The sequence below is a fragment of the Zingiber officinale genome, chromosome 6B, assembly GCF_018446385.1.
Source record: "Zingiber officinale cultivar Zhangliang chromosome 6B, Zo_v1.1, whole genome shotgun sequence".
NCBI classification, from domain to species: Eukaryota; Viridiplantae; Streptophyta; class Magnoliopsida; order Zingiberales; family Zingiberaceae; genus Zingiber; species Zingiber officinale.
In genome coordinates this window covers 133,275,541-133,418,449 of record NC_055996.1, presented here as the reverse complement: position 1 = coordinate 133,418,449, position 142,909 = coordinate 133,275,541, and the positions used below count along the sequence as shown (strand labels likewise).

General features: G+C 39.7%; 11 protein-coding genes and 1 pseudogene across 17 annotated transcripts; 6 read left to right on the top strand and 6 right to left on the bottom strand.

Annotated features, from left to right (window-relative positions):
* Positions 1-11,425: 11,425 nt before the first annotated feature.
* LOC121989624 (UDP-glycosyltransferase 71K2-like) lies at positions 11,426-12,968 on the top strand. The gene has a single exon (XM_042543771.1). It carries the CDS (start codon positions 11,453-11,455, stop codon positions 12,863-12,865), a length of 1,413 nt encoding a protein of 470 aa, XP_042399705.1. The 5' UTR covers positions 11,426-11,452; the 3' UTR covers positions 12,866-12,968.
* A 30,783-nt stretch (positions 12,969-43,751) lies between these two features.
* Positions 43,752-45,343, bottom strand: LOC121991565 (protein FAR1-RELATED SEQUENCE 5-like). The gene is made up of 3 exons (XM_042545555.1): positions 45,223-45,343; positions 43,835-45,107; positions 43,752-43,773 (listed from the first exon to the last, which is right to left on the bottom strand). The coding sequence occupies exons 1-3, from the start codon at positions 45,341-45,343 to the stop codon at positions 43,752-43,754; spliced, it is 1,416 nt and encodes a 471-aa protein (XP_042401489.1).
* Positions 45,344-49,037: 3,694 nt separating this feature from the next.
* LOC121993284 lies at positions 49,038-49,181 on the bottom strand (annotated as a pseudogene).
* Positions 49,182-50,081: 900 nt separating this feature from the next.
* On the top strand, positions 50,082-51,648 carry LOC121989622 (anthocyanidin 3-O-glucosyltransferase 2-like). Its single transcript, XM_042543769.1, has one exon. The coding sequence runs from the start codon at positions 50,109-50,111 to the stop codon at positions 51,519-51,521; it is 1,413 nt and encodes a 470-aa protein (XP_042399703.1). The 5' UTR covers positions 50,082-50,108; the 3' UTR covers positions 51,522-51,648.
* LOC121989623 (autophagy-related protein 8C-like) lies at positions 51,624-53,509 on the bottom strand. The gene is made up of 6 exons (XM_042543770.1): positions 53,333-53,509; positions 53,194-53,241; positions 52,506-52,561; positions 52,367-52,419; positions 52,007-52,125; positions 51,624-51,928 (listed from the first exon to the last, which is right to left on the bottom strand). Exons 2-6 carry the CDS (start codon positions 53,228-53,230, stop codon positions 51,834-51,836), a joined length of 360 nt encoding a protein of 119 aa, XP_042399704.1. The 5' UTR covers positions 53,231-53,241; positions 53,333-53,509; the 3' UTR covers positions 51,624-51,833.
* A 421-nt stretch (positions 53,510-53,930) lies between these two features.
* On the top strand, positions 53,931-79,194 carry LOC121989620 (protein RRP6-like 3). 5 transcript variants are annotated; one of them, XR_006114291.1, is made up of 13 exons: positions 53,931-54,259; positions 54,788-55,029; positions 55,107-55,205; positions 57,164-57,247; positions 58,190-58,276; positions 59,074-59,194; positions 60,243-60,430; positions 60,526-60,564; positions 61,489-62,000; positions 62,082-62,580; positions 77,933-78,540; positions 78,669-78,807; positions 78,907-79,194. XR_006114291.1 is itself a non-coding variant. In XM_042543766.1 (13 exons), the coding sequence occupies exons 1-13, from the start codon at positions 54,028-54,030 to the stop codon at positions 78,983-78,985; spliced, it is 2,700 nt and encodes an 899-aa protein (XP_042399700.1). In that variant the 5' UTR covers positions 53,931-54,027; the 3' UTR covers positions 78,986-79,194. The 5 variants fall into 5 exon arrangements, 4 of the variants coding, with proteins under 4 accessions (XP_042399700.1, XP_042399701.1, XP_042399699.1 ...); XM_042543766.1 differs by lacking the exon at positions 78,669-78,807 and having other exon boundaries at positions 61,489-61,609; positions 61,700-62,000; XM_042543767.1 differs by lacking the exon at positions 78,669-78,807 and having other exon boundaries at positions 62,082-62,173; positions 62,348-62,580.
* A 604-nt stretch (positions 79,195-79,798) lies between these two features.
* LOC121991564 lies at positions 79,799-80,350 on the bottom strand. Its single transcript, XM_042545554.1, has one exon. It carries the CDS (start codon positions 80,348-80,350, stop codon positions 79,799-79,801), a length of 552 nt encoding a protein of 183 aa, XP_042401488.1.
* Positions 80,351-86,345: 5,995 nt separating this feature from the next.
* LOC121989619 lies at positions 86,346-91,152 on the bottom strand. Of its 2 annotated transcripts, XM_042543762.1 has the most exons (6): positions 90,753-91,152; positions 89,184-89,309; positions 87,199-89,047; positions 87,054-87,098; positions 86,878-86,963; positions 86,348-86,757 (listed from the first exon to the last, which is right to left on the bottom strand). In XM_042543762.1, exons 1-3 carry the CDS (start codon positions 91,122-91,124, stop codon positions 87,542-87,544), a joined length of 2,004 nt encoding a protein of 667 aa, XP_042399696.1. In that variant the 5' UTR covers positions 91,125-91,152; the 3' UTR covers positions 86,348-86,757; positions 86,878-86,963; positions 87,054-87,098; positions 87,199-87,541. The 2 variants fall into 2 exon arrangements, with proteins under 2 accessions (XP_042399697.1, XP_042399696.1); XM_042543763.1 differs by lacking the exon at positions 89,184-89,309 and having other exon boundaries at positions 86,346-86,757.
* A 3,043-nt stretch (positions 91,153-94,195) lies between these two features.
* LOC121989618 (probable dolichyl-diphosphooligosaccharide--protein glycosyltransferase subunit 3) lies at positions 94,196-100,232 on the bottom strand. 2 transcript variants are annotated; one of them, XM_042543760.1, is made up of 3 exons: positions 99,132-100,232; positions 99,017-99,051; positions 94,196-94,381 (listed from the first exon to the last, which is right to left on the bottom strand). In XM_042543760.1, exon 1 carries the CDS (start codon positions 100,166-100,168, stop codon positions 99,140-99,142), a length of 1,029 nt encoding a protein of 342 aa, XP_042399694.1. In that variant the 5' UTR covers positions 100,169-100,232; the 3' UTR covers positions 94,196-94,381; positions 99,017-99,051; positions 99,132-99,139. The 2 variants fall into 2 exon arrangements, with proteins under 2 accessions (XP_042399694.1, XP_042399695.1); XM_042543761.1 differs by lacking the exon at positions 99,017-99,051.
* Positions 100,233-113,797: 13,565 nt separating this feature from the next.
* LOC121989617 (protein translation factor SUI1 homolog) lies at positions 113,798-119,475 on the top strand. Its single transcript, XM_042543759.1, has 5 exons — positions 113,798-113,934; positions 118,507-118,604; positions 118,688-118,887; positions 118,964-119,017; positions 119,100-119,475. Exons 2-5 carry the CDS (start codon positions 118,568-118,570, stop codon positions 119,142-119,144), a joined length of 336 nt encoding a protein of 111 aa, XP_042399693.1. The 5' UTR covers positions 113,798-113,934; positions 118,507-118,567; the 3' UTR covers positions 119,145-119,475.
* A 2,163-nt stretch (positions 119,476-121,638) lies between these two features.
* Positions 121,639-123,580, top strand: LOC121989616 (peroxidase 1-like). Its single transcript, XM_042543758.1, has 4 exons — positions 121,639-122,526; positions 122,596-122,775; positions 122,867-123,032; positions 123,110-123,580. Exons 1-4 carry the CDS (start codon positions 122,302-122,304, stop codon positions 123,487-123,489), a joined length of 951 nt encoding a protein of 316 aa, XP_042399692.1. The 5' UTR covers positions 121,639-122,301; the 3' UTR covers positions 123,490-123,580.
* A 445-nt stretch (positions 123,581-124,025) lies between these two features.
* On the top strand, positions 124,026-124,912 carry LOC121989615 (probable histone H2A.2). Its single transcript, XM_042543757.1, has 2 exons — positions 124,026-124,248; positions 124,537-124,912. The coding sequence occupies exons 1-2, from the start codon at positions 124,060-124,062 to the stop codon at positions 124,747-124,749; spliced, it is 402 nt and encodes a 133-aa protein (XP_042399691.1). The 5' UTR covers positions 124,026-124,059; the 3' UTR covers positions 124,750-124,912.
* Positions 124,913-142,909: the final 17,997 nt, after the last annotated feature.

The window sequence follows — 142,909 nt, the reverse complement described above, 5'->3', positions numbered from 1 at the left end:
TTAAAATTGATTTTGAAATTTGGGTTTTAAAATTGATTTTGAACTTGAGTTTTAAAATTGATTTTGAAAATGGTTTCCAAAATTTGATCAGATGGGTGAGAGGTACTGACCCTAGTTGGTCTTATAAGTGGGTCAGGGGCTGGTTCCTCTAGTTTATTAAGACTTGGTTGAATTTCATCATCTTCTATATTTCTTGGATCAATATCAACATCCTCATTTATATTTGGTAGATTATTTTCTTCATCAAATATTATATTAGTTGTTTCTTCAACCTTCAGGGTGTTTTGATTGTAGACTCTATAGGCTCGACTGTTTGAGGAGTATCCTAAAAATATTCCTTTGTTAGATTTGGGTGTGAATTTTCTTAAATAATCTTTAGTATTTAAAATGTGAACTTTACATCCAAATACTTTTAAATAATTTAAGTTAGGAATTTTATGATAATATAGTTCATAAGGGGTTTTCTTGTGAAATTTGTTGATCAAAATTCGGTTTTGAATATGATTTGCAGTATTTATTTTTTGCCCGAATTGGTGATTTACATTATATTCATTTAACATGGTTCTAGCGGCTTCTTGTAGAGTTCTATTTTTACGTTCACTAGACCATTTTGTTGGGGGTTCTAGGACATGAAAATTCATGTTGATATCCATTTATTTTACAAAATTGGGTAAATTTATGATTTTCAAATTCCCCTCCGTGATCACTTCTTATTCTTTTAATTTTAGTATCTTTTTCATTTTCTATTAATTTACAAAAGTTACTAAATATTTCATAGGTTTCATCTTTAGTTTTTAGGAATTTTACCCATGAAAATCTAGAGTAGTCATCAATTATTACTAAGCAATACGGGTTCTTGCTTAGTGACTTAGCTCCATGTGAATCAAATAAGTCAAGGTGAAGGAGCTCAAGTAAGGAGCTGGTTCTTTCAAGATTTGTTGATTTGTGTGTTGACTTCGTTTGTTTTCCTTGTTGACAAGCATTACAGATAGAATTTTCAATGAATTTTAGGTTTGGTAAACCTTTAACTAGACCATTATGACTCATTTTTGAAATGAGTCTAGTGTGAGTGTGACACAATCTTCTGTGCCACAAAGCAGTTTCCTCTTCTTGTGTTAGAAAACACTTTGTTGAGGATGTCGGTAGATTAATTGAATACATATTATTTATCCTAAGTCCCTTAAGTAAGATTTCAGGATTTTCAATGTTTTTAACTAAACACCTGGTTTTGTCAAAAGTTACTACGTATCCGCTATCACACAATTGACTTATACTTAGTAAATTAAACTTGAAATTTTCAACTAAAAGGACTTTTTGAATAATAAAATCGGAGTTGAGTTCGATATTACCTCTTCCGATTACCTTAAGTTGACCTTCGTTACCGAATGCAACTGATCCTAAGTTCTTGTATGTGAGTTTAGTAAACTTCAATTTATCTCCAGTCATGTGTCTGGAGCAGCCACTATCCAACATCCATTGATCCAATTCCTACATAGGAAGTGGTTGAATTGTTTTAATGGATTTCTTGAAGTAAACTTGTTAGAGATAAATTTTGAAGGAGTTTTGAAATTGAATTTTTAAAATAATTTTGAAATTTAAGTTTAAAAATAATTTTGAAATTTAAAATAATTTTGAAGTTGAGTTTTAAAATAATTTTGAAATTGAGTTTTGAAAGGATTTTTTGAAATTGAGTTTTAAAATTGATTTTGAAAATTGAGTTTTAAAGTTGATTTTGAAATTTGAGTTTTAAAATTGATTTTGAAATTGAGTTTTAAAATTGATTTTGAAATTAAGTTTTAAAATTGATTTTGAAATTTGAGTTTTAAAATTGATTTTGAAATTGAGTTTTAAAATTGATTTTGAAATTTTAAAATTGATTTTGAAATTGAGTTTTAAAATTGATTTTGAAATTGAGTTTTAAAATTGATTTTGAAATTGAGTTTTAAAATTGATTTTGAAATTGAGTTTTAAAGTTGATTTTGAAATTGAGTTTTAAAATTGATTTTGAAATTTGAGTTTTAAAATTGATTTTGAAATTGAGTTTTAAAATTGATTTTGAAATTGAGTTTTAAAATTGATTTTGAAATTGAGTTTTAAAATTGATTTTGAAATTGAGTTTTAAAATTGAAAAATTGATTTTGAAATTGAGTTTTAAAATTGATTTTGAAATTGAGTTTTAAAATTGATTTTGAAATTGATTTTTAAAATTGATTTTGAAATTGAGTTTTAAAATTGATTTTGAAATTGAGTTTTAAAATTGATTTTGAAATTGATTTTTAAAATTGATTTTGAAATTGAGTTTTAAAATTGATTTTGAAATTGAGTTTTAAAATTTATTTTGAAATTGAGTTTTAAAATTGATTTTGAAATTTGGGTTTTCGAATGAATGTTATTACTTAGTCATCTCACCCGATCTAAATTTTCAATCAGGGAAACCTATGATTGATGTGAGATGATTTATAATTCAATTTTAAGGTTTGGGTTAACTTTGTGTTAGATTCAGGTTTAGCTTTGGGTTCAACAAGTAAGCATTCTTTGGATAAACTTCTGGGCTATGGTGAGTCACAAGGAACTCATTAAAGTAACCATGCCTTCGAGGTTTTCCAAATAGTCCTACCCATTGAGCTTAGTACTAAACCTTGGTCTAACTAGTTAGGATCCATTTAAGGGTAGCTTCGGTCAGTTCCACTTGGCCAAATGCACCAGGTCGAAGCCATATCTTCCTAGACATGCGATGCCCAAGCTTCCCTAACGTACTATCATCCAAAAACTTCACCAGTACTGTGGTTCAAGTTAACCTTAGTCCGTTTTAATCTAACCTTAATTACCCTGCCGGGTAATCTACTCTTGTTTTACCCATTTCGGGTAGATTAGGTTCAGTTACCCTCCCGGGTAGTTTAGTTGGGGGTGCCAGCGAGTCTGGATCCCTTATCTTCATTTTGAGTTTTAATTTCTTAATTTGAATTTTGAATTTAATTTTTAATTTTGAATTTTGAATTTAATTTTTAATTTTAATTTTGAATTTAATTTTAATTTTGATTTCGAATTTAATTTTAATTTTGATTTCGAATTTTGAATTTAATTTTAATTTTGAATTTTGAATTTAATTTCTAATTTTGAATTTTGAATTTAATTTTTAATTTTAATTTTGAATTTAATTTTAATTTTGATTTCGAATTTTGAATTTAATTTTAATTTTGAATTCGAATTTTGAATTTAATTTTAATTTTGAATTTTAATTTTAAATTTTTAGGATTGTTTTTCTCTTTGCTCCCCCTGGATCATGGCCTCGATATGGTCTATCGAGGTAGTATATTTGATCCTTTGGAACCCAGTATTGGCCAAGTCCAACTTGATTAACCAAGTTAGACTTGGAGACCCATGCTTGGACTGTTTTAATACTTTGTTTGTTTATTAATGATAAATAGGATCTATATTTACTTTTGTAACCCAGCCCAGTTCTGTTGTAGATGGCTCTTTGTGTCCCAAGAATCAAGTCCAAATTCTTGGAGCCCAAAGTAAACCGTTCTAAGGTATTTTCTAAATCTTTAACCTTATTTGTTAAACTTGAATTTTCTTCCTCAAGTTTTTGAACTTGAGTTGGAAATTCAGTCTGACTCTGGTCAGGTAAGGGTTTGGTGTCAGCCACTTCTTTAAGGACACTTACTTCCTTTAGAAGTGACTTAACTTTTAGGTTTGACTTAGCTAATTTGCGCAATAAATAGCTAACTAAACTGTTCAACCGGGAGATACTTACAGCGGGGTCTGGTCCTTCGGAAACGGATACGGATCCGTGGCTTTGCTCGGACTCTGCCTCAGACTCGCTCTCGCATCCGGATTCGACGACTTGGTCCCGGGCCATTAATGCGAGTAGACTCGTTTGTTCGAGCTCGTCGTCTTCTGATGAAGATTCGTCCCATGTTGCCTTAAGGACCTTTTTCCTTCTTTGCTTTTTGATCTCCTTCAGGTTAGGGCAGTTGGTTTTGATGTGCCCTTTTTGGTTACACCCATAGCATGTAACTTCAAACTTCATCTTTGTATTTTGTGGGCCTTCCTTTGATTTCACTGCCTTCTTTAGATATCTTTTGTCGAATCCTTTCGTCTTGTAGAGCTTCTTCACGAGATTTACCAGCTCGGTTGTAATGTCACCTTCTTCATCATCAGAGTCTGGTTCAGCTTCCGATGCTGGTTCGTTTCTCCGTCGAGGTCTCGGTTCCCGGGTTCGGCTTGTACCTGCAACCAACGCAATACCTTTCTCAGTAGGCTGTGCATTAGTCTGCTCATGAAGTTCAAATTCACTAAAAAGTTCATCTAGTTTTAAAGAAGATAAATCCTTGGAAACTTTGTAGGCATCTACCATTGATGCCCACAATGTATTCCTTGGAAACGAGTTTAGGGCATACCTTATTACGTCCCGATTTTCTATCTTCTGGCCAATTCCGTGAAGAGAGTTAAGGATGTCTTGTATTCTCGCGTGAAGAGAACTCGCCGTTTCGCCTTCCTGCATTTTTAGATTATATAATTTATTAAGTAAAAGATCTCTTTTACTTACCTTGGTGTCGTCAGTGCCTTCGTGGAGTTCGATGAGCTTTTCCCAGAGTTCTTTTGCGGAGGAGAATGGACCGACTCTGTTGAGCTCTTCTTTGGTAAGACCACATTGGATGGTGCAGGTGGCTTTGCGTCGGCTTCCACCTTTTGATAAATGATGGCTCCCAATTTTCACAGGTGTAGGCTTCTGTCGGTACCGGTTAGCGATTCGATCTGTTTGATGATGATCCGGTATCGAATCGATCTTCAGATATATCTCCATTCGCCTCCAATCCCAAGTCTTCTCCGGAAAATAGTGGGGACGAGCGGTGCTATATCCTTCTTGTTGGGCCATTTAGATCTAAAAGAACAAAAACAACAAAATATATTCCAAGACCGAGTCTTGGATTAGTAGTCGAGAGTAAAGGATAATAAAAGCGAACTCGGTGGTGTTGCACCTACTTGAGCAAAAGTCGATTCGAGGAAACAAAATTAGAATATAGCTATAAGGCTAAATTCTAATTCGACTCAGAAAAAACTGCGAAAAAATTGTTTTGAAAGGTGGTTGCACCAATTCAAAGCGACCCGCTTCGATACCAATTGTTGGATCGAGACGCGCTAGAGGGTGAATAGCGCTCGCGGCTATTTCGTTCGATTAGGAATCGATCGTAAAAGTGATTAAAGCAGCGGAAAATGTAAATAAACACAAACACGAGACACGGTCGTTTTACTTCGTTCGGAGCCTAAGGCGACTCATACTCGAGGCCCGCGATCCTTGATCGCTTCCGGTGAGCAACAACTATAAGCTCGATAAACGATTACAAGTTGAAGTACAATAAACGACAGTAATTAATTATACCAACGACAAAGAAATGAAGATTCGGAGCTCCTGGTCGTCGGGCACAAGTAGCAGACTCGGAACGTCGTTTGGAGCAGCACGTAGCACTTGAGTCACTTGGAAGAAGATGATTGAAGCTGCTGGTCGAGACCCCTTATAAAGGGGTTCAAGGCGCCTTACATTCATCAGGCGCCTTGAGCAGCCAAGTCACCGCGTGGATCGGACCGACAGTCGAACTCTATCTGGTTGGCGCCTTGACCTATCCGGCGCCTCAACCTCGGTCAGCGCCTTGAACTCCATTCAAGGCGCCTCCGGTCCGGCTGCCTTTAGCCTTGCACCTGAGGCGCCTCCAAGCTCCATGGGGCGCCTCGGACTATTCATTCGAGTCCTTCTTTGTGTTTTGGTACCTGCAAGTATGTTAATCCAAAGATACCTGCAACACAAAGTTAACACAAAATAATAGTATGAATATGAAATCATGACAGTCTCCGGACTGTCCGGGTCTGACTTCGGATTTCCAGCCGGAAACCCTAGGTCGACCCGACGCCTACTGTTCCCTCTACGGGGAACGCGTCCTCACCTACTCCTCTCAGGAGATTTTACCTGTTGCCATTACGATCCTCCAGATCGACTGGACTTTTGCTCGGCACTCGATGCTCCCGGACTTTCTGCTGAACATCCGCTTCACCGGCCAGTTCAGACTTTCACCTGGTTCGCGACACCAGGACTTTCCACCTAGGGTTACCACCCCCTAGGACTTTTGCCTGAAGCCATCGATCTGCCAAGACTTTCCGCATAGGGTTACCACCCCCTATGACCTAGGGTTACCACCCCCTAGGGATTTACCTTGCCTAACCGCAGTTAGGACTTTCCTGAAACACTCAGCAAAAGCTGTCAGATAACAAAGCACCTTAACTTTGAATCCTTTGCCATTATCAAAACTTAGGTTCGATCGTCGGATGCTTCCCGCACCAACATCCTTTACACGGAGAAGCCTCTTACAGTGTTGATGGCTCACAAACAAGTTGTAGAATAAACTAAAAGAGTTTACAAGTATTGTTATGAACCATTGGGACCAGGGCTGTATTTATAGACCTGGTCGAGGCGCTTGGAAGGGATAAACTTTTATTTCCGACGCAACGGAACACGCCAAGTCCCATTCCGGATAATTTTCTGCTCCAGGAACCCCGAAGGGTTCCGGGCGCCCAGAGTCTGAGCGCCCCAGACAGGTCCAGGCGTCCCGAACCAGCTCGGGGCACCCCGAACCAAAAATTAGCTTTTGTTGATTTTTCAATCCCGGTCTTTCGTTCCATTTCCGCTCGCCTTGGTCCGGATCTTTTACTCTAGCTCTGTTCACTTGGGTGATCTCGGCCATCCGGAATAGGGCTCACCCGAACCCAACTTCTGGCCTTCTCGAGCAATCTTCCGCTCTGGCTTCTCGTCCTTCGAAAACGCCGCGTGCCTCATTCTCGTCTGCCTGTGTACTCTTCCGCAGCACCTCATCCCTTAGATGCACTAAGCCCGTCGGCTCTCTTCCGTGTCGTCCTTCTCGCTAGCTACGTCTTTCACTCAACTTCCTGTGCTCCTAAGTTCGTACACACTTAAACACAGGAGTTAAATACTAACAGGAGCTAGCCTGACTTGGTTGATCACATCAAAATTACCTTGAAGTACTTACATAAGGTTTCTCCATCTTTACCAAGACTTCCTGGAAAGGAAAAAAAAAAAGAATTACTTTATTTAAATTGTCTTGCGCGTCTAACTTATGCTACTTAACTGCTAAACCATTTTTGCATATTTGTATTGACTTGTCTTACTTGATCAAATTATTTCCATCATGCTACTCTATTTATTTGATTATCGATCAAGTTATTTAACTTCATAAAATTCGTAACGTATTTAACCCCCACCTTTTAGCGTCGTGTTTAATCTTACAAATTGATGTGGTGGGTATAGGAAACCATAGGTTGCGGGGTAAGGCAAAAGTCAGGTCAACTAGTCAAAAGTCAAATAGAGATGACAGTTAAAGTCGCTTATCAGACTCCTTCAACTTAGTTCACCAGACTTCTCCAACTCGATTCATTTGACTCTTCCGATTCAGTCCACCGGACTTTTCCAGCTTGGATAACTGATTCCTTCAACTTGATTCATCTGATTCCTCTAACTTAGTTCATAGGACTTTTCTAGCTCGATAACTAATCCCTTCAACTCAGTTCATCCGACTTGGTCCATCAAACTTTTCTAGCTTGGATAACTGATTCCTTTAGCTCAGTTGTCCGACTTCTCCGACTCGGTTCGCCGGACTTCTCTAGCTCAGATAACCGATCCCTTCAACCTAGTCATCCGGCCTCTTCGACTCAGTTCACTAGAGTCTTTTAGATCAACCACTCTAAGGGGAGATCTACATCCTACGTGGCTTATGCACTTTTTTCCAGAAGAACATGGGTACAATACCCTTTACTCCTATAAGATGTGGGTGACGTAGCCGTTACTCCTGTAAGATGTGAGCAACGTAGTCGTTTCTCTAGGAGACATGGGCAAACGCATGGGTAACGTAAGTGCACAACTGTTGTGGCAAAAGACGAATACGCTCGCCCCCAGTGTCCCCGTTAATCCGTCCCAGGGCCAACACAGAGGAGGAAGTGTACAACTGTAAACCTATATAAAATCGCTTGCTCCTATGGGTGCAGGTATGCACACACCGAACCATCTAAACTCTGATCATTCTATTTTTCTATTACTTTGGCACCCTTCTCTAATTCTAATGTTAACTTTAATGTCGGAGTGATAACGTTGAGTCTAACCTCAACCTCCATTTTAATCTTTTGTTAACTATTTATAGGAACTTCGTGAATCCCCTCACTATCATCCCCTCGCTATCATATCATCTGAGGTCTTGTTGTCATATGAGATCTTGGGGTCGAAATTCGGCGTGACCGAACATAATCTTCCCCATGTCTTGATCATTTGCACTAATGGCTAGTAGTCACCCGTGATTTACCTCCTCCGTGTTGGCCTAAGAACGGATTGACAGGGACGCTAGGGACAAACGAATCACCTTTTGCCATATCTGTATCCTACTATACTTTTTGTTGATTCATCATAACATGATCTCATGCAGAAATAATATTCATTCCAATTTGTCCTGGAATAGAAATCATTCTGAAATTAATTAAAAGAAGTCAGAAAAATAAATATATGAAAAAACAAAAATGAAATATGAGAATAATCATCTGGCATAAAACGGATGAGAAAGTAAAGCATCAAATGTGACTTAAGATTAAAACAAAAATGAAGAAGCTCCCACTGTGAGACCCTTCCTATAGCCTTCGTTAATTTTGAGGACGAAGACACTTCATTGTTTGTTTTTCTTAAATATTTTTTTATTTATGTTAAAAAAATAAAAATATTAAAATATTATAAAAAAAATTGGCAACGCTAATTTTTAGCAGTCGAACAACTAAAAACGATTAAATTTTAATCATTATTCAACAGTTAATTTTTATTTTTTTTAAAAAAAAATTATCTATAAATATATTTTAAATCTTTCATTCTTCTTTTCATTTTCTTAATTCTTTACTTCTTTCAACCACGAAAATATCTTAATTTATATCAAATGACTAAAAATTTAGATTGATCTATGCTTCATAAATTCTAGAGAAATAAATTGATGGAAGATACGGAAGATATAAATGAACAAATAATACTCAGACTATATGAGTAGCAGCAAACGATACGTCAAAGAGCTCAAAAATTTTCTAGTAGAGTACAGAAGAGAAGATATTTAAATCGGGATCATGAAGTTAGACATGCTCGTCTTTTCAATAATTACTTCTCTGATGAGCTAACATTCTAATGATATATTCCGACGTCGATGCCAAATGCAAGAAGGTTATTCTTTCTTATAGTCAATGTCTTAAAAAAATCATTTAAAATATTTCCAATGGAAGGTCGATGCGACAGGAAAAAAAAGTTTATTTCTATTTCAGAAATCATGACGACTATCTGTCAAATAGCGTATGAAATCCTTGCTGATCATTATGATGAGTATCTACGAATTATTGAAACAACTATCATACAATGATTATTCAGCTTTTGTCGATGCGTAATTGAAGTATTCGGGGCCTAATATTTGAGAAGACCTAATGCTAATGATATCCAACACTTGCTTGAAATGCATAAATAGAGACATGACTTCATTGGCATATTGGGTAGTTTTGTTTGTATGCATTGACAGTGGAAAGATTGCCCCGTCGCTTGGAAGAGCTAATTTACTCGGGGAGATCATGACATCTCGACAATTGTACTTGAAGCGGTCCCATCTGAGGACTTATGGATATGACACGACTTTTTTAGGATTGCAGGGTTGCGTAATGATATCAATGTGCTTAACAAATCACCTTTATTAAACGTCTTATAAGGAAATACACCTAAAGTTAATTTTATGGTTAACAATACACAATATACAAAGGAATACTATCTGATTGATAGAATATATCCAGTTGAGCTATTTTTATCAAGAGTTTTCTATGACCCCATGATCTTAAGAGAGAAATATTTAAGGAACGACAAGAGATTGTGAGAAAGGATGTTGAGTGGGTATTTGGAATGCTCCAATCTCGATAGGCAATGCTCAAAGGTCAAGGACGATTTTGGTATAAGAAAAATTTGAAGGATATCATGTATACATGTATTATTTTGGACAACATGATTAATGAGAATGAAGGAGATAAGTAGTCAATTGGTAGAGAGATCATCCATCATAAATATTTCAAAGCTCCATCTAAGAATTTCAAGAATATCTCTGAAAAAATTATGAACTATGTGATAATCAATTATATCATGAACTTCGAGCCGATTTGATTGAGCATATTTAGGTACGCTATAGTTGTGATCGATAAAAAATAATTTATTAACTACGATACTTATGTTGTAAAATTTATGTATTATTTTAATTATTAATATTAGTTTAGATTAAGGGTAATTTTACATGCAGTCCATATTCGCAAACAAATCTTTGCATGCAGTCCCCATCCATGAAAATATTTGTTTTCACTCCCCAGTCAAACATATTTACCTAATTCCCCATGATATTTTTAAGTACAAAAAGTCTAAAAATCAGTATAAATCCTCTTAAATTGAGTATATTAACTTAGAATCTAGTATATTTTCTATTAAATTGAGTACGATTCTTTTTTTACCTCAAAATATACTCGATTTTAGTTTAATGTGCTGAATTTAATAGGAGTTATACTCATTTTTAGACTATATGTACCGAAAAATATGAGGGTTAATTTCGATAGAAAATACTCGATCCTAGTATAGAGTGTTGAATTCTAGTGTAAAGTGCTGAATTTAAGAGGAATTATATTTGTTTTTAGACTTTTTATACCTAAAAAATAAGATGGACAATTTTGATAGAAAATATACTCGATTTTAATATAAAGTGCTAACTTTAAGAAGAATTATACTCGTTTTTGGACTTTTTGTATTCAATTTTAGATTTTTTATACCTAAAAAATCTAAGGGGTAATTTATGTAACAATATTTGCATGAGGGAGTTGAAACAAATATACTTTGCATGCAGGAAGGAGAAACAAATTTTTTTGGACATGGGGATTGTATGCAAAGTTAATATTATGATTGGAGATTTTTCTCTAATTTGCCGTTAGATTAACAATGGGTAAATTTAAATTTTATAAAAAAATAATTATATATAATATAAAATATGAAGGAGAGATAAAAAATATATATAAAATAAAAATATGATATTTATAAAGAAGTTATTTGGAGGTTTTTATAGTAGAGGGATACATAAAATTTTTTACTTCTAACACGGAAAAGTCAATGGAAGTTCATACAGAGGTTCTACGGATATGGATATCACCGTGCAAACCAAAACGCTTGACTTTTTTTTATTCTTTTTCTTACCACTTTAAAAATGGATATTTTATATAAAATTTAGTGGAGAATACTAAATGAATTATGCATATTTTTAGAAAAGATTAATTAAAAATTTTATTAAAATACTTTTAGATAAGAAGAGTAGCATTTGCTATCAAACTTCCTGGAACACTCTGCAAGAACATGGCTCAAGCCAGAGTGGCGATCCTTCCGATCCCCTCCGCCGGCCACATCAAGTCCACGCTCGAGATGGCCAAACTCCTCCACCGCTACCACTTCTCCGTCACCGTCCTCGTCGTCCCTGTCCCCAACTATCCCGTCGGCGGCTATATTGCCACCATCGCCGCCTCCGGCCTCGACATCGACTTCTGCCATATCCAGCCCGTCGATCCGCCCAAGGGTGCCAACGGACTAGAGGATTTCATCACCGCCTACATGGAGAAGCAAAACCACCATATCAAATCCGCCCTCCATGACCTCTTGCGCTCCGACGACGCCCCTTTAGCCGCTTTAATCGTTGACTTATTTGCCACCGGAGCGATCGACGTTGCCGCCGAGCTCGGTGTCCCTTGCTATGTCTACTTCGCCACCAACGCAGCCTTCCTCGCTCTTATGCTCTATCTCCCAACCCTCGAGGAGAAGTTCCCCGAGGAGTTCGAGGAGATGGAAGAAGAGGTGAGGGTACCGGGCGTGTGCCCCATCCCGCCGATCTCGATGCCGTCGCCCTTCATGAGGAAGAAGAGCGGGAGGTACACTTGCTTCGTCCACCATGGCCGGCGCTACTCCGAGCTTAAAGGCATCTTGGTCAACACATTCACGGATCTTGAGCCGGCGACGCTGCGGGCGCTGGAAGAGGGTCTCTGCGCGCCCGGCCGTCGGACCCCTCCGGTGTATCCAGTCGGCCCGCTGATAGCGCGCGAGGAGGGCGAGAAAAGTCGGCACCACGAGTGCGTCGCGTGGCTCGACGGGCAGCCGGCACGCTCGGTGGTGTTCCTCTGCTTCGGGAGCAGAGGCTGCTTCAGCGCTGCGCAGGTGGGGGAGATAGCGGCGGGGCTGGAGCGTAGCGGGTGCCGGTTCTTGTGGGCGCTGCGGGTGGCGTCGGAGGAGGCGGTGCTCGGGATGCGGAAGCCGGCGGATGCGAAGCTGGAGGAGGTGCTGCCGGAGGGATTTCTGGAGAGGACGAAGGCTAGGGGGATGGTATGGCCGTCGTGGGTGCCGCAAGCGGAGATACTAGCTCACCGGGCGGCGGGGGAATTCGTGACGCACTGCGGGTGGAACTCGTGCCTGGAGAGCCTGCAGTGCGGGGTCCCCCTGCTGGGGTGGCCGCTGTACGCGGAACAGCATTCGAACGCGGTGGTGATGGCGGAGGAGATGGGGGTGGCGCTGCAGCTGAAGGTGGAGAGGGCGAATGACAACTTTGTGAAGGCGGAGGAGTTGGAGAGGGGAGTGAGGGCGTTAATGGGGGAGAGCGAGGAAGGAAGGAGAGTGAGGGCCAAGGCCGAAGAGATGATGGCGGCGGCTAAGAAGGCATGGGAACAAGGTGGATCTTCCTCAGTAAACATGGAAGCCCTGGTGAAGGAGCTGCTCGCCAAATGACTGCATATGCATCGACAATGTATGTTTTTGATAAATTGCTATGCTCTATTACTGATTACTTCGGGTTTAGAATCTCAAAGTACAGACCACTTCGAAAAATGTTTCCAAATAAAAGAGTGATGCCCCATATCATTGAGGCAAATTAAACTAGAACAAATGTCACCATTGTTCCAGGGTTACATGTGATAGAGTTTCCAGCTTGAGTTCATCTCTATGGAACAGAAACTTTAGATTAATATCATAAATATATATTGATATGGTGCGTAAATGAGGGGCCTCATAAGATTAGAAAGTCAATAATCAAGAGAATGTGACAATCAATGATCAAGAGGACGTGACAGTCCATGGTTAAAAGGGCATGATAATCAATGGTTAAGAGGACGTGACAGTTAACAATCAAAGGAAGATGGGAGTTAGGTCTCCTCATGTCACCATTTGTATAATTCTCGGTCGGTTACAGGTAGGGTAGGTCCTCATGTCTAAGTCCTAGGACGAGGTTTGGACTAGTTCCTGGCCTACCCCCTACTGATCAGATCTCCCCAGCCCAAACTTTACATATGACCCTAGCACCTTTACCAGACAGCCCCCGACCAGCTCTTCAGCAATCAGGTTATGAAGGCTGGGTCTCTAGTCATAGTCTCAAATGAGTCCCGACCGGTTTGGCACAGTTCATTCTCTTCATCAAGACTTAGTTCTTATAGCATATTTGAGTAATCATCTCGAGCTGTTTGCAGTTGAACCCAGGCGGGACAGATAACACTAAGCGACAATAGTGTCAGAGAATCGTAACCTCCTGTCAGATAATAACTGTCGTAAGTCAGAGAATATTTCAATATTCTGCCAACACTGAGAGTGGAACCTTCCTCCTACCAATGATAGGTCGTCGAACATCCTTCCTCACTCAACACGCCATGACACCTGGCATTCTCTGGCAACATTCAGGCTCACAAGATAGGCAGAGTCGTATAAAAAAGGAGGTCCTCTTCATTGGTCAAGTACGTGCACATCCGCATGCATCTTGACTTCAACAATTCTTTTTTCCTTCCTTTGTATACTGCCTTGTCGGGGAAAAATGACTTAACTTGAGCGTTAAAAGGCCTGCGTCGGGGATCTTTTCCCTGGTTTCTGGTTTTTAACGTTCCGTGTGCTTGTCTAAGTGTGTGCAGGACCCAAGTACTATCGGTTACGTTACTACAGACCTTTTGTTCCACGTAGGGATTCAAGTTCCCAACGCACATATACAGGGTATGTTAAAGTTGTTTCTCTGTCAACACTGACGCCACCTTCATCGACCTTCGTTTGACTCAGATTTCGGACAGGATCAATTTGGCGCTATTTGTGGGAAACTTCTCCACCTATTCTGGAACGTGAAAATGGAGGACACCGCCAAAATCAATGTAACCATGACAGTAGGAGAGTACAAGTTGTTCAAGGAAACCAGGAGACGAGCGCCCTTCGAGAGGCATACTGCCGATTCACAGCCGCAGAAGATACTTGCGGCCTCGAAGGACCAGACCCGCGCTTCAGACAGGAGATCTAAGAGAAAACAGCCAGAGGACTTCCCTCGAGCTTTCTATCGTGACCCCGGCTGGGATTGCAACAATAAGAAGGAGCAGTACTAGGCCTCCACAGTCGAGAGATCCCCGTCGAGATATTCAAAAAACGGAAAGACCATAGTGATCCGGGAGGAGCCCAAGGAACTGCAAGTACCCTTCTCTCTAAGGGTGCTCGAGGAAAAACTACCGAAGGAATATAAGTCCCCAACTATTGGGGAATACAAAGGCAGTAAAGACCCGGAGGATCACCTCCGCAAGTTCCAGAATACTGCACTGTTGCATCAATATAGCGACGTCATTAAGTGTTGAATGTTCTTAAACACTCTATCAGGCTCGACACAAAGGTGGTTCAATAGACTGCCTACCATATCCATCACTTGCTTTCGGTATTTCAAGAATGTCTTTCTGCACCACTTCACTAGCAGTAGGAGGCATCAAAAGATGGACCACAACCTATTTGCTCTCAAACATGGGTCCACGAAGCCTCTAAGGGCCTACATAAAACGCTTCAACCAGGTAGCTTTAGACTGTTGAATCAATACGCATGTGAGAGGGGGGAGGAGTGAATCACGTGGTTTTCAAAAAACTCGTCTTTTCTTTTTAAAATCTAAAAACAAAGTATGCAGCGGAGAAAGAAATAAGAAAGCGAGAATAAAGAACACAAGAAAACACAGTCGATTTACTTGGTTCGGAGTCTTTGGCGACTCCTACTCCAAGACCCAGGCCACGCGGACTTATCGATAGGTAATCCACTAAAAATCCTCTTCCGGTACCTCCGGAAGAGGGAATCGAGTACAAGAAGATTAGAACAAGTGCAATACACTGCACTTGTACTTTTGCAGTAATTAAGTACACAAATATAACTTGTTACCAACACGTAAGGATCGAGTGTGAGTGTGTTTGTGTATCGGTGTCGGTCTACCGGCCGCGATCGGAAGTCCTCGGAACAGTTGTCGGGCGCAGTAGCTTCGTAGCAGAGTCATAGCAAGAGCCTAAAGCAGACAGAAGCTCAAACGAATGCGCAGTAGCTTGTATATGAGTGTTGTGTCAAAGCCTTCTTGAGACTGCCTTATATAAGGCATGGAAGGTGCCTTCCATAGCTATTGAAGGCACTTTCAATATGGAAAATTCGATCCCGACCAGCTCGACACTTATCCACGATGAAGTTAAAATTTCATCCTGCGGAAGGCGCCTTCCATAGCCATGGAAGGCACCTTCTATAAACAGTACGAAGGTGCGCGCCTTCGGGCGCTATTCATCTGAAGGTAAATTTACTCATTTTGTCCTGTAAAATAATGTTAGTCCAAATGACCTACAAAACAAGTATTAGAACAATAATAATAAGTAATAATTAGTTTCTGTCCTCCCAGGACCAGAAACTAGTCAAAGTCTCAGATTATGTATCCAAAATGAACCTAATCTGGACTAACGTCTACTGCGCCCTCAACCAGGACGTGTCCTCACAAGGTCACTCTCCTCCAGTGACTTACCTTAACTTACTATGTCAGTTGTCCGGTTCGCAGACCCAATTGGACTTCGTGTCAGATATCTTATCGGCTCGTTGACCTATTTGGACTCCCTCAGACCTGTCAACTCTTGCACACTAGGTTGTACAATAGATAAAATAGTAAAGTAAAACAGTGTCAACATATTTCAGGATTCGCTGGTCCGATCAGGATTCGCTGGTCTGATCGACCATGCGTGGTCGACCGGAAACTAGTCGACCACACATTACCTAGAGTTACCTCCCTAGGGTTACCTAGCTTCACTCACTAGGGCTTCCATTGCCTGGCTTCACTCACTAGGACTTCCATTGCCTAGCTTCACTCACCAGGACTTCCATTGCCTAGCTTCACTCACTAGGGTTCGGTTGCACTCACCAAGACTTCCACCACCTAGTTTCACTCACTAGGGTCTGACTTCACTCACTAGGACTTCCATTTGCCTAACCTCTAGTTAGGACTTCTCACTTGTCTATCTTTCGGTTAGGACCTACCCTTGCTAGTCATCTAGTCCTGACTAGACTACTTTCTTCCAAACATCAAGTCTTGTTTAGATTAACCTTTGGGGTCAGACTTAGGTGCATTGTCAAACATCGAAACCCTAGAGGTCAATTGTACCAACATATATGTCCCATTTCCTACCTCTGATATCCCGATGAGCGCCTTCTCCCAAGGTCTAGTGGAGGGGGATTCTTTCCGAGCCTTCATTCGAGAGCCCGTGAAAAATTTCGGTGAGATGCTTGGAAAGGCAGCAAACGACATTAATGTAGAAAAAGCCCAAGCAACTCGAAGGAAAGAAGCCAAAGCGTCTGCTCCTATCAACAAGGCGGAAAGAAGACCGCCTCAACCTCCCGCTCGACCCTTTGCCCACACTAAAGATGCCTGACCTGGTTTTTCGCCCGTCTAAGAATCCAGGGTGGCGCAGCGAATCGAGGCAGTCCAAGCTCCTAAACCCGGCCAGTGGGGGCCACGTTATTGCACTTACCATAGGTTCCACACTCACTATACAGGAGATTGCATCCAGTTTGTCCAAGATTCTCAACGAGCCATCGAACTCGGCCTGCCTCCATCCGAGATCATGCCCAAACTCCAAATACAGTTGGACAATCTACCCACTACTGCAGGACAATCAAGCAAACCCTTGCCCGAGAAGGGAAGGCAAGAAAGTTATCATGCAGGATGGGGCAGGGAGCCGATGGAGCCCCTGAGGAAGAGAATAGGGGCAATGTCGCTATTCGGGAGATCGACATGATCTCCGAAGGACCGACGGATGGTAATTCCACCAGAGCCAAGAAGTCTCATGTGCGTCGCTTAGAGGTACATGCAGTAGGTTGCAGCCAGGAGCAAGCTGCATGGTCCATGATTAGTTTCGGGACGCAAGACCTGGAGGGAGTGGAGTTCCCTGATGACGATGCACTCATCGTCAAAGTCATCATCGCCAACAGTCACGTAGCTCGGGTTTTCATTGACACTGGAAGCTTTGTCAACATGCTGTTCAAAAGTGCGTTTGATAGCATGTAGATTGACGCTAGTGAACTTCAACATATAGCCACCTCTTTGTATGGGTTCACAAGTAATAAAGTACGACCAATAGATCAAATTAAGCTAGTCATATCTTTGGGCAGCGAACCATTGGTGAGGATTCAGAGGAGCACCTTTATCGTGGTGGATTCTCCGTCCTCTTATAATATCATTTTGGGAAGACCCACCCTATATGAATTCCGAGTGGTAGTCTCCACTTTCCATCAGAAGATAAAATTTCAATGGAAGACCAGGTCAGGGAAGTTAGAGGTGAACAGTTGGTCTGACGCAGGTGTTATGTAGACATGGTCAAAATTGAGGCCCGCAAGGCTTAGAAAATCCAAGATGGGGGAGTCCACGCTATTCAAAAGGAGCCTTTACCTGTAGCGAAAGAACTCATTCCTTGGGAGGAGATTCAGCTTCATCCTGACCAGCCTAAAAGCCTCACTTGCATATCGAATGACCTGCCCCTGGAAATCAAGTCATATTTGGTTGAATGCCTGGTGCATAATAGAGGCATCTTCGCCTAGTCCCCCAAGGAGCTACCGAGAGTCAGGCCCGAGGTGGTCGAGTATAAGCTTCATCTCCTGCCAGATTCCTGGCCAATCGAGCAAAAGAAGAGAAATTTCTCGGTCAAGCAGAATAAAATCATTCGAGCTGAAGTTGACCAGCTCTTAAAAGCAAGGCACATCAGAGAGGTACAATTCTCGCTCTGGCTTTCTAACGTGGTCCAGTGTCCAAGCCTAATAACAAGTGGAGGGTCTACATCGACTTTCGGGGTCTCAACAAGGCCAGCCCCAAGGATTGTTACCCTCTACCAAGGATCAATCAGATGGTGGATTCAACCTCAGGCTGTGAATGGATTTGCATGCTCGATGCTTACCAAAGATATCACCATATCCCTCTCATTCGGGAAGACCAAGAAAAGGTTAGCTTCATCATGGTAGACGGTACTTTATGTTATACAGTTATATCGTTTGGCTTACGAAATGCAGGGGTCACTTACCAAAGGATGATGGACAAGATCTTCCGAGAACAAATAGGGCGGAATGTGGAGGTCTATGTGGATGACATCCTTATCAAGTCCACCTTGGTGGAAAACCTGATCTCTGATGTAAAGGAGACCTACAGCACGCTGTAGCAGTATAGGTTAAAGCTGAACCCACTGAAGTGTCTGTTTAGAGCTTGAGGAGGAAAGTTCCTGGGATATCTCGTCACCGAGCGAGGGATTGAAGTCAACCCAGAGAATGTCCAAGCACTCCGAGATATGCAGGCTCCCCGAAATCTAAGGGAGGCCTAGAAGCTGGTAGGTCGAATCACGGTACTTTCTCGATTTATATCCTGGTAGCAGATCGAGCTCAACCATTCTTTAAAGTACTTTGGAAAGTTTCAAAATTCCAGTGGGACGAAAAATGTAACAAAACTTTTGAGGAACTGAAGTAGCACATAGAGACTCTGCCCTCATTATTCAAGCCTATTGCGGGGGAGCCGCTCTGGGTGTATTTGTCAGCTACCCGTGAGACTATGGGAACAATTTTGGTGAAAGAGCAGGACAATGCACAAGAACAGCGTACTTCTTCAGTTATCTATTAAAAAGGGTCAAGTCCCGATACACGACCCTCGAGAAGTTGGTCTATGGGTTAGTCCTCATGGCTTGCCGCTTAAGGCCTTATTTTCTGGCACATCCAATTATCGTGTTGACCAATAGCACCATGGGGAGAGTCCTTACCAACATGAAAATAGCTGGTCATCTCATCAAATGGGTAACCGAGCTAGGAGAGTATGATATACGGTACCAACCCTGGGCAGCAATCAAAGCACAAGCCCTGACCGACTTTCTAACGAAAATCTATCAACATGATTTCGAGGAAACATGGAAGATATATATAGATGGGTCGTTCACTCAACAAGGGAGCGGAGTGGGGATACTCCTTATATCCTCTCAAGAAGATATCATGTAACTGGCCAGACTACAAGCAGCTTAGCACGTAGGGGCTACACAGGTAATCATTCACTCAGATTCTTAGTTAGTGGCTCAACAAGTGATTGCAACTTTGAGGTCAATAATGAGAAGCTACAACTTTATAAAGAAGTGTATGAGAAAATGAAGGAAGGTTTTGTAGGGGATCGGTAGCCGGCTAGAAGGGGGGTTGAATGGACGGCGCCCCCAAATCGATAGCTTCCTACACTAGTTAGTTTGCGCAGCAGAAATACAAAATATACAAATACAAATATGAAAGCTAAAGACAAGAAAGAGTAAGCAAACCGTTAACACATCAATGTAACGTGGTTCGAAGATAAAGCTCCTACTCCACGGCTGTCCGTAAGGTGGACGATCCCAATCCGTCGGTGGATGACTCCCTGGAAACTCTGGCTAGCTCAAACCTCCTTGTGGGTGGAGAAATCTCGCCACAAACTCACCAAGACCTCTTGGACACAAAGAAAACCTTACGCACTGGTAGACTACTAATTAGACTTTAACCAAGTCCAATTTCGTCAACTATAACCAAGATCCCAAGCCTTGGTTATATAGGTCACGGGTTGAAAAACCCCGTCTACCAGTCGACTGCCCTCTAAGGAGATTCGACCATTACATCCCAACGGCTCGATACCAGTCGGCTGATAAAAGTACCAGTCGACTGCTCCACACTGATCGAGCGAACAGAAGCATTCTGTTCGCTCCCAGTCGACTGCCAGTCGATTGATGAAAACACCAGTCGATTGTTACAGTAACTGCTACAGTAAAACCCTAAATCTAGGATTTTACCCTGAGTACAATCTCTCATGCACTCGTACCCTCACGACACTTGACCCTTCATTGCAGCCTTGACCTTTAGCCTTCAAGCCTACTTCCTTTGGCTCTCGTCCCTCAGATGCATCCAAGCTCGCGGCTCGCCCCCAATGTCATCCTTCACGTATGCCTCGAAGTCGCTTCCCTCAGCCTTGTCCTTGCTGCTTTGTCCACGGTCCCTTGGATGCTCCATCCTTCACTGGACCCGAAGCCATCAAGCTGAGTCATATGTGTATCCTGCAAACCTGCACACTCACATACACATATCAAATAACAAGGGTGAACCTAACTTAAACCCTTTGCCCAAACACCAAAACACATGGTCACACAGACCATTGGGATTGCTCCAACATGTTTCAAGGAAGTCACAATAACTAAAATACCCTGGGCAAACAATCAAAGGGTAGATGAATTAGCCAAGATGGCTAGCTCTTTGACTACTTGGGTCCTGGATAAGTCGATAGTCCAAAGTTTCCTAATAGCTCAAATTGACTTGCAGAATAACTTAGAAGAGCCAATCGATTGGAGAGCCCCAATGATCCTGTATCTTCAGCGAGGTGTCTTACCAGCCGATGTTGAAGCACCGAGATTGACCAAGAAGAGAGTTTATGCCTATACACTATTCGGGGATCAGTTGTATAAGTGAGCATTCTCTTGTCCATTACTTAAGTGTCTAGGCCCGGACGAGGCGGAGTATACCCTACAAGAAATTCACCAAGGATGTTGTGGCAATCATGTGGGAGGAAGGACTCTAGCTCACAAAGTATTATTGGCCAAATATTTCTAGCCCACCTTGCAGAGAGATGCCCAGTAGTTGGTGGCCACTTGTCTCTCTTGCTAGAAGTATCAGAATTTGTCCTATCAGTCGATCGAGATTTTGAAGACTTCTGTAGTCTCTTGTCCCTTTAATCAATGGGATATGGATATCGTGGGGTCGTTCCTCGTGGCCCCAGCTCAAAAGTGATTCCTACTCATAGCGGTAGATTACTTTTCCAAGTAGGTGGAGGAAGAGGCCCTGTCCAGGATTACAGAGAGAGCTATTATCCAGTTCCTTTGGATAAATATCCTATTCAAATTTGGAATCCCACACAAACTGATCTTAGACAATGGGCGATAGTTTTAAGGGTGCAAGATTCAGGAATGGTGTCAAGGGTTTGGTATAACCCAAGCCTTCACTTCCGTAGCATATCCTCAAAGTAATGGATAGACCGAGGTCACTAATAGAGAGGTAGTCAGGGGGCTCAAGGTCAAGCTGGACCATGTGGGCAGCGATTAGGTAGAAGAGCTCCCTAGCATCCTTTGGACGTACTGAACGACTCCACGAGAAAGCACGGGGCTCACTCCGTTTCACCTCATCTATAGTAGCAAAGCAGTCAAACCGGTCGAGGCCAAAGTCGCATTCGTCCATCGATTACTATACAACCCTGATAATATTAAGCTATGACTTTTAGAGCTGGATCTTATCAGTGAGACCAGAGAAAGAACGTTCGCCTGGTTAACCACATATAGACAATGTATACGACAAAACTACGATAGGAAAGTGATCCCCCGCTTCTTCAGAGAAGGGGATTTGGTAGGGAAAAGGATAAAGCCAGTGGGAGAGGTAACTAAGCTAGCACCTCAGTGGAACGATCCATATAAGATCATTAAAAAGCTCACGTCAGGTGCCTATTACCTGCAGGATGCTCAAGGTAGAAAGTTGGACCGCCCATGGAGTACTAATTACCTTCAGCCTTACCGTACCTAAATGTGTCATTCTTTGTATTGACTTTTGTTTGAGAAAAAGATCCAAAGTTAGGGAGTAAGCACTACTGGCATACGCACAAGATGCTCGGTCGAGAGAATCCGACCAGGATTATGCTTGAGCCTTCCGGAGAGTCGCGAAACCGAGGCGCTCTTAAAGTCCTCAACTCACAGGACCTGGTTGGGTCCTAATACCCTTCTCTTTGTGCAAGCCACAAGTAGAGCTCCTCTAGACCTTGACTAACTGCCCAAGCTTAGTCAAGTAGGGATATAAAAATCTCATTCACAATTAGCCCGTGTGGCTCTTAGCATAACAAATTCCGCTCCACTCATGCTCACTCAATGATTGGAGCTAGAAAGCATTCTCATGACGGGATCTAGCCTATAGAAAAGTCATGGGGCATAAGCAAAGAGCAGGGATGTAGGAGTTAGAAACAAGCTTTTATAAACAGTAGATGTAAATAAACAATAGATCTACTGACAGAGAATTATTTGAACTCCAAAAATATCATCGGACATTTCTTTAATAATTCGATAGTGGTCTAGGAAGTCCTCCGGAGGGTCAGATGATAGGTGCCCCCCTCTCTAAGTTGTCAGACTGCTCCTACTACTCCATATGCGAGTGATCGTGCAAAGCGGTCTCCTACCTGGGAACCAAACTCTAAGGAGCGCAATTACTCTTCTCGATTGGTTTGAATGTGATCGCTCTCCCCAGCCTTATAGGCTTCTAGGGCGGCGGTTGAGTTGGACAAATTGGATCGGGTTTGAGCTAGCTCCGTCTGTAAGGAACCCAACTCAGTGGTCCAAGATTCCAAATCTTTTTGATAGTCCATAAGGAGTAAGTCTTTAGAATTGAGTATTTTTAGCCCAATAGCTCATCTCCTTCTTATGCAAAATCATGAAGTTGTCTAGGGTGGCGGTTTGTTAGGCTAGCTCCGAAAATGCCTTCTCCTTAAGGCCAAGCTCCTCCTGATATTTGGCATCGGCCGTTTGGTGGAGGATTTCAAGTTTCTTCTTGTCATCCTGTAAGAGATTGGTCGCCCGCAGAGCCTCACTAAGGGTTTGTTCTGGGTTGCATTCAGCTTTTTCAAAACTCCACCTCCGCCTGCAGTTAGCGCACTACTGGAATGGAGTTGGAGGGATGGGATTCCAAGTCAGCAACATGATCTTTTAAGATTTTGTTCTGTCGATACGTGTCCATGACCAGCTGGCTCAAACGCAATCTCGCAGTGAAGAACTAGCCAAAGAGAAGACCAATCAAGATCGGAAGAAAAAGGCAACAAAAGAAGTTGAAGGCTTACCACAGTAGCATCTTCAGAGAGTACATCTACATGGGCGGGAAACACACTGGCGTCTATCTTCTCCATAGACTCCAGCCAAGCATCTTCTAGCAACCCTCACAACACAACTGATCCAGCAAGGAGAGGGGGATCATGAAACAACCCCCGCTGGGAATGCACAGTGGTATGAAAGCGGAACAGTCGGGACTTGGAGGATCCAAGAGCAGTCCCGTTGGGAGCAGGTCGGGTGGAAGTAGAAGGTCAGGGGGAGGAAGGCCTGACCAGGGCAGCTTGCAGAGATCGCCTCTCCGAAGCGCTCTCTTCCCCCTCGAGCGGGGCTTTCCCTCTGTCAGACTCCATTCAAATCCCCGAGGGAATGGTAGAGCCGCCCGAGGGTACAGCTGCCCGAGGGTCCTGGCTCTGGAACGAAGGCCAAGGTCAGCCTGGGCACCTAGGTCGTAGAGGATGCCCCAGTAGGTCTGAACTCTTCCGATGCATAAGCGACTGCTCGTCTGAATCTTGTTGGAACCCCAGGTTATTTTGATGTGATCAAACAAGTTAAGTTAGGTACTGTGATGTTTTGACCCTGTGTCTAAGTGTGCAGGAACTTAGGAGTACAGGAAGTCAAGCGGAAGATGCAACTAGCGAGAAGGACAACACGGGAGAGAGAGCCGACGAGCTCGGTGCGTCTGAGGGACGAGGTGCTGCGAAAGAGTACACCGGCGGACGAGAATGGAGCATGCGGTGTTTCCAAGGGACGAGAAGCCAGAGTGGAAGATTGCTTGAGGAGCAAGAGACGCAGCCAGCGAGAAGGTCGGCACGGGAGAGAGCCGACAGGCTCGATGCATTCGAGGGACGAAGAGCTATGGATGAGTACGCTGGCGGACAAGAAGGAAGCCAGCGATGATACTGAGGGACAAGAAGCCGGAGCGGAAGCCTGCTCGAGAAGGCCGGAAATTGGGTTTGGGTGAGCCCTATTCTGAATGGCTGATATCACCCAAGCAAGCGGAGCCGGAGCGAAAGACCCGGACCGAGGCGAGCTGAACCGGAGCAAAGGGCCCGGATCAAAAAAGTCAACGAGGTTGACTTTAAGGGTCCGGGCGCCCGGAACCGAGTTTCTATCCACTTGACGTGAATGTTGACCGTTGCATCGGGAATAAGATTTTATCCCGCTCCAAGTGCCTATAACCCTTCCAAGTGCCCCGACTAAGGCTATAAATAAGCCTTGGTCCAGAAGCTAAAGAATAACAAGCATTTTGTAACACAACACTTGTGCGCTCTCCATTGTTAGTTTAGCTTCTCATTTTCTGTGTTGTCACTGCTGTAAGAGGCTTCTCCGCCTGAAGAAGATCGTTAGTGTTGGATCGTGGCGGTCGGCTAGAAGGGGGGTTGAATAGCTTGAAAAATAATAAAACGAAACCCTTCTCGACTTTTCTTAAACTAACACTTGCAAAATAGAAAAGCGATAAACTAAAACAGAAAGTAGAGGCACACAGGGATTTACTTGGTTACAACCACGGAGGTTGTTAATCCAATGAAGATGTCGCACTAGTATCTCCTTCAAGCGGAGAAGGGGCTTACAATGATGAAGCGCAAAAAGAAAGAAACTAACTAAACTAAAGCGTACAAGTGTTGGAAAATGAATTGCTTGGAATGAATGAAAGCTTTTGGACCAAGGCTGTATTTATAGCCTTGGTCGGGGAGCCCCGAAGGGTTCCAGGCGCCCTTAGGGGGATAAAATTTTATCCCCTACGTACAAATCATAGTTTGACCGCGATCTGGATAAAGTCCAACTCCGAGCGCCCAGAATGGTTCCGAGCGCCCGGACAATCCGAGTGCCCGGAATGGATCCGGGTGCCCGGACGACTAAGTCAACCAAGTTGACTTTCTGGTCCAGGCCCTCTGCTCTGGTGTTGCTTGCCTCGGTCCGGGTCTTCCGCTCCGGCTCCGCTTGCTTGGGTGATTTCAACCATCCGGAATAGGGCTCACCCGAACCCAACTTTTGATCTTCTTGAGTAAGCTTCCAATCTGGATTCTCGTCCCTCGGAATTGTCGTTTGCTTCCTTCTTGTCCGCCAGCGTACTCATTCGCAGTCTTCATCCCTTGGTCGCACCCCATGCTGACCTTCTCACTAGTTGCATCTCTTGCTCCCTGAGCAGTCTTCTGGTCCGGCTTCTCGTCCCTCGGAACCACTGCACGCTTCCTTCTTGTCCACCGATGTACTCTTCCGCAGCTCCTCGTTCCTCGGATGCATCGCGTGTCGTCCTTCTCGCTAGCTACGTCTTCCGCTCGACTACCTGTGCTCCTAAGCTCCTGTACACTTAGACACAAGGTTAAAAATACACAGGATCTAACTTAACTTGTTGATCACACCAAAACAACCTTGGGGTTCCAACAATTTTCCCCTTTTTGATGTGAGCAACCTAAGTTAAGTTAGGGTAAATAGACATAAAAGGTAAACTAACTAATTTTGCAAGTGCAAAAAAGATAGAAAATTTAAATTTGAGTCTACGCCCCCCTAAACTTATACTTTTCCTTCTCCCTCTTTGATCACAAAAAAATGGGATTCCGAAAAAAATCTAAGGGTTAAAACTTAGAGAATTTTTTGAAAATAATTTCAATGATTTTACTTAAACATTTGCAATAATTTTCAATTAAGTTTCTAAGTTTCTTAACAAAATTCTAAGTTAGAAAATTTACAAAGGAAATATTAAAAATTTCTAACTTAAATATTTGAATTTTCTAAGTAAAAACTTTAGGTAAAAAAAAACTTCGAGTAAAAAGAAATTTAAGCAATAATTTCTAATTTTCAGAATAAATTTTAATTTAGACAAAAATAATTTTTTGAGAATTTAAGTAAAAGTTTTACGCACGAAAATTTTTCTAAGTATAAAAATATTTTATAACGATTTCCAAAAAAATATTTTAAAAAAACTTTTTAAAGCATTATTAAATTTCAATCTTAATGCTTTATCAGAAGGTTAATTAAACATTTTATTTCAATATTTTGGCTTCCAGGTCATGGCGAGGCACTAGACATTCTTGGTTATTGGAGCAATAACCACTTCCTTAGACAAAACCTCATAAAGAAACTCACTGTTTAATTTTCTCACTGAAAGCGCTAAATCTAACTAATGGTTCAAGTTAAACAAGACTTTGGAACCCAATATAGGTTCCAGCCTACTGGATTGATTAAAAATTTATTAGGGACATATCTTTTTGAAATGTTCCTAATTTGTCCCTTATGATATCTAAAATACCAATTTAAATTGTTAAATTTTCTAACATTGGTATTAGATGAGTATGCATGGTTTTTCAAGTTATTTACTTGTACTTTTAAATTATCATTTTCTACTTTTAATTTTTTATTTTCTAATTTAATTCTGTCGAATTCTTCTATTGGGTATGATTTAGCTAATATTATTTTTAAATTCTTAATTTATTTTTATAATTTACAGCAATCCTTAGTTAATAATTTAATAAACTTAAATAGTTTATCGGGAGGAAGAGATCGTACCTGACTTACCTTGTCGATCTCGTTGTCCGTTTCTCCCCTTGAACTGTTGCTATCTTCCGACGTCGCTCCCCCTTCATCGATGCTCTCGATGCTCATTTCGGAAGAGCTTGACTCGCGGTCGTCGTCCTCATGACTTGCCATTAGTGCAAGTCCAGAGAAGGCTTCGACTTTTGATTCAGACGACGTGTCGTCCCATGTCGCTTTTAATGCCTTGCATTTTTGAACAGACTTCTTACCTTTATCCTTGTCCTTGTTCTTTAGCTTGGGGCAGTTGTCCTTGACGTGCCTTTCTTCATCGCAGTGGTAGCAGCGGATGGTCCTTCTCTTTCTACCTTGCGGATGGTTAGTTTTTCTAGACTTACAAAGATTCTTGAATCATCTTACCATCATTACCATTTCCTCGTCGTCGAGAGAAGACTCCGACTTAGGTTCATTTCTTAATGCTTTGAGGGAGACGTTGTTCTTGGGCTCCTTCGTACCTGCACATCTTGATTTGAGTACTTCAAATATTGAGAATAATTGTTCCAAAGTAATTTCTTCTAAATCCTTAGAAATATAAAAGACATCTACTAGTGATGCCCATTTCATATTTCTAGGAAAAGAGTTTAGTGCATACATGAGCGAATCTCGGTTATTTACCTTTTCTCCGAGATTCGAAAGTCCGGTGATGATTTCCTTAATTCTTGAGTGCAGATGCACAACTATTTCGTCTTCCCCAAGTCGCGGGCTGGTAAGCTGGTTGCGGAGTAAATCTCATTTTGCGAGCTTGACTTCGGACGTTCCTTCGTGCAACTCAAGGAACTTCTCCCAAAGTTTCTTCGCGGAGTCGTAGTTGCCGATCAGGTTGACTTCTTGTGGCGGAAGAACGGCTAGTAGATGGTACTCTGTTTTGCCGTTTGCCACGTAGTCGGCCTGCTCCTTTTTCGTCCAGTGGTATTTCTCTTTATCTTCCAGTGATGTAAAATCAAATTCCATAATTAATATTAAGTTAAAATCGGTTTTAAAAAATACTTGCATTTGCTTTTTTTCAGCTAGCGAATTCCCTTTCAAACTTAGGCGGGTAGATACTCGGTCTGACCATTATTTTATTGCTTCGTTCGGCGGTTAGTCCTCCTGAAACGTCTTGGCTCTGATATCACTTGTTGGATCGCGGCGGTCGGCTAGAAAGGGAGTTGAATAGCCTGAAAAATAATAAAATGAAAACCCTTCTCAACTTTTCTTAAACTAACACTTGCAAAATAGAAAAGCGATAAACTAAAACAGAAAGTAGAGGCACACAGGGATTTACTTGGTTACAACCGGGGAGGTTGTTAATCCAAAGAAGATGTCGCACTAGTATCTCCTTCAGGCAGAGAAGCCTCTTACAACGATAAAGCGTAAAAAGAAAGAAGCTAACTAAACTGAAGTGTATAAGTGTTGGAAAATGAATTGCTTGGAATGAATGAAAGCTTCTAGACCAAGGCTGTATTTATAGCCTTGGTCGGGGCGCCCCGAAGGTTCTAAGCGCCCTAGGAGGGATAAAATTTTATCCCCTATGCAAGGATCGCAGTTTGACCATGATCTGGATAAAGTCCAACTCCGGGCGCCCGGAATGGTTCCGAGCGCCTAGACGGTCCGAGCACCCGGACGGTCCGAGCACCCGGACGGTCCGAGCACCCGGACGGTCCGAGCACCCGGACGGTCGGAGCTCCCGGACGGTCCGAGTGCCCGGACGGTCCGAGCGCCCGGACGGTCCGAGCTCCCCGACGGTCCGAGCACCCGGAATGGATTCGGGCGCCTGGAATGGATCCGGGCTCCCGGACCACTAAGTCAACCAAGTTGACTTTCTGGTCCGGGCCCTTTGCTCTTGTGCTGCTTGCCTCGGTCCGGGTCTTCCGCTCCGGCTTCGCTTGCTTGGGTGATTTCAGCCCTCCGGAATAGGACTCACCCAAACCCAACTTTTGATCTTCTTGAGCAAGCTTCCAATCTGGCTTCTCGTCCCTCGGAATCGTCGTGTGCTTCCTTCTCGTCCGCTAGCGTACTCATCCGCAGTCTTTGTCCCTCGGTCGCACCCCGTGCTGACCTTCTTGTTGGTGCAACCTTAGGTCAAGGTTGACCTGGTTGACCTGACTCGAGTTGACCTGACTCGAGTTGTATTTTGATGTTTGACTTAGGAAGATTGTCGGTGCAACCTTAGGTCAAGGTTGACCTAGTTGAGTTGCATGTTGATGTTTGACACTCGTGGAAGAGTTGTATTCTTGATATGGGACAAGAATAGATGTTTGGGAGATTGTTGGTGCAACCGTAGGTCAAGGTTGACCTGGTTGACCTGATTCGGGAAAAAGTCCAAGTATGGAGACTTGGCAACGAAAAAGTCCAAGCAGGGAGCTTGGCACTAGAAAAGTCCAAGTATGGAGACTTGGCACTGGAAAAGTCCAAGCAGGGAGCTTGGCACGCGAAAAGTCCAAGTATGGAGACTTGGCACGGGAAAAGTCCAAGTATGGAGACTTGGCACTGGAAAAGTCCAAGTATGGAGACTTGGCACGGAAAAGTCCTAACTGGGATGTTAGGCAGTGTGGAAAGTCCTGGTGAGTGAAGCCAGGCAGTGGGAAAGTCCTAACTGGGATGTTAGGCAGTTGGAAAGTCCTGGTGAGTGAAGTCGAGGGAAAGTCCTAACTGGGATGTTAGGCAGTTGGGAAGTCCTGGTGAGTGAAGCCAGGCAGTGAGAAAGTCCTAACTGGGATGTTAGGCAGTGTGAAAACGCTAGTGAGTGAAGCTAGGTGAAAGTCCTGGTGAGTGAAGCCGGGCAAGGGAAAATCCAGATGGATCAAGGGTGATCGGACATCTGGTAATGGGAAGTCCAAGTAGGTCATAGGAGTGACCGGATACTTGGTACGGAGAGAAAAGTCTAAGTGGGTCAAAGGGATTGACCGGACACTTAGCGGGGAGTCCTAGCAGGTCAAGGGAGTGACCGGATGCTAGGCGCAATGTACCAACAGGTCAAGATTGACCGGATGTTGGTTTGGACTTGGTTTGGGCGAAAACCATGAGCTGGATCGATCTGGTGATCATCAGAAGCCGAACAGGAGCGAGGCGCAAGAGAGGCTGATCGGTCAGGGGACCGATCAGCACAAAGCCTGATCGGTCCCCAGACCGATCAGGAAGTTCCCTGATCGATCTGTGGACCGATCAGGAGGTTCCCTGATCGGTCCATGGACCGATCAGGGACGGAACAGAAGCAAAGGCTTCTTCCCTGATCGGTCCACAGACCGATCAGGGTTCTAGCCGTTGCGACGCAACGGCTAGTTTCTTCGCTGTTTCTTCTTCACAGGTATAAAGGATCGAGGGCTTCTTCTTCTTCTTCCTTCTTCCTATTCTTGGTGCTGCTAAGCTTCGACTGAGCTTTGTTGAGCTCACTTCCGAAGCCCCGCGTGAGCTTCTTTCGGCTGAGTTGCTTGTTGGCATTCGTCCGTGAAGTTGTTGCTTCCAGGACTTCAGTCGACGACAAGAAGGCAAGCTTGTATTGTTACATTCATTGTATTTACTTCTTGTATTCTGTTGTACTCTTAGCTTGCTGTTGCAAGTGATTGTGGCGAGGTTTCTCCACCCACAAGGAGTTGATATTAGCCGGTTCTCCGGGGACTCATCCACCGACGGATTGATAGGGCTCGTCCACCTTACGGACACGCCGAGGAGTAGGAGTATCATCTCCGAAGCTCGTTACATCCTTGCGTTGAGGTTTGATTTCTTCTCCTGTTTTCTTTCTGCATTTAGTTTCCGCTGCGCTAACCCTAGATTGTAGAAAGAAATGCGAGCAATTGGGGTCGGCTATTCACACCCCCCCTCTCTAGCCGTACGAAGAGATCCTAACACTTCTCGCTAGCTGCGTCTCTTGCTCCCCGAGCAGTCTTTTGCTCCGGCTTCTCGTTCCTCGGAACCATCGCACGCTTCCTTCTCATCCGTCGGTGTACTCTTCCACAGCTCCTCATCCCTCGGACGCACCGCGTGCTGTCCTTCTCGCTAACTGCGTCTTCCGCTCAACTATCTGTGCTCCTAAGCTCTTGCACACTTTGACACAAGGTTAAAAACACACATGACCTAACTTAACTTGTTGATCACACTAAAATAATCTTGGGATTCCAACAGTTAGTGCCAGCAAAGGGGGTGTGCGGCGTGGCGCCTCGGTACAAGTGCCAATCATGGGAACCATAGAAGGGATGGATGGCATCAGCAAGGGGCAAGGGGATTATGGTAACCATTGGATCGTCCTAAAATGTTGTACATAGGTTATCTTGTCTAGAAAATGTGGATCAAAGGGCCACGTGGTGGCAAGGGAATGGAAGCCTTTATGACATGGGGAACAGGAGATGCTACAACAACCCTCACCCGGACAAGTGGGGTGGCTCTGGAATCACTATAGCTCATGACCGAGTGAGCGGTTGACATTGACACAGGGGAACTTGCTCATAAAAATAGAGTAACCAATATTCATAATAAGTCACGTCCAGGGGGAACGATCCTCTCCTACAATGATACCTGTCTGGGTAGATAGATCGGCCAGGCATCCACCAATTGGTCAGGCACTTAGCCTATCACTTTGTTGTAAAAGAGGAAATGTCAAAAAGTCCTAGATAAGCCTAATGGATATCCAAGTTACACAGCTCACTGACAGCATATCCACTCACACAACATTCACAATAACCATAGTTCCAAAGTTCAAAAGAGGGTTTAAGACATTACGTCGTTGTTTAAACAAGAGGAGATAGTTACAAGATGCTCCAAGCTACTCAAAAACAGGAAAAGCTTCTTCGGGGAGCTCATTAAGCAGGCGGGTATGATCCAAAAAGTCTTTGGGAGGGATTGATCGTAGCAGGCCCTTTTCTTGTAGCTGTACCAGAGCCTCTTCACCGCCATAGCAGAGCATCTAGTTGATGAGATGACCTACCTTAACCCCAAAGTCCTTGGAAGCTAAGAAGGAAGTCTTGTGAGCTATAAGGCGAAAGTCTTCCCTCGCCAGATACTCCTTCAGCTCTTCCTGGACCTTGTACAGATCAGATCATGCCCCAGTTAGCTCCTGGCATGTGGTCGTTGCCTCAGTCTTTGCCGCTGAAAGCCCGCCCACAAAGACTTAATGGTGGCCTGAGCCACATCCATTTATTTCTGAAGGACAGCTTCCCGATTGACGTCGGCAGATAGTTCATTCATTTTAACAGCCAGGTCTACCCGTAGGGAGGCATGAGCCACTTGGAGGTACTATAGTTACGAGGAGAGGTTCACAGCCTATGTGCCCTTTGCCTCCAACTCGGCCAGGATTTTAACGCGCCTTAGGCCCTCAGACTTGAGTTTAGCCGTGTTTGTTTGTAAGGTGGCCTCCAGTGACTTCACCTTGTCAGACTTGACACGAGTCAGGTCTCGGGCGATTCGAGTTTGTTCTTCCGTCGTTTGCAGGTGAGACTGTAGTAAACTATCTGGGGTGGTTAGATAAAAAAAATTCGACCCGTAGTAGCAGGAGACGCCAATTCCTAAATATAAGCCCTCAGAGACTCATTTTCCTGGTGTAGACCGGCCACAAACTGGGAGATGCTCAGCTCCATGACACAGGTCTGCAGAAAAGGCATGATTATCAACGGTCCGAGGATATAAAGAGGGAACAGATAAGACTTACCGATACCATCTGTTGGACAAGTCCAACTGAGGGCATTCCAATATCTGGGTGGTCGTGTTCTTCCACAAGTCGGCCAGGGCACCATGCAGCTGTATCTAAACGCAGTTGGGGGAAGAACTGGAAGAAGGGGTCGGGCCCAACACTTGGAGGGGGAGTAGTAGAAAAGAAGTGAATGCATACCGCCCCTTGGAGCGATCAAGAGTGTGAAGAGGGAGCAGGAGACTCTGAAGGTGGCTGTGCAGAAGACATGGGAGGCAGAGATGGTGTAGAACTCGCGAGTTGATCCCTCGATCGAGAGGGTTTCTATTCCTTGGCCCGGAGGAGGGGAAGAGAGGAGGCCACAGCCTCTGAGGAAGCTGGAGTGCTCACCCGGGAAGGAGTCTTTGCCTGGGCAAGCACCCGCATCAAAGGTGGTCTCTTGGGGGAAGATTAGACAGAAGGAGTAACACGTCGCCTCTTGTGCTGAAGTTGCAATGGGCACTCAGAGGTTGGAGAAAAAGTCTTCTCACTAACAACAACAGCAGCGGGAGGTTCCACCATAGGGTGAGATTCATCTTTGAGGGTCTCAAGTTCTCCCGTCTGATGGGAGGAGGCTCTTGCCGAGGCGCTAGCTTGAGGAACCTCCTGGCCATACATAATCTCTTGCGCACGCTTCTGTAAAATGTCACTGGACATCGTGGAAGAGTCATAGACAAAAGCTCTAAACATGATGACTTCTACAAGTAAAAGAAGATACCTCAGTTAGTGAAGATATGAGAGAAGAGTTGTTTGATCTTACCAAAAGGTGCAGCCAGGGACATTCGGATAGGACTCAGCCCAAAGGTATATAGCACGCTCTCCCGTAGCAAGGAAGGAAGTTGGAGCTACAGTAAAGCAATCGGGGGCATGTTGATGGTCGCTTAACTCAGAGGAGGAGGGAAGACCTGAGCGCCACTCAATGGGCCAAGCTACAGACTTGGGTAGCTATACATAGAAAAAGCGGGACTTCCAGCATTTGTTAGAGTAGGGCATGCTCGTAAAGAATGTACGCCTGGGTCAAGACTGCACAATGAAAACACCGGACTCCTATCATTTGAGGGAGAAAAAGTGATGAAAAAGATGAGAGGTTAAAGGAATGTCATACAGGCGACATAGAACAACCATCCTGCACATAGCACAGAAGGTATTGGGAGCAAACTGAGACAAGAGGATATAAAAATATTGACTCAACTCGGAAAAGACAAGAGGGATGGGGAATCGCGGGCCACCAAAAAGTTGGTCTTTGAATAAAGTAACATGACAAGGATGGTTGGCAGGCCTAGGAATGTGAAGGCTGAGGCATCCGAGAGCTTCAAGCTAGATTGTACTAACTTAAGGTCATTCCTATTGAAATCAGAATAGAAAAAGGCATTTTAGGGGACTAGAGTTTCTTGGGCCATAATAGAAAAATGCAGGAGCAAGTGAAAAAGGAAAATGAACACTTACAAAGGAAGTGCACGAAGGTTAACACAAATAAGCAAAAAAAAATGGAGAAGGAAGTCTGGAGAAGGAGAAGCATCGATGAACAGCCGCTCAATGCCTTTAGGATTTTTAATCTAAAACCACCAAGTGACATAGGGAAGTGAGCCAGACAATCAAAATGTCACTGTGAAAGATAGTCGTCGGATCGAAAGAAAGGGAGCACTATCGAGTCTCATACAGAAAGCATGCGTCAGTCGTCGTATTAAAAGGAGTCAGTTAAACACGTGTCAACTTCCTATGAAATGACATTTATGATGGAAGAGACAATAAAATCATGAGATTGATACGTGATTATGGGCACCATACCTCGAGGACCGACAATTCCATGTGACTGCATTGGGAAAAGGAGTAGGTGTGGCATAAAAAGTTAGTCAGGATCTGGCGCCTCATCCAACATCGGAACAAGAGTGAGATTCAAATTTAGCCAAAAGCTCGTTAGGCGGTGGAAATCATGCTCATCTGATTCCCTAAGGGTCACGGAGGTCGGGTCTATGGGCATGTTTTCTTTTAGCAGAACAACCTCTCGGTCGAGCTCCAGACTCTCGCCCCAGTGCAAATTATAAGTGAGCACAGCTCTCATGACTAACGACCTTTCGGTCGGGCTCCAGACTCTCGCCCCAGTGCGAGTTATAAGCCAGCACGGCTCTTGCAACCAACGACCTCTTGGTTGGGCTCCAGACTCTCGCCCCATTGCGAGTTATAAGCGAGTATAGCTCTTGCGACCAACGACCTTTCTGTCGGGCTCCATACTCTCGCCCCAGCGCGTGTTATAACCGAGCACGGCTCTCGTAACTACTTGTTAATAAACTGAGTGCTTTCCCTGATGCGATACCCTCCTCAATCAACACCTCGCTCTACCCATACCTCACTCTTCAACATAGCTGGCGTTTGTTTTGCTCCCATATGCTCAAACATCGTCGGTGTCACATGGCTAATAACAGTACTGGAGCAGCGATACGAGGAGAGCTCAGCAAGCTATTTCTGTACTCAAGGAGGATTCAGCCTTTGCAAAGAGAGTCAGTCATACCCAAGTCCCTTGTATGCAAGCTGAGTCATAAGCGGCCCAAGGTCTAGTCAGTCGGACTTGAGCCTCCTTCGACTAGACTTGGAGGGAAGGTTTGTGATACCGTGCGTAAATGAGGGGCTCAATAAGGCTAGAAAGTCAATAGTTGAGAGCACGTGGTAGTCAATAGTTAAGAGAACATGGCAGTCAATGGTCAAGAGGACGTGACAGTTAACAGTCAAGGGAAAACGGGAGTTAGGCCTCCTCACGTCACCATCTGTATAATTCTCGATCGGTCACAGGCAGGGCGGGTCCTCGGGTATAAGCCCTAGGACGAGGTTTGGACTAGCTCCTGGCTTGCTCCTTACTGATCGGATCTCCCTAGCCTAGGCTTTACATATGGCCCTGGCACCTTTACCAGACAGCCCCCGACTGGCTCTTCAACAGTCAAGTCATGAAGGTTGGGTCCCTGGTCACAGTCTCAGATGAGCCTTGGCTGATTTGGCATAGTTTATCCTCTTCATTAAGGCTCAGTCCTTACAACACATCTGAGCAATCATCTCGAGCTATCTACAGTTGAGCCCGGGCAGGACGGATAACGCTAAGCGACAACAGTGTCAGAGAATCATAACCTCTTGTCAGAGAATAACTGTCATGTTCTGCCACACACTGAGAGTGGAACCTTCCTCCTACCAATGGGAGGCCGCCGGACATCCTCTCTCACCTGACACGCTTTGACACCCGACATTCTCTGGCAGCGTTCAGGCTCAAAAGGCAGGCAGAGTCGTATAGAAAGGGAGGTCCTCTTCATTGGTCAGGTATGCGCACATACACACGCATCTTCAACAGTTCTTTTTTTCTTCCTTTGTACACTGCTTTATCGGGGAAAAAGGACTTGACTTGAGCGTCGGAGGACCTGCGTCGGTGACATTTTCCTTGGTTTCTGGTCTCTAACGCTCCGTGTGCTTGTCTGAGTGTGTGTAGGATCCAAGTACCACCGATTCCGTTACTGCAGATCTTTGGTTCCATGTGGGGATTTAAGTTTTCGACGTACAAATATAGGGCCTGTCAAATTTACCTCTCCGTCAACATCGATGACACCTTCATTGATTTTCGTCTGATTCAGATTCCAGATAGGATCATATACACAATTTACTCTTATTATTTTTATCCTAATGAATGATGGCACTCTGTTCATCATCCTAATAACTAGAAAAGTGTAGGAATACAAACATAGAGAATCCAGTTCAACATAGAGATTCAAGATAACTACACAACTGTATGAATATAAACAAAAAGAACGCAAAAAAACGAAGAAAAACAGATGAAGTGGATTACAAATATAAGATATCGCAAATATATCTGTCTCAGATATTGTCGACGACAAGAACACGTACTTTTTTCAGTCCGTTAGATCAGCCTCTAGAACAAAAGTCAACTTGTCGATCCCTTCTCATGTAGGGAAGAAACTCCTTTATGAGGATCAACAAGATACGCTATACAATTTGGAATCATGATTCTCCAAATCTGACAAATGTCCTATTTTAACTAAACGCAACACTAAGCATCAATCAATATAATCTTAATATTCCATGAGTCACCTAAATCCCAATTTCTCCAAATCTGACTTATCTCTTTGCAAATTATTTCTGCTTGATATATTTACTTAACCTTGCATTCTTAATCTTGACTATATGCCTTGACTTAAGCTTTTATGTCGTCTTTACATATTAACCTATTTTGATGTATATAAAAGTGGGAGAGATAAAAATAAGGGTTAAAGTCAAGAAAATTTAAATTGAAAAATTTATCTTTAACTTCACAATTTAAACAAGTCCTATATGATTAGAGGGGAAAGTTATATGTCAAATTAATATATTCATGTAGGACCATTATATTTATTTTATACATTGAATATAAAATTCTGAACTTATCTTTTGATTATTATTTACTAATTTTAATTTAATTTTCATACTCTTAAGAAAAAGGAAAAATTGTTAGTACTAAAAGTATAACATTTAATCCAATGTTTTGAATTATAACTAAGGTTAAAGTTATGTTTGTTGTGATCAAACGAGTTATGTCAAGTGTGCAAGAGTAGCTTATTTGACAAATGGTAACATCCTAGTTAGAAACCAAACAACGATAAAGTCCTAGTGAAGCCAGGTAAGGTGAAATCTTAGTTGGGAACCAATCAGTGACTAAATCCTACTAGAACTAGGTAACGGCAGATTGATTGAGAAGCAAACATAAGCTAAGTCTTAGTTGAAACCAAGTAAGAAAATCCTAGCTAGGAATTAGATGAATCAAGTCCAAGTGGAGCCAGTTGGGAGCTGAAGGCTTGACAAATAAGTTCAACTGTAGTAAGTTGAGAGCTGAAGACTTGGTAGATAAGTCCAAGTGGAATCAATTAGGAGTTATAGCTTGACACCTTGACCAAAAGTAAGTGTGAGTAATTTTACATTTTCTATCATACTCATTACATATAACAATTGTAGAGAAGTAAATTTCGGCAGTTCAAGGTGGCCAGAGGGAGTCTAGGCGATTGACTAGTGATAGCTCTTGATGAGGGAAATCGAAGAGTTCAGGCAACCATTTTTGAGTCGAGGTGACTGGAGCATACGGGTGACCAGAGCAGCTTCTAAGCAACCAAGAAATAATATTATCTAGCGATTCAAGTGAGCTGGGTCAAGATCAGATTGACCCCTCTCTAGGCGACTAGAGGGCAATCGAGCCACCAGAGAATACGGTTAACATTATCTATCGGACATATGTTGCATCCATGTCAACATCATTCAGACGACCAGGGAGCTTCCAATTGACCGGAGGATATCATGTCAACAACAGACATAGACTATATAAAAGGCCTCAAGGCAGAGCTTGAAAATCATCAATTCACTCAATCTCTTATTCATTCTCATTCTTTAATGCTCTCTTGCTCTCCGTGTTACGATACGTTGCAACCTTGCACTTCAATTTTGATCGACAACACCTAACGCAACTTTTCATTATTTCTTATGTTGCTATATATCTGTTTTTATTTGAGCTTAATTTTTAGATTTTATTTCTATAAGGTTTCTTTATCTTTCTAAAGGCTTTTTGGAAAGGAAAAATTAAGAAATAAAAATCACTTTATTTTAATTATCTTGCATGTCTGATTTATACTAGTTAACTGCTAAACCATTCTTGTATATTTGTATTAACTTGTTTTACTTGATCAAATCTCTATTAGTTAAATTATTTCCATTGTGCAACTCTATTTATTTTATTATTGATCAATTTATTAAGTTTGTAAAATTTGTAATGCTTTTCACCCCTCTACCGTCGAGGCAGAAGTCAGGTCAACTAGTTAAAAGTCAAGCAGAGGTAGCAATCAAAGTTGTTCATCCGACTCCTTGGACTTGGTTCACAAGAATTCTTTGATTCGATTAATTCGACTCCTCCGATTCAATCCACCGGACTTCTCCAACTCGGCTAATCGATTCTTTCAACTCGGTTCATCTGATTCCTCCGACCCAACTCGATTCAAAGGATTTTTCTAACTCAGATAACTAATTCCTTCAACTCGGTTCATCCGACTCAATCCATCAGACTTCTCTAGCTCGGACAACTGATTCCTTCAGCTCTGTCATTCGACTTCTCCAACTCAATTCACCGAACTTCTCTAGCTCAGATAACTGATTCCTTTAGCTTGGTCATTCGACCTCTTTGACTCAGTTCACTAGAGTCTTTCAGATCAACCACCCTCAGGGGAAATCTATATCCTACATAGCTTACGCATAGTTTTCTAGAAGAACGTGGGTACCATACCCTTTTTTTTTATGAAAGGGAAATAGAATATCATAAAAAAAAACGCATATAGGCCAATGGTAAGATCGGTCTCAATCACGTCACGTCTAAACAACTTCAGATCGATGTGGGTACTCATCTTACCGTCTAGCGATTAGTGTCATACCCGAGGGCAGAGCACCGATCACATGGGTTGGTATATGCACAGATACACCAACCTACGTACTATTAGCACATCTCAAACCTAACATGAATACACACATCATCACAGTCACATATCTCTCACATCGATCTCACACATCCATGTGCTCTACCATCATACATGCAATCACAAAAGTAAGGGTGTTGACCTCACGGGTCATCCGAGATGGTAAATGGTGGATTGCTTGCCACTTGAGAATGTAGGGTTGAACCGTAGGGTTATCAGGGCGTAAATCTCCGGACTCTGTACACCTCACCCCACCACCACTTACCCTCTTGGCTATCGTGCTTTACCTCCCTCTTGATGGTCTGGGGTCGGGTGCGGCGGGGGCGCTGGGGGCAAGCGATTTGCCTTTTGCCACAGAAGTAAGGGCGTCTCATCATCATCGTGCCACCTCGTCCCAACAACCTCCCATATCTCCGGCCACCCTCAACCAATCCAACAGCGATCCTCAAGTGCCAAGCTCAAGATGGAGGTTCCAATTGTGCCCAACCTATCATCCACCACCTGTCCTTTCTGTTCAGCTAAATTCCGGCCAGTTGGCCGGAGCTCCGGCCACCCCCTGGATGGATCAGTCCTCCATCAGCAATGGCAGCAGCATTCTGTGGTTGGCTTCCCTCAAGTCGGCTGATTTTCTGCTTCCGGCAGAAGCTGCTCATGCCTCCTTCCTCCATATGTGCTCTGTGGCCAACAGAAGCTTCTTGCGTGAATGACTGAGCGAAGGGGGCTCCTTGACTTCCCAATTGCTGCGCCGGCCATGTGGAGGAAGCTACCTGCTGGAGTTCGCCGGAGTTGGATGCATGCCGCTGATTTGGAGCTTTACAAAGTGCACAGTAGCTTTGACGTGCAGGGACCGCCGAATCGATCAAGCACCCACGTCAATCGATTCCAATGTGATGAACAATAACTTTGACGCGCACAATGATCGCATGCTGCCCAATCGATTCGCATGTAACACTGATCGATTACTCTGTGGAATCGATTAAAGAATCGATCAACACCTGGATGAACAGTGGTTTTGATGAACGATCTCCTCTCTGCTTCAATCAACTCTGTCTCCTCCTCTGCTACAATCAATTCTGCCATCTCTTCCTTGCTATTTCAAATTTTGAATTTCAATTTGAAAGTCAAACTTCCATTTCAATCCAATCTGACGTATCTTCTTTGAAAATTCAAATTTGAATTTTGAATTTCGCATTGAGAGTCAAACTTCCAATGCAAATCCAATTTGCCGCTTCTTCCGTGCGTTTCAAATTTTGAAAGTTGGAAACTCCCTCCCAAGCGGTGTCACCCTTCTCCCAAGCGAGTCCAGATCCTCTGCGCCCGCCTCCCGTGCGCCCTCTGCGCCCGTCGCTACGCGACAAAAAACCCACGCGCTAAGCACGTGCGTTTCTCCGCTCCAGTAATAAAACCCAACTCCAACGCACACATATCGCTTCCTGCTGATCGGTCTGTTGACCGATCAGCAAGAATGCTGATCGGTCAGCAGACCGATCAGCAGGAATGTTGATCGGTCTTGTTGACCGATCAGCATTCCAGCAGGAAGATACTAATGTTTGCTTTATTAACTTTTTTTAATTTTTTTTTTTTAAAAAAAATAAAATAATAAATAAAAACGTTTCTAATACATATAATAATTATACAAGTCCAATATACTTCGATCCATATTAATCCTAATAAAAAATAGTAAATATTAATGTTATATTTTTGTAATATTAGGAATGTTATATTTTTGTAATATTAGGATAATTAGCAGGCATTAACGATCAGTCTGCTAATCGGTCTGTGGACCGATCAGCCTTCTGTGGATCGGTCCACAGACCGATCCCCCTATCCTTCCGTTGCCTCCGTTGCCTGCTGTGGATCGGTCCACAGACCGATCAGTAACTTCTCGGTGGTTACTGATCGGTTACTGATCGGTCTGTAGACCGATCAGTAATTCTCGATGGTTACTGATCGATCTGGTGACCGATCAGATAACCACCTGGCTTTGAGTTCACAATATGTTTCTGAACTAAACTTTCAATATGATGGGTGACGTGATGAGGAACTAAAGTGTGAGCATGTTGAACAGATGCCATAATGTTTTGTGGATAGTTTTAACAAAACATAATAGTTCAAGTTAACAGTTTACTTATGCTCAATATAAGATTCATGGGCATCATTCCACAAAATTTAGGAAACATGGGCTGTGGTAGAATTGATCGAAGATAGGGGTCAATTCGAATCACTGAAAGTGTTACACCATTTTCAAAATAAATCTTATGTCAAACACAGTAATATTTTTGCCATTAAAATCTTGGAAACTGAACAAAGCTGAAGGAGAAAAGCAAGAGCATAGCGTACAACAAATTATGCACCTTTAGTAAGTAGTTTACACAGCACATAATAGATGATACAAAGTCGCGAAGTTCCTCATAGCAAGCAACCACAGTTCAGCAACCACCACCTGTGACACCGGGGGTTGCCTCTTCAAAGGAATCAAGTTTCTTGGCCGTGCCCTTTTCCAGCAAGTAGTGTCTCTCAATTTCGGGCATTGCCAACATGATGGCACGCATCCGGATATTCATTTCATCAACCTTTTCAATCAAAGCATCGTTGGTGAACATGCCACTCAAGACACATGTAATTGTCCTCCAGCTTTCCAGTATTGGCAAGACTATGATTAAGGCGGAGGCAATAGAACCCCAGGCGACGACAATGATTGCCCAAAATGTGAAGTAACCCAAGCTGAACTTTCCTACACAAGATAGAAATAATATTGAACAGACAATATACTTACATCAAATAGATTTTTAACACGAATGACAAGTACTTTGTGTTCATTGTAAAGGATCGTCAATAATATTAATGAAACTCAAAACACAAAACTGTATGACTTGAATCAAGGAACTAGCGATTACTAAACATCACCAAAAGGAATTGTATAATAAGAACTAATATTTTCAACAAAAAAAATCCAATTGAATTGAGAAATTTGTTTATATATGGAAGGAAACAATCTGTGCAGTTTAGCATATACCTACATAATACATGTAGCATTTCTAACTAAGGCAGTTAATTTGAGGTGTACCAAATTCCTGCTACATAAGCAATCTTACACTGTAACAAAAGATCGAGAGGTACCTACAGAAGAAGAGGTACCATGTTTTTCCTATTTGTTCAAGAGGTACCATGTTTTTCCTTTCGATGCCCGTGTTGTCCGCCTGTATTCAGAATATGCCCACATGTAAACATCATGTCACCTATAAACTTGATATGTGAATATTGGTAATAAAAAATGAGACTCACCGTGGTGTGGAGCTGATGTACCAGGATACTCAAAGAGTGGATATCCAGAAGGTGGATAACCAACTGGGGGATATCCCGAAGGTTGATAACCAACTGGAGGATATCCGAAAGGTGGATATCCAGATGCGGGATATCTTGACGGTGGATATCCAGTAGGTGGATGTCCTGGAGGAAAAAATCTGGCAGGCGATATCCAACAGGTGGTATCCAGCGAGTGGTATCCAGTAGGTGGATATCTTCGCTGTAAAAGGGGAGGGGGGGAATATAACTATGTGAGAAGTAGAGAGTAGGCAAAGCAATAATAAGCAGATTAGGCAAGACAATAATACTCATGATGTATTGTAATAAACACATAATGTAAATGTCAAACTATCATAATAAAATATGATAGCAGGTGGTATTCATCTTACTTGTTCTTCGTTTAATCTGTTGTCCAAAGCTGAGATAGCAGTCTGAAATTTTGAAGTTGAGGAAGTCACCTGATAATAATCACTAACAAAGTTAGCCTGAGATAGTTGCCTAAATTTATTAATAAATATTTAATTTTGGAATGTTAAAAAATAAGTAAACCTGAGATAATTGTGTTGGCAAAAGTGGTGGAAATTGATCTTCTATATTGGGATCTTCTATACCCTATTAAAAAAATAAAATTATTTAATTCTATATGCTTTTTAAATGTAACATCAAACAAAAAAAATCTAATATTAGTAAGAATGAAACCTGAACAATTGTTGGAGTTTGGTTAGTTTTGCTTGCCCCTTTCTTTTTTCTAGAAATTTGTTCTATGCCTCTTTTCAACCTCTTGCCTGAAACTGTTTTCTTCTTAGGTTTAATTCCTTTGACTGTAAGATCGTTTCCTTTGCCAATTTGATACTCTGTTTCATTCAAATTTCTTGTTGTGTCATCTAGAGATTGAACCAACTGACTAGCTTCTTGGCTAAGATTTGATTGATGCACAATTGATTCATTAACTTGTAATTTTTCATCAACCATCTTACATAAGCTCAACATAGCATTTTTAACAACCATGTGGGTGTCATCCCTTTCTGCTGCTTTGGTAACCAATTGAACAGATAACCCACACAAATCTCTATATCGCATATTGTGAAGAATTTTTGGATCCAAACTATCTTTGTTCACAATTGTATCATTACCTTCAAAGTATCCACCTTTTGCATTTCTTGTCCATCTTTTCAAAATATACTCATTTGGGATCTTCATAATATTTTTCATAGAAAATATTCTCAAAATATGAGAACATAAAATCCCAGCAAATTCATATTTTCTACAACTACAACTGCACTGAATTTTTTCAGAAGATGAATAGAGTGTAACTATATGATGGTGCTTCTTTTTGTGCGAAGTAACTTTGTATGTTGCATGTGATCCAACAATCTCACAAATTTCTACAATAGAATCATGAGATTTATACCATTCTTTTTCAAAACACTTGAATGCCTCAGGAGTATAAGTATAACTAGCATGTTTTAATATTTCAACCGGATACAATAAACATGGAACACTTGAATTGGATCTAAAATCTGCTTTTAACTCTTCATATCGACGATCCTGAAGCAATCTTTCGAAGTGATTGAAAAACTCTAAAAACTTATGCTGATAAGTGACATACCTTTTCAAAATGCTATTCATGCTCTCACTTCTTTGGGTTGTAGTCATATCCGCACAAAATATTTGTCTTCCATATACTAACGCCCATTTTTCCTTTATGCTAAACAAACGTCTCAACGAATCATTATCTTCAAGTGCATACTTAGTCAACATCAAGTTCCAAGTAGAAAGAAAGTCTTCCTCTTCATCAAAATCATATATACAAGAGGCAAAATCTTTAGCAAACTCTTTGAATTGAGAAAAAACTCCACTCAAATATATTGCGGCATTTTGATAAATGTGCCAAATGCATAAACGATGATGTGTTTCAGGCCATCTGGAAGCTAAAGCCTTTGCCATTGCAGCATCTTGATCTGTAAGAATAGTTGTTGGTTTTTTCTCAGACATAGCTTTAGTGAAGGTATCAAACAACCATTCAAATGACAAAGTAGTTTCATCATATAATAAAGCTGCACCAAAAATTATGGATTGCTTATGATGATTAACACCCACGAACAATGCAATTGGACGACCTTCATTGTTCTTCCTATAGGTTGTGTCAAAACAAACAACATCTCCAAAATTGCCATAATCAGCTCTCATCTTAGCATCAGACCAAAAAATGTTTGTGATCAAATCATCTTCATCAACTTGAATAGCATTAAAAAAATTTGGATCATCACATTGCATTTTCTGCAAATATTCTAGAACACCTCCTGTATCCCCCACTCTCATATTTCTTGTTCTTTTAGATCGCAAGTAGTTCTTATAGTCTTCAGGAATAAACCCTAAATTCTCCCTCCCACCTGTTTGTCTCATCATAAGATCATGAGATGCTTTTGGGGGGATTCCCACCTCACTTGCCATCTCAATTTGTATCGCTGCAGAAGAAGATATGTTCCTATGACATCTGTAGAGATGTGTTTTGTTTGGGCTTGAAAGATAATGATTATGCTCTTTAATGAAGTTCACCACACAAAACTTGTCATTATTTCGACAACTAATCCTCAGTTTAGCATCACAACCAAATCTTGTCTCAGCACGACTTTGCTTCACATAAATATCTCGTTTGTCCTTTCCCCTTTTTCCTTGTGCACTACAACAAAACGTCCTGTCAATTAATCTGCCCGAATTATCATTATGGGTTCTTGTCCTTCGTATGCCAAATCCAACTTGTTTAGCATATTTCAAATAAAAGTCATACGCTTCCTCATCTGTTTGAAATTTCATACCAATTTTTGGCACCAATTCATCTGTGCTTAATGGGGGGAAAATCTCTGTATCATCTTCATTGCCTTTAAAATTAATCAATTAATGCAAACAAATTAATTAACAATGCACATAGATAATCAAATTATGTAAAAAACGAAGTATATAAAGTTTAATATAACGCACTATGAATCTTATTACCTTCATCAGCCCTTTCTTCTATATTAACTTCATAATCACCACAGTCTTGGTTTGCTTCAGAATACTCTTCAATTGACTCATCAAAATTCAACCTACGACAACTCGTAGATTCGCCCTCCATGACTTAACAAGAACACCTTTCAGAGGATACTTCTGATCTGTTCTACAATCAGTATTAAGTAATATCAGTTTTATTATTAACAAATAGCAATGAACAACTTTCTAGGAAACTTAACATGTGAAAAAATGTCACAGAAAAATCCTGAAAATGTGCAAGCACTTCAAGCTGATCCAGAACAATGGACCATATACTGTAAAGTGTTGTGCTTTCAGTAATCACAACAGGTTTCATTCACAGAGCGCGAGGCTGCGCCCAATTAGCAAAAAAATTCAAGATTTGAAGCAGTAATTTACCATTAGTTCAACTTAAAATTTTAGGTTCCAGTTTGCATGAGCAAGTAAGATAAACAGAGAAATAATGAGGTTTCCTACTCCAACATAAGGATCAAGCATGTCCTTAGATACAAAACCAATATCTAGGATTTTAGTAACATGGTTGAGCACAAGATTTTTCTGTGACATTTACAAAATTAGAAATGATAAGGAAGTTATTGAAACATCAATGTAGCCACCCAAATATCAAGGCCAACTAAAATTCATAATTCGTTATGATGCAATCTTTGTTACCTCCGGGCGAAGAGGGCACACGGGGCAGCGGGCGCAGAGGGCGTAGAGGGAATCGGCGGAGAGCTAGGGTTCGCGAGGTCCTGCGGTCGTAGGGAGCTCCGTCTTCGGCTGGAGAAGCGAAGAGAGCTCCGTCGTCGGCTGGAGAAGCGAAGAGAGCTCCGTCGTCGGCTGGAGAAGAAGCGGAGAGGAGAAGCGGGCTTTTTCGGCGAGCTTTTTCAGCAGACTGATCGTTAATGCCTACTAATTATCCTAATATTACAAAAATATAACATTAGTATTTACTATTTTTTATTAGGATTAATATGGATCGAAGTATATTGGACTTGTATAATTATTATATGTATTAGAAACGTTTTTATTTATTATTTTATTTTTAAAAAGAAAAAAAATTAAAAAAAGTTAATAAAGCAAACATTAGTATCTTCCTGCTGGAATGCTGATCGGTCAACAGACCGATCAGCAGGAAGCGATATGTGTGCGTTGGAGCTGGGTTTTATTACTGGAGCGGAGAAACGCACGTGCTTAGCGCGTGGGTTTTTTGTCGCGTAGCGACGGGCGCAGAGGGCGCACGGGAGGCGGGCGCAGAGGATCTGGACTCCTCCCAAGTGCCCCCAAAGAAAAACTCACCTTTGACTCCAGCTGGCGCCGTCCTCAGCCCTCCGACCACAGGAAAATCCTGCTTCCGGCCAAACTTCCATAATCTGCCAGAAGAGTGGGCCAACCGCTTGGGCAACGTAAGTGCACAACTGTAAATATATATAAAGTCAACCGCTCCTGTGGGCACAAGTATGTGCACACTGAACCATCTAAACTCCGATCATTCTACGTGTCCATTGCTTTGGCATCCTTCTCCAGTTCCAATGTTAACTTGAGCGTCAGAGTGGCAATGTCGAGTCCAACCCTCAACATCCATTTTAACCTTTTGTTGAGTATTTGGAGGAACTTCATGAATCCCTTTGTCATCTGCATCCTTCTCTGTGATAATTACTCTTTATTGATTCATCATATTGCAATTTCAGACTGAAACAATATTCATTCCACTTTGTCATGGAATAGGAATCATCGTGAAATTAATTAAAAGAAATCAGAAAAAATATATGAAAAAATGAAATATGAGAATAATCATCTGGCATAAAACAGCTGAGAAAGTAAAGCATCAAATGAGACTTAGAGTAAAATAAATAAAAAGGAAGGAACTCCCACTTTAACGTGGATGCAACGAAAGAGCTCCCTCCTAGCCTCCATTAATTTTAAGGAAACTGCTCCGTGTTCATGGAGTCGCTTATTCATTCTTTTTTTATTAAATGTTTTTTATTTTTTGTTTAAAAAATATAAAAATATTTTAAAAAGTTAGGGAATGATTAATTTTTAGTCGTTGAACAATGACTAATTTTTAGTCATTGTTCAACAGTTAATTTTTATTTTTTTATTTAAAAAATTATTTACAAATATATATTCTCAATCTTTCATTCTCCCTATCATTTTCTTAATTCTCTACTTTTTTTCAATCATGAAAATATCTTGATTTATTTCAAATGACTGAAAATTCAGATTGATCTATGATCCACAAATTCTAGAAAAATGAATTGATGAAAGATGTGAAAGATATAGATGAACAAAGAATGTTCCGACTATATAAACAGCAAGAAACCGTGTGTCAAAGAGCTTAAAGTTGTTCTAGTAGAACATAGAGGAAAAGATATTTGAATCAGGATCATGAAGTCAGACATACTCATCTTTTCAATGATTATTTTTTAATGAGCCAATATATTCTGATGATATATTCTAACGTCGATTCTGAATGCAAAGAAGATTATTCCTTCCTATAGTTGGTGCCTTAAAAAATCATTTAGAATATTTTCAATAGAAAATCAATGCGATGGGAAAAAAAGGGTTATCACCATTTCAGAAATACACGACGGCTATCCGTTAATTGTCGTATGGAGTATTTGCTAATCATTATGATGAGTACCTATGACTTGCTGGAACAATTGTCATCCAATGTTTATTCAACTTCCGTCGATATGTTATTAAAGTGTTTAGGGTCTAATATTTGAAAAAACCTAATGTTGCTGATATTCAACACTTGCCTGAAATACATGAGCAAAGACATAACTTCCCTGGCATGTTGGGTAGTATTGTTTGTATGCAATAGTAATGGAAAAATTGTTCCGTCGCTTGAAAAAGGCAGTTTACATGGGGAGATCATAATGTCCTAACAATTGTGCTTGAAGCAATCGCATCTGCGGATTTATGGATATGACACGTCCTCTTTGGGGTTGCAGGATCACGTAATGATATCAACGTGCTTAACGAATCATCTATATTCAACAACGTCTTACAAGGAAATGCGCCTGAGGTTAATTTTACAATTAACAATGCACAATATACAAAAGAATACTATTTGACTGATGAGATATATCCAGATGGGCTACTTTCATCAAGAGCTTTCCATACCCCAAGATCCCAAGAGAAAAAATATTTAAGGAATGACAAGAGACGGAGAGAAAGGATGTCAAGCAAGCATTTAGGGTGTTCTAATTTTGATAAGTAATGATCAAAGGTCCAGGATAATTTTGGTAGAAGGATAATTTGAAGGATATTATATATACATGCATTATTTTACACAACATGAATATTAAGAATAAGAGAGATATAGTAGTCAATTGATCAGATAATGAAGGAGATCCTATCACAAATATTTTAAGGCTCCACCAAAGAATTTTAAAAATACCTATGGAGAAATTGAGAGCTACATGATAATCAACTACATTATCAATTTTGAGCCGACTTGGTTAAATATATCTAGACACGTTATGGTTGTGATCAATGAAAAAATTTAACTAACAATCGTGCACACACGCATTGTATGAGCTAGACCTCTTATACCAGATGGGTCAATGCAGCGAGAGATCTAAAGGAAGAATAATTGATCTATAGAAAATAATTTAAATTTTTTATTATTACCCCTACTTTTATTTTTTCGTAGGCTAAAACTAATATTTTTATAATTTTATACACCTCTAGGGTACTTATAAAAAATTGAGGTTGGGGTACTTATAAAAATTGAGGTGGGATAACTGCCCGACAAAAGCTTTATGGTTATACTTAATCGTCTATAAATTGGATAAGGGTATGCTAGACACATACAATAGTGCAATGCTAGGATGACACTCGAAAATCCCAACAGTAAACAATTATAATGGACTCCCTGTTATAAAAAATTAATTTAATATTATACTTGATCTTAGCAAAAAAATCAAGAAAAATATGTTTTTTAATATCGTCGACCTAAGTATTTATAGAAACTTCTCTGCTCATAGTGTTGCCTATTTTAAGATATGGGACTAAAAAAAACTCTAGATTTTTATTTGATTAATGAAAAAAAATTTTAATAATAAATAACAGCTTAATAAGAAAAAATCTAAATAATACGCTACCCCTGTGAAAATTATTAATAAATTTTTAAATTATTTTTAATATGAAAAAAGCGATAGTAATTTTATTTTATGTGCCATTGAAATTAATAAGTAAAGGATGTAAATTTTTAATAAAATAGTCAGATTACGATAGTACAAATATTTATATATTTTTAATAATTAATATAATTTATATTAATAATATATGAATTTAAATTTTATAAAAAATAATTATATATAATATAAAATTAAAAGAAGATATAAAAAATATTATATAAATAATTAATATAATTTTATATTAATAATATATGAATTTAAATTTTATAAAAAATAATTATATATAATATAAAATAAAAAGAAGATATAAAAAATATTATATAAATAATTAATATAATTTTGTATTAATAATATATGAATTTAAATTTTATAAAAAATAATTATATATAATATAAAATAAAAAGAAGATATAAAAAATATATATATCATAAAAAGTGTGCTACTTTTGACTTCGGTTAATTTTCTTGAGGACAGAGGATCACAATTTATGGATTAAAAGATAGATCATTACATCTATTGATTAACATGAATAGATCTATTAAATAAGTGAGATCTATTTTTATCTATCAATCTGTATCGTCCATCTCTAGATCATAAATTATGGTCCAGAAAATCCCGACTGTATTTTCTAAAAATATTTGTTAATTGCAAGTATTTTGAAAATACTTTTAGATAAGAAGAGTAGCATTTGCTATCAAACTTCCTGGAACACTCTGCAAGAACATGGCTCAAGCCAGAGTGGCGATCCTTCCGATCCCCTCCGCCGGCCACATCAAGTCCACGCTCGAGATGGCCAAACTCCTCCACCGCTACCACTTCTCCGTCACAGTCCTCGTCGTCCCTCTCCCCAACTATCCCGTCGGCGACTATATTGCCACCATCGCCGCCACCGGCCTCGACATCAACTTCTGGCATATCCAGCCCGTCGATCCGCCCAAGGGCGCCGACGGACCAGAGGATTTCATCACCGCCTACATGGAGAAGCAAAACCACCATATCAAATCCGCCCTCCATGACCTCTTGCGCTCCGACGACGCCCCTTTAGCCGCTTTAATCGTCGACTTATTTGCCACCGGAGCGATCGACGTCGCCGCCGAGCTCGGTGTCCCTTGCTATGTCCACTTCGCCTCCAACGCAGCCTTCCTCGCTCTTATGCTCTATCTCCCAACCCTCGAGGAGAAGTTCCCCGAGGAGTTCGAGGAGATGGAAGAAGAGGTGAGGGTACCGGGCGTGTGCCCCATCCCGCCGATCTCGATGCCGTCGCCCTTCATGAGGAAGAAGAGCGGGAGGTACACTTGCTTCGTCCACCATGGCCGGCGCTACTCCGAGCTTAAAGGCATCGTGGTCAACACATTCACGGATCTTGAGCCGGCGACGCTGCGGGCGCTGGAAGAGGGTCTCTGCGCGCCCGGCCGTCGGACACCGCCGGTGTACCCCGTCGGTCCGCTGATCGCGCGTGAGGACAGCGAGAAAAATCGGCAGCACGAGTGCGTCGTGTGGCTCGACGGGCAGCCGGCACGCTCGGTGGCGTTCCTCTGCTTCGGGAGCGGAGGCTGCTTCAACGCGGCGCAGGTGGGGGAGATAGCGGCGGGGCTGGAGCGTAGCGGGTGCCGGTTCTTGTGGGCGCTCCGGGTGGCGTCGGAGGAGGAGGTGTACGGTAGACGGAAGCCGGCGGATGCGAAGCTGGAGGAGGTGCTGCCGGAGGGATTTCTGGAGAGGACGAAGGCGAGGGGGATGGTATGGCCGTCGTGGGCGCCGCAAGTGGAGATACTAGCTCACCGGTCGGTGGGGGGATTCGTGACGCACTGCGGGTGGAACTCGTGCCTGGAGAGCCTGCAGTGCGGGGTCCCTCTCCTTGGCTGGCCGCTGTATGCGGAGCAGCATTCGAACGCCGTGGTGATGGAGGAGGAGATGGGGGTGGCGCTGCAGCTGAAGGTGGAGAGGGCGAATGGCAACTTTGTGAAAGCGGAGGAGTTGGAGAGGGGAGTGAGGGCGTTAATGGGGGAGAGCGAGGAAGGAAGGAGAGTGAGGGCGAAGGCCGAGGAGATGATGGCGGCGGCTAAGAAGGCATGGGAAGATGGTGGATCTTCCTTTGTAAACATGGAAGCCCTGGTGCACGCGCTGCTCGCCAAATGAAATGAGATGAGATTGAAGCTGCAAGAAGGGTTGTTGTTCCCTTAGACTCTAAGACCCAATAACCGCATATATGCATTGATAATGTATGTTTTCGAAATGTCCTCAAATAAAAAAGTGATGATCCATATCATTGAAGCAAATTAAACTAGAACAAATGTCGCCATTGTTACAGGGTTACATGTGACCGAGTTTCCAACTTGAGTTCATCTTTATGGAACAGAAACTTACACCAATATCAGAAATATATACACAATATGCTCTTATTATTTTCATCCTAATGAATGATGGCAGTCTGTTCGTCTTCCTTCGATCTCAGTAGCCACCGAATGTGTTCTCGCCACTGTACGTCATGTAAAGAAAACCATCCTCATCTTTGTGTTCCTCGTAGATGGCTGACATCATTGCAGCTGCAATGGAAGATTTATCCAATGAGCATAATGGAAAGTAGTAAACCTATAAGTTGAAGAAGGAATAGATTGTTTGACCTGTGGGAGGTAGTGTGTTCTTCACAAAAATGAAGATGGCCTTTTCTGGACTGAGCTTGATCCTCTTCCGAACGACATAAACGAATTGCCCAGCAGTCAAGTCCGCAGGAACCAGGTACCTACATTGTCATGACAATAATCAAACACCCTTGCGAATGGAACTTCAATATCATCTATGCACAGAGAAGTGAAATGAGCTGAAAGGAGAAGAAAAGGAACTATAATGAACTAGAAGGAGAAAAAAAGGAACTACATCGCCTAATCATCACAAATTTCAAATAGATGTAACACTTTTTTCTAAGGTTGAAGCTTTGAATAATGAAAGAACAATCACAGGTCTCGAAGTGAAATGAAAATTACTTCTTCTTATCAATGTCTGGTATATCAGTCCTTTCGGCCTTCTCGACAATTACCTACATGAGATAACAACGCCTTTGAGAGAGGTAGTACATATAGACTATATGATTCCAAATCTATAAAAAAAGTAAAGTTTTTTTACAGGAATTCTGTCAGGGTATTTCTCTCTGATGCGAGAAGCTTCAGCCTGCCTCCTTTCTGAAATTTGCATGAAGAATCCAGTTCAACATAGAGATTCAAGATAACTAGACAGCACTAGGAATGCCAACAAATAGAACACAAAAAAAGAAGAAGAAAAAATTGAAGTGCTAAATTGAAGTGGATTACAGATATAAGATATCGCAAATATATCAGTCTCAGATATTGTCGACAACGAGAACACATACTTTTTCAGTCCGTTAGTTAGAACAGCGTCTAGCACAAAAGTCAACTTGTCGATCCCTTCTCATATATGGAAGAAACTCCTTTATAAGAATCAACAAGATACGCTATACAATTTCGAATCATGATTTATCCAAATCTGACAAATGTCCTATTTTAACTAAACGCAACACTAAGTATCAATCAATATAATCTTAAAATTCCATGAGTCATCAAATATCCCAATTCTCCAGCAAACGAAACCCCTAGAAATCATGATCTACAACAAACCCCCAAATATTTCTCTCCTTTTTTTTTAATTTCAAAAAAGAAAAGAACAAATTTCCAAATCGATATACACAAGAAACCCTAGAATCTTAATCTTCAGGCCAAAAATCGCCAAACAAGTAAAAAAAAAAAAAAATCTTTCCCTTGCATGTACTAAAAAAGGGGAACGGAAAAGCACAAACCGAGGGGGTGCTCGAGCTTGAAGGAACTCTTCGCCATTGGGATTCCTCCTGCAATTGAGGAGGACAATCCAGATCACAACAATCAAAAAGGGCAGGTGAGAAAGCAAACGGAAGGAAGGAAGTAAACGGTACTAGATACCGATCGATCGAAGACGGAAGACGCGATTGGGACGCCGGGAGCCTTCAGGAACTGGATCAAGAGAAATTAAATAAAAACTGACGTAAGGATTTGGAAGGATATAAATAAAGGAATCAAATTGGATAGGATAACGATGGGCTTGGGGAACAAGCAATCAGATACCTCACGGCTCACGCCTTGAAGCCAAGCCTTCCAATTAAATAAGCGCATATTTTTGGGTAATACTAAATGGTCATAATCTGTCCAACTAGAATCAATACATATAAATATATATATGGGTATTTTAGTAATATCATATGTGTACATTAATTACATGCATATACATGCATACATTTTAATTAGAGGATAAAAAATTCTAGCTGACCAGATTTTGGCCAACAAAAATTACCGTTTTTTTATTATTCAAATTTTCTTAAAAATTATTATTATTATTTCTAAAATTTTAAAGATAAGACACGACATTTGCCATACCGCTTGTTTTTCTGTATTTTAAAATTTTAAAAATAAATATTAGTATTATTTAAAATATTTAAATTGATCGGCCCGGCCCGGCCTGGTCCGATTTATATCTAATCGTATTTGAGAGTGAGGCGACTAACCAAATTCGGCGAACCAAACCGATTCTTGGGCGAGTTTGACCGGTCCAATAAGACCGCCGTCGCCTCGCAGCTGCCGAGACGAAGCAGCTCTCGCGAATGGAGGCGGCGATCGGCGTCGAGACGCTTAATGCGTTTCTTGTCATCGCATTCCTTGCTGTTTTATTCATGTTTTCGTCCTCGATCCGCCGCCATCGGCGACGGAAGATGGCCGACGGCTGCAACTGCTACCCCGATCTCGAGGACAAACCGCAGAACCGATTTAAGCGCGTTCTTGCTGACAACTCTTACTCCCCCTTCAGGCATTTTAAGCGGGAGGGCAAAGAGAAAGGTCGTTGCTTTTCGGAACAGTGCTACTCTCACCTCTGTAGGGTATTTTTGTAGTATCTTGGGTTCTTTAGGATCGTCTCATTATTCTTTTATAATTTATAAATATGCTATAGCAAGTTGTGGATTTTATAGAACCTCGAAGGTTACGGTAAAAATCCTGCTCCCCTCCTCCTCCCTTTCTGTTTATATGTGAACATTGGCCACTGGCTGAACTCCAAAGGAAATTGATAGAAATACAGATGCAGGTCACCATCTTTCTTCAAAAGATAAAAAATTTTATGCTCATTTTTGCTAAATTTAGTTATGATTACAGCCTCTAAATCCAACTCTAGTATAAAGATTAAAGAAGGATAATATCATCTGTTGACTTTCAAATTACCAACAAGACTAAGAAAACACTTTCCAGCTCAGGAAATAACTCAGTTGCTGGTTAACTTGTTACATTATCTGAGCTGTGAATTAAGCATCTGGGCGTATATACAACAGACAATTACTGTCCTAGCTTTCTGACATCTTAATTCCCATGCAGAAATTTCTTTAAGGATTCACCCCTTTGCAAGAGAAATTGATTACTTGTTGAAGCATCCACCTGATCTTAAAACATTCATCACAAGTCACAGAAATCCAAACTCGAGTTGTCATTTTGTTTGGATAGATACTGAAGATCAGTTAGAGGCACTTGCAAACATATTAAACGAAGAGGAAATCTTTGCTGTTGATACTGAACAACATAGTATTCGGTCATTCCTTGGTTTTACTTCCCTTATACAGGTAATGTTAATCATTCTATAATGCAGTTATTGTCGTGGTTGCCATATGAATAATCTATACACCTGAGATATTGGCAGATTTCTACTTGGAAGGAAGATTACTTAATAGATACAATTGCTCTGCATGATATGATGGCCACTCTACGACCTGTTTTTGCTAATCCTGCAATTATCAAGGTATAGTTGTACGACTATTATTTTTTAAGGTCTTTATTTTTGTTTTTATGTCCTGGATAATGATAAGCCCCAAGGTTAACTATTTAATGCATTTTTATTGAACTCTGCTGATCACTGTTTGAAGCATCAGCTTTGTGGCAAAGCTGCATCTAATAATTGTCTAATCCTGCTTCTATGTCTAATTTGATTTGTGATATGATCCTAATTATTGGAATGTAATGGTTCTTTGCTAGGATTTTGAAATGTTGAGATACCTATATGCAAGGATCTACTGGAGTACATTTTCTTCAATGATAGCTAATATTAGCAGCCTTATTTTGCACATAATATTTAATCCTTCTTTGTTCTTCTTGGTTTAACTATTTTTGTCTTCTTATAAGACTATGAATTTGAAGCATAGGGAATACCCAAGTCACAATATTTGTAGGTTCATTGCAACATGATAGAAACCTTGCCCTCCGGTCTCCAAACATTTTATTCTTGTTGGTTTCTCAAATGCACTAAAGTCATTGTAAATATGGATTATTTTATTTGGTTATGAAGAGGCAAAACTTGGGAGAATCATAAGTCTGATTAAAATATTAAATTAATTTATTATTTTCTTTAATTTGAAAACTTTGTTTGTATTAGGGGATGAATGATTATGTATATTATTTGCTAGTTGATCTAACAGTGAAATTGCAATATTTAGCTTTATACAGTCAGATTTATTGTTCACATTAACTGATTAATTAATGTGTAAAATACTTTTTGGTATGTGGCTAATAGGACTTGTGCTAGAATTTGATAAAAAGGTGACATGGACCATTCCAATTCACCAAGATTGGTTTGGAACTATTATTACTCAATCTTTTTGTTGAGTAATTTTGCCACTATTTTGGTTGTTACTTTAAATATTTCAGTATGTGTGCATGTACAATTAGATAGCCATTATTTTTTTTTTTCCACATCAAAGACGCAAGAAATCAATGAGACTTATGGTTTCTATGTTTTTGGTTGATGCGAATATGACTGGGCACCAGAGTTCTCTTCTACTTCACAGCCCTTGTCACAACAATGTGTCTTCCCTAAAAATGAAGCACTATGAATCTCCTTAGAAATAGTGTAATAGAGCAAACACTAACAAATTTGTCCAATAGAGAACTTGAGCACCTTACTATTTACAATAGCAATAACAGGTCCCTAAAACCCTAGGAACCTACCATACTTCAATTAATCACCAAAAGCAATCCAAATTGGGCACTAGAATGTAATTGAGTATTTATGTAGGTTATGGTTAGTCAAATGTTTGATTTTCTTTATCTAGATGCCCAATTTAGATTTCCCTATACCAATTAAGTGAGATGATATGGCAGGTGAACCAAGCACATAGATAATGTAGTTATTACACTAATGTAAGCATAGACATGCTTTTCAATTTTCTAGTGTTTGGACTCTATTGTATACCTGCTATATACCCGGTTAAGTTTGATTGATTTTTACATATTTGAGAATCTTTAAGCTACTAGTAGCTTTTATTACTTTGTCATATGAACATCTTTCTTGGAGTTCTACCCTTGCCTTTTGATGTCAAAGTTGACTTCTTTGATCTTAGGTTCAATTATATTTAAGTAGATAAAAATTTTCAAGGTTAATGGATTGATGACTCATTCCTAATGAAACGCCATGAGTCAGTATTTCTCAATCCTTTTTTCCAAGAGAAAAATGGACATAAGCATCATTATGGAATACTGTATCTCTTTGTTTTGTTCCACTGCTTCTTTGTAGTTCTTAAGGCATTTAAAATATATGAATATATGCTAAAATGCCTTAAATAAATTATCACATTAATGGCACTGGTCTTTCAAGGAGCTGACAAGATTTCTTTGTTTAATTACACTTCTGTTTAGGGGGTTACAAAAGATAAATCCGTTGTCAGTGTAATATGCCTTCAAGATATTGTTATGTTAATCTTGCAGGTTTTTCATGGAGCTGATAATGATGTTCTTTGGCTTCAACGAGACTTCCATATATATGTTGTGAACATGTTTGATACTGCAAAGGTGCTATTACTGCACTATATTGTTCATGCACATTTAATTCTTCCATGATTCAGCTCTTTGATGGAGCAGATAATGATGCATTTGCCTTTAATTGGTAGCAGAGAACACTTCATGATTCAAAACAAAAAGAAAGATTATGCTTCATGATTTTTTAAATACTATTAAAAATTTCTAACTTGTTGAGCTGGTGCTGTTACTGCACTATATCCTTCATGCACATTTTGTTATTCCTTCCATGATTGAGCTCTTTCATGGAGCAGATAATGATGCCTTTATTCTCCTTCATGCACATTTTTCTTATTCCTCAATAGATTCCTGAACACTCACATAAACATGTTGCATGAACAAATGTACCGCACTTGAACAATATTATCATTACATGATTGGGCTATGCACATTAATTTTAAGATGCCAACTATGCATGTAACCAACAAACCAAATGGAGTATCAACCAAAGTGTTTAGGTGTGGAAACAAGCTTGATAAGAAAATTTTAAAATCTAGGTTTGTTTGCCTGCTTGGAAACTCAAAGCTGACTTGCAATTTGCTATTATACATGACTCAACAAATCAATAGATTCATGAATACTGACATAAACATGTTACATGAACAAATATACGACAGTCGAGGAATCAATCAGATAAGTGTACTGTACCATAAACCAACTGTAATCCAGACTTATATTGCATCTCTTCTTATCCAAAGATTCATATCATAGTGAAACATAAAAGCTGGAAATGTTATGCTATACAATTGTTGTCCCACTTGAATGTAATTTTACTAATTTGGAAATTCTCTTCAGAATGTCTTATGCTCTGTGGTGATATTATTTTTATACTAATATAAAGTGACTAGGTCAGTAGCACCTATAGTTTTTTTACACATTGATATCTCAAGTGCTGCTAAAGGTCTTATTATGCTCTTTTTGGTTTCTGTGTTACAGGCATGTGAAATTTTGTCAAAGCCACAAAAATCATTAGCATATCTTCTGGAGACTTATTGTGGAGTATATACTGACAAAACTTTACAGGTTTAAATATGCTTTTTTCATGGAATTATGATATTGTATTAATCAATCAAGTCTTCTAGACTTGTGCCTATGTCTTTTCTTTATGCCCTTGACCTGCTTCGCTTGCATAACACATTCATAAGTTTGTGGAAACCACAAACCCATATTGAAGTAATGATGAGTTTGCTTAAAGTTTAATTTAAAAATGTGCCCACTCTCCATTATGATTCTTCAGATTTTGCTCCTGTTGTCATTTAGTTAGTTTCTTTAATTCTTTGGTTCTCAGCTGACTATCAGTATACAGTATACTGCAACTATACAGTTCTTTTAAAAACATCTAATATTGCTACTAGTGTGAAGGGAGCTTTGGCGCAACGTTTAAGTTGTTTCCCTATGACCTTGAGGTCACGGTTCGAGTCACAGAAATAGTCTATTGCAAAATGCAAGGTGAGCCTGCGTACAATAGATTCAATGTAGTCCAATCCTTCATCGGGACCCGCATTGGCAGGAGCTTCGTGCATCAAGCTATCCTTTTTTATTACTATCGGTGACATAATAGTTTCTAAAAGACAACAACACTGAAACAGAACTTCCTCTTGCATCTAAAGCACTAGTATCAATTATATAGAAATTTGAGAAGGAATTAAACAATATAATTATTACTTTAGATTATTGGTGTAGATAGGAGTTGTTCCTTTAAATCTTGTTTGGTTACATCATTGATCTTCAAGTTATAAATATATATTGTTGAATCATTTCTGCCCCTACTGTTTTAGCTGGATGGTTTTACTTGATGTTTTATTTGTGTTGTAATTCAGCGTGAAGATTGGAGATTACGACCTCTTTCAGATGAAATGACTGAATATGCTCGTAATGATGCGCACTATTTGTTGTACATTGCTGGATGTTTGGCTTCAGAGTTGGAAAGTAAAACCTCTGGTATGAATTCAAACTTTTCATTCTGGATTTATGTTTAAATGACTTTTTCTTCACCAATTTTGTGTTTCGAACAATGGCTTTTATTGATTAGTGAACTTGGAGCAAATAGTAAGCAGCCTTGATAGGCTACTAAATTAGTGTGATCATTCGGTACTTTGTTACCCTAATATTGTTGAATTTTCTGAGCATTATAGCAAATTCAAGTGCCTCTTTAAGCTTTAATGGCATGCAATGATGCAAATGCTATGGTCTATGCATATTTTGTTACTACTTTTTTATCCTAGATCCTTACAGTTGTAAGATTCTATATTCTACATATAATTTTGATTGAGAAATATGTTTATTATGTTTTTTTTACAAACTATAATGAGGGAAAAGTTGTTGCTATGTGATCAAAAGGTCACGGGTTCGAATCCTGGAAACAGCCTCTTGCAAAAAGCAGGGTGAGATTGCATACAATGGATCCTTCCCCGGAACTTCACATAACGGGAGCTTCGTGCACCAAGCTCCCCTTTGTAATGAGGGAAAAGGCCATTGATGCTTAGTGCAGTTTTCATGCAAATGAAGAACATACCATTTTGTGCATTGTGGAGGGGATTTCTACTAGATTGATACTCAAATTTTCTTTTTGCTAAAATCTCGATGTCATACCAACATCTCTTCTCATATATTGCTTATTTCATTTTTGTGGGTCATGATTATGCTACAGCCCGTCATAATTTCATTTCCATGATTGAAGTTTTTTCGTGTGAAAATGATGAAAGAAACCCAAGACCTAAATATAGGGGATTGTGCAAATTCTACCTGTGTTCACAAGGTATCTGTGAGTGAAAGCAGGTTACAGTTTCCTTTATAGCAGGAAAAAAGATAGTCAAAAATCAACCTACCATATTGTGAGCTATGAAGTCTGGGGTGTTTGGTCCAACTATATGATCCTACAAACTTAAGTACTGTGAGTGTCTTCCTCATGAGCTATTATTAGTTGCTCTGACCGTTACAAGTTGAGAATATCTAGAAAAATTTTTATCAACAATTATAATTTAAGTAGATATTTCAGCCTCTCCCAGCGACGAGTTGAATTTTTTCTTGGAGACCAGTCGTCGGTCAAACACAGTCTGTTTGCAGCTTTATGTGAAAGAAGTTGAATCTACTCCTGGAGCTTCAGCTGCATCATCTATATTATCACGGAATATGAACATTGTAGGACTCACATCATCAAAGAATTTGGAAACAAAGGTATTCCTCCGTTCACCAAAATTCATGATGGGCATATTTATTAATAAACTTTTATTTGCTTTTCTAGATGTTCTTACTCCTTTCTCTAATTTCAGGATCTTATCTGGATTTTATGTGCATGGAGAGATCTGATTGTAAGTAAAGAAATCTAATCGTACACAATTTTATGATTTTAGCTTTATGAACTTGAATTCCATTCAAGTAAAATATTTGTAAACGTTAAATAAGTAATTCATATGCCAAATATGGCTGAAGTATAGTTTGTCAATATTGACAAATATAAAAATAGTATATGACAGCTATGTACATGATGGCATAGCGCTCCTTGTGGTGTGGGCACCAAAGCAAGAGAAAACAAAATGTTTCCTAACATGTGATGTTGATCAGGTGCCAACAGCACGAGTGTCGTTCATGGTAAAAAATTTCCTCACATGTGGTGGTGGTCACATCCCAATAGTACTAGTATCGCACACCATATCATGTGTGTTACTCAAACGTTATTTTCTCCTTTATAATGCTAATAATTAGGGATGTGTGCATCATTTGTGATGACTTGGCAAATATTAGACCATAGACTCCATGAAATAGATCAGTGATTGATATGTTTATTCTATAACATGTTCTAGATAACTCATCCGATGATGAAAGGCAAACTTTATACATTTATTACATTTTGAGTATTTATTCAACAGCAATCCTTCTCAATTTATTGTTGCCAATCCTTCAATTAGTGACACATCTATTCATGTATGAAGTCTATAACATTATACTAACTTGATCATCAAGCAAGAAGATCTGCAGAATTCTTTTACATGTATTGATTGCTTTCCTTGTAGATTTCTCATGGTTGTTCATCTGATCGGATCAGTTTTCACTTTTCTGGAATCGCATTATGGAATGCAATTGTCAATAAAACACGCACTGGTGTTTTTGCCATTTAACATTTTTATAATATTTTCCTTGCATTGGTTCATATTTTCTTTTGTTTCTTTTTATCATGTTCTGAAGTATTTTTGTGATGAAGCTTATTGTTCATATTCTTTGACTGCTATCCACAGGCTCGAATTCATGATGAGAGCTTGCGATATGTTCTGTCAGATCAAGCTATTGCAGCTCTTGCTGTAATAGCTCCCAAAAATCCATCAGAAATATATAATGTTATATTGCAAGCTGACACGAGTAATGTTTCTTCAAATGCTTATCCCACCCTTCCATCACCATCACCTATTATTAAGAATCATATGGATGACCTTTGCTTTCTTCTACTAGAAGTTGATGCTAATGTGGATGATGTCATTCAAACATATTGGCAGAAGCACCTAAATGGTGCTCAGTGTTGTCCACTGTCACCTTACAATTATGCTCTTTTGTCTCAATTCAATCTGAAACATTCTGGTATGTCATTTTCGAAGTCAAGTGTCGAAAAGTTTAATTCAACAGTAAGCAAAAAAGCCTCCCGTGAACTCTTTATTCAGAAATTTTCATGCAAGTCACCAGTGTATCATAATTGTAGAATTTATGCAACTCATGGAAGAATGCTCTGTTATTGTGATCGCAAGAAACTCGAATGGTTAGTGGACATCAAACTTCTTGCACCTTTTGCATTCATTTTGTGCTTTCTTTTGATGAGCCTTCCGTCTTTGCACTATAGGTATCTGCGGAGAGGTTTGGCAAAAATGGTAGATGAGGATCCTCCAGCAATTATGCTTCTTTTTGAAACAAAAGGTCGTCCAGAAGATGAAGGTAATGAGTTCTATATTCAAAGCAAGAAAAACATGTGTGTTGGATGTGGGGAGAAGAGTCACTATATACGCTATAGAATAATACCATCTTGCTACAGAATGCACTTTCCTGAGCATTTGAAGAGTCATCGTTCTCATGACATTGTTTTGCTATGTGTGGACTGCCATGAAATAGCTCATTCTGCTGCTGAGAAGTATAAGAAGCAAGTGGCACAAGAATTTGGAATACCTCTTTTTGTGCAAAAAATTGTTAATTCTGGTGAAAGTACAGCTGCAACTGTGGCTTCAACATCAATGAGTGCAGATGAGGAGACTGGTGTCTCTCCTTTGCAGTTACGAACTGCTGCTATGGCTCTTCTACGTCATGGATCCAACATGCCATCAGGAAGGCTGGAGGAACTGATGCAGGTAAAAAATATTTCTAACATGATAAAATTGAAAAATCAAGTGCTGTAACATCTAGAGTGGATAATATTAAGAATCTTACGGACCAAATTGAATAGGAATTGGTTATATATAATACCTTTACTGTAATATCTACTCATCCATATTTCTCCTCTAAAAAATTCCTGTAGTGACTAGTTTAGTTACTATATCCATCCCGTGTCCTGTGTTAGAAACTAGGGTTTTCAATAGCGCGCTATTGCACGCTATGATCAGCGAACGCTGCAGAGCGTTCGCTAATTAGCGATTGTCCCGAATAGCCCACGCTATTCAGGACAAAAGCGCCGATAGCGCACATGGAGTGCATAATCGTGACCTAGTGGCCCATAGCGGGCGCTATAATTGCTTACAAAATAGCTAGGGGAAAGGCGAGGAGGCAAAGGTGAGTGGAATCGTGACCGTCGAGAAGGTAGGGCAGAGGCGACAGGCGACTAGCGACGGGCGATCGACGACTAGTGAGCGGCGAGCGGTAACCTGTGAGCGGCGGCGAGGGACAATAATTGGAGGTCAGCTTTCTCCTTCCTTTCGTTTTCTTCGTTTAATTTTTCCTTTTCGTTTTTTGTTTCTCGAAGGAGCAAAAGCAATTTCGTGATTTCTAGAAGTCGGGCACCTGGATCGATCGAGTGATCGATTGAGATCCTTTCTGTTCGAACAGAAATGATCTAGATCGATCACTCGATTGATCCAGGACATCTAGATCGATCCAGATCCTTTCTGTTTGAACAAAAACGATCTGGATCTGGATCAATCTAGATGCCTTGGATTGATTATCATTTTTTTTTGCTGATTTGTTTCTAATTAATTAATTATTTGTTCTTATTTTTTTTTGTTTTGTTTTTCTAGGATTTTGATTCTCTAGTTAGAATTTGCAATGTCTACACATGTGTCAAAAAAAGATAAAAAAGATATTGGTTGGAAGTGTTGGGATCTTAGATGGCTAGAGGGGGGGTGAATAGCCTCTTAAAAACTTAAACACAAATTTCTACAAAAAAAACTTGTTAGCACAGCGGAATTAGAAAACTAAAACAAGAAGGAAACAATCACACTAACACACTGATTTACGAGGTTCGGGGATAACTTGCCCCTACTCCTCGGCGTGTCCGTAAGGTGGACGAGCCTTTGATCTTCAGTAGATCACACCCCGGATGACTCCGGCTAATGAAGCTCTCCTTTTCGGTGGAGTAACCTCTCCACAAAGTCTTAAGAAATATATATGTTAAAGCACAAGACTTACAGAGCTCGGTGGCAAAGAAGAATGAACTAAAGCTTACAACCACGCGAGGATCAGTGGAAAACAGAGAATTTCAGCAGACAGCAGTTTCTCACCCGAGAGCTCAAGAACTTAGCACACCACAACGATCAACAGAACGTTTTTCACTTTCTTGCTTTCTTGTTCTTTTCTCTCGCTTTTTACTGCTTCTTAAGCCCCTGTCTTCGCTGTCACGAATCGTGGTCAAGCTGCACAGAATCATCGCTGCAGTCAATCCCTCTTCCTCCTTACCTGGTTCTCTGAACTCACACCAATGAAATCACAGTCTTCACTGGTGTCTTCTGAGCTCGAACCAATCACCAGGAGTCAAGCGGATCGCAGCCAGATCACACCAGTAGCCGTTGTTGCTTCAAATACACCATGCGTCGCGAATCACAGCAGAAAGGTCATTTGTCGTATTCCTCTTATGGACTTAATTTGAAATTAAGCTCGAAATGATGCGATCCTGCAAACTCAAAAGCTAACAGACGAGGGTTATATCACATATATCGTAAATCAAATGCGGTGGAGGAATCGCGAAGCAATAACAAGTCTGATTGTGTGTGGATCGATCTCGACCTCTCTGACAGAGAGGTGGCTGCGTCATCCGATCGGTCGTGGAGATCGATCGGGCTGGTGGATCGGTCTCCACGGCCGATCCATGCCTTCTTCTCTTGAATACCATCTCCCGATCGGTCCGCAGATCGATTACACTCGATGCTCGAGTGTTTCTGATCGGTCCGGACCGATCAGATTACTCGATGTGCATCGAGTGTTTCGATCGGTCACCGCCGATCCACGGAAACTTCGATTTTCCGGATCGGTCCGACCGATCCAGCTGCTTACTTATCGGTCGGTGCGCCGACCGATCCGATGTATCATGGAATGTCCACTTAGGTCCCTCTCGACCTAGTCCGGAGAACGAGCTCCGAGCCTCTCTGACCTGTCCAGAGAACGAGCCGCCGAGCCCTCTCCGACTTTGCGGTCCAGAACGAGCTACCGAGCCCTCTCGGGCCTGGTCCGGAGAACGAGCGAGCCCTCTCGACCTAGTCCGAGAACGAGCTACCGAGCCCTCTCCGACTTCGTCCGGAGAACGAGCTACAGAGTTCTCTCGACCTAGTCAGGAGAACGAGCTACGAGCCCTCTCCGACTTCGTCCGGAGAACGAGCTACCGAGCCTCTCGACCTAGTCCGGAGAACCGAGCCCTCTCCGACTTGGCGTGCCAAGGTTCCAACTTGGACTTTTCCTTCCACTGATCAACCTTGATCATAAATCAAACCGAGTTTAATTAACATCTGATCTGAACTTAAATCCGTGTCAACATCAAAACAATAGTCAGGAACAATCTCCCCCTTTTGTTGTTTGACAACACGATTTAAGTTTAGATCGAAATGTTCTTATTTTCATAATTTTAGGGAATCAAGATCCTCCCCTAAGATGGATACACCACTAAGTCAATAACGGGAATCAAGATCCGCTATCTTCCCCCTAAAATCAAGTCTTCATACATCTCTAAACTTAGGTATCCTCTCCCCCTTTGTCAAACACCGAAAAGGTGCAAATGAGGTTACAAAACTCAAAAGGCTCCCCCTTAACCCGCACTGTCTTGCACCTAGAGTTCCCTCTAAGTGTATAATATGACAGTAAGAAAGAGATAAGATACAATCAAGTCATGGCATAGGAACAGCATATTAATAGCCAATAGGAAATGACACATAAAGAAAAACAGGAAAATGAGCAGCATAAATAGATGAAATAAGTAAATATCTAGGTCATACAAAAGTATCCAACAGAATAGCATCCAAAATACAGACAGTCAAACAGAATGTATTAATCAATTTCCTCAACACGAGAAACATCATCATCATCTGCGGGAGGCACGTAATCCTGAGGCGGCATGCTGGAGCTCGAAGGTGGATGGCCCGAGAAACGCTGCTGACTGCGCAAGTCATCGTAGCGCTGGTCGATCCGAACACGCAGTCCATGGAGCTCAGCAGCCAGTAGCTCATCGTGTCGATCAAAGCGACTCTCCAGCTCGGCGATCTGCCAGCGCAGATCAGGATCGGCCTCTCCATCGTCAGCAGCAGGAGGAGCAGCAACATGAGCAACCTGTCGTGGAGGTCCCCGTGGTAACTCACCTAGTGCTCTCCCATCCTTCCACCGAACATCCCCATTTTGTCCTATGATTCCAGACTTGGAAAATGCTCGCTTCCCAAGTCTGCAATCCTGTCTGACCATCTTGACTATTATACCCTTAGAGACATCAATCTGAAGGGTCTCGAGCCAATCTGTAATTATATGCCCATAAGGCATATAAACAGTGGAGCTGCTAGGCTGAGAATATGAGATGATCGAAGAATAGATGCTCGACATGATATCAAAATCGAGACGCCGACGTAAACCATAAAGCATAAGACAATGATATGATCGGATCTCAGATAATGGTTTAGATGTGATAGGTAGAAGGCAGTTCATGACAATCTTAAAAAGAATGTAGTCTTGAGGAGATAATCTCAAGGCTGCAAAAGTAGGGAAGTCAACATCTAGCTCATCTAGTCCATCAGGTCTAGGGTGTCCTAAGAAATACTCATAGATAGTGTCAGGTGATACATCAAGTGGAGGAGGCAGTGACTCTGGTAAATCAGGATAAATGGGAAAAGGATCTCCTGAACACATACGGCAACCTAGATACCCAAAGAATTCTCTGATGGAGAAATCGATAGTTCTTTTAGCGACTCGGGTTTTATAAACACCATCACTGTTCTGATGAAGATTGTTATAGAACTCAGAAACTAGGTCAAGGTTGATGTCCCTTTCTAAGTAGACTACCGAGTCAAGTTTATAATAGGCTAGGGTTTCGGATACAGAGGGACAAAATTCATCCATGTACTTTCGATCCACAGATCGACATAGAAGCAGCTTGAATGTCCTCTGTTGAAATGCTTGCTCAAACTGGCGGTTCGGGAATCTTGAAGAAGAGGAAGGTTGAGGTCGGGAGGGTGCCTGGGACTTGGATTTCTCAGGTGACTTAGATTTAGAGGTCCCTTCACCCACTACTTTCTTTCTAAGGGTTATCAAAGTGGTAAAATGGGGCAATGAGTGAGCACCGGAGCCACCAGCACCAAAAAAAAATATACATGGTGAGAAATGAAACCGAACTGCCAAAGTTCTAGAGAGGTAGAGAGTTACCTTGGTGCCATTGAACTTTTGGCTAGAGTTTCGGAGGGCTAGAGCTTCAGCTAGGGTTCGGCTAGAGGTCCGTGTGCAACGAGAAGAGGAGCGAGGTGAGGGAAAGAGTCGGCTAGGGTTCCGCGTGAAAGAGGAAAAGAAGAGATCGGGAAGTTTTAATGATTTACTGATGGGTATACAGTTGATGAAATGATCGGACGGCTGTCCGATCAGGAGAAATCCTGACCGATCAGGGAACGTCCTGATCGGTCAGGGAGAGTCCTGATCGGTCGTGGAGACCGATCAGGGAGCTTCCTGATCGGTCCCTGGACCGATCAGGGGTGGATGTGTGCCAGAGCCTCTGATCGGTCGTGGAGACCGATCAGGGAACCTCCTGATCGGTCCCCGGACCGATCAGTGGTGGATGCGTGCCAGAACCCTGATAGAACTCACCTGATCGGTCGTAGAGACCGATCAGATATCATCCTGATCGGTCCCTGGACCGATCAGTGTCTGATAATCAGTGATTTCAACTTCTGAAATTCATATCGAAAGCTCTGAAACGTGGTTCAACAACTTCCAAGTTCAAAACCTAGGATCTGAAAAGCCCACAGATTATATTCAGTGATACCAATGAATATTTCCTAATGATGAGCTCCAATGATTTGGAATTATTTAGGGTTTGAAAGTTTCAGACACTTCAAAACAAATGTGTTGAATCTCAAAGTTTCAAAACCAGAGAAGTTTGTTTTGTTTGTTTGCTGAAACTATGATCTATAGTGAACCAAGGTAATAAATCTGACTCAGGCTATCGGTTCAAAATATATCCTTGCTATGAGTAGTTACAAGTTTGTCAAAATATGTCAAAATTTCTTCACCAACTTGTCCTATTTTCAATCAAAATTAGGAAGGTATCAATCAAGGGTATCAATCAACACATCAACAAGGTTAGATGATTTCTAGACACAGGTCCAACCAAGATTCCTTGGTCGGAATATATGAGTAAGATCTAGGAGCCAAATACACATGAATTATGTAATGGCCTTCCCCATACTCAATTTATGTCTCCTCAACCTAATTATTCAAGGGATGCATGATACATTTTGAATAATTTGGTTGATCCTAGCATCTCACCCCATTTCTAGCAAACAAAAATATTTTGTTAAACCTTATAGTTTGTGTGAGATGTTCCCAAGTTGCCCAAATTAATTTCCCAATTTTCTTGTCATTTTAATGGTCCTTATTGATCATGATGTGGTCAAAATGACTTATTGAGCCAAACACATTCCCAATTCCCTCCTTAAATGACTAAATTCATTTTCCGGAAGGGGTTTGGTAAAATATCGGCTAGGTTTGACTTTGACTCAACATATGTGAGTGCAATGTCTCCCCTAGCTACGTGATCTCTAATGAAGTGATGACGCACTTCAATGTGTTTGGTCCTTGAATGATGGACTGGATTTTTCGTTAGGTTTATTGTGCTAATGTTGTCACACAACACTTGCACTCCCTTATATGAAAGTCCATAATCTTCTAGAGTGTGAATCATCCACAACAATTGTGATACACTCTCTCCCATGGCAATGTATTCAGCCTCGGTCGTGGAGAGAGCAACACAATGTTGCTTCCGACTTGACCAACTAACCAATGATGATCCTAAAAATTGGCAACCCCCACTAGTGCTTTTCCGATCCAATTTGCATCCAGCATAATCGGAATCGGTATAGCCTATCAAATCAAAAGACTCCGTACGAGGGTACCACAGTCCTACTCTAATTGTGCCTTTAAGGTATCTCAGAATTCTCTTAACTGCAATTAAATGAGATTCCTTGGCACAGACTTGATATCTAGCGCACATGCCCACAGCAAAGAGTATGTCCGGTCGACTAGCTGTGAGATATAGAAGACTACCGATCATGCTTCTATATTGCATTAGATCAACTGATTTTTCACTCTCATCATTGTCCAGACGAGTGTTTGTTGCCATTGGTGTGGACACTTCCTTAGAGTCACTCATGTTGAATTTCTTGAGCATCTCTTGAGTGTATTTCGTCTGATGGACATAAATTCCATCTCGAGTTTGTTTGATTTCAAGTCCAAGGAAGAATGTCAATTCTCCTACTAGACTCATCTCAAACTCACTTTCCCTGTGGGTGATAAATTCATTCAAATAGTCCTTGTTATTTGAGCCACAAATTATGTCATCGACATACACTTGGGCTACAAAAATATTTTCACCATCTCTACGCAGAAATAGTGTTGGATCTATTTGGCCTCTCACAAAACCCTTTTCTAGTAGGTAAGTTGACAACCTTTCGTACCAAGCTCGTGGTGCTTGTTTAAGCCCATAGAGAGCTTTCTTGAGCTTGTACACGTGGTTTGGAGCTTCGGTATTCACAAACCCCGGTGGTTGTTCAACATAGACTTCTTCTTTAATAAAGTCATTTAAGAAGGCAGATTTAACGTCCATTTGATAGAGCTTGAAACCTCTATGTGCAGCAAAAGCTAGCATTAAACGAATGGACTCTAATCGTGCCACGGGAGCATAAGTCTTATCATAATCGAGACCTTCGACTTGACTATAGCCCTTGGCTACAAGTCTTGCCTTGTTTCTTACAACTTCTCCCTTTTGATTTAACTTATTTTTGAAGACCCATTTAGTTCCAATAATGGTGGTCTTCTTAGGTCTAGGAACTAAGTCCCACACTTGGCTTCTTTCAAATTGACTTAACTCATCTTGCATAGCTATGATCCAATCAGGATCGCGCAATGCCTCATCAACTAATTTTGGTTCAGTCTCTGAAATCAATGCGACTTCATTAGACTCATTTCTAAAGAATGACCTAGTCCTAACTCCTTGTTGGATGTCTCCCACAATTTGGTCTTGGGGATGACTAGTGGCTACCCTAGATTGTCTTGGTGTTGATGGTGCCTCATGAATGGTCTCACTAGGCACAGGCAAGGACTCAATATCGGTGAAGGATCAGATTGAGTTCTTTGTTGCCTTTGCTCGTCGTCAGTCAACCTCGACTCTTTCTTCATTTTGATCATTCAAACTTAGATTTCTAAGTTCGAGTTAATTTCTCCCACATCCCTTGATTGATCGTTTAAGTTAGGGATTTCTTAAAGCTACATCGAGGACTCTTGATCAATTTAGTCCTATTGTTGTAGACTCGATAAGCTTTTTTGGTGAGCGAATACCCGTATCCCTTCATCAGCCTTGGCGAAAAAATTTTTCAAGATGGTCCTTGGTGTTCAAAATAAACACCTTACAACCAAACACCCTAAGATGTTTAATTGTAGGGGTTTCCCAAACCAAAGTTCATGAGGAGTTTTCCTAAAACCCATGTATCGGACTCGGTTTTGCATGTATTTACACTTGACCCATAAGTAACTTCGGTAGTGAGTACTCATTGAGCATACTTCTGCAACCTCTTGTAGGACTCGGTTCTTTCTCTCCACAACCTCATTTTGCTGTGGGGTCCTTGGAGTAGAGAACTCATGCCTATATCCCTTTTCTTGACAGAATTCTAAAAACCTATGATTTTGAAATTTCCCACCATGATCACTTCTAATGGTCTTAATTGTTGTTGATTTTTCATTTTCAGTTCTTCTACAAAAGGAAATAAAAATATCTATGGTTTGATCCTTAGTTTTAAAAAAGAAGGTCCATGTATACCTAGTAAAGTCATCAATAATCACTAAATAGTATCTACTTCCATTTAATGAAATAACACTACTACAATCAAACAAATCCATATGTAATAAGTCTAAGGCAGTAGTTGTACTTACAGCGCGTTTACCTTTATGAGGCGCTTTAGTTTGCTTACCCTTCTGACATGCATCACACAATTTGGTCTTTTGGTACTTGATGCTTGGTAAGCCTCGCACTAACCCTTTGTTGACCAGCTTCCGGATATTCTTCATGTTCACATGAGCCAACCTCCTATGCCAAAGCCACGATTCTTCTTCTTTTGACATGAAACACTTAGCAAGAGCATTAGTAGCACTTTTAAAAGAAACTTGATAAATGTTATCTACCCTTGTGCCTACTAGTACCGTGTCAAGTGTGTCAATGTTTTTGACTAGACATTGACTCGAATGAAATTCAATTCGTATCACACAATTGACTGACACTTAGGAGATTAAAAGTCATCCCCTTGACTAGAAGGACATTCTTGATTTGGAGGCATTCGGATATATGAATGTTTCCAACTCCTATAACTTTAAGACTACCATTGTTACTAAATGACACATTACCTCTATTTTTGTTTTGAATGGTAGAAAATAGTGACTTGTCCCCGGTCATGTGCGTGGAGCATCCACTATCAACAAACCAAGTTGATAGACGCTCCCCCTTTACCAATGCCTACAAGACACGAAAGATAAATGTTTTAGGTACCCAAATTTTGGGACCTAATGCATCTACAATGAAAGACTTAGGCACCCATGCCTTTGTTACCTTCTTCCTAGTCTCATGAACCCTAGAAACATGCGATCTATGAAATTGGGTTCTTGACACTAAAGAAATAAAGCTAGACTCCTTAGGTTGGTATCCTAATCCAGCCTTGTTGTAGACCGCCCTTTGGGCATTTAGAATCATGTCTAGGGTCTTAGAGCTAGTTGAGAATTTCTCAAGCATTTTCTTGAGTTTCTCAACCTCACCCTTCAAGGCCTTGTTCTCATCCTCAAGGAGCTCTAGATGTAGGTCATCAACCTCATCTTCCCTAAGAGCTCTCAAGTTTTCTACTTCTTCTTTTAATGATTTATTTTCTGTTTTTGATTTTTTAAGCAAGGTAGACAAATGTGTAATAGTCTTATAGCATTTTTCTAAGTGAGAAGAGGTTACCTCTTCATCATCCGAAGATGATGAAGCCGCGGCTGAAGTGCTTGAGTCATTACTCTCGGACTCGGACTCCTCCCTTGCCATGAGTGTCAATTGCCGAGTACTCTTCTCCTTCTTCTCTTCCTCCTCCGATGAGCTTGAGGAAGATTCATTCCATGTGGCTTTGAGGGCTTTCTTTTTCTTGGCTCTTTCCTCCTTCTTCTTGGCCCGTTCCTCCTTCTTGAGTTTTAGACACTCACTCCGGTAGTGGCCTTTCTTGCTACACTCATAGCAAGTAATGTTAGACTTATCAATATTTTGATCTACAGTTTTACCTTTGTATCTCCTGCTTCTTCTCATGATCCTCCTCACAAAATTTGCCATCTCGCTTGATGATGATCCACCTTCATCATCGGACTCGGAGGAGGATGAAGATGAAGGAATCTCTTTCTCCTTCTTCTTTTCTTTCTTTCTTCTCCCATCCTTGCTCTTTTCTCCTGCAACCAAAGCTATACCTCTCTCATTTTGACCTTTGTTAGCAAGTTCATGAAGTTCCATTTCACAAAAAAATTCATCTAACTTTACAATTGAAAGATCCTTAGAGACCTTGTAGGCATCTACCATAGATGACCACAAGGCACTCCTCGGAAAGGCTTTTAGAGCGTACCTTACAAGATCGCGATTCTCCACGCGTTCATCCACGGAATGGAGACCATTGATGATCTCTTTGAATCTTCCATGTAGCTCACTTACTGTCTCATTTTCCCTCATGGTGAGGTTTTGGAGTTGATTCAAGAATAGGTCTCTTTTGGCTATCCGAGAATCTCGAGTTCCTTCTTGGAGCTCGATAAGCTTGTTCCATAAATCTTTTGCACTCGAGAATGGACCTACCTTGACGAGTTGGTCCTTGGCAATCCCACATTGTAAGGTGACTACCGCCTTGGCATCGGCTTGTCCTTTACGAGTTTGTTCAGTAGACCACCTTGATGAATCGAGTTCCTTACCTTCTTCGTCCTTCGGTGGTGTGAATCCTTCCTTGACCGAGAACCACATGGAGATATCAGTCTTGAGGTAATACTCCATGCGGCTCTTCCAATACTGGAAATCTGCTCCATCGAAGAAGGGTGGTCTGTTGGTGCTGAATCCTTCCTTCATAGCCATCTTGTTGCTCCTTGGAATGTTAGTCCAGATGAAGAGCACCAGGCTCTAATACCACTTGTTGGGATCTTAGATGGCTAGAGGGGGGGTGAATAGCCTATTAAAAACTTAAACACAAATTTCTACAAAAAAAATTTGTTAGCACAGCGGAATTAGAAAACTAAAACAAGAAGGAAACAATCACACTAACACACTGATTTACGAGGTTCGGGGATAACTTGCCCCTACTCCTCGGCGTGTCCGTAAGGTGGACGAGCCCTTGATCTTCGGTAGATCACACCCCGGATGACTCCGGCTAATGAAGCTCTCCTTCTCGGTGGAGTAACCTCTCCACAAAGTCTCAAGAAATATATATGTTAAAGTACAAGACTTACAGAGCTCGGTGGCAAAGAAGAATGAACTAAAGCTTACAACCACGCGAGGATCGGTAGCAGAAAACAGAGATCGCAGTTTCTCCCGAGAGCTCAAGAACTTAGCACACCACAACGATCAGCAACGGTTTTCACTTTCTTGCTTTCTTGTTCTTTCTCTCGCTTTTCACTTCTCTGCTGTCACGAATCGTGGTCAAGCTGCACGGAATCATCGCTGCAGCCAATCCTCTTCCTCCTTACGGTTCTCTGAACTCACACCAATGAAATCACAGTCTTACTGGTGTCTTCTGAGCTCGAACCAATCACCGAGTCAAGCGGATCGCAGCCGGATCACACCGATGGCCGTTGTTGCTTCAAATACACCATGCGTCGCGAATCACAGCAGAAAGGTCATTTGTCGTATTCCTCTTATGGACTTAATTTGAAATTAAGCTCGAATGATACCTGTGATCCTGCAAACTCAAAGCTAACAGACAGAGGGTTATATCACATATATCGTAAATCAAATGCAGTGGAGGAATCGCAGAAAAAGCGAACAAATGTGTGTGGATCGGTCTCGATCGATCCATGGACCGATCGTGACATATCCTGATCGGTCCGCAGCTTGGTGGAGACCGATCAGACTGCAGTGGATCGGTCTCCACGACCGATCCATGCCTTCTTCTCTTGAATACCATCTCCGATCATCCGCACCGATCAAATTACACTCGATGTCATCGAGTGTTTCGATCGGTCACCGCCGATCCATGGAAACTTCACCTGGATCGGTCGCCGACCGATCCACATCTTATGTATCCTTTGGATCGGTGCCGACCGATCCAATGTATCATGGAATGTCCACTTGGGTCCCTCTCGACTAATTCGGTCCGAGCGAGCTACCGAGGCCCTCTCGACCTGGTCAGGAGAACGAGCTCGAGCCCTCTCCGACGTCAGTCCGAGAACGAGCACGAGCCCTCTCGGACCTAGTCCAGGAGGCCAGCTACCGAGCCCTCTCCGACTTCGTCCGGTCCGAGAACGAGCTACGAGCCCTCTCGACCTGGTCGGAGGCACGAGCTCGAGCCCTCTCCGACGGTCAGAACGAGCCACCGAGCCCTCTATACCCAGTCCGGAGCCCTCTCCGACTTCGTCCGGTCCAGAGAACGAGCTACCGAGCCCTCTCTAACCTAGTCCGGAGAACGAGCTACCGAGCTCTCTCCGACTTCGTCCGGTCCAGAGAACGAGCTACCGAGCCCTCTCTGACCTAGTCCGGAGAACGAGCTACCAAGCCCTCTCCGACTTCGCGTGCCAAGTTTCCAACTTGGACTTTTCCCTTCCACTTGATCAACCTTGATCATAAATCAAACCGAGTTTAATTAACATCTGATACAAACTTAAATCCGTGTCAACATCAAAACAACAGCCAGGTCAGACTGTATCAACAGGAAGTATTGCTATCAAAGTGAGGGGGAAAAATATGTTTGGTGCAAATTTTATCATCATATATCTAATGGAGGGATTACTCGCTTGAAGGAACATTTAGCTCAAACTCATAAAGGGGTTGCACCTTATGTTAGTGTTCCAGATGATATTAAGAAAGAAATTAGATAATCATTTGATAAAATTAGAGCATCTAAAAGCAAACAAGCTGAATTGTTATGAGAGATTGGTGAGGTCCCCAGAGTATGAGTACACAATCATCAAAAGTTGGAAGTGTATGGGGAAATTCAATTGGATGTTCTGGTAGTGGTGAATTAAAAGGTAAAGGTACTCTTCATGGGTTTGTTAGTTCCGAACCTAGACAAACTACCCTAAATTCGACATACAAAAAAGATTTGCTGGTTGATGTGAAGCGTAGAGTTGGTCGATTTATTTACTCTGCCGCACTTCCGTTTAATGTTGTGAATGATTCTTATTGATTGCGTATGGTTGAGGGTATTGCGGAATATGGAAGCGGGTTCAAGCCTCCTTCAATGCATGAGTTAAGAACTTGGATACTTAAAGTTGAGGTTGATGACATCAACCTAATATATGAGGAGCATAAAAAGATATGGAAAAAATATGGATGCACTATTATGCCCGATGATTGGACAGATGGAAAATAGAAGTTTGATCAATTTTTTGGTAAATAGTCCCGTCGACATTTTCTTTTTGAAATCTATTGATGCATCATCTTCTATTAAAAATGGGGAATTGATCTTTAAATATCCTGATGATGTTGATGAGGTGGGAGAGGAAAATGTGATTCAAATTGTCACAGATAATGCTTCAAATTACATTAAGATGGGGAAAAAAATTATGGAGACTAGTCACAGAATTTTGTGGACACCTTGTGCGGCACATTGCATTGATCTAATGTTGGAGGATATTGCAAAGTTGAAGATTTATTCTGATACAATTGAACATGCTAAGATGGTTGTGAAGTTCCTTTATGGTCATGGGACTATACTTTCTTTGATGAGAAAGTATACAAGCAGTAAAGAAATTCTTTGTCTCGTTGTTACTCACTTTGCTACTTCATTTCTCACTCTTCAAAGTATGTATAAGGTTAAAAGGTCACTCGAACAAATGTTTACTTTCGAAGATTGGGTTAGTTCACCACTATCTCAAACAAGTCGGGGAAGGTCGTGAAGATAATTGTTGTTAATGATCCCAACTTTTGGCCACATGTTGCATTTTGTATTAAGAGTGTTGTTCTTCTTGTAAGTGTGTTAAGGGAAGTTGATTCGAATGAGAGATCGGCCATGGGATATATTTATGAACTTATGGATAAGGCAAAAGAGACAATAAAATTTAATTGTGGGAAGTTACAGAAAATATAAGCCCATTCGGAAAAAAATTGATTCACAATGGACTCTATAGCTTCATCATCCTCTACACGCGGCCGGGTACTATTTGAATATGCAAATGCGTTATGAAGAAAGATTTTCTAATTGTGATGAAGTTAGAGATGGATTGTATACTTGCATGGATAGGATGTTGTCTTTTGATGATCGTCTTAAAGCGGACATCCAATTGGACTTGTATAACAAAGCTAAAGGAGAATTTGGAACTCCAATAGCAAAACGAACAAGAATGTTGCGAACTCTGAGTAAAATTTTCTTCTTGTAATCGTTCTTGTAAAATTATACTAGCATTCGTATTTTAAAATTATATACATTCTTGTAATTTTTTTTATGTTATTACTTATTAGTCTCGTGGTGGGAACATTTTGGAAGTAAGACACCCGAACTTACTACATTTATAATTCGAGTGCTTGGTCGCACTCGTAGTGCTTCAGGATGTGAAAGAAATTGGAGCACTTTTGAATTGGTGAGTATTCTAAGTTTCTAAGTCTACTTGAATTTTAATTGTTTTATAATTTTCATATCATTGTTTAATTTTTTTATATATGTTTTCTTCTTTATAATATTAGATTCATACAAAAAAGAGAAATAGGCTTAAACATGCAAAGTTGAATGCATTGGTGTTTGTGAAATATAACTTCAAGCTTAGGGAGAGAAGCATTAGGAGAAGAGACAAGATTGATCTCATTGTAGTTGATGAAATTAATTCGGATGATGAATGGATAACTGAGAAAGAAGGTCCAGTCCTCCCTGTAACTACTAAATGGCTAAATGGCTTGAAGATGATGAATTATTTGAAAGTGATCCTATTGTGAGTGTGCCGTCGGTTACCTTTGAAAGTCTTTTTGACTCAGATAAGCGAGTCAAAGGTGTTGAGGATATAGTTGAAGTTCCTCCTACGAATTCAAAAAAAAAAGAGTTGTTGAAAATTCAAGTAAGCACTAAGTATATGCAAATTATTTACTTATATCTACTTCACCTATAATTGATTCTTAAATGTCATATCTCTTATATAATAGGTGGAAGCAAAGACAAACAAACAAGGTTGAGTCTTGTTGATGTGGAAGATAATCATCTTGATACTGAAAATTATGGTGGAGTAATTCTAACAACTTTTGATAGTGGAAATTTTCCAACCATAGACACTATTGATGATGATAGTGATTTAGAGTTGAATGATACCGATTATTTTTAGGTTATATTGTTTTAATTATAAGATTTTTTAAATTGTTGTTATGAGATATTTTGACATGTAATGAATTATTATGATTAATTTTAGGTTATGTTATTTTTATTTTACTTATATAAGTATATTTTGTTTTTTTAAATTTAAATATTGACGTGCACGAAAAGTTTGCGCTTCGTTATTTACGTTATGCGATGATAAGACAAAAATGCTATGAACCAACGCTACGCGATTTAAAATACTGTTAGAAACTTGGGAAAACTAGCATTTAGTTTGTTGTTTCTGAGTGATTATGAGTTTTCCTTTTAATTATTAAGATATTTATTGTCCCAATTATTTGTGATAAACAATGATGGTTTTATAACCGGAGATGTTGGTACTTGGGACGAACTTGAGAGCATTTTTGAGGTTGCCCTACTGGGTTTGTATGTTAATCATGCCTAGTGCATAGCATTTAATTTTCTGTGCTTCTATCTAATTAGTCATGCAAGATAAATTACCATAATGTGCGAGTATATTGTCTTGTTTTCCATGCAGATTGTGAGGACATACTTTGGTAGACAGGAGGTTTCTGTGGAAGATCTGGAAGCTGCATTACTTGTTGGTATGAGTCCACATGAGAGAAGACGGTTCGAGAAGAAAAGAGGTTTATCATTTAGACATACTGAGCAGAATGTTGTATATAAAAATCATATATCTAGTTCTTCACAGATCAATAATCATAACAAAGAGAAGGATAAGGAAAGTATAAATGATCAGAGAATCCATTCAAATTTGTCTCCTGTTGATACGAATGGGAATTTGTTACTCGAGACTTTTGGTTCTAGTAGCATCCAGATTTTGAACAGGGAAGTAGAAATTGAACAAGGAAACGCTTCCTATCTGAAAATGGATATTGAAAATGAGGATCAATTAGATGATTCTAGTGTGAATTTACTACTCATGCCTGATGAGATCACCTCCTCAGAAACTGCAAAAAAGATGTCACTGTTAGGACATGGACCACATGGGAAACAAGTGGTGGAGCATTTATTAAGAAGGTACAGAGAGGAAGGAGTCCGCCAATTTTGTCAAAGGTGGAGAAAAGTGTTTGTTGATGCCATTCATCCTCGTTTCTTGCCATTGGGTTGGGATATAATGCACAGGTAATTCAGCTACTGTTTATGAAATGTCAGAAAAGATGTTATTTTATGTTCTTTTGTCTTTGTTCTCATATCCAAGAGATTCTACTAGTGTATCTGTTTACCCACATCATCATGGTTTGTTTTCTTAGAGGTATCATGGATATCTGCCAAATTAAGCTTTTGGCATCAATTGCATCTATTGTAGCCCACTCCAGACCCAACTAGAAATCCGAATCCCTCCTAAATCATCACGAATCACTTTGGTTCGGTCTGGATTCTCACTATCAGGTGTTGACAAGCACATCAATAACTAGACGAGCTCAATGCTTCAAGTGAATTAGATGCCTGAGCATATGTTTGTTGATACTTTTTTATTTTTTCTTGCAGCGGACGCAGGGATTTCGGTGACTATAGTGTTTATAATCCCGCCAAGAAGGCTCTCCCAGAAACCAACATGGTAGACTAGAAGTCTACGCATAGCATCGGTAACATTCCTTGGCTTTGAATTTCCTAAAACCAGTAGAGAGCTGCATTTGTTAGTTCGTTCTTGATTCAGAGAGAGAAAAAATGACCTCTTTGTTGTTGTAATCGAAATCTAAACTGATTGATTATGTGTAATCTTGTTGTTTCTTTGGGTAAACGATAAAGTAATGGTATGCATTTGTTCCAACCTAAGAATTCATCCCTATCGAGTTTTCCAAGTCTTGTCACACTTATCACCACCGTGGTGGTCAATTGTTGGATTTATCTTGTGTTGGTGGAATTACTTCGATGATTGGCGAAATTTTTTTTGATCACCTCCTAAATTCATTGATTAGTTAACGTCTAGATTAAAAAATAAAAAAAATCAAGAGATAAGATCAGTGTGGTAAAGGTCGACGTCACTTTCTGCAAAAAGGCGTAGGGACGACCTGTGTCTCTTATTTCCCCATCAATTTACGACCCAAATCCCCATCAGAAATGGGGTCCTCTTCTCTGGTCCAACCAACCTCAATTATTGCACCACCCCCCGACTTTATTCCCCCACACTCACAGGCACTAGTACTGGTAGAGGTAGTGTGCCACTTTGCCTACCCTTTTTGTGATTTCTTTAATGTTGCAATTTGTTGTCTACTAATTCTTCAATTTTTCTAATGACCATTTTGTTGAAAAGACTCTTCTACAGCATTCGATTGAGCTCATTGGCAAGCACACGGCGAATCGGCGATCAAACCAAATCACAGCTATTACACAGACACAAAGCGCATCCGACAAGTGAGCCTCTCCGGTTCGATTCGGTTCAACCGAAGAAGCCGGTCTGGCTCCAGACCGCGTCGCGAACCCGGCTCATGTCGCGACCTTTGAGCGTCCGCCCGGCGCCTTCCAAGACCGAGGACGTCGCGGCGCTCCGCCCGTGCTCCCGCGCCAGGTACTCGTGCGGGGGGAGCCACTCCGTCTCCGATGAGTCCTCCTCCACCTCCGGATCCGGAGGCGGACCGCCTGATCCGGCCCGGAGATGTCGCGGCCAGGCAGGAACGTCGACCGGCGCAGATGCCGCCGCCGGGATCCGCTTCTCCCGCCGCGGCGGGGCGGCCGTCCCGCGGTAGGCTTCCTCGAAGGCGAGGGAAAGCCCGCCGACGTGCCGATCGGCCCACCGACCATCGCCGCCGCGGTCCGTCCGCGGCCAGCGATGGTAGTCGTCGTCGATTTCCGCCGATGAGTGATCGTCGGAGAAGGCGGGCCAGACGTCGTCCTCGGAGAGGTCTGGAAGATCGGCGCCGCCGCCGCCGTCGCCGAATTCCGCCGGCGACGCAAGGAGCCGCTCCGCACTGTAGCATCGCCTCTTGTCCATGGCCGCCGAGCCTCCGGAGCGCAAGCACGGAGCGTTATGGATCGTCGGACGGCGGAGGGCGGCGAAAGCACAAGGTCGCGGGAGGCGGTGCCGCTGAATTTATACCGCCGAGACCTTCTGCTTCATTTGGATCTCGTTTCGTTTCATTTCATCTCCCTAAGTATCGCGACGCTGACGCCGGGCCCCATCCCATGGTATCCGCCCAAAGTGGAGGGGTCCACTCCCACGTGGGTGCGGATTGGGTAGAACTTGCTATTGGTCCGCGCGTGCATCGTCCCCATTTCAGGTAACCGATTCTCATACCCATGTTTCTTTCTACCAAAATTAACCTCCTACTTTTCTGTTCCAAAAATCATTAAATACAAAAACACTACCAAATCTCTGAAATTTATTTTAGATTTGCTTTAGATTTACCTACTTTAAACAGTTCCAATTGTGTCCGAATTCGACCCGTTATTTCAGAAAAGCTTAAACTCTGCATGCATTTAATTTTAAATTTATTTGAATTCCATCACACAATTAATTACTTACTACTTGTATCAAAAAATTATTTATCTAATTTTAAGTTTAAGTAGAAGTAGACAAAAATGAATCATTAACAAAGATGAAAATATATTTGTCAACTCTACTAGGGGTGGCAATTCGGTTTGGGTTCGGGTTGATGAGTTTAGGTTGGTAGGTTGGCGGGTTGGCAAATGACAACCTGAACCCGACCTGATTACTAATTCGGGTCAAAATATTCAACATGAACCTGATCTGTTTATTTGCACTTGACCCGAACCCGACCCGTTTGACCCGTTTAACCCGTTTGACCCGCTTGACCCGTTTAACCTGTTTGACCCGTTTGACCCGAATATGACCTGAATTCATTAAATAAATTTTGTATATTAAATTAAAAAATTAAAAATAACATTTATCTACACAAATTGAAAATTCATATCATAAATGATAAGTCATAGCAACATTGCAATTAATAGCATAGCATATCTCTATGTTTAGGGTTTTTAACTTTTTTAAATTTGTAATTTTAGTTTAAATTTGTAATTTTAGTTTAAATTTATAATTATTTATAAACGGGTTCGCGGGTTGTAATTGGGTCATTTCAGGTTGACCCGAACCCGACCTGTTTATTAATTGGGTCAAATGGGTCGACCCGATTTCGACCCGAACCCGAAACTACCCAACCCTAACCTGATTTTTTCGTGTTCGGTTTGGATCATGTTTTCGTGTCGGGTCAAAAATTGCCACCCCTAAACTCTACAGGGCCTAGCCACAATTTATCAGTTAAATCATACAACATGGGTCCTACAATAATTGGCTGCCTCTAAATTGTGAATTTAATAATCGAATTCCATTTTTTTTTCAAAAAACGAATAAATATGAAAAATACGCAATTGGGTTAATTATCCCTTCCTGCATAGCGACATGGCAAGCTTGTGACCAATGGCGACAAGAATCTACATGACCCAGTGCTTTGTGGTGGGGCAATGGAGTCATGTCTCTCATTTGTCAATTGAGATCAAGAACATGACAGCGTTCAACTTGTTCATTGTGAAGTATTTAAGAGGTTCATTTTTGGGACCATGATGGGCTTGTGATGTGGTCTCTTAAAGGTTTGGCTTGAGGAATGAAAATGAGTTGTATTTCAATTCGATGAATTAAATGAAATTTATATTTACTGATAAAAAAAATTACTCAACCAGCCCCTTTTACTAATTCACTTCAGTTGAATTGCACTACTTCAACTCCTTTTAATAGTTCAATTTAATTTAATGTAATTCTCCAACTTTTTCAAGCAAACTTCGAGCACTTTAGGCAAATCATACTTATCGATCCAATTCACTCAGCTAAATCCCTTTGAAGTACTAGAGTGAAAAAAAAAATTATCTTTTTCACATTGATTTTTTTTTTTTTTTTTTGGTAAAATAACCAAGTCGAGATGCTGGTTACTTGTGACCAACAATGATGTGTTGTCTCATTATACAAGACAATTCCTAATGTACAATTCTCACCATATATAAGTGAGAATAGAGGACATAAGTTTGGCACATACATATGTTTGTCTCTAACAAGTAGAACAGTCCCTTTTTAGTGAGTGCGACTTCTCATATATTTCTTGTATTCTTGCATGGACCATGCATAACCCTAATGGTTTAATTAAATCATAATTACATGTAATGATCATGAAATAGAACAACATTCAAGTATTCAACAGCCTAGACAGATTCATGTGGACCCTAATAACTGTCTTTTTTTATCTTTATTATTTTACTCTTCTTTGGTGTCCTTAGTTCCATTGGTTAAACTGATATTATTAACTTTTGGAGAATGAAATAAAAAAGGCATTAATAATTTGTTTTATATTGTTGCTGGTAGACCCGACCCCGGGCCGGGTCTGGCCCGGACCCGGCCCGGGCCCGTAACCGGGTCAACGGGCCGGTTGCCCGTTGACCCGGTTCGCAGGGCCGAAACCGGCGGGTTGAACCGGCGGTTCAGCCGCAAACATAATTTTTTTTTTTTTTAAGCGGCTTGAACCGCGGTTAACCGTGTTCATAGTTGGAACCGATTAACCCGGTTCAGATGGGAGGGTTTTTAGGTATTTTTTCAACGGTTAGGATCATTTGGCCGTTTTTGATCAATGGCTATGATTTAGTGTCGTTACTATCAAAACTCTATAAATAGAGAGCTTATTTCATCATTTTCACACATCTTCTCTACTCTTAATCTCATTTCGTATTCTCTAATCTCTACACGCTTTCTTTTCAATTACAATGGAAGGAGGCCGCGGAGGTGCATCATCTCGAGCTCTAAGGAAAGCAAATAATGAATCCACGGGAGGAGGACCCCAACATTCAATCCACAGATGATGAGATCGAGCATCTTCCAATCCGACACCCGACACACAAGGAAGTACCGATGCAATTACTTCTAAGGTTCGGAACTTCCTCCTCTAAAATCTTCTATTTTTACTAAACATTTTGAGAAGGTCACTCTTACGTGGAGAAATGCGTGCAAAATGTAAGCAATGCTATGTTTCAATCCGGCAGCGGCTATGGGTCGTTGAAACGACATGTAGAAAGCAAGCACCCGACGGAATATGGACTCGTTCTCAAACACAATTATCAAGATTTTCTTCAACTAGCGGTAGTACCGATTCCGGTTTATTTTATATTCGGATAATAAATTAAGAGAATCATTAGCTAAATTTGTTTCGTAGAACATCTTTCTTTTAGTTTTGGATCTAAATGCACATTTGAAGATTTTGTAAAGAATCTCTTAATCCATGTGCTAAACGTGTTCCTAGGACTACACTTACTCGTACAATTTAAAAATTAGTAAAACAAGGAAAAAGAATTTAATTGATGAATTTAGTAAATTAGATAATAAAGTTTCTTTATGTTCCGATATTTGGAGTGATCATTGGCAAACACATTCGTATATGGGTGTGACTTGCCATTGGATCGATAACTCTTGGAATCTCCAAAAAAGATTATTAGCTTATAGAGTTTTGATGAATCACATAATGCTCATAATATCGCACAATTATTATGTTTAATTTTAGAAGAATATGGTTTAACTCATAAAATATTTTCAATATCATTAGATAATGCTAGTTCTAATACCGCTTGTATAGATGATCTAAAATTTGTTTGTCAACCTATTATTGGAGGTTTATTTTTTCATATTCGTTGTGTATGTCATGTTTTAAATTTATGTGTTCAAGATGGTTTAAAAATTTTAGAAAGTTATATTAAACCAATTAGAATTGCAATTTCTTATTTATGGTCTCATCCATCTATAATGAAACAATGGGGTAGGTTTTGTAAAATTAATGGAATGAGACCTAAAAAATTTCCACGTGATGTACCAACACGTTGGAATTCAACATACTAATTATTACAAGATTCATTTCAATATAAAGAATTATTATGTTCATTTTTGCACAAAACACTAATGCTAATATATATTTATTTTCACAACAATGGAATATTTGTAGTAGTATTTGTGAAATTTTAAAAGTATTTAATGATGCAACCGAACAACTTTCCTGTGTATTATCCCATTGCTCAATTAGTTTTAGAAAATTTTTCTAATATAGTATTAGTTTTAAATGAACATATTAATAATGAATCTTTATCTCCTTGCATCTTAGCTATGAAAACTAAATGGGAAAAATATTTTTATTTAATTCCTGAAATTTATTTAATTGCATTTGCTTTAGATCCTAGATTTAAATTAGAAGTTTTACAAGAAATGTTAACTTTATATTATGATGCTTTAATTCCAATTAAAGATTCTTCTTCCCCGATCCAATTAATATTATATATAATGTTAGAATTTATTTATATGATATTTATAATCAATATTATGCAAAATATGGAACACAAATTAATATTTCTGAAATTCAACAAACTACTAGTAGTAATTTAAAACTTACAAAAGTACAACTCTTATTAAAAGAACGGACAAAACGTCCACGGGGATCCACAGGAACTTGAGAATTATTTTACGACTTCTTTTGATTTTAATGAAGCAGATAGCGAAAACTTCGATATCTTAAAGTGGTGGTCACAGAAGGCTCAAAGCTTTCCCGTTCTCTCCGTGATCGCAAAAGAAATTTTAGCTTGTCCAGTGTCAACTGTTGCTGTGGTCGACAATGACATATTAGATGAACGACGATCAACTTTGTCTCGACTCATTGGAAGCCCAAGCATTACTGGACGATTGGACCGGGCGGAGAAAAGAATCCAAGGAATGCAACTTTCGGATAACGAAGTTGAAGATTTTGATACTGAAGGAACAAATACGACAGGAACAGGAAATGGAAGTGAATGAAAATGTAAAAGGATAAAAATGTAAAAGAACTACGTGGGCTTTGATTCCCCTAAAGGGATACGTAGGCAACTTAAATAAGTGCAAGCCCTTTTTTTAATAAATTTTAATTTCTAATTTTTAATGTTTAATGTTTAATTTTTAATTTTTAATTTTTATTAACATATTAATCTTGAACCGTGACGAACCGTGACGAACCGTGAACCGTAACCGTCTTGGGCGGTTAAGGTTAAGGGTCGACCTGCCTGGAACCGTCGAACCGGCGGTTCCGAACCGTCGAACCGTCGGTTCCGAACCGTGGTCAGGTCTAGTTGCTGGTCAGCATCTATATAATTGAGCAATATTATTGGTTTGGTTGAAGTATTTTAAAAATAAATGTAATTATTTTCCTGTCACGCTCATAAAAGGTATAGAATTATATAAATGCAATTATAATAAGATAAACTGATTATATGCCGAATCTCATGTCACTTTCCTGTTCCTTTATCTTTACTAATTTTAAAAAAGTATTTTGAAGAACTATTCATGTGATAATTGAGTTGAATTTATTTTTACATTATTTGCTAATACAATTGATTGAGCTTACTCTTCCAATTATCATGACTCAGTGACATTATTTTCACTAATTATCTCTAATTCAAAATGAAAATTTATCAAATCACACAACTAAAATTTCCAAATATCCATCATAGACCCTATATTTTAGTTAGTAAATCAAGTACTAATTTTCTAAAATATTCCTCTACTCCTTTACATTACATAACCAAACTGACCGACCGATGATCGATCAACTAGTCGATAGGCTACTTGACGGACAAGCTAATCATGAAATCGCAACCAGGCGCTCACTCGATTAGGTGACCGACTGTTAGACTAGGCGATTGTGATTTTGCCGCCACCTGATCAAGTGGTCATTTGGCGGTCGAGCTGGCCATGACATCAAGACATCATGACCAAGCAACCATGAATTGTAACAGCCTAGTCGAGTAGGCGCCAGTTGATTTGGTTCAAGTAAGGCAACATGAAAGACATAAGGGTATTTTGAAAAATAAATGTGCTACCACAAATGGCAGCAGTGATTGAGAATGTTTAGCCCTACAACACACGTGTGTAGGAAAAGGCATGAGAGACCACTGTGCAGGTTAAAGATCCAAGTCATTGAGTTGGGATCCATCAACTTCGAAAGGCACATTTACAATTAGCCATTCTTGAAGTGGTCCTCATGGCTCCAACCTAATGTACTTATGGCACAGCATGTGGAGGAAAGCTGATGGGTCATCTATTCCCTAATTAACATGAGATTAACTATTGTGTTTAGGGATCCTAATGTCATCAGCAGCACATATATATGTTTAGTTATTAAGTACAGTGATGAACAGTGGGGACAGGGAAGACATGCAATGTAATTGCAGTTCTCGACAGCACTCAACTGATGCAATAATTGCAACCATGCAAACCAAAATTGTTTTACCTTGTTTTGCAGGAAGGAGACCAATCATGAAATTTTTTTGTTGGTTAGTAATAATCTTGGACATTCATGAAGCATTCCAGTGCTTCAGTTTTGATGTACCTAGCTGCAAACCAGGAAACTTTATATGCACAGTTTGTCCTTGTCATGGATTACGGCCTAAAGATCAATAGTCTAAAATGAAAGATGCAACAGTTTATCACAGAAAGAACTATTTGCCACTGACCTCTGTGATGGGCTCCGAGCTACTAACCCAAAAAGGCTCAAGTAGATCCATGAACCAGAGATACCGAAGGGTCGTCTCCCTCTTACCTTCAAGTAGGAAAAAAAAATTTAAATGGAAAAGCAATGGGTATAATCCTTTTAACTTTCAGAAATAAATTGGATGAGAATCAAGATGACCTGCTATTTTTCTGAGGACAACACAGTAGTCCCTTCTTTATAAAGCTGTACAGAGAAAAAAAAGTTCTGACAAATTCTACATGTTGCCAAGTCAAAAGCTGAAACATGTACTCCAGACTATAAATTCCAAGAAAACATTACATACAAATGCACAAAGAGTTCTTCGCTCTATGCTTTGGATTCTTACTAATGCCTGAAGGAGGAATCAAGATATATATTTTTCAGTACCATCAGCGTAAGCATTAAACCATCTGTGTTCCAACAACAGTGTTTGGACAACGATGCAGAAAATGAACCAACTCAACAATAGTTCCCTCAAACCATCAGCAAGCCAGCTGACATCTGCCTGGTGTGCCAGTAGTCATACAATTACTATACACACGATCATGGTTGGAACTGGTCAACACTGCTACCTTTAAGCCAAAAATCAGCTAGCTTTCGTTCTATAGCATACTAATTGGGTAAAGAAATATCAAGTATTCGTACTACTAAGATTTGTTTTTACTAGCATGGCACAGCTGCTGAGCCATCTGGTTCTCCATTCTCGCCTCCAGAAGCTTAGTCTTCAAATTGTTTGCCTTTGTACCCCTCCGCCATTCAACACATCCTTTTATTCCTCTGCTGACATGAGGATTTATAACAACAGACGCCCCTAAATTAAGTGTGGTTGAACCCACTTCGTCTGAATTCACTCCTGGAGATACAGTGACATTGACATTCCTACCATTAACCTTACCATTTGGCAATTCTACCAAAACGTTCTTCTTATTGCGAGAGGACCTCCAAAACTTGCCTATATAAGGTGCTTTTTTCTTAGATTGTCTAGGTGCGATTGAACATATTTCACAAGTTTCGCTATCTACATTACAATTTTGTCTCTGCACATGCCAATCAGTTATGCTGACCGATGGATGGTTTTTTTCATCGAAGCTGTTGACAGATGGATCATTTCCTTCCAGATAGTTGCATGAACCACAGCCCTCTATGTGGCTCATGTTCACCACACCATTGTCATATTGTATATCCTCATATTTGTCAACTAACCCATTTGCATATGCATTGATGGGATTTTCCAGAAAGATATCAGTCTCAGGGCCCACTGCCTGGATATTTGAGGGATGACTTTCACAGGCATATTCATGGTATTGATCAATCTCCTTTTGATTAGCTTCTTCTCTTGGTTGGAGTTCATTGAAGATGGAGAAAATGTCCCCTGAAGCAGGAGGCTGGTAATAAAACTGAATGCCCTCAAGTTTCACAGAATTGACAGATTCTCTAAGCATAACAGCTTCTTTCAGTACTGAGACTCTCATATTAGTTGTGGAATGTGTTATAATAAAAACATCTAAATCTTCTTGAAGCCTCATCAAGTCTGCATATTTCTCCTTAAGCATCAAGTTTGCATCCATCAGCTTCATCTGAACTCTTTCTTCACGCCAAAGCTCTGCAAGATGTAACATTTTTCTGTCAGCATCTAATTCCTCTTGGACCTTCACTGATTTTCTTTTCAAAGTTAGTACTTCAGCTTTGTCGTCTCCAATTTCCTTTGCAAACTCATTGCATGCATGCTCAACAAACTCACGTGCCTTCCTCTCCTTCTCATAGTCTTGCATATACTGCTTTGCTGATAGTTTGACCTGAGCAAACTCATTTACCAGCTTGGAATGCACCGCCTCAGCCCTCTTTCGGCTTTTCCTCTCTCTGTTTAGATCATCCTTCATGGTGTTCAAAATATTTTGAACTTTCTCATGCTCTCCTCTCTGCCATAAAGCTTTTTCCTCCAAAAGCTTTCTAAGGAAATGAATGAGCTTCTTGTTCGCAAGCTCTCTCCCATTTCTAAGTTCATTAATGAGAGAATGAGCTTGCACTAACTTTGCCTGGAGAACAGGAATAACAGAAGCATTGTAAAGCTGATATTTGTGAAGCTTGGTGTGATTAATAGGATAACACATCTCATCCAAAGACTTTAAGGACCGAGACTCCCATTTTGTTGCCTGTGTCATCACAAAGAAGGGATTCACAGCAGAAGCTTTAAGCTTCTTACAGATAAAATCAAACAAAAGATGCCATATGAAACCGAACTGCATTGGCTTATATCAACTAGCCTATTGACCACAAACGTAGGATTACCTTTTGTGTACTAGTATTCAAGCTGCAAGGGGAAATAAGACTACCAAGTTCATTACCCTTGCTATTGTGGAGGATTCTTCCATCATGATCGCAAACATTTGGACATTGGAGGTGCGTTGCGTTTGGCTGCAAATTTGAAAAATTACTTATATAATCTAATTTAGGATAATTTTTAATGTTATAACTTGAAATTAGAATTTCTAATTAAATTCAAATCTTGGAGCATAAATGCCTAAAAATATTACTATTTTTAGTTAATTTTGAAATTTATATCAATTATAGAATATAGATTTAATACAATTTAATCCTTACCTAATGGAAAACCTAACATTTCTACTTAAAACATTATTGTAAATAAGACTCATTCTTTTCCCTCTCCTAAAACCCATGTTCATCTTTGTGGGTTGAGGAAGAGTAGTGAATTTCAAACTTGAGGTAGACTCTTCCTCATCGTCCCTAACACAGCGCATATTTTTTTTGGAACTCTATATTTTGACCGTGCAAACCTTTTCTGATACTTGATAGTATAATTTTAGATTTGAAGTTTATGTTGGAATTAGTAGATAGTATACTAGATCCAACAATTTGTTGATTTATTATACTTGTTTGTGCAGCGTATTAATTCAAGAAATTGGATTAACAACTTTAATGGATTTATTGTTGTTGCTCAAATAATAAAGATATGCTTATGTTGATTCATTATTATTGCACTTTCTCCTATTTGATGATTTCTAAGTTAAATTTGTATCTATATGTGCACTGCCATATTATTGAGACAGCCTATTTTTCTCATGCATTGTTTTTCTATATTTTATGATTCTATCTCATAATTTTTATATCTTATGCTTGACCTTACCTTATTCTGGGGGAAGGCCTACTTAACAATTTTGCAATGAGGGATTGAGTTGAGTGAGATTTCTATAGCGATAGATGATTGTGGCCAGCAGTTCATTTGATGCAAAAGAAAAATGTATGTACTTTTAACGATTACAGTAAAACTACAAGCAAGAAGTATGAAGGCAGCATAAATGCAAACATGGTTTCCAGCCTGACAACATGCAACAGCCAAGGAACAATTGATTCACTAATTATGCGTAAGTAAAATTTCCATCTAGGACCACAAAAAAGGACCACAACAAACCACCTGATCTGAAATAATACTGATGTGAAATGCTACTCATAAGATTACATGGATATAGCATTTTGAAAATAACGCATTAATGCTTTTCTATCACGGTCTTGATTAATTCTCTGAACAACTGTGAGTGGTTTATTCCAATTCTTTTAGAGATCAAACTTAATTCTTTTTCTTCCTGAAAGTGCACATCTGTACGCTTCCAAATTTCTCAACATAGAAGAGGGGAAAGAGGATTTTTTTAGAGTAAAAATGCAATCCATGCGCAAAGGGTCAAGAAGAAGATCAGATCCTCACTTAAAAATAAATTTAATTCCATAACTTTGAGGTGTTATTCTTCGCAAATCAGTGTCTGGGCAAAGGGAGTTGCATAAGCTTCACGAGTATAGGGACAAATTTTAGGTTGTCAAAGAAAGCACACAACAATATCTTACCTCCAACCCTAGCCGAGCGACTCTACCTTGTCTCTCGCTCCCTATAAATCCCACCGCCGGTAAATGCCACACCGCCGTCGCCAGTTTCCTCGCCGAGAAGGCCGCCAGAGGATCTCCGGAAGAAGGCCACCCCACTCCTCGCGTCGACGTCTTCTCCTTCCGGACGGCTCCATGGAGCTTCCGCGTCACAAGGGCAGTGACGGGGCCACTCTGTCTACTGCCCGAAAAAGACTGGTTCCTGATAGGACGGCGTAGGCGGCAACCCCGTTTTAGATGCCAATTGGAGGCGGGAGGGAGGCGGGAGTTCCGGTGGCAGCCGATCGCCGGATTTGCCTTTTCCGGTAATTCCTCCCGCTCAGCGGATCGGGCCATTGAGCTTACTCATAACTTCTAAAAACAGACACATAAGTTTTGTACACGGAGATTTTTTTTTCATTTACCTCGAAATTTTCAAAATGTCCCTACAATTTTAAAGTTAACAAATTACACCTTGAAATTGTCAAACATTTCCATTTCACTTCCTAATAAATATTTTTCTGTTATTTTATATAATGAAAAGTACAAACACCCACCAAACCCATCCTGTCATTTTTTATTAAATAATTTAACAATATAATGATTAAAAGTAAAACAAGGAGTGTTAAAAAAAATTACAATGGTGCTTTTAAAAAAAAAAAAAAAAGTGATTTCGCTGGTCTTAAGTGTTCCTCGTCATGATGAAATGATGAAAGAAGATAAATTAGGATATCAAATGACCTCCGGAATGGGAGGAATTTTATTGTATGTTTTTAATATCATCACTTGGACTATAGTACTTGTTCCGGTAAAATAATGACATTTTACTTAATCCCGTTAGGAAATTTTAGTATTACCCATGGTACGTACTTAATTTACATAATTCTAAAATTAGATATCATATTTTTATTTTTTTTCATTTTCAAATTTGTATTCTTCCCATTTAAAAATTCACTATTTTTTATTTACGAGAACATAGATATATTAAGCAAACTTGTAAGACTACAGTAGGTTTTGGTTTAAAATAATTTAAAATTTTTTAAATTCACCAGTTAAGTTCAAATTTTAAAAGTCTCTTTAATATATTTGTGCCCTCTATCTTAATTTGATAATGTAAATTGAAAATAGTAAAATTTTAAACTTGTAAAAACTTTATAAAATTTGTCATAAACTTATTATAAAGTCTAAAACAATGATGCTCATTACTTAACATCACCGATAAGTTCCTATTTAGAAAATATCACACTTTTAAATTTTCACATCAACCAACTTCATCTGGGAAATCAAATTCGTGTCACATTTTATATCCTTTATTTAATAGATCAAATATTTTCATTCTAATAATTTTTTTTCCATCCAATTATCATCGTTCAAAAAAAATATATTAGAATTAACATTGTGTATATACATAATTAAAAAATAAATTAAATATCTATATAATATACTCCTAACATCAAGAATTATATATATATATATATATATATATATATATATATATATATATATATATATATATATATATATAATTTAATCATATATTCAAATATTATTATATTATTGATAGTATTTCCATACTTTCCTCCATTTAGATCAGATTTTCATCATAGTCAAAAGAAATTATCATCTCTGAATTTAAACCTAAAATTTTTTAAATCAAAATTAATATAGTCATGCAAACTTTAATGTAGGCATGTTCTCCTATCTAAATTCAATAGTGTATACAGAGAATAGTGGATTTTTTAACATGTTAAGAAAATTTTAAAAATGAAAAGAAAAACAAGAGGTATAACGGGAATGTAACATGTATTTTTTGAAATTATAAAAATTGAACACGTGAAACGGATAACATTCCTAACCGATTTAGTAAAATAAACAAAACACAAAGAATGTCTTGGCACAATATAATATACGGCAATTTACTAAAGGGCACATCAGAAATTTAAATTTATGAAAAAACATACACTACTTTAATATTTATCAAAGAACGTATTATTTTAAATATATTTACTATTTTACCTTTATGACAATTTGACTTTTTTTATCATTTTCTTTTTTTCACTATATTTCTCCCTCTATTTTTTTTTTTATAGGCACAACATATGAATAACATTAGTTAATTTTTTAATAACATTTTAATACATTTGAAGAACCAAAAATAAACAATGAATAGTATATTTAAACTCCTTGCAATTTCAGAAATCCACTGAAACTAAAATGAGTATAATCAAAACTCTCTAGGTCATATTAGGCCAAACGTGGGTCTGATATCATCCCATATCAGACCCAACGTGGGCCTAATATCATCACATATCAGGCCCAATCTATGAAAAGCCGAAATAAATAATGAACATCATATTTGAACTCCTTACAACATCAGAAATCTATAGGAACTGAAATGAGTTCAATCGGAACTCTCTAGGTCCATTAGTGGATTTTGACCGAAATCCACTGATTGACCTAAAGAACTCCGATTACACTCATTTTAGTTCCAGTAGATTTCTAAAATTACAAGGAATTCAAATATACTATTCATTATTTATTTTTGGTTCTTCAAATATATTAAAATATTATTAAAAAATTGACTAATGTTATTCATATATTCTGCCCATAAAAAAAAAAAAAAGAGAGAGAAGAGAGAGAAATACAGTGAAGAAAAGAAAACGATAGAAAAAGTCAAATTGTTAGGAGGATAAAATAGAAAATATATTTTAAAAAATATATTCTTTGATAAATACCAAAATAACATACGCCTTTTGATAAATTTAAATTTCTACCTGCACCGTTATAAATTGTCGTATAATATATGAGAGCTTAGCATGTATTCAAGTGTGCATGTGACTTTTACTTGCATCTTTCTCAACAACAATTATATATATACATTTCTATACAATTAAAATTCATATTCAAGAATGAAAGTCAATACTTGCATATGTAATATATATATACACATGATTGTATGCATTCATGGGAATGGTGATAGACTTTGACCATGCACAGGGCAGTTGGCATGAGATCGATGTAATGGAGTTGGAAAAGTTTTACATGCGGTCAACGATGATTGGCATGTGACTTCGTAGGAACTTTGGATCTCAGAGTTTGTTTATACATTGCTGCAGCTTGAGGAAAGGGAAGGGAAGGTGTTGACTTTGAGGCAGCAAGGAGATGGGTGTTGGAGGGTTGAAAGACTGAATTCATAAGAGATAAGCTGTTGACTTTTGCCTTTGCACAGTTGAGAAGCTAACTGGAATTTTTCATACAGACGATGTGGGCTTTAGAATATCAGGATCTATTCATGCTTAACCTGAGATTTTAACTGAAACTAGTGATGGATCTGAACAGAAAGATAATCGATACGCCAATTGGGGAATTTGAAAGGGAGGGGCCAATAATTCAGAGTTTCTGGTGCATATAAACTTCGACCCATAAGCTAAGTTAAAACATTTCACATGATAAACTTGCTCAGTAATCAACAAAAATACAAGCTCAGTATTTGACAAAACAAGTTTGATAGAATTGAAAAGAAAGTTTAAATTCCATTTCAACAATAAAACTAAAACTCTCAACAAATCTAGGATTTTCTCATCAAGTCGATAACAATTGAGGCAGCCAACATCCTGCAGAACACAAGATGTAAAGTTTCAAAGAAATGGCACTTAGGAAAAATAAATAGTTAATAAATATTCAAGCTGAGACATTTAACGGTTCCAGAATTTTGTAAACAGCTGAGAGATTGGTGTGAAATAAGCCAAATGACTCGTTTGCAATTCATATATTTGCTCATTTCAATATGTATTTGCTTCAAAAGTAAGGTATTTGTTTGTTGGTAGAACAGAATGAGAATATAACAACAATAATAAATCATACCAATGTCAACTATAGGAATATTGACTGCTCATGTTCTCTGAAATGAAAGGTTTCCAGTTTAATTAATATCAACTTTCTAAGATTATTTTTATCAAATCATCTTTGATTTCGCTTCATTGAACATATTCATGTCTACAACTATGTTTACCATCTACCATACACGAAGACTATATCAAAATATAGAAACACAATGGGCATAAACAAAACGAACAGAAGAACATGTAAATAGGAAAATATTTACAGTAACACAGAACCTGAAAGAAGAATCATCATGAATCGGCTAAATCAATAATGATTTGCACAATCTTGCTTGATGTGCACAATTTAGGTTGAATTCGATATACAACATTTCCATTTCCTTTAACATAAACCTTCATTTCTTTTATAGTGTTTTTATATCTCATAACAATTGAGTGCAGCATGTTTTTATCTCTGTTATCCATTCATATTGCCTATCTAGATCTTTTTTGTTCTCTCAAGGAATAAAAGACTGCCATCTGGTTTCATTCTCAATGTGATTCATTCAATCCTATTTTTCTATTGGATAGCATGTTCCTTAAACGTTGTTATTTGTTCCTAGAGCAGAGAAAACAATAACCTAAACTACATTTATTCCTCGAAAAAAAAATCCACCGACAATGTCAATCTATACAAGTATGTTCACTTAGTTGATCCAGATAACAGTGAACTCTTGTTACCAAATCAGTGTCTACCAAAGCCACACACATGGGAAAAGATGATATAATATGTTCTCATGATAACCTATTGCATCCAGATGAAAATTTAGAAAATAGTCAAGCTGACAATATGAATCTTGGCACTGAAGTCTCGAATGTGATTGTTTTAATTTAGAGCAACATTAAATTGTATAAGCTACCAGTACGTTTTGCCAAAAAGGAAAATATTATTACCTATTAAAAGAGTAGTACTTTACCAAGATAATAGTTATATAACCATGATTCCACATTTACCAATTTGGCATAATTTCTTACTATTTCATCTCTGAATAGGTATATCATAGTAAAAAATATTACAGCCAAGAAAAATGAATATCAGAAAGGACAATTGATGTAATAAGCAATTTCTTGCCAGGAAGTTGCATCTATAAATCAATCTCTTCCATTTTACAATTGTCAAATTTTATTACTTTAGTAACTTATTTTCACATAGAACATAAATCAACAGGAATTAAGGCTTCTATGAGAATTCAATCAGATTCGATGTCCCTTATCTTCTTTCATGTTGCATTGTAGCCATTCTTTAAACCAAAGCTTGCAGACAAGAAAACATTTTGACTTATGATTTGAACATCTAAAGCTCAAAAGCTTAAATCTAATCCAGAAACACAAATAGCGCCACATTGTTTTACAAAACACATTGGCTACATATGTAGGTAAGTTCATTAATATCCAAATTTATTAGTTTACACCATTTATATGAATGATTGGTCTCATGTGGGGAGAAAGATACAGTAAACAACACAAAATAATCGGATGATCTGGTTCTACATACACCATACTTCGTTGCCTTGCATATTCATATGGTTCATGTAGTCAAATTCTATGTGATATATAATATATGCATTTCCTTGTGATCTCACCAAAATTTGTTCAAATATTCAGTTAGCAATCTATATCATATAGGTTTACTAGATTCAATCAATCATACTCTGTTAAGCAATAAATTACAGTAAAGTTAATTAGTTAACCACTTATCATGTTAGGAAAGAGTTTAATTTATAATTATATTTATATAATGGACCACTGCACTTGTCCATTTGGGAGGAACAAACACTGACCCTTCTAAGTTCAACACGCCTCCTCACAGTCATAATGTATGTACAATGTTTTTTAAAAAAGGATTTAATCCAGACCTAAATAGCAAAGTTGATTGTTAACCACATTGCTCAAAAGCTCAAATTTTTAATTTATATTTATATAATGGATCACCGTGCTAGTCTAGCCTCAACAGATTGCACTTGAACCAAATTCACTATTTGGAATCTCTTAGCTTCAACAGATTTGCAAACGAACTAAATTCACCATCTAGTTTAAATTGAATTCTATCCGGTATAAAGCATCAAAGTGATCAAGAATGAGATTGCTTATCTTAAAAAATGCTAACAATGTAATGAAATGGTTAATGATGGCTCCAAACAACAAGAAGATGTTGGAGCATGTGGGGATTGGGATGCTTTGTGAAATTCAATGGTAGTTGCTATAGTGATGGCATTATATTAATTTTCTTTCTTATACTTATCTAATAACCTTAAATGTCATTCATTGAAGTTTTTTACGCCTCTCATGTTTTATCAATTGATAAATTTTTTATACATTGATAAACACTAATCTCCAATGAATAAATATGCTTCTGCAAATAACAATGTTTCCAAGTCATTAGGCCAACTTGGTGCGGGACGATGGTCAATTCGCTATGTGTACTCAACTAGTTACATGTACAACACAAAATTACATGACATAGAATACATGGAAGTTGCATAAATTTAACACTTGAGATCATCTATAGCAGTAATAATTTAAAGAAAATTGAACCACATAATCAAAGTTTCTAATATTATAGAGTTCACCAAAAAATATAGCGCAAAACTCAAAAGTGCACCCCTAATTAAGAGAAATATTAGATGAGCACCCCTTTTTCCAAAAAAAAAAATCAAATAGGCGCCCCTCCCATGATTTTATCCTGGAATTACCCTTTGACCCAACGTTGTTGTAGAAGCTACCGGGTAGCTGCTACAACGTGTAGAAGCTACCCGGTAGCTACTACAACGTGTAGAAGCTACCCGGTAGCTACTACAACGTGTAGAAGCTACCCGGTAGCTGCTACAACGTGTTTAGGGTGAGTTTAGGATTTAGGATTTATACTGTGTAGAAACTACTCGATAGTTGCTACAACGTATTTAATGTGAGTTTAGGATTTACAATTTAGGATTTAGGATATTTGAACACTATTATATCAAAATACTATTTACCAATTTGTCAAAATTATTTAAACCATCAAACTAACTTTCAAACAGTTGAAAAAGCTATTTTTAAATAATAGTTTTCAAATATCCTAACCCTAAATCTTAAATTCTAAACTCACTAAACACACGTTGTAGTAGCTTTTACATGTTATAGCAGTTGCTAGATAGCTTCTACACGGTATAAATTCTAAATTCTAAACTCATCCTAAATATGTTGTAACAACTACTCGTAGCTTCTACACGTTGTAGCAGCTATTGAGTAGCTTCTACACGGTATAAATCATAAATCCTAAACTCACCCTAGATACGTTGTAATATCTTCTACACATTGTAGAAGCTACCCGGTAGCTTCTATATCAACGATGGGTCAAGGGGTCATGTCGGGATAAAATTATGGGAGGGGCGCCTATTTATTTTTTTTAAAAAAAAAGGGACAACCTTTTGATGATTTGTAAAATATGGGGCGCCCTTTTGATTTTTGCCTAAAATAATATCATAACTCAGTAGTATTAATTTCACCACAACTAATTATCCAATAAAGTAACTTAAAACAATCTAAAGGCTGCAATCATCATCTTGGCCAACCAAAAGATTAGTCTCATAAGGTCCAGATTTCAATTATCTCTTCTCTCTTACAGTGAAACAGTGAATCACAGAGGAAACCTAAAGGTATACATGATTGTCAAAAACATGTATATAGAAGATCAAACTGACAGATATAGGAAAACAACACTTAGAGAGTGAAGCTCTGCGCCTGGGAAGTCCATTTGTATTCGTAGCATATAAGTGATCTTATTGATGACTTATATAGGCTTTTCAAAAGCCTGTTTAATTGCTTAGTCATGCTACCATCATAAGAGTACTCTCATCCCAAAAGTGGCTATATAAAAAGTAAAATTTGATTATTAATCAATTCTCCTCACCAAATAACACTTGTGTCAAATATAAGAACACAAAAACAAAAGATTATGATTTTATTACATATCCTGTGCTCATCTTCCTGTCCTTATCAAAAAGTAAATAGGCTATGAACCCCTTTAGGAGGCAATTTTAATCTACTTTATGGTATCACATTATCACTTCAGTTCTCAGAAACCAGAGCAACAAGGTCTCTCTTAAATTTCCTTGTGGTGTTCCCATTTACTCTACTTACATGAGACTAGGCCAGCAGGTTTCTATGTTTCTCAAATAGTTACCCAGAAATGCCAGCGCAAACCTCTCTTACACTGATGTGTGATTATTTTTATTTAATTTAATCGTAGCTAACTCAAACTGCACCCTATGTTTCTTACATAGCAATCCTAAGAGGAATTTCTCTACATGGAGGAAGCACATAATCTGAGATGTGCCAAGATAATGTTAAGAAACTGAAGAGCAGATTAGAAAGAATAAATTATCATGCCTGTAAGAGTCACCAAGATGATATATTTTCTTTTCCTGCACAAGAGCAAAAAAAGAACAAAAAAAATTGATACCCATGTATAGGAAATAAAAATCGCTAAAAGAAAATCACTGACCTAATCCCTCATCCCCTCCAACTCTTCGGCCAGAAAGCATGGATGCTATACCCAGTCTTCCAATTATCTAAATATATCACCTTGCTCACAGCCCAGTAAGCCAGCAGCATCCCGACCAGCATGAATCCCCTCTGAACGGAGATGTTCCGAAATCTGACCAGCAAATGAGTTACGAAGGCCAGAACAAGACCAACGACCATGTATAGGGATCCAATGGCGAAGCCTTCCGCCCCCAGCTGCATCCCAGATCCCTGGTAGAAGAAGATGAGGCGATCGGGGTTGCTGCGGTCGGGTAGCACCATGGGCATGTTACGGATGATATTGTGCATCGTGCCCGAGACTCCAAAGAAGTAAACGAAAAGAGCGAGGGACATCCAGACCCGTCGGTCGTGAAAGAAGGTGTCGCCCTCAAGTATGCGGCGTATTAGGAATGGGGCGGAGATGAGGACGGCAGCAAGAAGAAAGAGGACCTGGCGGAGGGAGATAAGGGGTGGGCGTAGGATGGGACCACCGAGGGAGATTTTGGTCTTGGCCTCAACGAAGTCGGCCATGGAGTCGGCACCCCGGGAGATGTCGGACTGGTCCATGGAGACGGAGTCTCGGAGGGAACGAGTTGATGGAGTTACGAGGCGGGCATGGGGAAGGCTGGAGACGCCAAAGAGGCCAAAGGACTGTTGGGACTCCCCAAACTCGATGTCGCAGAAGAAAAGGCGAGAAGACGAGACGTCGTCTTCTTTGTGGTGGGCAGCGAAGGAGGCGGAGAGGAGGGAGAACTCAGAATGGAGGTGGGGGAGATGAAGCTCGGCCTTGGAGCGGAGTTGGTTGGCATCGAAGAAGATGAGGAAGGAATAGGGACGAGGCGTGTCGACGGAGCTAAGGAAGCGGGAGACGAGGCGGTCGTTGAGGCGGATCACACCGGAGGGTGACTGATCTCGGAGAGTCTGAAGCTCCGCTACCAGATCATCCCCCGAAGGAACGGCGGCGGAGGTGGCGGCGGCGAGGAGGATGAGGGTAGCGATCGGGATTAGGGAAGCCATCTCTTCACCCTGCACTCCTGCAGGTCTGCGCTCCCGATTACCAAGGAAATTTCAGTTTAACCCTAAATATCAATTAATAGTTTCACTTTAGATCTACAACATATTTAAAATTTAAGCAAAACCCCTATAGAGCGTCCTGAAAGTTGAAAGTTTTCCGATTAACGCCCCCGACTTTAGATTTTTCCGCACTTCCTCTCATTTTTCTTTAAATACTTCGGCAATTTACCAAATATGGTACGCTAAATTCTAAATATCAAAAAGAGCACTATAAGTTTTATATTTACCAAAGGACGCAATCAAATATGATATTCTTATTCTACCCCTCTCACCAACCTTCTCTTTCCCTATCCCATTTTTCAAGGCATTTGAACCATATTTTTATTTGAAAATGATTTGAAAATATTATTGAGGTTCGGAATTTTCTCCCTCTCTCTCAATATGTGCAGGCCTAATATATTTTCTTAACTCTCCGATTTCAAAAATATGACGCTATGTTTTAGTGGCGAGATTGTCCCCCCACCGAAAGCCTACGCAACTATCTTCGTGTGTTTCTCAAACGACGTCAAGTGTTTCCGACGAAATCTACAGTGATCGTCTCTCTATAGTGAAGGGTTTAGGGTTTCTATCAAAACTCTCCTTTTAGAATAGTGCAAGGAAGTTTGACGGGTGTTTTAGGCTTTGTTGTTCAATTATCCGTAAGGGTATCTATCCTGGACATGCTCACCTTAAAAACTCATAGGACCTGACTTGGTCAAACGATACTGTTGCTGGATATATTCAAAAATAATGTGCATCTTGATTTGGAAAAGCTCAACCAATTCGGGTTTGGTTGTTAATAATTTTAATTTTTAAAATTTGTAGGCTGGAGTTGATGTTGGGCACAAACTACACTGGAACAGTGTGTTATGTCACTTTAACAGTTTTTTTCGAGCATCCACAATGAAAGGAGGGCATCATGAATATGTTATTTTACATGATCAACACATAGCGATGATCAAACAGTCCCCTCTTTAGTATTTTCTTAAACATACAAGATATACAGTATATCCGTGGTATATTAGTCAATGAAAAATGATATGCTCAAGAAAAAAAACTCAAGGAAAAGCTCAATGATAGACACATAAAGTGATGAGGCCCACAAAAAGTGAAATGGTGGGTCATGACTTTATGTGTTTATCCTTGAGCTTTTCCTTGAGCATATCATTGCTCTTAGTCAATATATTTCAAAATTGGGATTGTACTACTCAAATCTTTAGATTCTCGGGTACAACTTATAATTGTGAATTTTAAGCACAAAGTAGTAAGTAGTAAGTAGTATAGTAAAATAAAATAGTTTGGAAAACTTAATTTTTTTTTATTTTGGTTAGCAAATTACCCTAGTATTGGGATATTATACTCAATGTAGGTCTGATATGATCTTATATCAAGTCCAATGTGGACCTGATATGATTTTATATCATGCTCATCATGTCTTAGAAGATAACTAATCATTTAAATTTTTTAGGTGTACCGGTTGCCTTCACTAGAAAAAAATATTTCTTTGTTGCTTGGTATTGCAGACTAAGATACTATCAGGCCCATCGTGTCTTAGAAGATAACTAATCATTTAAGTTTTTCAGGTGTACCAGTTGACTTCACTAGAAAAAATTATTTCTTTGTTGCTTGGTATTGTAGACCGAGGTGCTTTGGTTTCTATCAATTCAACTAAAGCTTCGGGTGTCCTTCTTCTTGCTTGCTTCTCAAATAAAAAAGAAGCTATCATATCAAGAATTGAGAAGTTGCTTAAATTTTATGCCAATAGAGTTGAAGTAGATGATGACGTTTTATTATTTTACAAATTATACATTTTGTATATATTTATTTGTATTTTATTTTATTTCTAGTACATATAAGATCTCTTTAGGTCTTATAGATATAGTAGATGATTTTAACAATTTTGTTAGATTCAATTGGTTGAAGCAATCCATAAATTTATGATTCCACAATTACCTAAAACTGAAGACATATTTTTATCGACTCAGACATATCACTCCAACACCAACCTCCCTTATCTAAAGGAATTTGTTGGCCTTTTGACTGTGAATTTATTTTTGATGTTAAATTTGATAATATTTTATGGATATTTATGAATATGTAACACTTGTTATAATGAATTAGGCATGATTTTTGAAGCATGTTCTAATCCAAAAATCATATAATATTTAAGGAGCACGAATAAACAAGTAGAGGAATATTCCTTCACATATTAGTAAAGTGAGGATCATGTTCAACCGAGTCTCACCTAAAGAGATAAATATTGAAAATTGTCACCTAACTTAGGTTATTATGTAGTTTTTAACATTTATTTTTATACTTTGATAGGTGATCCGGCGGTAAGAATGGGGGACCCACTTCCTGAAGGGTCCCAGCTTGAGGACAGATGGAGGGCTGACTAAGCGGTTAATGGTCGCGCCTAGCAGTTGAGTAGGTCCGAGCGGAGCCAAAGATAACCCAGCCATGGGCTTGGGTTTCCGACGCCAAGGCAGGAAGACTGAATGGCCGAGCGGGTGTCCGCCCGGCTGGGACCGAAGGGCCGAGCGGGTGGTCCGTTCGGCCAGGATAAGGGCGAGGATACAAAGATTAGCCGAGCGGTCTATTCGTTCGGCTCAGGATATGGGATGTCAGCAAAGGCATGTCTGATGATTACGCCGTATACAAGAGTGCACGATGGAGGATCTCGCCGTCACATCATGGAGAGGTTGATACAGTAGCGGTATGGCCTTATGGATGCCCTTCTGACAAACCCATACCTGAGCATGGTCGAAAGCAGGTGATTGCTTTGATTGGCGCGCCCAGGCTCCTTCGAGAGGTCTATATAAGGCCTTCATTTCTTCATCGGAGGTACGCGGGTCTTAATCTCTGAAGCCACCTCTTTGTTATTCCTCGCCTGACTTGAGCGTCGGAGGGCCGTCGCCGGGACACCCCTCCCCGCTCGGTTTGTTGCAGGTTCGCCAGAGCACTCGAGGGTCCAGCAGGGAGCGCCACGTCCCCAGCGTCCGTTGACTTCTGATTCGGACAGGATCAATAGGTTATGATTGAACTAATCCCTACCCAATATAAAAAATATTGATTGAATATGAAAAAATAATGGTTGAGAACCTTGATTTCGTTGATGACATTCCATGTCCAATGGAGAGATCACAATTGGATGACACAGAAGTAGGAAGCCAAGGCAATAAGGAATATTGTAACTATATTATTCAAGCAAACCGAATAAAGGAGCTAACATTGGAGAACATGTATCTGAATGAAAGAGTGAAATAATTACTTGAAATAATAAAAAATAAAGGCATGCAGGCTCAATCAAGTGATTTTACAGTCGATCCTCATTCTGAACTAGTAGCGTTTGGAACCAAGAGTAGGAGAGGACATGACTAAAATTGCTATGATTACAAGGATACTCTAATTGATAGTCTATTGTGGTTGTAACTTTTACCTAAGAGGAAGTGGAGCAAGATACAAATATGAAAACTTGTAGAGAACATTTTACTAGAAGTAGAGGGTCAAAATTTTATAAAAGAACATGATGTTGTGGAAAGGGGAAAGGAAAATTTGATGGAGATGATATAAAAAAAGAAAGAGACAACATCACAATTATTGAAGACAATTCCAAAGAAGGTGCAGAGAAGGAAATAGCTAGTATTGCCCAACTTAATAAAATGAGGAAACAAACTATTGCGGTAAGTATGTATTTGCATATAAAATAGTTTTTGTTGTTTGATGTAATTCATTAATTAAATATGTTTTACTTTTATAGTCGTAGTTTGTGAAAAAATGATTTAAGACTTTGAAGAAGAAAAAACAAGATGAATATGTGACCCACTGGCCACTCGTTAAAACAATTGGAGAACTTGAAGTATAGTAGTATATATAGTTTATTTAATTAAGTGATAATTTGAGATAATTATCTAGTTATTTAATTTACTTTCCTGATTTATAGTGAATTTTACAGGTTTACAATTGAATTAATTTGGGAGTGTTGAAACCCCAAGGTTGTTTTGATATGATCAACCAAGTTAGGTTAGGTCTTGTGATGTTTTAACCTTGTGTCTAAGTGTGCAGGAGATTAGGAGCACATGAAGTCGAGCAAAAGACACATCTAGTGAGAAGGACGGCACATGAGAGAGCCAACGGGCTCGGTGCGTCCGAGGGGCGAGGTGCTGCAGAAAAGTACGCGGGCGGACGAGAAGGAAGCGTGTGGCGTTTCCAAGGGACGAGAAGCCAGAGCGGAAGGTTGCTCGAGAAGGTCGAAATTGGATTCAAGTGAGTCTTATTTCGGTTGGCCGAAATCATCCAAGCGAACGGAGCCGGAGCGGAAAACCCGGACCGAGGTGAGCTGAACCGGAGAAGAGGGCCTGGACCCAGTCTAGGCGCCCGAACCTGGATTTTATCCAGAACACGGTCAAACGCGTTCTATGCGTAAGCGATAAAGTTTATCCCTTTCTAGGTGCCTGGAACGCTTCCAGACGCCCCGACCAAGGTTATAAATACAGCCTTGGTTCAGAAACTTTTTAATCAGCAAGCAATTAGCATTACAACACTTGTGCGTTCTTCTTTTAGTTTAAGCTTCTCATTTATGTACTTTCACAATTGTAAGAGGCTTCTCCGCCTGAAGGAGATACTTAATGCAATCCATTCCTTGGATTAACAACCTCCCCGGTTGTAACCAAGTCAAAATCGTGAACCTCATCTTTTTAAGTCGCTTCCTTTAATTAATTTAGGCAAGTGTTTTTTTAAAGTCCGAGAAGGGGTTTGTTTTTATATTGTGCAGGGTTATTCAACCCCCCTTCTAGTCGGCCACTAACGGTCCCCAACAAGTGATATCAGTGTCCGGATGCTTCAGGAGGACTAACCGCCGATCGGAGCAAAGATAATGGTCGGACCAAGCATATACCCGCCAAAGTTCGAGGGGGAGTTTGCTAGCTGGAAAAAGTGAATGCAGGTATTTTTTTTAAAACTGATTTCGATTTACTTCTAATAATGGAATTCAGTTTTATAGCACCAAAAGTTAAAGAAAAATACTAGTGGATGAAAAAGGAGCACGCCGACTACGTGGCAAACGACAAAGAAGAGGCAACTACGACTCAGCAAAGGAGCTTTGGGAGAAGTTCTTTGAGCTACACGAAGGGACGTCCGAAGCCAAGCTCGCAAGACAGGACTTACTTTGCAATCAGCTGACCAACCTACGGCTTGAAGAAGATGAAACAATTATGCATCTTCACTCGAGAATTAAGGAGCTCATCACCGGACTATCGAATCTTGGAGAAAATGTAAGTAACCGAGATTCGCTAAGGTACGCGTTAAATCCATTCCCTAGGAATATGAAATGGGCTTCACTAGTATATGCTTTTTATATCTCTAAGGACTTAGAAACTATTACTTTAGAAGAATTATTTTCTACGTTTGAAGTGCATGAATCGAGATGTGCAGGTACGAAGGAGTCGAATCACAACATCGCCCTCAAGGCAACGAGAGATGAACATGAGTCAGAATCTTCTCTCGACGACGAGGAAATGATAATGATGGTAAAGCGCTTTAAAAAGTTATTTAAATCAAGTAAAACTAACCCTTTGCAGGGTAGAAAGAAAATGACGATCAGGTGCTACCATTGCAATGAAGAAGGGCATGTCAAAGACAACTACCCCAAGCTAAGGAACAAGAACAAGGGCAAAGGAAAGAAGTTAATCCAACCAAAAAAGTTCAAGACACTAAAAGCGACATGGGACGATATGTCGTCAGAATCGGAAGTCGAGGCCTTCTCCAGACTTGCATTAATATCAAGTCATCAAGACAAAGGCTACGATTCAAGCTCGTCCGAAATGAGCATCGAGAGCATCGATGAAGGGGAAGCTACGTTGAAAGAAAGCAGCAGTTCAGGGGGAGCCATAGATAACGAGATCGACAAGATCAGTCAGGTACGATCTCTTCCTCTTGATAAATTATTTAAGTTTGTTAAAGTATTAACTAAAGATTGCTGCAAATTAGAAAAAAGAGGTTAAAAGTTTAAAATTAATTCTAGCTAAATCTTACCCGTTAGAAGAGTTTGACAAAGTAAAATTAAAAAATGATAATTTGTAAAAAGAAATAAATAACTTAAAAAATCTTGTATGCTCATCTAATACAAGCTTTAGAAAATTTAATAATCTAAATTGGTATTTTAGATATCATAAGGGAAAATTAAAAATATTTCAAAGAAATATATCCCTAAGGAATACCTAATTAATCTAGTTGGCTGAAACCTATATTGGGTTCTGAAGTCATGTTTAACTTGAACCTTAATTTAAATTTAGCGTTTTCAGCAAGAAAATTAAACGTTTAATTTTTGTATGAGGCTTTGTCTAGAAGTGGTTGATGATCTAATAACTAAGAAGGTTTAGTGCCTCGCCACAGCCTAGAAGCCAAAATATTGAAATAAAATTTTTAATTGACTAACTGTCATGCCCCGAGGGTAAGGGTGTCCAATCGAAAATCAGACAGCACCTCCCCTGTAATAGTGACAATTGGAACCAATATACATTCACACTCAACATTTAAATATATTCAACAGCCCACACGGCTGGATATAAGCACAACCATGCAGTTTATAAGCAGTCCACACGGCTGAAAGTAACACAACCACGCAGTTTATAAGCAACCCACACGGCTGAAAGTAAATACAGCGGAAATCATAAAAATATTCGAATGTAAAACCAACAAAGCAATTATCCCAAAATACCTACAATCACCATACTAAACTCCAAGACCCACATCAACTTATTAGAAAGCAAATACGCAAAATCAATATACCACCCAAACAGTAACAAGATCGAAAGGAAAACAATCCTCGAATGTGTAGTGGGACTGGTAGCCAAGACTCTCCAAGCATCCTTGATTCATCTACCTGCTACCTGGAGAAAGAAAAACTAGTTTGTGGGGGTGGTGAGTACTGGGACTCAGCGGGTAAGGGAAAGATAGTGCATGAACATAATATACAAATAGAGAGTGAGTCAACAGTATACAGTCTCATAAGAGAAATAGAAGATACTAAAATAAAACCGTAATATATGCTCATACCTGAAACCATATCCTAGGATAGGTAATAGAAGATTAGGAGTAATACCGATCGACTACTGAACTATTCATCACTATGAAGGTATCATATGAGGTAAAGGCATTCTATCAATAAGTAAACCGGAGTCGAACAACATGCGATCAATACATATATAGCTCAACAAGTATAAATGTATCACATGGCAAACGAACAACTGTAAACATAAGAAAGCAACAACAAAGAAACAATAGCATAGGTAGGTTCGGAGCCTATGTCGACTTCTACTCCAAGGCCCGCGATCCTTAACTACGTTGTTGGGCAATCCACTAAAACTCTTCTTTCCAAAACCTCCAGAAAGAAGCAATTCATACAATGAAATGAGTAAAATGGTAACTGTTGGAACCCCAAGGTGTTTTGATGTAATCAAACAAGTTAAGTTAGATCATGTTTTGTCTAACCCTTGTGTCTAAGTGTGTAGGAGCTTAGTAACACAGGAAGTCGCGACTAGCGAGAAGGATGGCACGGGGAGAGAGTTGACGAGCTCGGTGCGTCTGAGGGACTAGGTGACCGCAGAAGAGTACATCGGTGAACGAGAAGAACATACGCAACGTTCGAGGGACGATAAACCGGGAAGGAAGGCTGCTCGAGGAGAAGGCTGGAACTTGAGTTCGGGTGAGCCTATTTCGGATGGATGAGATCACCTAAGCTAGCAGAGCCGGAGTTTAAGAGCCGGACCGAGACGAGTTGAACCGAAACAGAGCTGCCGGACGAAAAAAGTCAACCAGAGTTGACTTTTGGGATCCGGGGCACCCGGAGCTGACCGGGGCGCCCGGAACGTACTGGGGCGCCCGAACCGAAGATTTTGACCAGATCGAGTTTTGACTCAATCTGAACGTTGGGGGATAAAATTTTATCGCCCCCAGGGCACCCGGATCCTTTAGGGCGACCCGAACAGTGCTATAAATATAGCACTGATCTGCACAGTCTTTTCAACGAACTTGTAATCCATTTTCTCTGTGCTCTTCTATTCTTTTGTGATGTCAACGCTGTAAAGAGGCTACTACGCCCAGAGGAGATCGTAAGATATTGAGCTATACTTTCCTTGGATTAGCAATCCCCTGATTGCAAACCAAGTAAACCCTCTACGTCTGTTTTAGATTCTGTTTAGTTAGTCTCTTCTATTTTAATTACAAGTTTTATTATCTAGTTAAAAATCCAAGAAAGGGTGTTTTATTTTTCAGGGCAATTCACCTCTCCCCTCTTGCCGACCTCCAAAGGGACCAACAAGTGGTATCAGAGCCAAGGACGCTTCAGGAAGACTAACCGCCGATCGAAGCAACGAGATGGTCGGACCAAGCATTGCTCCACCAAAATTCGAGGGGGACATCACACACTGGAAGTGTCGTAGGAGGTATTCCTAAAAACTGATTTCAAAATTTGGTTAATTATAAAATATGAGTTTGTAGCTCCGACGGATCAGAATGGATAAGAAAAAGAAGAGACCCAGTGGACAAAGAAGGAGCAGAATGATTCCGTAGCGAACAACCGTGTGGAATATCACCTGCTGATCAGCGTGTTGCCGCCTCAAGAAGTCAACCGCATCGGAAGCTACTCGTCGACCAAAGAACTCTATGAGAAGTTCCTAGAGCTCCACGAAGGAACATCCGAAGCCAAGCTAGCAAGAAGAGACATCCTTCGGAATAGACTGACGAACATCCGTTTGGAAAAAGGTGAGAAGGTAGTTGATCTACACGCAAAGGTAAAGGAATTGATTACTGGTCTCGAGAACCTCGGTGAAACGGTAACAAATCATGACACCATACGCTAAGCACTCAATGTGTTTCCTAGAACTCCAGAATGGACATCAATCGTCGACTCCTAGCTACTATATTTCAAAAGATCTGAAGGTGTGCAGGGACAACAATGGAATCAAGCTAGATGATCGCACTAAACGCTACCAAGAAGGATGAACCCGAGTCAGATTCAGAAAAGGATCAGGAAGCATATATTATAAGAAACTTTAAAAAAAAAATAGATCTAATAAATTTAAAGAAATGCAGAATAAAAAGAATCCAAGAAATAGAAGAAGGATGCGTTGCTACCAGTGTCAAAAAGAAGGACACTTAAAAGAAAACTGCCCAGAACTAAAGAAGGACAAAGTCAAGATACCCAAGAATCTAAAAGCAACTTGGGACGATATTTCATCATATGAGTCCAAGATTCAAGAATATGTCGGGATAGTACTGATGGCAAGCTATGAAGGGCAAAGTACATCAGAACTCAGCATCGATGAAGGGGGAGGGCAAAGTACACTTTTACCAACGGTTTGAAAATCACTCCTCTTGTCGCCGTCCCTATATCTTATCGAAGCGGTTTTCGTGACCGTTGGTAAAAATTAAAAAACCGCTCATATTATACTTTATAGGTATGGTTTGAAACCGATCTTACACGTTATACATATAACAACGATTTCAAACTATTTCTATAGCTATATATTCAGGAGCGGTTCAAACCGCTCTAAAACTCTTTAAGTGTTAGAATGATTTTAAACCGCTCTTACATACCATGGATATAGGAGCGATTTCAAAATGCCTAAATGTCATAATTATAGGAGCACTAATCCTACAGGTAGACTCGCCGACCTCGGGCTCTTAACCGGGTCAATGGGTCAAGTGCCCGTTGACCTTATTTTTATTTTCTTTTAAAGTTGGAAAAGAAATTAGTTATTATTGGGATTTGAACCTAGGTTTCCTAAATTATAACATAATATCCTAACCAACTAGACTACCGCTATTAATATTTTTATGTGTTAGTTAATTATTTAATAACTAGTCAATAGTTTATTTTGTTATATTGTTATTCTTAGTAATTAGGAGAAGATTAAAAGACATATTTATTCATTTATTTATTAATTTATAATCGTTTACTGATAGATAATTTTATACGCTAGTTAATTATTAAATAATTAATTAATAATTTTTCTTTTACTATATATTTATTCTTAATAAATCCAACAATGTCAAGTTTAGTAAACGATTTTGATTACCTATGGGTATGAGACTAAGATGATCTATGGAAAGGACTTTGGTTCTAGTTGATGCTGAAAAGGAAAAAATTTAGGTTAGCTTTACTTGCTATTAGAGACTAATAAAAGAAAAAATTTAAGAGAAAAAAATAATAAGGTTAATATGTTTTAAAAATAATGGTTCTATATAAATAATAATAATATTTAATAATATTCTGATCATAAATAATCTAATATTATTTTTAAATTTTAAAATAAATAATTTTTAATAAATGTCATTATAAAATATTTATAAAAAAATATCAAAGTTATATTCTAGTAGTACGAATTGGAGGATGGATAAAATCAAATAAAGAAAGAGAAAGGTTTTTCAGAGTGAGATTTAGGATTTTGGAGTTGAATAGAGGAAGAAGAAAAGTTTCTTGGCGTGAGATCTAGGTTCGGAGTTGAATAGAAAAAGAGGAAAGATTTTTGACATGAGATTTAGAATTTCAGAGATAGATAGAGGAAGATGAAGGTGTGAAGGTTGCGTACGATGCCGGGAATGAAAGTTATGTGTTTAGGAAAAAAATATTAAGGAAAAAAATTTAAGGAAAATACATATAAGAAAGGAAAGAAAATTGGTATATGTAAAATTAAGAATTTTCTTTTAACAAAAATAAAAATAAGAAAAGAATGAAAACCGATATAAAATAAAATTAAGATTTTATAAGTTATTTAAAGAATAATTTGTTTGACTAATAAATATTTATATTAAATAAATAAATTTAAATTTGAGATGTACAAAATAAAATTACATTAAGTAAATTGTACACTTTAATTATTATTATTTTTTAAAAATATTGATCAATTTTAACTTCGATAAGAGTGGTTTATAGAATGACTACTAAAAGTGTACTGTTTGATAACTGTTATTAGAAATTAGAGCAATAGAAACAGTTAGTAACAACGTTTAACATACAACCGCTGCTAAATGTACCAAATATAAGTAGTTTCAAGATTGCTTTTAATAGTTGAATCATTAAGAGTGGTTTCAGCAGTGGTTTATTCAAATCGGTGTTAGAACTATTCAACAAGAGCGGTTGCAAAATCGTTCTAAAAAGGTAAGGCATTAAAAATGATTTAGTTCAAACTGTTTCTATTGTTTAATTTTCAAGAGCGGTGTTAAAATCGCTCCTAATAAACCGCTCCTATACGGGTATTTTTTTTGTAGTGTGCTGCAATTGTCCTCCGCTTGTCCCTTTGACATCTGGGCATTGACCACCTTGACTTTGATCTCCACCTTGCCAGTTGACCTTATGCCAAGTGGGCCTCCATTTATCGCCGCATCAGCTCAGATTAACTTGCAGAACAACTTGGAAGAGCCAATCGATTGGAAAACTCCAATGATCCTGTATCTTTAGCAGGGTGTCCTACCAGCCGATGCCGAAACAACGAGATTAACCAAGAAGAGAGCTAATGCCTATACACTAATCAGGGACTAGTTGTATAAGCGGGCATTCTCTCATCCACTACTCAAGTGCCTAGGACCGGATGAGGCGGATTATACTCTATGAGAAATTCAACAAGGATGTTATGGTGATCATATGGGAGGAATGATGCTAGCTCACAAAGTATTGTTGGTCCGATATTTCTGCCCCACCCTGTAGAAGGATGCCCAGCAGTTGGTGACCACTTGATTCTCTTGCCAGAAGCATTAGAACGTATCTCATCGACCTCCCAGTCAGGTTCGAGACTCTCGCCCAGTGCGAGTTATAAGCGAGCAAGGCTCTCACAACTAACGACCTCTCAGTCAGGTTCTAGACTCTCACCCCAGAGTGAGTTATAAGCGAGCAAAGTTCTCGAGACCAATAACCTCTCATTTACGTTCCATACTCTCGCCCCAGTGAAAGTTATAAGCAAGCAGGTCTCTCGTGACCAACGACCTCTCAGTCGGGTTCCAAGCTCACGCCCCAGTGTGAGTTGTAAGCGAGCATGACTCTCGCGACCAACTACCTCTCGGTCAATATGCTAGACTCTCTCCACAGCATGAGTAATAAGTGATCATGACTCACGACTACTTATTAACAAGCTGGATGTTTTCTCTGATATGATACCCTCCTCAATCATCGCCTTGCCCTACACATGCCTCATTCTTCAGCACATTAGGCGTTTGGTTCGAGAGGAGAAGTAGATAACACTAGAGCTTGAGTACAGTCGGTCGACTACACCTCCTTCGACTACACTTGGAGGGAAGCTTATGATACGGTGCGTAAATGGAGGGCCCGATAATGCCAGAAAGTCAACGGTTAAGAGGAGACGACAGTCAACAGTCAAGGGGAGGTGGCGGTTCAGCTTCCCCACTTCACCCTCCATATAATTCCTGGTAGACAGGTCAGGTCCTCAGGGCTGAGCCCCGAGCTGGGGTTTTAACTAGTTCTCGGCAGGATACCTACTGCTCAGGTTATCCAAGCTCAATCTCTACATATGACCCTGGCACATATGCCAGACAATCCTCTACCGGCTCTGCCCTGGTCGGGTCATGCAGGCTTAGTCCTTCGTCATAGTCTCAGATGATTCCTGGCCAGTTCCGCACAACTCATTCTCTTCATCTCGATCAGACATAGTCCCTTGATACCCCTTGACCGACTGCATACGGGTCAGGACATCAAGGCTTAGTCCTTGTACCACATTTGGGTAATCATCTAAAGCTGTCTACGGATGAACCTAGGCAGGATGGATAACACTAAGCGACAATAGTGTCAAAGAATCGTAACCTCCTGTCAGCGAATAACTGTCGTAAGTCAGAGAATATTATAGTGTTCTGCCATATACTAAGAGTGGAACCTTCCTCCTACCAATAGGAGGTTGCCAGACATCCTCACTCACCCGACATGCCCTGACACTCGACATTCTCTAGCAACGTGCATGCTCAAAAGGCAAGCAGAATCATATAAAAAGAGAGGTCATCTTCATTGGCCAGGTACGCGCACATCCGCACATATCTTAAGCAGTTCCTTTTTCTTCCTTCCTTTGTATACTGCTTCACCAGAAAAAAAACTTGACTTGAGCGCCGGAGGGTCGGTGCCAGGGACCCCTTCCCTGGTTTTTAGTCTCTAACGCTCTATGTGCTTGTCTGGGTATGTGCAGGACCCAAGTGCCACCGGTTCCGTTATCACAAGCCTCTGGTTTCACGTGAGGGTCCAAGTTTCCAACGCACACATATAGGGTATGTCAAAGTCGCCACTCCGTCAATATAGACGTTATTTTTATTGGCCTTCATCTGACTCAACTTTCGGATATAATCATTTATAAATAAAATATAAATAAAAATTATGAATTATTTACAAATAATATCTATAAATAAATTAAATTCATAAGGATAACTCTTATCAAATTTGTCATAAAATAAATAAATTTGTAATATAAAATTAAAAATATAAAATTTTTAAACAATTAAATATTACGATGATGGCGTAGTGTTAACGCGGCGGTCTTTCTTGTCAACCAAGAACCAACAAATAATAAAACACTTTAAAAACAAAAAGTATAATTTAATTTAATTTAATTTAATTACTGTTCCTCTTCTTCTATAAGTACTGAAGTTGGACGGGAAGAGAAACCACAAATCAAATCTACTTCTCGCCTTGCTTGGGATCGCCGCTAGGGTTGTTGTCTACTGCTCCGCAGCAGGTAAGGAAAATCCGATCTTTCCTTTGTTTCTTTCTCTTCTTGCATTCACTAAAAAAGTCAGTTCTTGGTTCTCGAAGTGCATCGTCTAGGTATGAGTTTTTGTTTGGAATCTTCTGGTGGATATGTATTTCGTGTGTTTCATTTCCTATTTGGTATCATCAATTTGGTCCTTGTCTGTCTTATGATATTCTATATGGTACCGTGGTGCATATCAGAATTAGGGTTTTAGATTGGTCTAAAAAAATCGCGTATTTGTTTGTGGATTTGCATGTTTAATTGTAGGAAAGTGGATTAGCTTGGGAAATCTTTCAGCGGTGTGCGTTTAAGCGTTTTTATCGGGCGGAGCTACAATCTGTAGAGGGTTTTAGGGCGAATGAACTAGTTGGAGTATCTGAAGCTTGGTCCGAAAGCAAAGAGAGTTCTTTTCTGCCCTCGTCTATTTCGTAACAAGAAATGAGAAAGGGGAAACCGTGTGCTTTTGTTTCTGTGTCGTGTTAGATCTGATGTAGCTGTCAGGTTTAGTTATACCTCTTTCCCCTATGACTTTCTGTCTTGTTTCATGTTCTTGTACTAGTGAATAGAACTTTTGAGCTTAGTCCTTTCTATAAGAATTAACCTATTGCAGTAAAATAGGGCATCATGTGCTTATCGCCTTATCCTGATCGACTGTATACTTCTAACCTTATTATGACGCTATGTGACGTCCTCCCTTTCTCATTGGTACTCCTTTCTATCAGTATTACATATACTGTTTCAGTTTGCCTTTCTTTTTTGTTTCCCTTTTTGTATGACTCTGCTACCAATTGGGAGAAGTTTAGAGAGGGGTTTTGGAGAAGAAATAAGAAATCACTAAACCTAGAGAAGCGGTCTCTAGGTTAAACCAAAATAAATTGATTCAAAACAAAAGATAATGCCTAAAATCTACCCAAACAATTGTTTAAATAGATCTAAAATTCTAAGATGCAAAAAACTAAAATAACCCTAACAGAAAAAACAAAATTATTCGAAGCCTCCTATATCAGCCGTCTTGGGAGTAACATCAAGAGGTAGCCTAAGCAGTGTTGTAAATAGTGATAGGCCGTGGTGGGGCAATCAATGACCGTCTATCGCCTTGGCATGTGGGTTTTTTTAGGGTTCCTAGAATACAATAAGCATCCTATGTGGCCATTTTTTTATGATGTTTATGCATAAATAAGCTTCCTACAAAATAATACAATTTAGATAAGATTTTATACAATATATATAAACTAAAAATAAAAAAATTAATCTATATATATATATATATATATATATATAGGATAAAATCTAATAAAATTATCTCAATCATAACTAGAAATTGATTAAAATTATTAATATAAATTATTCGATTAAACCTAAGTTAAAAAAAATGAAAAAACCTAATTTTTGGCGTTTCGACATTTGGCTTTAGAGTTGTCGTGCAAGGGACGCCTCGCTAGAGCGATGGATGCTTTGTCGAGCCCGGGAGAAACGTTCGGACGCGTCGCTAGGTCTAGGCGATGAGCCCGGATGTGTTGTGGTGCGTCGATGCCTTGCGTATGCCATTGGTTCGGGCGAAAGTAGCGAAATATATAAAAGGCAGTGGTAGCGGGCGACAATGGAGGAGGCGGAAGGGGAAGGAGGTGAGTTTTTTTTTTTAACCTATGTTGTTTGATCGACTTAAGCAGCCGCCTTCGACAAAAGCAGGCGGGTGAGGTCGTCCTCCCGCCTAGGTGGCTACCTCAAGCGCCATTTAGAACAACCTAGGACAAAGATCCTCTAGTATCAACTTGACAAAATCTCCTAGCAATTGCTGCACTTTTACTAGTCCTTCTTTAACAACTCCATAAAAAGCCATCACGTTTGGATGATGGAGCTGTTGGGGAGCCCGATGCGATGCATGCTTAAGATGTTTCACAAAACGTATACAGTGAAAGACAATAATTCTAAACTATTACATACACACATCACATGCATCTAGGACACATGCATGTGCCAGGTATAACGATATAATAAAAATTTACAACAACTAATTATACTTGCGAGTTCATGATCGAACCTTGTAGATAGCGTTTGTTAGCCTTGCAAGATTCGCCTCTTTCAGAATCAATGAGCAAGTTAAACGAAGCTGGCCTCTAATCGTATCCACGTCGAGCTTTCGTCAAGACGATTTCCAATGCCCAAGTCGAGTCTCCGCTTTGGTATTAGACAAAGTGGGGAGATGGAACGATTCGAGAGAGGGATAATGGTTTGATTTGTACCCAACGACAATTGTAACCATACGACACAAATCAACTAGCGGCAATTGCAACCAGGCAACACAAATCAACCGGCGGCAACAACCGTTGTTGCCACTGTCTTGAGCCTCAAACCTCGCTGCCAACAAGGGGTAGCGAGTCCAATTGCGGCTGAGTTATGACAGTTGCTTGCCAGAATAGTGATTTGACTGACGGAAAAGATGACCGAAACAACCCTTGGGCGGCGGCGATAGCAGGAAGATCAGGCGGCGCAAGGAGGACACTTCTCTTTAGTCCTTGCTATTCGGTGGTTGTGGCCGGAGATCTGGCGTTGACAGGCAACGTAAAAGAGGGGCGGTGGCGCAAGAGAGGGGTTGTGACCTTGATTAGTCGAGTCTTCACTCCGCATGAAATCGTTGAGCTCAATAAATTCTTGTTTGTGGCTACATAATCCCCATTATCTGGCAACAAAACGACATTGTTTGCCTCCTCTATCCAAAATAAATCATTTCGGGTAATCAACTAGTGAAATTCCTTTGTATAGTCATCAATCGATCTTGCACCCTATCTCAACGCCTGACGTCGTTGAAACAAAGTCTAAGTGTAGCCAAACAAGAAGAAGAAAGTGGCTCTTCATCTTCTCTTAATCAGTGTCGCAACTGCTCCTACCATGTTGATGCTCGGCCTTTAAGTTTGATGGTAATCAGTTTAACTTTCACACGATCAGGTACTTCCTTATAATAAAAAATTCTCTCAAATTTGTTAATCCAATCAATAAGTTCTCAGCTTGTAACGTACTAGAAAACTCAAGAAGGTCAACTAAAAACTTGGTATCTCCGTACCGTTCCCCTCGACCATGACTTTTGCGATTGTGGAAGGGGTTTTCAAAAATGGAATCAGAATTAAGATAAAGGAACTTACGACCTTTAAGATCTCGTGTGGCCAATTCTGAGTTAATTTTGTGACTTGTTTCTATAGATCTTCAAACCTCTCATCCTAGAGCTATAATCACAGTGGTGGGCTTCCTCAATCAGAACCTGTTTATTGCAACCATGATCACGACCACGATGAATATTCATCGGATTTGATGTGCTCTGATCCAATTGACGCCAGGTAGAATATTGATTATTCTAGAGGCTTGTTTTTACAGATGGATTTCGGAGAAGAAATAAGAAATCGCCAAACATAGAGAAGCCATCTCTAGGTTTACCTGAAAGAAATTGATTCAAAACAAAAGATAATGTCTAAAATCAATCCAAGCAAGTGTTTAAATATATCCAAAATCTTAAGATGCAAACGATGAAAATAACCCTAACAAAAAAAAAAGGGGTAGAGTCATGCGGGGTCCCGGGGAAGGATTCATTGAGGTTTCTAGGATTCAAACCCGTAACCTTTTGGTCACAAAGTAACAACTTTACCGTTGCACCAAGGCTCCAAATAACCCTAACAGAAAAGACAAAATTATTTGGAGCCTCCTTATGCTTGAGTAACTTGGTGGTTTGGATGTGATGTAATCAGCAGATGGTTTTGTTTATTGCTGTTGATATCTTGCTGTTGGTATTTCATATAGGGTTAAGTAAATATGCGAGCTTAATAATTTGAGTAATACTAGTCCATTTTGTGGTCAGCATGACTACTATTTTCCCTTGAAGTGTTATTATTGCGGGTCTGGGTCATAGTGGTATATTCGTATGTAAAATCTTTTGTTGCCAGTGCATTTCAGTGATTCGTTTGTGCTATTGCTAGACATTTTCATGCTCGCGGTTAGATTTATTGGAAGTTTTTTTTTGCATTAAATTGTTTGCTGTCTCGGTTTGTATTCTTTTGCATTTTGAAGTTCACACAATCTGGCAACTTAAGTGGGCATTTGAAACTGTTAATTCTATTAGGGGGATATTTGTGCCACAGCTGTTATTTTAAAACGAATATCACTGGTATTTTATGGCTTGGTTGAACTCATTTTTTTTCTGTCTCATGATGAATGATTAAAATAGTAAGAATTCAATTGCAAATATTTGATATTTTTTTTTTAAATAACAATTAAATGCATATCCTTTCTTCAAGTCTCTAATTGCACATTGATGTGCTGGTTTCAGAGCTTGTTAAAACCCCAGTTCCACATGTCATTAGCTTCCTTAGTCATCCTTAATTAAAGCAAATGCTATTGAATCCTTCAGGTCCTTACATTGTCTTGTATTTTAAGCTTCAATTTATTTTAAACAAGCTTTTGTATATAAATTCTAAAGCTGAGAGATAAATTTTAAACAAATGATGTATGAGCTTGTTTGGTCAATGGTTCCTGAATGATAACAATGGTTACACTTTTTGTGCTTTTCAGATTTTATTTTAGCTCTCCAAGTCCCATAGTTCCCTCATTTTCTCCAATAGCCCCAGTGTTCATGTCTGATCTTGAAGTTCAGACCCCAACAGCTTTTGGTATGCTCATGAACCTCAGTGTCATGATTTGTGAAGTGCTGTTTTCTGTGTTATGCAGCTAAATGCAGCTTTTATATTTGCAGATGCTTTTGCCGATGCAAATGCTGAGGACTCCGGTGCTAAGGAGTATGTGCATATCCGCATACAGCAACGGAACGGCCGGAAGAGTCTGACCACAGTGCAGGGATTAAAAAAAGAGTTTAGCTATAACAAGATATTGAAGGATCTGAAGAAAGAATTCTGCTGTAATGGTACTGTGGTTCAGGACCCAGAGCTGGGACAGGTATTGTTTCACACCGTCGTTAAGTATTCTTAGAAACATAAACATCTGTTCATGATTGTAATGGTTTCTTTTGTAGGTCATTCAACTTCAAGGTGATCAACGAAAGAACGTTTCCAGCTTTTTAGTTCAGGTACTCTCCTCTCTCTTCATTAGAACTCAGTCATCGAATTCTTGCTACAAAAGTAATGTTTTGCTATTCTCTTACGGTGTAGGCTGGAATTGTGAAGAAGGAGCATATTAAAATTCATGGTTTCTGAGTAATTGCGAACACATCTCTACTATCCTACCCAATAAGGTCATCCAGTGTGCTGCTTCCTGTTGCATGTTTCTATACTCTGCTTTACCTTTAGGAGAGGCCATTCCTGGATGGCTTCTCTCTCTGAACTCACATATCTTAAAAACATATGCTGTTTGGAATCCTATGCCGTAGACTTGAATCTCATGTTAGTATTTTGGTGCTTGAGTAATCTTTGTTTATGCTCGAAGTGCTTAATCAGTATTACTAAACGGTTGCTTGACATATGCATGTAATGGCTATGTGGATGTTTAACTATCTATTGGTAAGCATAAGATGCAATTATATGGTAATGCCTGTTTGACAGAATGCTCCTTTGATTCTCACTTGTACTATACAACCCATCCGAATTGGATCTTGCTATTAGTCGAACATGAGTCGGCAAGCAAATTATTGAAGTGTTCTCATACGCTTTGTTCTCTGTTTTAAACTATCCATTGTGTTTTGCAATTCACTTTGAGTTTCATGATTATTACCAGTGTAATTAATCGGAAGAAAACAAAGTGATCTGTAGGACATTTTATACATGACCGTAAGCTATCAGTGAGCTGTCTCTACTGTGTTGACGAAACTGTTGAACGCCACAAGACTGTGTGTGTGAGAGAGTTGGACCGCTAGGAACGCCCACGAAGCTTGAGAGAGACAGAGAGTTAGAATAGAGATTAGGGATACCTCAACTCATCTACTCTGACGTATAAGTCAAGTCTTCGGAAGGGGTGGTGAAGAAGAACCGTAAATGAGAAGAAGTGGTGATTTGTTGGAGTGTGCATGGGTATCCTGTCTTTTTATATATATGATGTAGAAAAGATGCATGGTATAAGAAAATGTCACATCATCATATCAAAAGGTCATATAGAAGATTGTGTGGATTGTGTGGGGTCACGTCATGTTGACTATACTATATGTATTTTGACAATACACGTGTTGTTACACGTGCTTCTCTTTGGTTATTAATTGATGAGATGTTTCATTTTGATAAGAAAATGTCACATCATCATATCAAAAGGTCATATAGAAGATCGTGTGGGGTTACGTTATGTCGACTATACTATATGTGTTCTGACAATACACGTGCCACCACACGTGCTGTGTTAGCCACATAATATTGAGATAGTTGGATTGAAGATCGTGACCTGTTAAGTGGAGGAGCGTCGAATCAACAGGCCATAGTGGGAATGAGCATGAGTGTCCAGCTGGCGGGGTCGAGCGGGAATGAGCAGAGTGTCCAGCTGGCGGGGGCGAGCGAGAATGAGCAGGAGTGTTTAGTTGATGGACCTGATTGTCTCAGGTAGGTTGAATCGAAAATGTCGCTTCTCCTCTCAGATTAATCTAGTCAAAAGGCGGATTCTCACGTTTCGAGTTAATCAAGCCAAATGGTGGATCCTCTCGTTTTCAGTTAACCGAGACACGTGGGGTGATCTTGTTGATCAATCTTGACCTTGATCTCTATTTTAGCATGACTATTGGCTTTTTTTTTTTTTTGACACGCAAGGCTGTTTGGCGCAGCGGGGCTGGCAAGAGAGGGTTGAATCACCTGAAATAGAAAAATAACCCTTCCTCGATCTTCAACTCAGATTAGTAGCACACATATATAAATGACGTTAAACAACTAATAAATAAAGAAAGACACAAAGGAATTACTTGGTTACAACCTAGGTGGTTGTTAATGCAAGGCAAAGGAAAGCGCTAAAAGATCTCCATCGTGTAGGCAGAGAAGCCTATTACACTTTTCAAAAGCTCAAGAATGTGCTAGGAAATGAGAACTAGCGTTGATACATATTTCCTAAGTCCAGGAGTATTTTTATAGCTCTTGAAAAATTTTATCCGTAACTTGAGGGCACCAAGCGAGGTGCAGTTGATTAAGCTTTATCCACTACGAATAACTACTTTGATTGGCCGAAGGCGCCTTCTATACTCATGGAGGGCGCCCTCCAAACGGGCGCAGCTCGAAGGCGCCTTCAACCCTTGTTGAGGGCGCCTCTGTAATCTTTATTCGCATCTTTTACTCTTCCGCTGCTTCGATCGCCTGGGTGATTGCGGCCAATCAAAATAGGGCTCACCCGAACCTAATTTCCGGCTTTCTCCTCGAGCAGGCTTCCGCTTTCAGCTTCTTGTCCCTCGAACGTCGCGTACATTCTTCTCATCCACCGGTATACTCTTCCGCAATACTTCGTCCCTCGGATGCACTGAGCCCGTTGGCTCTCTTCTCGTGTCATCCTTCTCGCTAGCTATGTCTTCCGCTCGATTTCCTATGCTTCTAAGCTTTTGCACACGTAGACACAGAGATCAAAATAAAACAAGATTTAATTTTAATTTGGTTCACTACACCAAAACAACTATGAGGACCAACAAAGGCTTTAATACTTCTCGTATCAATAGCCATTACCTAGTTATGAAACTAACATATAAGTATATGATCAATCTTTCATAAGTAATCAAAAACTAAATTGAACATAAATAATCAGACCTAATAAATTAACCAAGTCAAAGTTGCATAGATTGATCAGGTTGGGCGTTGTTCGTTCCAAACCAGCATAACTGTGTTGATCACCATTTTTCTCCTTTTTATTTTGTTTCATCTTGTTTTCTAAACATAAAAATATCACAGCTTGATGGTTTAAGAATATTTATCCCCTCGGGTGTGGTACAAGAGAATCGAGTTTGAATTTTTGTAGAGGTCGGTTTTTAAATGTTTATAAATTGTGTTCTGAAATTATTGGATAGGCAAATCAGAGAAGAAGACCGTCTATCTCATCTTCGGATTAGTGGACACCGAAAAAAGTTCAATGTCTTCCAGCCATGCTTACTCTAAAAGGTTGAGTTCATACCATTGCTAAAGAGCCACATTCTTCTGATTGACCAAATAAGCCTTCGGACGCGCTCATCACCCTTTTCAAAACAATGAACACCTATCAAACAATTCCATTCACCATGCATCTCGATTAAGATCATGCAAAAACAGGAAAATGCTGTTTTATTATCAATTTAGACTTTCTTCCTCCGCGTCTCCTTTTCCCATCCGAGGCTATTGAACGGAAATCCACATGATGCTCAGACTCTATATATAACAAGAGCATCACATTACAGAGTAAAGAAAACGAGCAGGAAGAAGGAGATCGATGGCTTCCAAAGCTCTGGTGTTTTTGTTGCTCCTCCTCCCTCTGGCTCTGTTTTCTGTCTTCTCAGGCAGTGCAGAAGCACAAGGCTTGACCGTTGGGTTCTACAACACCACCTGCCCCGACGCTGAAACGATTGTGTACAATGAGATGAGCGAAATCATCAAGAATGCACCGAGTCTGGCTGCGGCTCTGCTCAGGATGCACTTCCATGATTGCTTCGTCAGGGTAAGATTTGTTTAACCTTTTGCCATTTCTGCCAACCAATCATCAAGTGACCTGAAACTCAACATTCAGGGTTGCGATGCTTCGATTTTACTGAATGGAAGTGAAACCGAGAAGGCTGCATTTCCAAATCTCTCCGTCAGAGGATTCGGCGTCATTGACAGGGTCAAAGCTAAGCTCGAGCAAGCTTGTCCGGCGACTGTTTCCTGTGCAGATATCCTGGCACTGGCGGCGAGAGATGCCGTCACCTTGGTAAGCAAATTTCGACAAGAAAGACATGATCCTGTAATGCTTGGATAACATTCCTCTCTCACTCTCACTCTCACTCTCACTCTCAATGTAGACGAATGGCCCTTCTTGGGCAGTACCGACAGGGAGAAGAGATGGCAGAGTGTCAATTGGCGATGATACCAACCAATTGCCACCGCCCAATGTGCCGAGCATTTCGGACCTTACACATACCTTTGCATGCAAGGGACTCAGCGCGAAGGACCTTGTAGTTTTATCAGGCAACTGCAATAAACTCTCGCTTCCATTTTTTCTAACTCCTCCTTCCCTTTCCTCAATCTTCATTGATGAACATTAGGTGCTCACACGCTCGGAATCTCGCATTGCTCGTCGTTTTCGAATCGACTCCAGTCTGATGACACTCTAGACCCTGCATATGCTGCCAAGTTGAGAGCGAAGTGCAAGAGTGATACGACCTTGGTGGAGATGGATCCTGGAAGCCGCTCCACCTTCGACACGAGTTACTTCGAGCTGGTGTCCAAGAGAAGAGGACTGTTCGCTTCGGATGCTGTGCTGCTGCAGGATCCGCAGACAAGAGCCTACGTCCGAGGTTATGCGAGTGGATGCTCTTCAGAGTTCTTCAAGGATTTCGGCGAATCGATGGTGAAGATGAGTAGCATTGGGGTGCTCACCGGCACGGAGGGAGAGATTAGGAAGCTCTGCTCTGCTAGGAACTGATCGAGCGGGATCTCCGACCCTTTCGCCATTAGCGTTCTTAGTTTTCTGCTTGCTTGCTCTTATCGGTTTTTTAGTATGGTTATTGTAAAAACTTAAAGGGGGTTTTTAAATAAATTGCATTCTCGCCTTTCGCTAAACTTACCAACCGGGACGAGTCCAGATCGTAACGGTCCACTGTGTTGACATCTGACGGTCGTGCGTTCCGATCCGTGTGCTTCCTCGTCATTGGTTGCTCCCGCGTGTTTGCCGGGCTATTTAAACGCTCTCCTTCCTCCGCCCCCGTGTTGCAAAAAAAAAAGGCGGGTCCCGCCGCCCAGCGGCCCCCTCACCCCTGCCCCACGAGTATGAGAGGGAGTAAATCACGGTGAATACGGGCCCGGTGATGACATGGCGGTCGAAGGTGTTTAGCACGGACAGATATTGATGTTATCGCAATTGCTGCCGCAGACCTTCGACCTCCCGACCCATGTTGCAAGAATACCATGTCATAACCGGTTGATCCCGCCCGTGGGGGCCTCCTTCCTCCGCCCCCGGTATCTTTTAGCGTGGGTTTTGCTTCCTCGGAGAGCAATGGCGGGGAGAGGGAAGACTTTGGCATCTGGTTCTGCCAAGAAGGGGTCGTCGAGGAGTAGCAAGGCCGGTCTCCAGTTCCCGGTCGGAAGGATCGCACGGTTCCTGAAGGCCGGGAAGTATGCCGAGCGAGTCGGCGCCGGCGCTCCGGTCTACCTCGCAGCTGTACTCGAGTACCTTGCAGCCGAGGTTCGTGGTTCTTACGTAGTTCTTCTCGCCTGCTCATGTCTTCGCCTTGGTCAATCGTAAAGGCTTTGATTTAGGGTTTCGAAGGGCAAAATTTTATGGACCGTTCCCCCAGATTTATTCCTATTTTCATCGATTTCAGGAAAAAGATGATTTTGTGAAGAAGAATTCGTCACTTTTTATTTTTTGGTATTCCTCACGTATATTTGATCGGCAATCTCCCTAATTCCGTGATCGTTCATCTGGAAAAGTTTGTCTTTTTCAAGCTAGACTAAGCAGTCGACTGTGCAGGTGTTGGAGTTAGCAGGCAATGCGGCTCGTGACAACAAGAAGACTCGAATCATGCCACGGCATATCCAACTGGCCGTGAGGAACGACGACGAGCTGACGAAGTTGCTTGGTTCCGTCACCATCGCTAGCGGCGGTGTGATGCCCAACATCCATAATCTTCTCCAGCCCAAGAAGTCTTCCAAGCCCTCTGCCGCCGGGGACGACGAGAGCTGAGACTCCTCAGGCCATGTCATATCGCAATGTGATCTTGGATCTAATTTGAAATGTGTGTATTAGGAATTGGTGTGCAAACGTATTCGATGAACTAATTCATGACTCGGCTGCTCTGTTGCCCTGTTCGATTTACGAAGTTCTCTTGTACATTCCGCAACGATGTCGCGGTTGAGAAAAAATCGTTCCTTTATAAGGAAGAATCGAGTAGAGGACACTGAAGTCTATAGTCGGATACTCATCCTGCTAAGACTCTAATATCATTGTGGAACAATTTTAAATTGTGGAACACTTTTAATCAAAGTTATTATACAAATTTATATTAATCTAATATCATAAACAAACATTCTTTTATTTTCTTCTAACCTTACGAACTTGTATAATATTTTTCTTTTTAATTTAGTGAATATAATGGTGCTATCTTGGGGTAGTTTTGATATGATTAATTAAGTTATTTTAGATTTTGTTAGTGTTTAATTTTTATGTCTAAGTGTATAGAAATTTAGGAATATAAGAAGTCGAGTGGAAAACATAATTAGTGAGAAGGATAGTACGAAAAGAGAGTTGACAGGTTTGATGTATTCAAAGGAAGAAATATTATGGAAGAGTATATTGGTGGACGAGAAGGATGTGTGCGATATTTCGAAGGATGAGAAGTTGAAGTAGAAGTTTATTCGAGAAAAAGATCAGGAAATGATTTTGGGTGAGTTCTATTTCAGATGGGTATGATCATCCAGGTGATCGGAGCAAAAAGAAGATTGAAAATATTGTTGGAGGTGCTTTCAAAGGGAGTTGAAGGCGCCTCCGCATGTCTCCACACCTTCACTGTGGAAGGCGTCTTTCATGATTGGAAGGTACTTTCGATGAATAGTACGAAGACGTTTTCTAATCTTATGGAAGGTGCCTTCGATTAGACTGAGTTTAGCCGTTGTTAAAAAATAAAACTTTATCCTTTGGCATTTTATTAGAGATGTTTTTCAGTCACGGATAACTTTTTCTAGAGGTTATAAAAAGACTCCTGGACTTAGGAAATAAAACAATAATTTTTATATTTATTTCCTATCTAGTTTTTGAGTTTTCAACGAGTGTAAGAGGTTTTTTTCACCTTTAAAAGAGATTTTTAGTACGTTTATTTGTTTTGAATTAATAACTTCTTCGATTATAATTAAATAATTTTTTTGACCTTATTTTTTTTTATTATATATTTATTTTATTTTTTTACTACTAATTTGAGTTAAAAGTGAGATAGATTTTTTTAATAGTTAATTTACCTTTCCTCTTTTCGATCTATCTGAATCAATATATAATAATTTTGACTAAAATTATTATCTGAATCAATATATAATAATTTTGACTAAAATTATTATATAAATTTTATGTTGATACTTAACAAATATTTTTTTTTTAAAAAAATTTTAATTGTATTTTCTGAATCTACATGTGCAATTAACTTAAAAGAACATCCACGTGAAAAAAAAAGTCACTCTATCATTTGGTAGTTCTAGGATAAGTACAAGATAATTCCTTCTAAAACTCAATATATTGGACATTTTTGAAAAATGAAACACTTGGTTTTGTAATCACAACTATTAAATATATTTTTTTGATAAGACCTTGAGATTTTTTTGGAATATCCAACATGCTGGAAATATAGTTTTATCAATCAATCTAATGCGACTTTAATTAGGTGTAATAGTGATAATAAAAAATTTAAATTGGAAGAGAAATTTTTTCTATTGTACTTTCCTTCGACCATAAGAGAGTTTTGGTGTTACCTTAGGAATTGTTGGTTGATTATGAAGAATTTGAAATAATTTAGTATCACAAAATAAAGACATATTTTTAAATAAAACTTGAACTTACAAACAAAAATGATACATATGTCTAAATAAATAAAAATATTATACAAATTCATAATCATGGATCAAAATTTCCAAGAAAAGATAAATAAGAAAAAAGAGAAATGGGGGAATGTATTAATAAGAATTATTATTGTAGTTAAAAATTTTATTAAAATAATTGACATTTTGTGGTACAAATGAGAATATTTATTAAGATAATAATAATTTTTTTAAAACTTTAATTAAAATGATTACAAAATTTGATCTTGTAATAAAAAAAATATCTTAAACCTATTCAAAATAGTGAAATTTATAACCATCATAATATAACAAATGAGTTAATAAATATATTATGATTAGAAATAAAAATATTATAATTTATAAAACTAAGTAAAATAATTTGGAGTTATATTTATTGTAATCCGAATATAAGTCATTAAAAATAAATATCTCTAGAAATTTCAAATCGTCTAATAAAAAAATAGAAGAATATTTTATATATTTTTTTAAAAGTGGATGATAGATAAAGAAAATGTCTCTTGATGTACATGTTTACTAATATAATAAAAAATATTAAACTTAATATAAATAACATTGGAGAATTAGAATATGATATTGTTCGAAAGTGGAACACATAGTTGACTAAAAATATAGTTATGATGTTGATTATATGGAGAGTCTTTATTATCCTACGTGTTACAAAGAGTATTATGAACTAGGCTAGGAAAGAGATCCTAGGCATAAGTCCTCCAACGCTTAAGTCAGTGATCAATTTAAGGAAATAAATAATGGAAACTAAAAAAATTAAGAAAAAGAAAAAACTAGTCATATTATTGAATCTAAAAATGATAAATAAAAATACAGAGTATAAGGTCTTATATGTTGGTGCAACCTTAGGTCAAGGTTAACCTGGTTGACCAGACTCGAGTTGACTTGACTCGAGTTGTGTTTTGATGTTTGACGAGTTATGTTTGACAATGTTTGACGTGAACAGAAAAGTTGTATCTTGATGTTTTACAAGGATACAAGCTTGGGAGATTGTGGATGCAACCCGTGGTCAAGGTTGACCTGGTTGACCCGATGTGAGTTGACCTGACTCAGAAAAGTCCAAGCAGGGAGCTTGGCACGGGAAAAGTCCAAGCAGGGAGCTTGGCATGGGAAAAGTCCAAGCAGGGAGTTTGGCATGGTGAAAAGTCAAAGCAGGGAGTTTGGCACGGTGAAAAGTCCAAGCAGGGAGCTTGGCACGGGAAAAGTTCAAGTATGGAGACTTGGCACGGAGAAGTCCAAGTATGGAAGCTTGGCACATGGGAAGTCAGAGAGGGCTCGGTAGCTCGTTCTCCGGACTGTGGTCAGAGAGGGCTCGGGAGCTCGTTCTCTGGACCGGATGGAAGTCGGAGAGGGCTCGGTAGCTCGTTCCCCGAACTGTGGTCAGAGAGGGCTCGGTAGCTCGTTCTCTGGACCGGATGTGGAAAGTCCTGGTGAGTGAAGCCAGGCAGTGGGAAAGTCCTGGTGAGTGAAGCCAGACAGTTGTGAAAACCCTAGTGAGTGAAGCTAGGTGAAAGTCCTAGTGAGTGAAGCCAGGCAGTGGGAAAGTCCTGGTGAGTGAAGCCAGGCAGTGGGAAAGTCCTGGTGAGTGAAGCCGGGCAGATTGGAAATCCTGGTAAGTGAAGCCAGGTGAAAATCCTAGTGAGTGAAGCTAGGTGAAAATCCTAGTGAGTGAAGCCGGGCAAGGGAAAATCCAGATGGATCAAGGGTGATCGGACATCTGGTGTTGAGAATGTCAAGTAGGTCAAGGGAGTGACCGGATACTTGACACGAAGAGAAAAGTCCAAGTGAGTCAAAGGGATTGACCGGACACTTGGTGGGGAGTCTTAGCAGGTCAAGGGAGTAACCGGATGCTAAGCATGATGTAGCAAGAGGTCAAGGTTGACCGGATATTGGTTTGGACTTGGTTTGGGCAAAAACCAAGACCTGGATTTGTCTGGTGACCGATCCACTGATACTGTGGTTTCCTGATCGGTCTGGAGACCGATCAGAAAGCGATCAGTGTGCCTCTGTGAGCTTACTGATCGGTCTGGGGACCGATCAGCAGGAAGCCTGATCGGTCTCCGGGACCGATCAGGGTACGCACAGAGAGTTGGGCAACTCTCTGTGAAAGCATTATGATCGGTCTGGGGACCGATCAGCATAGAGCCTGATCGATCTCCATGACCGATCAGAAGAACCCTGGACCGATCAGGGTGGAGCCTGATCGGTCCAGGACTAGCCGTTGTGACTCAACGGCTAGGTTATTTCGGGCTTCTGTGTTCTGACCTTTTTGCTTGTAGGTTCGCAGGTTGCTCAGGATATCAGAGGTTATAAAAGGAGATCGAGGGCTGCTACAGTCATCTTCTTCTTCTCCGAAGCTTCTGCTTCTTCTTGATCTTCTTCTTGCTTCTGCAAGTTATTGCTTCTGCTGTTCTAGAGCTTTGTTAAGCTCGCTTCCGAAGCTTCGCGTGAGCTTCCTCGACTGGATTCTGTGAAGTTGGTGCTTCATCTACAGATTTCAGTCGACGACGAGAAGGCAAGCAAGAGTTGTTACATTCATCTTTATATTTGTATCTTGCTGTGCTTCTTGTACTTGTACTCTGATCTTGCTGTTGCAAGAGTTTGTGGTGAGGTTTCTCCACCCAGAAGGAGTTCTTATTAGCCGGTTTTCCGGGGACTCATCCACCGACGGATTGATAGGCTTCGTCCACCTTACGGACACGCCGAGGAGTAGGAGTTTCATCTCCGAACCTCGTTACATCGTCGAGTTCGAGTTTGAGGTTTGATCTTTCCTTTTTGCGTTTCTATTTAGTTATTTCCACTGCGCTAACCCTAATCGTAGGAAGAAACGAGCAATTTGGGGTCGGCTATTCACACCCCCCCTCTCTAGCCGAGTACGACGATCCTAACAAGTGGTATCAGAGCCAGGTCGCTCTTCGCTGGATTAACACCCGAGGGAGCACAAGCTAGAGATGGATCAACTCGGAGAAGACATCACCATTCCACCTTTCTATGACCGCGACGACTTCGCGTATTGGAAGGTAAGAATGAGGTATTTTCTTATGACTAACCTTGAAAATTGGAGTTGTGTTCAATTAGGTTTCAAGCCTCCAATGGATAAGGAAGGAAAACCACTCGAGAAGAAGAAGTGGACAAGGGAACAAATCCACCATTCCACAATCATCGATGAGGTAATGAAAGTATTTGAATTCTCATTACCTAATGACATTCTATGTAAGATAGGTGGATACAACAATGCCAAGGAGTTGTGGAACAACTTGGCTAAGTTCCATGAGGGGAACTCCACTTCAAGCCTTGAAGAGGAGTCAAGTGAGCCAAGGAGTTCACATCATGGAGGGATGGATTTAGAAGTTGAGGGCTACTCAACATCTAAAGAAGAAGAGGAGGAGAGTTCCTCTTCAAGTTCGGAGCAAGGAGAAGAAGCTTCTACCTCCGGAAGGGATGAAAGAGAGAGCTTACATCCCACCTCAACCCTAGGTAACTCAAGCAATTTAAGTTCTAGTAAATTGCATATATTATGCTTTGAGTGTAGGGAACTTGGACATTACAAGAGTAAATGTCCAAAGAGGGTTAGGAAGACTCCACCGGCGCCAAAGATCAAGGAAGCCGGAGTCCCGATACGCAAGAGCTGTTGGAGTGTATACTGAAAGCCTAAGCTTTGTAAACATTCATTATGAATAAAGAATCACATTTGGTCAAATTGTCTACATTTGTTTGTAGTTGTTCATTTAATTTATATTGTAGATAACATAGTATGTGGTGTCACATACAGAAGATGATGTTATCAGTACCTTATAAATTATAAACAGTAGCTCACGACTAAAATGGAAAGGAACAAACCATTAGAAGGTCGTAGTGTAATTAGGTATTAGTTTATCTTGACTATATAATTACACTAGTACACTCAGAGTGTATTGAGTAGGACCATTAGAGGTCGTTTCTTTTATACTGACTTTATAAAGGAACAAAGACCTCAGTTATTATGGAAGTGTGTGCTCTTAATCCTAATATAATAACAAGCACATATGTTTGATATTTATTTCTTTAATTTATCAATGGGTGAGATTTAGTTCGATGAATCAATAAACTCGATAAGTTGGGAAATGATATCACTTATAGTGTGTGTTGTTGATTATAGAAGGAAACTGTGTCCTAGAGATACTAGGTTGATAATGTCCTCAAGAGGAGCTCATAAAGATTGTCATGTTAAACCCTGCAGGTGGACTTAGTCCGACATGATAATAAGGTTGAGTGGTACTACTCTTGGACTTAGATATTAATTAAATGAGTTGTCAGTAACTCACTTAATTAGTGGACATTCGATATCTTAAACACAGGGAGACTAACACACTCATAATAAGAAGGAGCCCAAAAATGTAATTTGGGATTGGTGTGGTAGTTCAATGATAGTTCTCTAGTGGAATGAATTATCATTGATAAAATTAAGTTGTGTGTTCGGGGTGAACACGGGATGCTTAATTTTATCGGGAGACCAAAACCAATTCCTCCTCTCGGTCCCTATCGTAGCCTCTTATTTATAGAGTTCTATATCCACCTATACCCACCTTCTATATCCACCCAATAGGGGCCGGCCAAGCTAGCTTGGGAACAAGCTAGGGCCGGCCTAGGTATAAAATTGGGTGGCCGGCCCTAGCTTGAACCCAAGCTAGTAGGGCCGGCCAAATTAAATTAAAAAGAAATTTAATTTTAATTTTTATTATTATGTGGAAGATATAATTTAAAGAGAATTAAAAATAAAATATCTCTCTTGTAAAAGATCTACAAAAGATTAAAGAAAGAGATTAGATCTCTTTCCTTATTTGTAGATTGGAGAGATGTTTTATTTTCTCTTTAAAAATTATTCACATGTTGATAAAATTAAAATTATAGAAATTTCCTTTTATCAACCATGAAGAGATTTTAAAGAGAAATTTTATTTTTTAAAAATTTCCGGAAACAAATTAGGAAGTTTTAATTGTTGATTAAAACTTGTCCAATTTGTTCTCCAATGATGTGGCCGGCCATGTGATTGTAATTAGGGAAATTTTATTTTATTTTTCTCAATTAAATCATGTCAAGGAAATTGAGGAAATTTTATTGTAATTAAATTTCCTAATTTGCCTAGGCCAAGGAATATAAAAGAAGGGGTGAGGGTGCCTTCATGAGACAACCCTTATTATTTCTCTTCCTCTCTTATTCTTTGGTGTGGCCGGCCAACACCCTTTCCCTCTCTTCTTCTTGTGGTGGCTGAACATCTCTATTCCCTTGGAGCTCTTGTGGTGGCCGGATACTACTAGGAGAAGAAGAAGAAGAAGGAGAGGAAGCTAGCATCTCTTGGAGCTTGGTTAGTATTTTGGTTTTCCTCCTTGGTGAAGTTTTTCCTTTGTGGCCGAACCTTGCTTGGAGGATAAGAAGGTGGTTGGTGGTTTCTCATCTTGGTAGATCGTTGCCCACACAATGTCCGAGGTTAGAAGAGGAATACGGTAGAAGATCAAGAGGTCTTTCTAGAAGGTATAACTAGTAGTTTTTCCTTTTCCGCATCATGCTAGTTATTTATGGAAATAATACCAAATACAAGAGGCTTACGTTCTAGAATTTCGAATATGTTTTTCGATGTTGTGTTCTTTTATTTTTCTTTTCCTTGTGATTTGATTGTTCTCTTTGGTTAACCTAAAGTTATTTTAGGAAATTAAATATTAACTTTCTATAAAAGGTTTTGTCTAGTCGGTGGTGGTTGCTCCCATATCCAAGAAGGCCATGTGCCTCGCCACGTCAGTACTGGGAACCAATTATGGAAATTAATATTTAATGAAATTAATAACTTAGGTGATTTGGATCGAACGTGTTAAGTTCCACAAGAGATCCAAGTCTAAACCTAAAAGAACAAATAGATTAATCTTTGGATCAAACGTGTTAAGTTCCGCATGCGATCCAAAATTTAATTTAAAAGAACACATGGTAGCTATGAAAAAGTTCAGACCTTTGTACAAAATTTTTGTACAGTGGAACCTATAGGTTTTCCGAGTAGCAACCAACAATTGGTATCAGAGCTAGGGTTTTGCCTCTGTGTATTTGGTATTTAGTTTAATTATGCACATGTCATACATAATTTAGGTAGGTTAATAGTAGGATGTGCTAACTTTGTGGATGCAGGATCCAACTATTATGGCTTTTAGTTATTATGTGTGTGATTGAACCCTTGGACATGTCAAGGGCATTTATATGTGTGTGCATGATTGTATTAAAAAACAGCAGGAGCTGTATTTAGTTTTATTAGGATTTTATTTTTGATCTAGATACATGTACATTCCTTTTATGGAATATAGGATCAAAAATGTAAAATTCTATTTATGTCGCGGATCGAATCTTGCAAAGCGTGGAACCTTCTAAGGACCAGAGGCGCAGCGGAACTAGGAGCAAGATGGATGCGACAGCTAGACCCGGTGGCGGTGGCCAAATATGGCAGCAGCTTGGGATGACAACACACGGAGGACAACTAGAGATAAAAGCCATAATAGTTGAAATTAGATTTTCTATTTATTGCTTTTATATTGTGCTGTGTGTGCATGTTAGTTTACAAGTAAAGTAGGCTAGCATAGTTAAAATTCCTCATTTATAAATAACTAAGTGGGAGAGGGATTTTTAAATAAATCCCATGGTCTCCATTCTTGGTTTGTAAGTGATGCAAACAAGCTTGGCTTGGCTCGAGTGCCTTCCTCCATAATGGATGAGCTTGTTTGCGGATCACTAGAGCAGACTTTCATCTTTGGATGACTATAGGAAGTTAGTTAAGGCGTGTGATCTTCCCCAACGGAAGGGGCATAATCTTATTAATGGACTTAGTGTCAAGTAATGGTGTACACTTAGACACATCTAATAGTATCCTCCCCAACGGAGTCACTGCTATTATTTGTGTAACCAAATAATACCAACTATTAATTTTATTTGTCAAAAGTTAGGTTGACAAGATAATAAAATTAATGGGTTAAAACCCTCCTTTTACAAATGTTGAATTTGTATACGTCCACACTAACGTGGCATACAAAATTCACGGTGTTATGAGGTGTTGGTTAATTTAAAATAGTACTGTTTGAGGAATCAATATTATTCTAAATGTAGAGTTCTGACCAAAAGTTATTTGTGATTCTTAGGATGACTTTCAACCCACTGTCCATCATACTTCAACAAAATAGACTTACTGGACCTAATTACATAGATTGGAAAAGAAACACTGGACATTGTTACTTCTGAAAGCTATAAATTTGTCTTGACCTTGTCCTGATGCACTCATTGGTGAATCTACCCAAGAGGAGATTGAATATCATAAAAGATGGGTAAAGCGGATGAGATGGCGTGGTGTTACATTTGGCTTCAATGTCAAATGTATTGCAACATCGACATCAAGATTTACCAACGACTTATGATATTATGAACAATCTCAAGGAGCTCTTTGGTCATCGGGATAGGGCTTCTAGACAAGAAGCTATGAGAAAGATAATGGCAGCCACCATGCAAGAGGGTACTCCTGTGAGGATCATATCCTAAAGATGATGGCTTATCTGAACGAGATACGGATCCTTGGAGGAGAAATTGATGGGAAACCCGGATCGATATGATCCTCCAAGCGCTACCTAGAAGTTTTGAGCGGTTCCGCTTGAACTATAATATGAATAAAAGGATTTATTCATTAGGGGAACTACTGCGGAACTTCAAGCGGAGAAGGATTATTTCGTCACAATTCTCAAATTCACTTTCTTTGAAAATGGTTCTACTTCTAAACCGAAAGGAAAGAAGAAGAAGAAACAAGTGGCTCAAAGAAAGTGAATAAATCTCGAGTACAGGATTTAAAGCTGGAGTGAAGAAGCCGAAGGGCAAGTGCTTCATCTGCAAGCAAGCAGGACATTGGAAGGCGGACTGTCCTCGTAGGAACCAAAACAAAGGTATATCTCATGCTCTAGTTGTTGAAACATGTTTAGCGGTGTTATCTACCAGCACCTGGTGTGTAGATACGGGAGCCACTGATCATGTCTGCAATTCTTTGCAGGGGTTCCAGGAAACCCGACGACTATCTGAAGGGGAGATTACTGTCTACATGGGCAATGCTACTAAGGTGGCAGTTGTTGCAGTGGGAGACGTCTACTTATCTTTTAGTAGAAATAAAAATTTGGTTTTAAGAAATTATCTTTATGTACCCAGTTTTAGAAAGAATTTAATTTCAGTTTCTAAACTGTTTTTAGATGGATATTCAGTTTCTTTCAGTAACGATGTAGTTATTAAAAGAAATAAAGTGATTATCTGTTCTGGTGCATTAGTTGGCAATTTGTATACTTTAAATCCAATTTCTTCCACAAAGCAAAACATGGAAATTTATAACTCATCTTCTAATTCTAATAAGAGAAAAGAACCTTCGGAAATGAACCAAGCATATCTTTGGCATCTAAGGCTTGGTCATATTAACTTAAGTAGGATTCAGAGGCTTATAGCCGATGGACTTTTGAGTTCATTAGAGTTGGAAAATTTTCCAACTTGTGAATCCTGCTTAGAAGGAAAAATGACCAAGAGGTCGTTCAAGGCCAAGGGGTATAGAGCCAAAGAAGTGTTAGAATTGGTTCACTCTGATTTGTGTGGTCCTATGTCTGTCCAAGCAAGAGGAGGTTTTGAATATTTTGTCTCTTTCATAGACGATTATTCAAGATATGGATACATTTACCTAATGCGCCGCAAGTCCGAGTGTTTTGATAAGTTCAAAGAATACAAGGCTGATGTGGAGAAACGACTAGGTAAAAGTATCAAGACACTACGATCTGATCGTGGTGGCGAATACCTCTTAGGAGAGTTTAGGAATTACTTATCAGAGGCCGGGATTCAATCCCAATTGTCTGCACCTGGAACACCCCAACAGAATGGTGTAGTAGAACGAAGGAATAGGACTCTTATGGAGATGGTTAGATCAATGATGAGTTATTCAGAATTACCAAATTCGTTTTGGGGATATGCTCTGGAAACAGCAGTATACGTTCTGAACTTAGTACCTTCTAAATCAGTTTCTTCTACTCCCATAGAATTGTGGAATGGGCGAAAACCCAGTCTAAGACATATTCGGATTTGGGGTAGTCCAGCACATGTGCTGAAACCAGATGCTGATAAGTTAGAATCCCGTACAGAAGTTCGCGTGTTTGTAGGATATCCCAAAGGAACGAAAGGTGGTTTATTTTATAGTCCTAAAGACCAGAAGGTCATTGTTAGCACCAATGCCCAGTTTTTAGAAGAAGACTATATAATGGATCACAAGCCCAGTAGTAAAGTTGTTTTAGAAGAACTTAGAGAGGACACGTCTACTTCAGTACCAACAGTACAAGATGAAGTACCACAAGAGACTGCAACACGTGTCACACATGATACACAACCACAGACAGTGCCTCGTCGTAGTGGGAGGGTTGTAAGGCAGCCTGAAAGATTCATGTTTTTGGGAGAATCTTCGGACTTGATCCCGGGTAAACATGAACCTGATCCACGAACATATGACGAAGCACTCCAAGATATAGATGCAGCATCTTGGCAAAAGGCAATGAATTCTGAAATAGAGTCTATGTACTCTAATAAGGTCTGGGAGCTTGTAGAACCACCTGATGGTATAAAAGCCGTTGGATGCAAGTGGATCTACAAAAGGAAAAGAGGGACAGACGGGAAGGTAGAAACCTTCAAAGCTAGGCTTGTTGCGAAAGGGTACACTCAGAAAGAGGGAATCGATTATGAGGAAACCTTTTCACCGGTAGCCATGCTTAAGTCTATCCGGATACTCTTATCCATTGCTGCTCATATGGATTATGAGATTTGGCAAATGGATGTCAAGATAGCTTTCCTTAATGGAAGTCTTGAAGAGAACATCCATATGAAGCAACCAGAAGGGTTCATTGAAAAAGGCAAAGAGCATCTAGTGTGCAAGCTCAATCGGTCCATTTATGGACTAAAGCAAGCTTCAAGATCTTAGAACATCCGGTTTAATGAAGTAATCCAGTCATATGGATTTATTCAAAGTCCGGATGAGTCTTGTGTATATAAGAAGTGTAACGGAAACGTGATGATATTTCTTGTACTATACGTAGATGATATTTTGCTAATTGGCAATAATGTCAAGGTATTATCAGACGTAAGGGTATGGTTGTCCACACCATCTGATATGCAGGACTTAAGAGCTTGTGCACACATTCTTGGGATCAAAGTTATAAGGGATCGTAAGAAAAGAATGTTGTCTGTCCCAAGCTTCATATATAGATACAATCCTTGCTCGTTTTAGCATGCAGGATTCCAAGAAAGGTTTCTTACCTTTTAGACATGGAGTAGCTCTATCTAAAGAGATGTCTCCAAAGACATCGAAAGAGATAGATGACATGGCAGTTCCTTATGCTTTGGTTGTAGGAAGCCTAATGTATGCTATATACGAGACACGATATCTGTTTTGCCGTGGGCATGGTCGGCATATCAGAGTAACCTGGACAAGGACATTGGACTACGGTAAAGCATATATTAAAGTACAAGAGCGACTAGAGATTATATGCTAGTTTACCAAGCGGACGATCTACACTCACTTACATAGCATATTTCAATCGAGGAGGGATACGATGAAGTCTACATCGGGCTATGTGTTTACTTTGGGAGGTGGAGCCATTTCATGGAGGAGTGTTAGCAGTTTCGGACTCAACCATGGAAGGTGAGTATATAGCAGCCTCAAAGCAGTATGGCTCGGAACTTTCTAATGGACTTAGATGTGATTCTGGTTTGCCCAAAATCATCACAATTTATTGTGATAATAGCGATGATTGCAAACTCGAAGGAACCACGAGCTCATAAGGCAAGTAAACATATAGGCTAAGTTACCCGATACGAGATATCGTGAGCGAGGAGAAGTTGTCATCGCCAAGATTGCATCGGGATAACCTGGCGGATCCTTTCACTAAGGCCCTTCGTGAAAGCTTTCGATCGACATGTGGAGGAATGAGAATCGGATGTATGGTAGAAGATATGGCGACTTAGTCATTAGTATAAGTGGGAGATTGTTGGAGTGTATACTGAAAGCCTAAGCTTTGTAAACATTCATTATGAATAAAGAATCACATTTGGTCAAATTGTCTACATTTGTTTGTAGTTGTTCATTTAATTTATATTGTAGATAACATAGTATGTGGTGTCACATACAGAAGATGATGTTATCTTATAAATTATAAACAGTAGCTCACGACTAAAATGGAAAGGAACAAACCATTAGAAGGTCGTAGTGTAATTAGGTATTAGTTTATCTTGACTATATAATTACACTAGTACACTCAGAGTGTATTGAGTAGGACCATTTGAGGTCATTTCTTTTATACTGACTTTATAAAGGAACAAAGACCTCGGTTATTATGGAAGTGTGTGCTCTTAATCCTAATATAATAACAAGCACATATATTTGATATTTATTTCTTTAATTTATCAATGGGTGAGATTTAGTTCGATGAATCAATAAACTCGATAAGTTGGGAAATGATATCACTTATAGTGTGTGTTGTTGATTATAGAAGGAAACTGTGTCCTAGAGATACTAGGCTGATAATGTCCCCAAGAGGAGCTCATAAGGATTGTCATGTTAAACCCTGCAGGTGGACTTAGTCCGACATGATAATAAGGTTGAGTGGTACTATTCTTGGACTTAGATATTAATTAAATGAGTTGTCAGTAACTCACTTAATTAGTGGACATTCGATATCTTAAACACAGGGAGACTAACACACTCATAATAAGAAGGAGCCCAAAAATGTAATTTGGGATTGGTGCGGTAGTTCAATGATAGTTCTCTAGTGGAATGAATTATCATTGATAAAATTAAGTTGTGTGTTCGGGGCGAACATGGGATGCTTAATTTTATCGGGAGACCAAAACCAATTCCTCCTCTCGGTCCCTATCGTAGCCTCTTATTTATAGAGTACTATACCCACCTATACCCACCTTCTATACTCACCAATAGGGGGCCGGCCAAGTTAGCTTGAGAACCAAGCTAGGGCCGGCCTAGGTATAAATTGGGGTGGCCGGCCCTAGCTTGATCCCAAGCTAAATTAAAAAAGAAATTTAATTTTAATTTTATTATTATGTGGAAGATATAATTTAAAGAGAATTAAAATAAAATATCTCTCTTGTAAAGATCTACAAAGATTAAAGAAAGAGATTAGATCTCTTTCCTTATTTGTAGATTGGAGAGATGTTTTATTTTCTCTTTAAAAATTATTCACATGTTGATAAAATTAAAATTATAGAAATTTCCTTTTATCAACCATGAAGAGATTTTAAAGAGAAATTTTATTTTTTAAAAATTTCCGGAAACAAATTAGGAAGTTTTAATTGTTAATTAAAACTTGTCCAATTTGTTCTCCAATGATGTGGCCGGCCATGTGATTGTAATTGGGGAAATTTTATTTTATTTTTCTCAATTAAATCATGTCAAGGAAATTGAGGAAATTTTATTGTAATTAAATTTCCTAATTTGCCTAGGCCAAGGAATATAAAAGAAGGGGTGAGGGTGCCTTCATGAGACAATCCTTATTATTTCTCTTCCTCTCTTATTCTTTGGTGTGGCCGGCCAACACCCTTTCCCTCTCTTCTTCTTGTGGTGGCCGAACATCTCTATTCCCTTGGAGCTCTTGTGGTGGCCGGATACTACTAGGAGAAGAAGAAGAAGAAGGAGAGGAAGCTAGCATCTCTTGGAGCTTGGTTAGTATTTTGGTTTTCCTCCTTGGTGAAGTTTTTCCTTTGTGGCCGAACCTTGCTTGGAGGAGAAGAAGGTGGTTGGTGGTTTCTCACTTGGTAGATCGTTACCCACACAACGTCCGAGGTTAGAAGAGGAATACGGTAGAAGATCAAGAGGTCTTTCTAGAAGGTATAACTAGTAGTTTTTCCTTTTCCGCATCATGCTAGTTATTTATGGAAATAATACCAAATACAAGAGGCTTACGTTCTAGAATTTCGAATATGTTTTTCGATGTTGTGTTCTTTTGTTTTTTCTTTTCCTTGTGATTTGATTGTTCTCTTTGGTTAACCTAAAGTTATTTTAGGAAATTAAATATTAACTTTCTATAAAAGGTTTTGTCTAGTCGGTGGTGGTTGCTCCCATATCCAAGAAGGCCATGTGCCTCGCCACGTCAGTTCTGGGAACCAATTATGGAAATTAATATTTAATGGAATAAATAATTTAAGGAGACTTGGGTCGAACGTGTTAAGTTTCGCAGGAGATCCAAGTCAAAACCTAAAAGAACAAATAGATTAAGTTTTGGATCAAACGTGTTAAGTTCCGCAGGCGATCCAAAATTTTATTTAAAAGAACACATGGTAGCTAGGAAAAGGTTCAGACCTTTGTACAAAATTTTTGTACAGTGGAACCTATAGGTTTTCCGAGTAGCAACCAACAAGAGCAAGGAGCACGTGGTGTGCTTCCAATGCAAGCGAAGGGGACATTATCGGAGCCAATGTCCGAGGGGGAGGCAACCTCACAAGGACAAGAAGACGAGCACATCGATAGGGGGAGCTAAGGCAAACCCTAAGGTAATCTCTAAGGCACATTATTGCAATAATAATAAGACACATGCTAGTAGCCTTATTGCTATTGTTAATAATGGTAAGCATGATAACATTAGAAATCGATACACATGCTTAGGTGCCAAACATGTGAGCCTAGATAAGGATAACACTAGGAAAGCCAACCCTAGAATTAACCCATCTAAGGCTAAGGAAAACCTAGGTAGGAATCCCAAATCAACTAGACACATGCCTAGGAATGCCTCAAAGAAAAATGACAAATCAAGTCTTGAGGTATTAAAGAAGGAAAATCAAGTCTTGAGGTCAAGACTTGACATGTTAGAAAAGACCCTTAAAAATTTGGAAAAGTCAAATATAGGGTCTAAGGGGAAAAAACCAAAGCCCAAGGACATGAAAGGTTTGGGTCACAAACCTAAGTCCCAAGTGGTCAAGCCCACTTATCACAATGTTCCATTAGATTATGGAACAAAATCTAGGGCAAGGAAGACCATCACCAAGGTCACAAGGGGAGTCACCCCTAGAGTTGATCTTGATGAGTCCCAAATGACCAAGGCTTCAAAGCCTAGGAGGGTCATTAGAAGGGTTGCTAGGGAAGTCATCCCTAGTGAATACTTAGTGAACCCAATGAGCTCCAATAGGTATTGGGTTCCTAGGAGCGTGATTTCATCACGCTAGATGAGTTAGGGTGTGCCAACCTTACTTGAATAGGTAGTTAACCTAATCATGGCAAAAGGTGGCACTTTAGGAATTTTCAAGGTGCAATCAAGCCTTGAAAATGAAATTGAAAATTATTCCTAAGGTGATTAGGATGTGTCAATCACATTTGAGGAGTTCTCTTAGGTCAATTTAATTGGCACATAGTGATCTAAACATCCTTGGTATGTGATTTTAGGTCTATTACACTTAGGAATATAGAATTTATGGCAAAATGATCAAAATTATCAAAAATGGCAACTAAGGCTAGAATTAGGTATTTTCTATACCTTTATATATTATTTGCCATGTATTGTTTGCCATATGCCATGTCATGACATCATATTTATTTTATGATCATTTAAAATGTCATGATAATGCTTAGGTTAGTTAAATGTCATGCTTTATTTAAGTTTCATGCTTTATGCCATGACATCATGACATTGGCACATGTTTCCATTTATGATACAATTATATGCCATGTCATCATCTTGTGCATTAATGATCAATTAACTTGATTTAATGATAAGAAACACAATTTGATATGGAGATCAAATTGTTGTTTAGAAAAATGCATGAGAACTTAGAATAAGCTAACCTAAATCCATATCTCACATCAAAATTGACTTGGATGTGTTTTTGATACACCTTAGATGTGTGTGAGATATTAGGATGATGAGTTAGGATCAAGGTGCATAGTTCTTGTACCTAGATGAGCCTAATTCGAAATTGAGGATCATAGGGAAAGCTTGTGTACAAGTCATGTACATTTAACCCTAAGATTGTGGTCCTAAATTGATTTGGTTTAAAATCATTTCAAAATTGATTTGAAAAACCTTGATGAAGCTTTTCTAGTGATAGCTCTCATCATTGAGCAAAGTGATACAAAGATGAGTTAACTTTGAGCTATTTCAAAGACTTTTGAACTTTGTATCAAGATTGAAAAATGGAAGTTATTTTCTTAGAAAACTATTTTTCCTTGATAGTATATGTTATGAGGAATGTATCCTCAAAGTTTTATAATTTCTGGAATTTTCTGAAATTTTGTAGGGGTTTCTGAATTTCGGAAGGAAATTCAGAAACTGATATCAGAGGTTGTGGACCGATCAGAAGGGAGTCTGATCGGTCCAGGCAGTTGTGGATCGGTCACTGTGACCGATCCAGGGAAGACCTGATCGGTCTGGTGACCGATCAGGGCGTGCTTCGATTCGATGTGTTGTCTGAAATTTCAGCAATGGAAGTTGGTGTTTTGGATTTCTAAAGGGTTGAAACTCTCCAAGACATTGTTGGTGCAATGGTCAAGGGGAGTTGACCTTTAGGGAGTTTACCTATTAGTCAAGGGGAGTTGACTTTTAGGGAGTTTTACTCCTAAAGACTTAAGTGATATGGGATTATCACTAAGTTAATTGTTGACTCTAGTGTCAAGGGAAATTAAGGGTTTCAATGAAAGGTATGGGACTTTCATCAGGAAGAAACTCTTGACCTTGATTCACTCTTTTTGATGTGTGTCAAAAAGGGGGAGAATGTCTCATTGGAGTTTGAGGAGAATGGAGAATGTCTAGAGAATGTTCAGGGAAGAACATTGGAAAACCTAAGTTAGGTTATCGGGTTAACCTAACTTGATTATGGGTTTGATCATGGGTTGTTGGTGCAACCTTAGGTCAAGGTTGACCTGGTTGACCAGACTCGAGTTGACTTGACTCGAGTTATGTTTTGATGTTTGACGAGTTATGTTTGACGTGAACAGAAAAGTTATATCTTGATGTTTTACAAGGATACAAGCTTGGGAGATTGTGGGTGCAACCCGTGGTCAAGGTTGACCTGGTTGACCCGAGGTGAGTTGACCTGACTCGGAAAAGTCCAAGCAGGGAGCTTGGCACGGGAAAAGTCCAAGCAGGGAGCTTGGCATGGGAAAAGTCCAAGCAGGGAGTTTGGCATGGTGAAAAGTCCAAGTAGGTGTTAGAGTGTATACTAAAAACCTAGCTTTTGGTATGAACATTTATCTAGAAATAAGA

Excerpts from the sequence above, each read along its gene's own strand:
- LOC121989624 (XM_042543771.1), top strand. The coding sequence starts at position 11,453 with ATGGCTCAAGCCAGAGTGGCGATCCTTCCGATCCCCTCCGCCGGCCAC.
- LOC121991565 (XM_042545555.1), bottom strand. The coding sequence starts at position 45,343 with ATGGAGGGCGAATCTACGAGTTGTCGTAGGTTGAATTTTGATGAGTCA. Across the intron at positions 45,108-45,222 it reads AGAAGAAAGGGCTGATGAAG|GCAATGAAGATGATACAGAG; the intron begins GTAATAAGATTC and ends TTAATTTTAAAG. Across the intron at positions 43,774-43,834 it reads ATGAATAGCATTTTGAAAAG|GATCGTCGATATGAAGAGTT; the intron begins GTATGTCACTTA and ends AGATTGCTTCAG.
- LOC121989622 (XM_042543769.1), top strand. The coding sequence starts at position 50,109 with ATGGCTCAAGCCAGAGTGGCGATCCTTCCGATCCCCTCCGCCGGCCAC.
- LOC121989623 (XM_042543770.1), bottom strand. The coding sequence starts at position 53,230 with ATGGCGAAGAGTTCCTTCAAGCTCGAGCACCCCCTCG. Across the intron at positions 52,562-53,193 it reads CAAGCTCGAGCACCCCCTCG|AAAGGAGGCAGGCTGAAGCT; the intron begins GTTTGTGCTTTT and ends TGCAAATTTCAG. Across the intron at positions 52,126-52,366 it reads CCAGACATTGATAAGAAGAA|GTACCTGGTTCCTGCGGACT; the intron begins GTAATTTTCATT and ends ATGACAATGTAG.
- LOC121989620 (XM_042543764.1), top strand. The coding sequence starts at position 54,028 with ATGGAGGCGGCGATCGGCGTCGAGACGCTTAATGCGTTTCTTGTCATC. Across the intron at positions 54,260-54,787 it reads GCGGGAGGGCAAAGAGAAAG|AAATTTCTTTAAGGATTCAC; the intron begins GTCGTTGCTTTT and ends ATTCCCATGCAG. Across the intron at positions 60,431-60,525 it reads CAAAGAATTTGGAAACAAAG|GATCTTATCTGGATTTTATG; the intron begins GTATTCCTCCGT and ends CTCTAATTTCAG.
- LOC121991564 (XM_042545554.1), bottom strand. The coding sequence starts at position 80,350 with ATGGACAAGAGGCGATGCTACAGTGCGGAGCGGCTCCTTGCGTCGCCG.
- LOC121989619 (XM_042543762.1), bottom strand. The coding sequence starts at position 91,124 with ATGGCCCGATCCGCTGAGCGGGAGGAATTACCGGAAAAGGCAAATCCG. Across the intron at positions 89,310-90,752 it reads TCGCTCGGCTAGGGTTGGAG|CCAAACGCAACGCACCTCCA; the intron begins GTAAGATATTGT and ends TCAAATTTGCAG. Across the intron at positions 89,048-89,183 it reads TGAATACTAGTACACAAAAG|GCAACAAAATGGGAGTCTCG; the intron begins GTAATCCTACGT and ends GTGATGACACAG.
- LOC121989618 (XM_042543760.1), bottom strand. The coding sequence starts at position 100,168 with ATGGCTTCCCTAATCCCGATCGCTACCCTCATCCTCCTCGCCGCCGCC.
- LOC121989617 (XM_042543759.1), top strand. The coding sequence starts at position 118,568 with ATGTCTGATCTTGAAGTTCAGACCCCAACAGCTTTTG. Across the intron at positions 118,605-118,687 it reads TCAGACCCCAACAGCTTTTG|ATGCTTTTGCCGATGCAAAT; the intron begins GTATGCTCATGA and ends TTATATTTGCAG. Across the intron at positions 119,018-119,099 it reads TTTCCAGCTTTTTAGTTCAG|GCTGGAATTGTGAAGAAGGA; the intron begins GTACTCTCCTCT and ends CTTACGGTGTAG.
- LOC121989616 (XM_042543758.1), top strand. The coding sequence starts at position 122,302 with ATGGCTTCCAAAGCTCTGGTGTTTTTGTTGCTCCTCCTCCCTCTGGCT. Across the intron at positions 122,527-122,595 it reads TCCATGATTGCTTCGTCAGG|GGTTGCGATGCTTCGATTTT; the intron begins GTAAGATTTGTT and ends CTCAACATTCAG. Across the intron at positions 123,033-123,109 it reads GGACCTTGTAGTTTTATCAG|GTGCTCACACGCTCGGAATC; the intron begins GCAACTGCAATA and ends GATGAACATTAG.
- LOC121989615 (XM_042543757.1), top strand. The coding sequence starts at position 124,060 with ATGGCGGGGAGAGGGAAGACTTTGGCATCTGGTTCTGCCAAGAAGGGG. Across the intron at positions 124,249-124,536 it reads TCGAGTACCTTGCAGCCGAG|GTGTTGGAGTTAGCAGGCAA; the intron begins GTTCGTGGTTCT and ends TCGACTGTGCAG.